This window comes from Prunus avium, chromosome 5 (genome assembly GCF_965620075.1).
Source record: "Prunus avium chromosome 5, drPruAviu1.hap1.1, whole genome shotgun sequence".
Classification (NCBI taxonomy): Eukaryota; Viridiplantae; Streptophyta; class Magnoliopsida; order Rosales; family Rosaceae; genus Prunus; species Prunus avium.
In genome coordinates, this window is record NC_142288.1 from 17,289,720 (window position 1) to 17,402,951 (window position 113,232).

Below are 113,232 nucleotides of genomic sequence, written 5' to 3' on the forward strand. Positions count from 1 at the left end.
AAAGGATTAATGTTCTCAAAAAATAGAGATCTTGAAGTTGTGGGATATACAGATGCTGATTGGGCTGGATCCATTACTGACAGACGCTCTACTTCAGGCTACTTCACCTTCGTGGGAGGTAATCTAGTAACTTGGCGGAGTAAAAAACAAAATGTGGTTTCTCGGTCTAGTGCAGAAGCAGAGTATCGAGGAATGGCTCATGGAGTTTGTGAATTGCTATGGATCAGAAGACTCTTGACAGAACTGGGTTTCAAGCCAGGAAAGCCAATGGAGTTGCATTGTGACAACAAGTCAGCGATTGATATTGCCCATAATCCAGTTCAACATGATCGAACCAAATATGTTGAGGTGGATAGACATTTTATCAAAGAAAAAATTGAGAAGAAGATCATCCGCCTACCATTCGTAAGATCAGAAGATCAATTAGCTGATATCTTAACCAAAGCTGTTTGTAGCAGAGTGTTTTATGACTCACTTACCAAGTTGGGCATTGGTGACGTATATGCACCAACTTGAGGAGGAGTGTTGACGTGAGTCTCCTAATTAATCAAGGAGAATTATTTCCTTGATTAATTAAGGGATTTACTTTCCCATTCCATTTAGTTGACAAATCTGTGTATAATTAGGAGACACTTTCCTAATTCCTGATAGTATCTTATTCCTTGTAAAGCACTCTGTAAACCTATATATATACCTCCTTATGGAGATGAATAAATAATCTGAACATATTGAAAACCCATATTCATATTTTAGCAATATTTACATGAAAAGTTACATAAGGAACAGTAATTATGTACCCAAGGAAGCTTGTAATTCAGTAGAATTTTGAGAACCTTTGAACTGTATAGGTTGGTGATTAACTGAAGTGGTGAAATTAACAGATAGGTTTCAATGGAGGGGTTCCAATTACTGAAGAATACTACATTGAGAATATTGGAGGCAGGCATAATGATGATATTGCCAGGATACTCTTTCCTGATGATTTCCAAAGAGGCTTAAAGCTCACAGATGACAAGGAAGTCATGTTTCGAAAGTAAAAGCTTCACCTTCTCCATACTTGAATTTTCATTCAGGTTCCCAGCAGCTTATATGATTTCTCTGATGGTAACAGATTGGCCCCAGGACAATTGAAGCCTGTGAAGGGCCTCCATAAATTGAGGAAATGGATTGAAGATCGCGGGTTGAAACGGGCTGCAGTTAGTAATTCTCCAAGACCAAATGCTGAACTAATGATCTCAATTCTTGGCCTATCAGATTTCTTTCATGCTGTTATTCTCGGGAGTGACTGTGAACATGTGAAGCCACATCCAGAGCCCTACTTAAAGGCACTTGAAACACTCAACGTATCAAAGGATCACACTTTTGTGTTCGAGGTCTGCCTCTTCTGCAACCCCTTTTAAGATTTTTTTTTTTTTTTCAGGAACTTCTGAGATTTTAATATCTTTTCTGTTTTTGCTTTGTTAGGATTCTGTTTCAGGGATTAAAGCTGGAGTGGCAGCTGGTATGCCGGTTGTCGGCTTAATCACCGGAAATCCAGCACATCTACTAATGGAAGCAAAACCTACCTTTCTTATAAAGGATTATGAGGATCCGAAGTTGTGGGCAGCATTAGAAGAGCTTGATAAGAAGGGTGGTACTGCTACTTCTACAAGTGGAGCTTAAAACATCTATCATCTCAATCAAATGATTAGAAATAAATCTGTGGTAAAATAAAGGAGTGATTTGGAAGGCTGTTGCTGCTATATATCTTGGTACACTTATAGCTGTTAATTCTGGAAACAGTATAATTTTACTGGTCATATAATATAATCATAAAGTGTTAGTAGCTACAGAAATTGGAAATGCAGTCTTCTGTTTCACTCTAAGGAAGTGAGGGGCAGAGGCCTGGATCGGATTGAAAAGGCTGGAAATGATTCATCATGGAAAATCATATTTTGAAGATTTCAAACTGTTAGATAATCGTAAATGAAAAGTTCTCTTGTGATCATGTGGTAATGTGCATCTATAATTCTACTCTGAAAATGTCATTCTTGGTTGAAACAAGAAGCTATGTCCATGCTCTGGGTCAGGGGCATGAATTGGTTAGAATCTTGGAATTTATTCTAATTTCCATTTGCATTAGTGTTGGTAAATATTGACTTTACCTCAAGTTACTTCATGAGGAAAAAAGATGGCGTGCTGGTGGATTTTTTCAGGTTCATACATGATTTTTCGATGTTTTACAAACCGGTATTCAAAATCGAATAAACCCTACATATACACCCTTCTATTAGGTCGACATGTTAATAGAAACATTCACTATTGACATGGAATGTAGGTGTCCTTTTTAGCATTATTCATATATGAGTGAGACTATTGAAATCGGAACCTCTTCTAATTAGGAAGTGAAATACACTTAACCAAAACTATTTAGTACTTAAAAAAAAGAATCGTATTGTGCAATATGAAATAATGGTGAGAAGAAGATTGCACATGACTTTGTAGCTAAAGTGGTTAAAAATAATTATCATATTTTATGTTTGAATCCCCGCTCCACCAATATGACATGTATCAATAAAAAAGAAAAGTAGTGAAAGGTAGACGAAAATGGGGGAGTTTAGTAATATCATCTAAGCTATGAGGGGGGATTTTGTAATTTGGTCATAGTCCGAATACTAAATTATATATAATAAAAAATAATAATAATAAAAAGAAGAAAACGGCCAAAAAAGAAATTTGTTGGCTGCGTTTTGGGCTGTTAATGAAATCCTCCCTTTTTTGACCAAAAAAAGGAAAGCAACTCGCATATTTTCACTTGCTGTATTGATTCCGACGGTAGATTCCTCTCTCTCTCTCTCTCTCTCTCTCTCTCTCTCTCTCTCTCACATTCCCTTTCATATTTAATTAACTTCACCGTCTTCCTCTCATCACTCTGCTCTCGAATACCCTTCGCGTTAATTGAAAGCCAGATTTCGCAGAGAAAGCTATTGCAATATCCTCCACAACCTATCCATCAAACGATGACAGCTTCTTCTGGGGAAAACTCTGTGGACAGGTACCTTCCTGTCGCGTTTTGTGCTTTCTTTGATCTTTCTTGCTTACATTGACTGAAAACTTGATCTGGGTAGCTCTGAGATTTACAAATCTGTTTTCCTTTCAATGGCATTCACGTACATACTGCTATCGGTAACTGAAAACATTTGTTCTATCATATTGCATTCTATTTTTTAAAATTTTGTAATTTTTTATAGGTGGGTCAGTATTTGTTAATTGGTAATGTCTTTGTTTATTTATTTATTTTTGGTATCAATGTTTTGCTACTGTTGATTGGTGATTATCTTACTAATGAGTTATATGAAATTTCCATTGATCTGGGTGTTTAGTGTTGATGTTCTGATTTTCAATGCAAGTTCATATTTTACTGCTTCTGCCTGTGAGTATGTCATTTTACTGATATTCTTGGTAACATAATTCTTCTTCAAATCTCAACGTTTTCTGATATATTTGGTTTTTGTTAGTTAATAGTTTCGGATCAAATTTGATCTGATACTGTCAAGCTCATGTGTGTGACCAGTGGTGGCAAAATTTCCAGCAGCAAACATGATATGCTTCTTTTAATTCATGTTTTGGGTTGATTTATAATGGCAGAGTACATGGAAAAAATTGTTATTTTTGGAAAAGAATAGAAAATATCAAAATAGCAGGGTAAAATGTAGGAGGCTGTAGATCATATTGACACATACAACCAAGTCGTTCTGTTGTATTTTCCCTTGAGTACAAAACAAAAATAAAAATAAAAAAATTCGTAAATGAATGTGAGTAAAATATCGTCATCACCCTTGCCTTTTTCTCAATCACAGAGGACATTCATGAGCTATGCAGAACCAAATTGTTAAGGGTATTGAATAGATAATTTTAACGTTAAGTGGAATGTTGAGCTATTTTCAATTGTCCTATTCAGTAGTTTTAGCTGTAACAGGTCTATTTCCGTAATCATACACACAGAGACATATATTCTGCATATTTTCACTTCCATGTCATTGTTCTCTCCTCTAATTGTTAATTTTGCATAGATTGTATATGCTTTTTATGCGTTTTACCCTTTCTTAATGCCTTTGTTTCACTGGCATGATTTGGCTTGCGCAGCCAATTATGGTTCTTTCTCTCCAAACCGCTGAAGTTGTCATTATCTTTTAGGTCCATTTTGATCTACTGTCAACTTTAGCGTTAATACTGAATCATTAAGTCAGATAGCCTGCTGATGTTTTTGCCAAAAGAAAACATGTTAAAAGACTATAGCTTACCTGATCAAAACAATAAAAATTATGAAAATAAAAATTCTATTATCTCCTTACTCCATATGGAGACAGTAGAGACTTTTATTTTCACAGAAAGTAGGTAATGTCGACTAACCTAACTCAACCAGGCATTGTTACACCAAAGAAATTGCTCTGCGCGACATTTAATTTTGTATAGGTGTGAGAATTTTGGTGTGTAAATTTGTGTTTTGCTCATTGTATACTACAGAACACAAAAGGGATTGTCTTACATTTGTATTTTTTGGTTTCATTTTTTTATTGTACTAGTGCCTTATTACCTTCTATTTTTTCTGTGATGTGTCTTTGGAACCAGCAAAAGTTCACTCTCTGGACTTGCTCCACTTGAAGCAGTACTATTTGATATTGATGGAACTCTGTGTGATTCAGATCCCATTCATTTCTATGCCTTCCGCGAAATGCTTCCAGAGGTAAAGTGATTGTTTTGTTTCCTACTATTCTGTCATAAGGAAAATATGTAGGATTTATCTGGCCATAATTTGACCTATTTTTAGCTATATAAATATCACACCATAAAAAGTGCAGAGGACTTCTACCACTTAATGAAAGCTGCTCATACTTTTTATAAAATTTATAACTCTGAACTGTAATTATACATACAATGAAAAGGTGAACTGTAATCATATTTACAATGAAAAGGTGCATGAAGGAAGCTTGTAATTTAGTACGAATTTAAAGAATCTTTGACCTGTGAAGGTTGATGATTAACTTAATTGCGGTAAATTAACAGATAGGTTTCAATGGAGGGGTTCCAATCACTGAGGAGTACTATATTGAGAATTTTGCTGGGAAGCATAATGATGATGTTGCTAGGATACTCTTTCCTGATGACTTCGAAAGAGGCTTAAAGTTCACAGAGGACAAGGAAGCCATGTTTCGTAGGTAAAAGCTTCAACTAATCTAGACTTGGAATTCCTTTCTGGTTCCCACCTTATATCATTTCTCCGATGGAAACAGATTGGCCACAGAACAATTGAAGCCTGTGAATGGCATTTATAAAGTGAAGAAATGGGTTGAAGATCGTGGGCTGAAACGGGCTGCCGTTACTAATGCTCCAAGACCAAATGCTGAGCAAATGCTCTCAATGCTTGGCCTCACAGATTTTTTTCAAGCTCTTATTATTGGGAACGAGTGCGAGCATGCCAAGCCACACCCAGAGCCCTACTTGAAGGCTCTTGAAATACTCAACGTATCAAAAGATCACACTTTTGTGTTTGAGGTCTGCCTCTTCTTATGTCACATTTTGAGAAAAAATTATTTACTGGAACTTTGGGAACTTATTTTCTGTTCTTGTTTTTTGCTTTGCTAGGATTCTGTCTCTGGGATTAAAGCTGGAGTTGCAGCCGGTATGCCAGTTATTGGTTTAACCACTGGAAATCCAGAACACATACTAATTGAAGCAAAACCGACCTTTCTCATAAAGGATTACGATGATTCAAAATTGTGGGCAGCATTGGAAGAGCTTGATAAGAAGAGTGGTAGCAGTAGCGCTACAAGTGGAGCTTAAAACATCTATTATCTCAATCAAATTATTAGAAAATTGAGCTTATACTAAAGCAAATGATTTGCAAAAGCAGTTGTAAACTCAAAGGGTTACTTTAAATAATTCTGTTGCTGGGGTATATTTTGGTCCACCAATAGCTGCTAATTCTGGGATATTGTATAATTTCACTTCTCAATCAATGAATACATTTGATTATGAAAATGAAGTGTTCTGTTTCACAGTAAGAAAGTGAACGGCAAAGGCATTGATCTGGTTAGAGGCTGGAGCATTCGAGATTTTATGGGACCTAACATTAGAATGATTTCTTTCTGATAATAAGCTTTGTGCCCTTGGGAATTATATCATGTCCAGTACTTTTGGCTTTGGTTACAATATCAATGAAGTTTTGAAAGGGAGATTAACCGAACATTTCTCAGTTAGGCCCTTCAGTTTTGTCCAGTACTTCATAGAAAATGGCCATAACATCTCTTTTTTCATGACCGGTAGACAAATTCACACATCCACGAAGTATATTTGCAAAATGAATAAATGACATGAAAGTAAACTTAATATAATATTTAGGTCCTTCCACTATTTGGTTGACGTCTCCAAGATTGAAAACATTATAACCTTTCGATCTTTTGGATGTTTTGTGGAGGATGAAAAGTTAAGTAGATCATGGCTGAGAAAATCATAACAGAGAATTCGGATCCTAGAATCTAATGGCACATCATTAACGATATCATTATCATGATATACATGATTTACATATATTATAATTATTTTTATTTAGTTTAGGTATATAAAAACAAAAAACAAAAAAACAAAACTCGCACGCAAAACAAACAATTTTAGTAATAGAAACTGTTAACCTTAAAACCACTTCAATATTGGTGAAGGCCAACTTAAAAGTTCGTAGTTTGGGCCAAACTGGTGACAACAAAGCTCATTTATTTTTTTGATGGTAGGCCACACAAATCATTGGGCTGAAATTTCTTTGAATGATCACCTTGTACTCGTTACTGCTTGGTGTTGCTCGTGCTTCTTTATTTTACAGTTTGGTTTAATTAATTAATTAATTAATATAAATGAACATGTGACTTTATTATCTATTTCTTTCTTGCTACTAAAAACTTATTATTTTATTGAGGTATTTATATTAACATCCCCTGAAGTTTCCAGTTTTTCACAAAATCCTCTGAGGTTTCAAAACTTACACAAACACCTCATGAGATTTCAATTTGCTTTCACAAAATCCATTTTCATTGATTCTTCATCCAAAATTTGATGATTCAATAAATAAAAACTTTTGCAAGTAATAAAATTAACCTCAACGAATGGATGTGCAATCTAATCTCAAATGCTAACTTTTGTCATTTGAAGAAATTTTTTTCATATAAAATTATCAATCTTTGGACAAAAAATCAATGGAAATGGGTTTTGTGAAAACACTTAAAGACCTATGGGGGTGTTTGTGTAATTTTTTAAACCTCAGGAAATTTTATAAAAACACCGAAAACCTCAAAGTGTTAGTGTAAATAACTCTATTTTATTTTACGCCAAACATTTGGAAGCTTATTAATGGTCAGTCCAATATCAAGTATCAATGCATTGCATGCACACATGGCTATTTTCATCATGGATAATTTTATATTGCATAAAGGTAAAATATATGAGCATTAAACAAGAATCTAATTGCATAAAAAAAACTTTTTTTTGGTTCTTAATTTTTGAAATTCATTGATATTGCCATTAATTATGAGAAATTAAAACACTGAACACAGAAAAACTTCCTTATAGACCTCATGGTATATAATATGTACACATTTCTTTATCATTGTATTCGAGACTATTTTTTTTCTCAACTTAATTAAGATAGCATTTTAGAATGTAATGGGGTTCTTTCGAGTAAACAGATATTTTCAACAAAAAGAAAAAAAAAATTGTGGCATATAGAATGATTAGGTGGATGAGATGAGCAATTACTAAAATATGGACTGAGCTGCAACTTAAAGATAAAGTTCATACATATGGCTAGAGTGGATGTTCTCTCTATTCTGCACCCGAGTTCGAATCCCACTTCCCATAATTTTGATTAAATTAAAATAAAATATCGCTTGTATAAATTAAAAACCAAAGAACAAAGCAGTCCTAAAGCCGAAATTAATATTACCATATATGAAGTACTGGCTTAACCAATACGTTCCTCAAAGTGATAAAAAAAAAAAATACATATAAAAAAATCTCTTTTCTATGTAATAATTCGGTACGAGCAGGTCCTTGAATGCAAGCCAGAGAATCGGAAACCCTAATTTTTTGCTCCAACAATTTAGCCATCCATTTCAAAAAATTCACTCACAATGGAGAAGCTTGGCTTTAAAACCAAGTTTTCCCATGCAACCTGAGCTTTCTTTCCACAGCTCTCATGCACGACAGTCACATCAATCCGATGGATATCCCATTTGGTCCTGAGACGTTCAATTTTCTGCACCTGGCACTCAGCAAGTTTCAAAGTATTGTCCTTAGTTTTTTGAATCCCATCTTTGAACAGAAATTCCTTTCTGGCCTCATCTGCTGAAGGATCCATTTCAGCCATGAAATATGCATGCATCTCAGGAGCTCCAATAGCCCGACGAATGCCGCGCTCATAATCTGCCCCGGGAACAAACATTTCCCTGAGCTCATCCACAAGCCCGGCATCCACCATTTCATCCACTCTTTCAGAGACACGAGTATAGAGCACAGGCAAAGACACATCAAGCCATATGAAGCAGCAATCATATTTATCTTGGAACCTGAGCGTTGGATCTTCGACAAGCGCCTCGATGTAAGTGTTGGATCCACCAGCAATGATCGGGACGCGGTTGCGCTTCGTGATCTCATCGAGGGCTTTGCGCACTTGACGACAAAATTCCTCCACCGTGAAATCAGCTTCCGGGTCTTGGATGAACCCTAGCAGGTGATGGAGGATGCCTCTTTGCTCGGGCTTTGTAGCTTTGTTGGTCACAATGTCAAGGCCTTTGTAGACTTGGATTTTGTCGGAGTTGATTATTTCACCGTTGTAACGAGTGGCTAAGTCTATGGAGAGTTTTGTTTTTCCACACCCGGTCGAGCCCAATACAAAAATAACCTTGGTCTTGTTGTGGAAAGGACCATTGGCATGCACAAATTCCATAGCTGCTGCTGACACCAAAGACCTAGCTGCTTTCCCTAAAACGATAAAACAAAACAAACAAACAAAATTAGTATTTTGGTTAAATTTGTTACCGTGAAATAATTCAAAATAATGCAATGACACTGGGTTTCCCATCAAACTTTTCTCACACTACAGGTTAATGACATATGGTTACTTTGGAATGAACGCAATGGAATTTTATTTGGGCATGATCAAACATTGCCGAGCCCCTTAATGGATCTCTATGATGCTGAATTTACAGCAGCTGCAAGTTTACATTATAGGAGTCCCTCCTTGCAAACTGATAGTATTCGATGGCAACGACCTCCTGATGGCTGATGGATTCTACAAACTAAATGTTGACGGAGCTGTTAATGTGAAGGAAGGTTAGCATGGTTTCAGTCCTTGTCACAGAACTATATGCACTGAAAAATGGTTTATTGTTTGCACTGGATGCTTCTTTGCTGCCTTTGATTATAGAATCCGATTGTCTGAACGCAGTCCTCATGATTAATGGGAAGGAAGACTGTTTAGCTCCGGAAGGGCGATTGGTGGAGGAAATTCGAATGCTTTTGCAACAGAGGCCGCCAATTGTTGTTTGCTATCTACCCCGCCAAGCTAAAACAGTGGCTCATAGAATTGCAAACTATGGGCTTCGTGAACGGGATCTTGCATACTCGATGGAGCTTTTAGATTGTGTCCACATTGATTGTATATTTATCTTTAGTTTTGGTGTCAGCATTCTAATTGGCATGTGTGGTACTTTTTCCTAACCCAGAGTTTTGTCCTGCGTGTTTTTCTTCAGAAATGTTTTAACAAGACAACTCTGATACATGCTACTGTTATTCGTTTTATTGAGTTAATAAAATGACTATTTTTCAGAAAAGAAAAAAAAAATTAAAAAGAATGCTAGAAGGCCTATAAAAAAACAAAAACCAAAAAAGGTGCCAATGCGCTATAAAAAAAAAAACCTTTGATTGTTCACAAGGCCCAAAGAAATTTCAAAATTTTCGCTCTTTGCATCCACATATAATACATTCCAAAATACCCTAATTCTGTGGTGGATGAGATCTCCTAGATGGTGGTCGGAGATGACATGACAAGCTTCAAAGTTTTGATGAGTGCAATGCAAGCGAGAAGGATACTTATAGCTCGAGAAGGATACTTATAGCTCGAGTGGTAAGAAGGAGAAATATGCTTTGTGTAAGTAAAATACATTCTCTCTCTTTTTCGTAGCCTAAAGATTGAATAAATCAAAACAGAATAATCAAGGAACAAAAACAAAATAATAGTACACAAGTAGAAAATTGGAGTGTAAAAACTAATATACGTACCCAAAAATAATGGTGGCTGGCTCTGTCAAAGTAGAGCTCTACGTTATCAACCGTTCAAGGAGCTCACCTTTGACCTCGTTTTTCCTTCAAACAGCGACAAAATTTTGTTTTGTGTTTTGTGTTGGTTTGCTCTAGAGATCAGTGACAGTTTAGTAATGAGCACAAGACAACCCAATAAAATGTTCATATAAATTTCTTTATTTATATGTGGCAATATAATAAGTTAACTTTTTCAGAATTAAAAATAAATGGAAGCTTTGCTAATAGGAAATCCAAAATTTAATATCAATACATTGTATTTTATACAGAAAAACATATCAAGGGGATTGAGCATGAACTTGATTACAGAGACGCATGATGTATCCTTTATTTGTTTTTAGGACGTTGATATCTTGCATTGAATGGGTACAAAACAGAAGAACCAAACCCAACAAATGCTTACAAATATATTTAGACATGTGTGTGTGTATTTGTGATATGATTTTTGTCACCTTATTTGACACAAAACATATGAACCGTATCCAAGTTCTTTCATATAGATGATTATTCTTACCAAATATATATAGACGAGCATAAAAATTAATCTTATCAACCCAAAGAGAGCAAGACCAACCATTTTAACCTAATAAGCGTTATTTCCTTGTACAATTTTGTGGTAGGTATGTGGGAAGAGTATACGGATGAGGTAATTCAGTTAGCAGTAGGGTTTCTTGCTCGTTTCGCTCGTTTCTTAACCGTGCTATCCGCATAATTTGCACATAAAGATATATTCTTATGTTAGATGTTTTCAATTGTGAGATTAGAACCTAATCTCACTTAAGTGAACTCTCCTTTGATATAGTACTATTTCTTTGAAAGAAAATTAAACTAAGTGCTCGTTTGGCATTGATTATTTAGGGTGATAAGTGATTTTTAAAATTTTTTGGGAAGTCTAGCCTGTTTGGTAAACTGTGAGAAAATCATTGTTAAAAATTGCTGTGAGAGAAAGCTATAAGGGAAAGCAACTAATGAGGTGCTTTCATTTTCTGATTATGCATGGAATCAGTTTTGAAGAGGCGCTGGGTTTAATGATTATGCCGCAATCATTTTCTGATTATGAGGAAATCAATACCAACAACACTTTTAACAAAAAGTTTACCAAACGCCAAACTGCTTTCTCTCATAGCTGATTTCTCTCACAGCAAATCTGACAACGATTATTTTCACAGCACAACAATGCCAAACTGGCCCTAAAAGCTAGTTGGTGATCTATCTCAATAGATATTGTTAAAGAAAAACAAGTAAATAACCTTGAAATATTATAAGAAATGCCAAGGATTAACTTGGATGATCCTATCTTCTTAAGATATTTACCCTTTGGATAAACTTGGATAATCTTACAAAATGACTCAACTATCATCAGGGCAGTGTCCCAACGATAAGCAAACAAGAAGAGCTTATAGAACGCAACTTTTTGCTTATCTCCTTCCATGGTGATTCTCTCTCTGTCTCTAGCTAGCTCTCTACTTTGTTGTATTTATACTTTGGATGAATGGATGATCTTGTGTTCTTAAGATATTTATCCTTTACATAAACTTGAATGATCTTATTTTCTTAAGATATTTATTTATTTAATAAACTTGGATGTTCTTATCCTATCACTATCTATTAATAAGAGCATAACATCCATGTTTCTGACATGAGGAATAAGAAAGAAAGTTAGAGACATGAGGAGAAGAAAGAGAGCACTTGAGAATCTTGGTGTTTGGATGGTGGTGTGGTAGAGATTGGTAGATGGGTTGTCTTGCCAATTATTTTCAGGTTCTCGTTATCGAGGTGAGTGGTGAATGTATTATGTTATAAAAGTTATTATCACAATAAATATGAAATCTATGAATTATCATGGATATTTTCTATTTATAAATATATCTTTCTATTTCAAGTCAAGTATGTCTATTTTGGCACAGTATTCACTATATATATTATTAGGAATATTTGTGAAGTATTTACTAGACGAGAACATAGGGCAGTGAGACCAATAGGGGTCACGTTGTGGGTTACATGTTATAAAGGATAACCGACGGTGACAGACCCAAGCACAGGCTAACCTGGGCTATAGCCCAGGTGGCTTTTATTATTTTTTAGTCCAAAGTCACATGTAGCCTACCTTACAGCCTACCCCACTTCATGCATTAGCCCTTCAACATGTTCAATTTTCTTGGTGGGTCATATTTTATTGGTGGAATGTTAGCAAAAAAATTATTTTATTGGTGGAATCTTACAATTTTCTTTCCTCAATTTGTTGTTACTGAAATTTGAGGATTTTTTAAGGGTCATAAAGAATAAATTAGGGATTTTCAATTCAATGTTATGAATTATCAATTAAGGATTTGCAATTAGGTTTTTGTCTTCTTATTAGGTTTTGTATGTAAGGTAAATTTAGCCCACCCTATTTTGAAATCCTCGGTCCATCCCTAATAACCAAGGTATGAAGTAATGATGTGATATGATATGGATTGGTGTAGCTTTTCATGATATTTTTTGAAATGTGTAAAATAACATTGCTTGACTGGCACATTGCATAATTTACTCACTGAGCGGTGGTTTGCTCATTCCTCACTCTTTTACTTTTCAGAGAAATTAGTTGGTAAGACTAGGACTAAACCAAATGAGATTGAACTAGATGATTGTGATAGATCTTTATCTATTTATGGTACACTTGTAAGCTTTTGAAGCTATTTTTATAAGAGAAATTTATTTTAACCCCAGGATGCAGCCCTTTTATTTTCACGCATCGGGTTTAGGACTTGTAACATATCCTGTGTCCGAATCATGACAAACAAGCTCTTACTAGAGTAGGATTGCTCAAGCACTAATTAATTAATAGGTTAATACAACACCAATATTTTACCATGTCATCTCATGTTATGAACATCAGTATGTTCAGCTAACCGGTTATATTGTGTTCATGGTGTGCCCATAGGTTTGAAGGCTATCATCCTTGTTTCAGTCATAGATGAAGCACATAGTTTCTTTCAAAAACAAATATTCTAAGTGGAGTGTAGACCGAGCAACTTCAAGGCCCCATACTTAATAAGAATAATTCTTATGATATCTATCGTTACATATATTCTATATCCTACCTGTTTTCTTTTGTTAGCTTCCTAAGTTTACCCTTTTAGGGTGAGTGAAGTTGAAGAATCCTTGTACCGTACGAGCCTCCACCGTGGTGACAATGTACAAGGCCCTAGAGTGCCATTATATAGAGAATTACCAGAAGGTAACCATTTTGTTCATCAGATCCCAAAACTTGAGAATTACTTTCAATTTGCTTCTGTTTAATTGAAAATATATATAATGTACCAGAAACAACTATACTTGATTGTATTCGTGATTACTTATCCTAAAAAGAGATTACGAAAAATTCATTCATGTTTAATTTAATCAGGACCATGAGACTGAGTCAATCTCATCCCTTGCAGACTTGTACAATTCAAGCCTCTTGGCACATTGTTGCCTCCTTTCCATCACTTCGGGATTCTCACCCAGCAATTGTGCAAGCTGCCTTCCCTACAGGAAATAACAAAACTCAATCAGCCAAACATCATCAATTTTTTGTTCTGATTCATATACACATGTATATCTATGCATCTGTGTGTATATGTAAATGTATTTGGAGGGGGACGGAGGGGGGGAGAGAGAGAGAGAGAGAGGAGGGTATATTGTCAGATTACCTCCTTTTTGCCCAATTGGATATAGAAGTCATCGAGCAAAGACCGCTTAGCCTCCCTCACTTGACAATGAACAACAGCCTTCGGGATAGAATTCTTAAGTGTCTCTGACACCATCCCTACATAGGAGGAAACATTGGATCCTATCCTGTGGAAGTGGCCCTCTGCATATCGATCATCGGAAGCAGCAGATGGATTTCCTCCCACCTTCTCCACTTCTTGAGGGAGTTTCCGAAAGAAATCCACAGTCAGATAAGAGGATTCCATGTCCACCAAACGCAAAGTCGTATTCTTGCTGTCTTCACGAAACCTCTCCAACGCTTCATTGGCAGCTGCTGCCAATTCCGCTTGAAGAGTTGGAAAGCGTTTCAACTCCTGTTTCATTCCAAAATATAACCTATAACTTTCCCCATTATTAAGACCATTAATACTGTGAAATGAAGCGTATGGATTACAACTTTGAACCTGAGTTTCTGCAATTGACCTTCTTACAATTTCCTTCAAAATAAAGTGAACCTGCAGTATTGGATTACTGATTAAGAAAACAAAATTCTGCAGTTCAATAACTGGTTAATTGTCCATGTGCACAAAATTGAAATCAATTCTGTTTGTAAGCTGCAGAAACAAAACCTATGCTATATAGCTAGTTAGGCACTAACCCAACCTAGGAAACCAACCCACCGAGGACAAGAAAATCGAATGGTGAACACTTACGGCATCTACAGAAGCTTCAGATGGGCCTCTGAAATAATTAAGTGAACTGTCAATGAGGCGCCGATAACCTTGCTCCGGTGCAATTAGATGAGGTTGGTATCCATCTGCCTCTGAAACCACTTTCCTTACATTTTGAAGTGAAAGATGACGGTCAAAAGGCAGCCTCTTCAGAGCAACAGGGAGCTGGTGGTCAAATACTGCAAATATCCGATCGCCACCAGGTCGTCTGCAGAAACAGTAAAATTTTGTTATCTACTTTTTTCATGCAACATAATATTGTGATACCAGCTGTTATCATATCGAAATTTGCTGCACAGGCTTTCTGAGAGCCACCCAGCCATAAAGAACTCGTGAATTCAGAAGAACTTTCAGTCTAATGAAAACATAACACAAAACCGAAAGACCATTAGAATCAAAGAAAGAAATCCTTTGAACAGGTCCACATGTGTTCAATCACAAATGGATTGTGAAGATTATATCATATTTGGCCACAAAATAAAACATTCAACATGTCCTATTTATATTTGTTAAGTAAAGAAAAAAGGATGTCTTACCCTCCATCCAAATGCTCCTTAAATATCTGGTCAAATGCCCGGCACAACTCTAAGATGGTATATAACTGTGCCTGATACATATGTACAAATTAACTTCAGATGTTAAACCTAAACCAAATAACATCCCAATATGAATGAATAGATCATAAGTTCCTCACCCCTGCATCAATAGCAACAGGTCTACCAAGATAATCCAACTCGGCTTCAAGTTCACCAATGCTTTTGTTGATCAAAGATGCAATTCCTGGAATGCGAGCTTTAATTACAGACTCTAAATGCTGAAATCATATGAAAAACTATATATTAACCCACAATTTCTATTTAAGAACTAAGAAAATTAGATGTAGAAATTGAGCTATCATAACATTAATACATAGGTGAGAGGAAAAACCTTTGAGAGAAGTTTTGCAAGATATTCTGACCCCATTTTGCTTGCCAAATGTCCATAATCAGGACTGGAGGAAAAAAACTCACGCTCCCTCCGCCTGGCAGCAATCATATCGACGTTTTTATTAATATCAACTTGTGAACGGTTCACAATTCCAACCCAAGGGTGTTGAAGCCGATAAGACCTTCCTTCGAGAACCTAACTCAATGTAAAGAAAACGTTATGGTGAAAGAGTAGTTTATCGGATTACTCTATGTACAAAATATGTTCTAACATACCCCTCTCCCAACACATTAACAACCACTATCTAGCGCTAAACACTCAAATATTCAATAATTCAAGCTGCTTGGCATAATAAAATCAAGAAGTCTTACATCCAAAGCATTTGTTCCCTTATCCATTAAATCAAGCTTTGTCAACACACCAAATGTCCTTTCACCTATGAAAGAAACGTACAAACTCAGTGCATAAATAGAAGCAGAAAACGGTATTTATAACACATGGACCATACAAGGTTATAGAGTTGAATGATACAATAGAAAAATTGTTCAGGAAGGATACCTGCAGGATCAACTTGTCTAGCGATCCTTATAGCATCAGATGTTGCTATGTCTTGATTGGCTGGAGTTATTGCCAGGATGATGCAGTTAGGCTGCAACCAAGAGCATATATTCATAAAAAATACAGAATAAAACAAAACTTAGCTTGTAAAGAACTTCAAGGCAAAAGTCTATCCAGAATTGTGATAAATGGTAAAAATAACCTAGGAAATTTATGAAATGAAATCATTGCTACAACATAGACATGCAAGACAAATCTAACCTATTGGTACAAATCACTACAAAATACATCTTGTTTTAATAAATGCAAAATAAAGGATTGGAGAGAAGAAAATTTTGGAAAATACAAATGCTCCATCGCATCAAAATAGGGGCTCAATTGACAAATTTGAGAAACTTTAACTTTGACAATGATCTGTTGTAAATTAGAGAATGTTAGAGGGAATATTCAAGTTTACTATAGGATAAATATATTTACCACTCAAACCTGGACTTAACGAAGCTAAACGATGGCACTGATTACATGCTTACTGTGCTAAGCATGAATTATTATTAAATTACTCGACAGAAAAGACATGACAGCGGCTGACGCAGTTTCTGACTCTTAACTTTTCATTGTTCTAAGATAGTATTATAATTGCATAAATAGCGAATATGTACAATGGAAAACTTCTAATCTATGAATTGAGGGGGAAAAGAAACTCTGCATTACCTTCTCAATAAAAGAACGAACCATGTTTTCAATGTCTTGAACAATACTCTCTGGCTGCCCCTCTGTCAATAAGAAACATTTACAATTAGATATTCAATAAATGAAAAATATATAACATCAAAACCACCATTTTAATTTGGAATCAATGGCAACAAGTACAAAAGTATACCTACAGCAACCTTGGTTAAACCAGGCAAATCTATCAATGTTAGATTGACAACTGCCAAAAAGATAAGCTGTGATTGTCAGATAGCAGAATGAATTACAGAGCAATAATGAAACACTTTCATTTATCAAGGAAAATAAAAAAATTCTTCTTGGCCTTGCACAATTTAGGATATCAAAGTCACACTTTTCACCTAGTATAAGTTATAACCATCAAATAGAATGAAAATTCTGTTAATATATATATAAAAATACACTCTATATCTGCAATCTCAAATGATGCTGCCAATAGATAACATGCACCAAAACAGAACAAAGAATATAATAGTGCTTCATAATCATAATCACATCTAATCAAATATATAATATGTTACCATTAGGGGAGTAGATACTGAGATGAATAGGAACATGAGAAATCTGTTTCGACCTCCCAGTGATTCTGTCAGTTTCATCCTGAATTTCCTTCCGAATCACAGCTGTTTAAGAAAATAAGAAATAAACAACTGAATATAATATCAACTTTTATTTCAACCCGTACAAAAAGGGCAAACAATTGCACAGTTTTTCTAAATTTGATAGCTCCATTAATTTTAGAATACATGTTCAAGCATTAAGCGATTCAAATGCCAAATTAACCAAATAGAAAAGTTAAAAAATGATAAGAGGCTATTCAAAAGTACAAGTAATGTAACAAAATTGGTGATTGGCATGATGTTAGTATCTTCCTGTAGATAATCAAGTTCTTGTTTTATCACTCATACCGAGTTACCAAACACCCTTTTTTTCCCATGACAATCTACTATTCGAATTACATGTAGGAAATGGTCCCAAAATGCTACTCAAATTAGGAGCCTAAATGTATGGTCATAACAGAAGCTCCATCCATAGCAAACAGAAATATAACATTAACAGGAGCTCCATCCATAGCATATCTGGACAACAAATAACATACAGAAATCAGTGAGTCTTTTCTTTTCCATGTGGAGGAACTCAGCATACTCCTGCATCCCCTGTTCTGTCTTATGCAGCTGCAAGACCAATGGTCTCCTCGTCACAATCCCTGCAAACCAAAGAACACAGCAGCTTCATGTACTTGACAACGAAGAGGGAGCAAAGTAGAGCATAAATTAGTTTTGAAGCCTTTTGTGTCTCCTCGTGTATATTCTAATGAAAAAACAAATTCAAACATCGAACAAGTAATTTTAAATTGCTTAGTTTCACTTCGTTGACTTTTATTTTTTCGTATGTTGACAAATACCTGACTTTTCTTTTAACATTTTCTTTTTTGTTTCATTTTCTTGCCTCTGCTTTCTCAAGACCCAAAAAGCGCAAAATTGAAAATTAACAATCAGCAGAGCAAACCTTCTGAGTGGCCGTGTGATATTGTAATCAAAAGGTAAATTCAAACCATAATTTAAGCAATTTTAAATTGCTTACCTTGACTCAGTTGACTATTACTCCTCTAAGTTGAAAAGTAGTTGACTTGTTTTAATATTATTTTGTTTTCGTTTTCGTTTTCTTTCCTCCGCTTTCTCAAGAGCCAAACAGCGAAAAATTGAAAATCAATAATCAGAAAGCAAATATACGATTCACCATGGCATAAACCTAACCTGATCCTCTAGGAAGAAAATCACGCCCAACAATGCTCTCTAACACCGACGACTTTCCAGAGCTCTGCATCCACAACAAAACACACCACTAACTTCACATAGCCAAACAACAACAAAAAAAAACACGACTGAGCGAGTGCGTAGAGAGACGAGTGAGAGACCTGGCCTCCGACGACGGCAACGGAAGGAAGAGACTCCCAGAGAGTAGGCAAAGCAGAGTCCCCGCCATAGTCACCGAGGACCGTGCAGGCCCTCTGAATTCGATTGACGAGGCCTATCAAGCCCTCCATGGTCGCCATTTGAGGAAGCGCCGAAGCAGCGGCGGTTGGGGGAGCGAGAGAGACGACGAAAACGCACGCAGCGAGAGTGAGAGAGAGAACGAGGTAGAAGAAGGCAGTGGTGATGAAGAGGAAAGCTATTTTTGCTAATTTTGTTGGAATAAAATGAATTTATGCAAATTGGGAAATTTATTGATGGATTGATCTTCTGTTTTTGGAAGAGACAGTGAGTGAGTTGGTGGTGAGTGGTTTGTTCGTGTGTGGCGAGGTCTCTTTCCCTTGACTAATTTTGAATTCAGTCAATGCATTTTCTTTTTCTTTTTTCCGGTTTGCTGAGGTGTTTTATGTTTATTTTAGATTCGTTTTATCTTTTTGGTCTTTTTTCTACAATTTGTCGTTTCCTTTTACGTCTATATCTTTGTAGAGGAATTCCATCGCTATCCTACTATCCAAGAGCGGTTTTTTAGACATCGGTACAAACTTAAATAACGGGGATAGTACTGTTTTACTATTTCCGACTAATAACATAAGGACACATGGAAAAATTATTCTACGTGTCATTGTGTTATTGATCAGGGTTGAAAAAGGATCCTATCTCTATTACATGAATAAAGAAAAAGTTCGGTAAGTCACGGTAGCACGCCTGATTAACAAAGGCAGAAGGTCTTAAAAGTGAAATTTTCGAAACCCCCGAAATGCCCTTGGAATAATTAAAATGCTTAGGCACAGTGATTTAATTCATTAAGGGTAAATAAGAAATAAAACAAACAATTAAACAGAATTTAAATATTAGAAAATAAAAAACACACAAAAACCACCGAAAGCAGTTCTTATCAGTTTCTTCCACGTTCTCTCTTTAGCAGTTGACAATTACAAAATTACGTTCACTTTTTCTGATCTCTCTCTAAACTCTCTCTCATTCCATCACAAATGATGTTCATCATGCTTCACGGTAGGTAAATCAGAAGGCCTGCTACCCTCTCTGCTCCACTTTTTACAAAACAAATGAGAAACCAAAAGCAAACCAAAATGCATATAATTTACGTGAAAACATGGTTGAAACTTTCTAAACATAAGCTCTAGACTCTTTAGTGGTTGGTCGACCTGAAATGTTCACCTTAGTCTTTCGATTGTTTTTGTCAGTGGATATGTGCTCAATTGCCTTTTGGAGGTTCTTGAATTCTTCAGCTACAAACCACTACCACTTCCTGCAAAACCATAGAAATGAAATCATTATGTGCAAGAGAAACACAAAGAGAGAAATGAAATGAAATGAATGAAAGCCATATCAGAATTCTATCCAGATTATTTACTCTAACCTTCTACTTCCTGCATGTATGTGAGACAGGTTTTTAAACTATTCCCCAATTGAACCACCAAATATCTGAATAAGAAAGCCAAAACAGAAAAAACATTGCACAAAGGATGAAGACAGTATTGCTGCATGCATACCTGAGTATAATTGGATAAAGAAACTTTTTTTTTTATCGAATTGGATAAATAATCTAGAAGTAATGCTGCGTGGTTTTCTTTGTGAAAGGAACCGCCATGTGCGTGGGTTTGTACAGGTTTTTTAACAGCACTCTTGTTCTTTTTTTCTTTTCTTTTTCACTGCACTTCCTTTTTTCCTTTTGTTTATTTCATTTTTTTTACTTACACATACGGAATCAAAACTTATGAAAATTTCATGGTAAAATTTGTAATCAAATACCCTCATAATTAGGAATCATATCAACTAAGGGGGAGTAGTTGATCTGATTCCAATACCTTATTCCCAAATTCCCACAAGTTAATCCCCAAGTTGATCCAATCTGCAATCTGCAAGCTATTATTCCCAATATTAGTTGACTAGCTTTTATCAGGTTCTAATTATTTACTCATATGGTGGTGTCATTGTGTCGTGTCAAATATTGGTACTCTTAGCTTCAATCACTAGAGGAGAGAGAGAGAGAGAGAGAGGGGGGCAGTGACACCTGAGCAGTGAATCCTCCTTCAACCCAAGTTGGGCGGGCAGCCAAATCCAACCTCAACCCAAAATCTGAACCATATTTTTATCTCCAACTTCATTATTCTCTATGTAAATTTCAAAGACCTAACCATTTTACAATCATTCAGAATACTCCATTTTACAATCAATTTCTCTTCTCATAATACCCTTCTTCCTCAACCACAATATTAGAATGAACCATTATTATAATGGCAAATGCACCAAACATTGTTGCCCCTTCATAATCAATGCGCGTTTAGGTGTGGATACCTGTCTCGCACATGTTCATGTTCTTGTCCTCGTGTAATTATATCATTGCGTGCGAAATCTTGCTTCCACACTGGACATACTAAAACTCAAGTTTGGCTTGTTTTATTAAACCAACTGAGGACAACTTGACTTGTTTCTATTACGAGCCGAGAGCCAAATCCAAACTAAGTCCGAACCCGATAGTAGATCAAAACTCATACTGAAAGAGATCCCAAAGTCGAATGAAAGCTACTACAATAACATGGGAGTGAGTAGTTGCAAGGTTAATCTTAAATAGGGTCGACATTTTCGCCAGCCGGACCAGACCCAAAATTAAAATGGGGCTCTTTCACATTGAGTTATTTGCGGTTGCTCCAATTTACACATGCCTGAACCTGATACGGCTAATTATCCACCTATCCCAGAAAATTGATCTTTATCCGTTTACAATTTGTTTGTCACACCACAGCACAGTACGAAACATGTGCAGCTACAAGAGCAAAAGCCAAAAAGGAATCGCCAGACACAAGTAAGAAACATGTGATATGTGACTCTCGGTAATATCGCCTGTAGTCCTATAAATACCCATCTCATTAGTAGCCCATAGACTCACCCTACAATACAAGCTGCCCGCCGCATCGGAGAAGTGGAGGCGTTGCGTTTGAGAGTCTCGACCTGTCGTCTCCCTAGCACGTCTTCTTCTGCGTGACAGGTAGTATCTTTGGCTCTCTGTGCTGCCATCATCTCCCACCAAACCCAAGCTAGCTTCATATATATCTCTCCCTTCCATCAAACCCTAGCTTCACATATCTCTCCCTGCTAGCAAACCCTAGCTAGCTTCATATATCTCTCCCTGGAATTAAGATGATTCATGTTTGTGTGTGTGTGCGTGTCAAAAACAGTATGGCCAACAAAAATCTGACCTCATGATACATATCTTGAGCAGATCTGGTTGGATACTCTCATTTTCATCATAATCTTCTCTCTTCTCTCTTATATATATGTATTTATACCTTAATTAATTTGTAAATCTTCTTCCTGAAAGGAGACTTTGTGAGCATGGAGGGGACTCCGAAAGACACCGTCAGTAGGTACAAGATCATGAACGGAAGAAAGTCCAAACAGAAATTGTTAGTTCAAGAGGCTGTATTAAGCATCAATGTTATCGAATTGGAGATTCACCAGATAATTAGGTATTATATAAACTGTTGATTAAGAAAGTAGTGTCTATATACATGATCCTCTCAATCTTTTTCTCTCTATAATCTAACATTGAATTCTTTTTCGATATACTGATGACCAAATACTTATTTTTTCCTTTTCGCTTTATCAGAACCAAGGTTTGGATAGAGACCAATATTGACAGACACATTGGAATAAATGTATACAACCTTGGGTGTTAAAAAAAATTCTTAGTTATTTTGTCTTTGTTCATTTTTTCTAAAGTTACTGTGTGAAGAACCATAAATAGTTATGGGTAGTTACCATTACACTCACTGGCCACTTTACCACCAAATTCAAGAGATTATGTGTTGAATGATTGTAAAATCTTTCGTTTTCAGGTCATGTTTCTCTCGGATAAATTTCAAAGGTAAAAATACTGCTATCCTAGAGAAGGACGATGAAATCATCTCTGCAGCATCTATAAGGTATTATTCGTCACGTTTTTGTCACAAACATGCATATGTGTATTGGTACATAATATTTCACTAATTATAATTAGAAATGCTTCTTTTCCTGCTAACTACCTCTATTTTCAATGTACAGAATACATGGAACAAGGATGGCGGAGATGCCATTTGTGGCAACCCAACAGAAGTTTGGGAGAAAAGGATTGCTTCAAAAGTGGTAACTAGTTGCCATTGAATCTATAACAATTTACATGTAAGTGTTTCTAAGCATGGACATTGGACTATAAAATAAAATTGAAAAGCTTACTAATCTTTTCTGAAAAAATCTTATTATTTGTTTTGTAAAACTTGCAATTTTCTATGTTGGTATGTGTGCTTAGAATGGCGAAAATAACATCTGCAGGTCTCCATTTAATTATCTTCCTAATCTAAACCATATACACCAAACCATAAATTGCTGACCGCAAGCCCTAAAATAATATCGGTTTAGCCTAAGCATAGTCTAACCTCGAAAATTATGCATATGACCCTATATTTCTCATTTTCACCTCTCATAATTATGTTTGTATACTTCATTGGCGTTCTAGTGAAGACCTAATTGAAGATGCTTTGTCAGAACTTGCATCTCAACTATATAATGGCGATATGTATCGAGATATTGATGCATTTTGCCGTTAGTGTGTCGATATATTTTCAAGAGCTTTTTGTGGTCGATATACATCTGAATTTGAGGGCTAAATGATAGAAAAAGATCAACATCCTTTGGTGGTAGGAATTCTAGCTATATGGACACTTGGGTAATTAATCAAAAAACAAATTATCATGCTGTATGCTTTATAAAAAAATATAAAAGAAAATTCAATTAGGAAACTTGTACTCAGTCATGCATATAGAAGTTAAGATTTGTTCACAGATTAGAACTAAAATTTCTAGCTACATATAAAAGTATATATGTAGTGGCATGCAATGTATTAGGGTTTCATAAAGTTTCAAACAAAGTTTTTATACTTATACTCATTGTTTTTGTTATTATTAATTTTCTCGAAGTTCTTTGTAAAAAAAAATTGTCAAAGTTTCCATCATATTGATATTTTGACTTGTTTATTTCAACAGAAGACAAGCTGATTTGTGAGTGTGACTCTAAAACTGAAAGCAAAGGAAGAAATAGTTTTAATAATCAGAGTATACAAGCAGGCCCCCTAGAAGATAAGCGTATGCAATATTCAGAACCAGGAACTTGGTTGAACTGAGCAAATGGCATAAGTGCTGCAAGCTCAAATAGGAATTGGCAATTCGTAAGGCGAAAACGAGGCCCCGCTCTCCTAAGAATGGGGCTAATGAAGACAAGCACATAACATCAGTATTTGTCTCAAGTAATATATCCAATATTCCAAAACAGGAATAAGATTACGTTGATCAAATGGCTCTACTTGGTGCAGCTGCAAACTCAACTGGGAACAAGAATGATGTTACCTTGATTGAATGGCTGAATGAAGTGGGGGCAACAAGCTCAACTGGGAATTTGCAATTGGCAAGGCAAAAAGGTTATCCTCCTAAAAATATCTATGTAATTGTATAATAATTCCTTACTTATGTAAGTAAAAAATTTTTGGCCCCCAACATCTAAACTTTTCTTTGTTTGAGTTCTATGTTGGCGTTGTGGTTAACATGGTGAAAGTAGCGCCATTTCCAGTCTTCGTTAAATTTATCTTGCTAATCTAACCATAGGCACTAATCTAAACCCTAGATTCTTGACCATAAACCGTTAAACATCGACGCTTTTAGCCGAAGCATATTGTATAGCACCCTAGCTACTTCCATGTTATACATGAGGATCCCTACAAAGACCTCAAAACAATCCCCTAGAGCCTATTGTATCACCCTACTTCCCATGAAAGTCTTCAAAAAAGCAATGCCCTAGATTTCTAAACCTTCGTTTACTATAGCTTTAGAGCAAAGGCTAAAGGCAAAGGCCATCAATGTTCGAAATGCAACAAAACTATAGGAACCCAATAGCGACCGATGAGACTGCAAAGCTTTCTCAGTCTGCAAACCCAATAGCGACTTATAGACTGCACCCTTTCTCAATCTGTTCGAGAATCTTTTTATGGGTTTCAAAATAGGATAAGAAAAAAGGCAATCAGATTTCATCATGGTCATGGGACTGGAAATAAAGTGAGGTATTTGAATAGGTGCTTGCCCCATTGCACTTGAGTTCAAACTCCCTCCACGAACATTACAATAGTTTAGAATAAGACTATTGTGACAAAAAAAAAGGGTTTCATTTTTCTTTTCACTAATAATAGTGACGTGTTAGTTTTTTAGCCTTATGTTATATTATTACAATCGATGTGGCAGCCTTATATTACAAGTCAAATATATCTTGGCAGAGAAAATTCAAGAAAAGGTTTCAGATCCTATTGAAGAATGGGGATCAAGGCCACTTAATACCTGTAAGCTTAATTTACGTAAATAACTATAAGCATTATAATCATATAGTGCTTTCCCAAACAACACCATTAAAAACAGTGAGTTATTGCTTACTAAGTTCATAGAAATGGGTAATTTGGTTAAGAAGTTAATCTAAAATAAATCTAGAGTGAAAGAAAATGATTTATGGTGTGTGAATCGTTATAGGTGAAGGATTATCGTCTCTCCTCTTATCCAAGTAAAGTGCTAGCCCACGACTCACATTAATCTTCACATTAAATTTTGTAAATCTTCCTTGTTTGTTCATTACTTTCACTAGAATAGCAAACATGACAACTAAGCAAGCCAGAATTGGAACTTGTCCTAATGCCCTCATGTTTGTAGTTGTTGTCATGGTTGATAGTTTGGCTGAAGTGTCCGTTGCTTCAGACCTATGTCTTGTTGTGGCCTGAAATAGAGAAGCACCGAGATTCTGTGTTTGCTCTGTTCTTTCTCTTTTGTTATTCTATTTGATTGTGTCTTGGACCAGTTTTTAAGGGCTTTTGATGGCTTAAAGTCTTAGAGCTTCCTTACAAACAAGGCGAAAGACAAGTCTCGGCGTTTCTCCATGTACTTGATTCTTCTTGATGAAAAAGTTTGTATGGATGATGTTGAGCTAAGGGCCAGTTTGGCATTGATGTGCTGTGAAAATAATCGCTGTCAGATTTGCTATTAGAGAAATCAACTGTGAGATAAAGCAGTTTGGCGTTTGGTAAACTTTTTGTTAAAAGTGTTGTTGGTATTGATTTCCTCATAATCAGAAAATGATTGTGGCATAATCATTAAACTCAGCGCTTCTTCAAAACTGATTCCTGCATAATCAGAAAATGAAAGCACCTCATTAGCTGCTTTCCCTTATAGCTTTATCTCACAGCAATTTTTAACAATAAGTGATTTTCTCACAGTTTACCAAACGGGCTGGACTTCCCAAATTTTTTTAAAAATCACTACTTATCACCTCAAATAAGCAATGCCAAACGGGCACTAAGTTATATTTGAATGAAAAAGTTTGTTCCTGTCTGAATTCTTAGCTCAACATTAGCCATACAATAAAGTTGAAGTGGATGACTTTAAAATCACAGGTTTTAAACTTTTCTTCTAACTTGGAAGCATCCAAAATTCTCAAAGATTTCGGACTGGTGATGATGCATTTCACTAGTAATTTGACAGAGATGTTTGAGTCCCCTCCACATATTTCGCAGACGCTCCAGAAATCCTGCGTTGAAGTTAATGAAAGAGGCACTGAAGCTGCAATTGTAGCTGCCACAATTCTAACGCGGAGTTGTCTTTCTCGTCCTCATCGGATAAAAATTTACTGGTGTTCAATCTGCCTGCATGCTGATTTATTGAGTGTTGTGTTCATGTCCCGGGAGCTACGCATGAAAACTAAGCAAGCTAGACGTTTATGATGAATTCCCAAATCTTTAACTTGCATTCTGGATGATTTATTTTTATTCTATGTTTTTTTTTCTTCAAACAAATTAATAGTAAAGATTCAGTCATTCTGCATCTTCACACAGATCAATCGTCATGGTTCACTCTTATTTTTCTTTTCTTTCTGCAATTAGCAAATATTCTTTATCTTCTAAAAGAAAAAAAAACTTGTCCAAATCCAGTATAAAGCAGATGATTCAGAAGCTAACATCACATCAAACCCTTGGAGGGATGATGCATCATGGCATCAATAAGTTCATGCTCCTGAAACAGTCTGATCAAAAGCTTTATTGTTGTCATTTCTGGGACATCCAAAATCGACTTCTAACTAAATGTAGTTGACTAAGAATTCTCATTGTAATCTCAAATCAATAAACCTCTAGGGCAGTCCCTGAAATTTAATTGTTATTACTTTATTTTGCCTTCGATTCTGAGACATCTCGATAATTCTGATAGATATAGGAAAGAAAGCCCCAGATTGCCAACAACATCGCCATCACCTTCACCCCGTCCATCTTATCGTGGAAAAATATTACAGCAAGAATGGGAACAAGAGGCAGAGCCAAGGTACTGATGACATTGGAGAACAGAGAAGACACTTCAAAAATCAATCCCAACAAACCCACAGAGGAAATTTGCCATGTCACAGCAGTCCAAAGCAGAGTCATTATATAAGAGACCCTTCCTTGCTTGTATTCCTTCATCTCACTTTCCAAACCCTTCCATTCTCCACTTGCAAAAAGTCCAACTACACAACCACATGTTGCAAAAAATGATGGGTATATTTGCATGTTCAAAACAGTCGAAAATGTCTCCGATTTTATAACCTTCTGGAACGAAAGTTGTACCAGGGAAAGGTACAATGAGTAAGTAGCAGAGGCACCAAGTGTGCATAGGAAACCAGTCACATACTTTCTTTTGGGGATATTATTAGTATTGTTTTCGGAGTCTGCATTGATTGCGAGAAGCGACGCAGCCATGGTAACAAGAACTAAAGAGTTGAGTATAAAAGGAGTGAACTTTTGGGAATTAAGAAAGAAGGAGAAAAATGCATTGAAGGCCAATTGAGTTGCACATAGTAAAGAGTAAGTGGAGACTGGGAGATACAGAAGGCCATACGAATACATCATGTTGTCTCCGGTCAAGAGTAGACCGAACGCGAGGTAGAGCAAGGTAAGAGTAGAGAGCTTTGGTATTTTGGTTGCAGAGGAAGTAGTGCTGTGAACAGGGTTTGTGGTTAACTTGGTTGATGATGGGAAAAAACAGAGGAGAGGAAGAAGAATTGGGAAGCCTGCTGATTGAACAAACGTTGCCATCCATTTGCTATTGCCACCTTTGTCATAGTATAGTCTTCCCAAGAGGGTGGCTGCAGATTGGCCTGTGAGAAGAAAGAGGATGTAGATGATCACCCGAAGCCACCACCGGTAATTGGGAAGCTTCGGCCCGTTGGGAGAAGAATGTAGGCTGGTTTCTCTAGGTGAATCTGGTCTCTGGTTCTCAACTGGTTAAAAGAACACATGTACATTATACATAGAAGTAGGAATTGGAAAACTATTTGAACACAATTTATCAAACACTTGATGAACATAGACAATATCATAATTACTGCAGAAAGCTCAATCAGCCTAGGCATGTTGATGAAAATCGAAAATCGTATTTTTAAGCAAACTAACCTCTGGATTGCAGTTCCAGCTCTTGGGTGTTCATCTTCAAGATTCAAAGAATGAAAAACAATACTTTAGCTGATGAAGGTTGTTACACCGTGCAGGCATAGACTGACTTGGCTAAGATTTTATTTCACATTTGTTTCACCCGGTTCTAATTTTAAGATAACGGCCCTACCAAAAACACCTCCTTATGTGTTCTTAGTGAAACCCGTCTGGAGAGGAGGGACTAACAGTCCCGACCCAAGCGACTAGCAACCAACCCCACCCATGCTCCCCACAACCACCGACCCCCCAAGTGGCACGACCACCAGCCACAACCACCCAAGATGGAGAAGACAAAATAGAAGAGGAAGAGAAGAGAGAAAATAAAATTTTCAAAAAAAAAAAGAGGAGAAGGAGAAGACAGAATAGAAGAGGAATAAGAGAGAAAGAGAAGAGAAAAGTAGACAGAAGAAGAGGAGAGAGGATGGAGAAGAAGAAGATGAAAGAGATGAAGAGAGGAAGAAGAAGAAAGGGAAGCAGAGAGAAAGACGAGGAAGAAGGGAAAAGAGAGAGAGAAGAAAAGTCAAAAAAATATTTAAAAAATTTAGTCTTAGTCCAATCAAATAAAGTGTTATCCAGCTTATGATAGGCCAAAACAATCCCAATATTTAGTTCAATCCATAACAATCGGCTGTAGCCCATAAAGTCTTAGACAGTGATATGATATATCCATATATAACACTATTGTTAAAATTGTCAAAATTGGCTAGCTTTAAGTCTAAATTAGAAAATAAAGTCCAAATGGTGTAAGATTCGTGTAAGTAACAAAGTCCTACAGATAAAGAACAATGTGAACGGAGTTGTATTATTCACACTCTCATGTTCATGGTGTCAAGCGGGTACTTCCATGTCATGTGCATGTATATCGTCATCGTCCGTATGTAACACATGACATATTTTAACTCGGCTACAAATTATGCAGAATTTTCGATGTTCAAATTATGTACAGATTAAATATCTATAATGTTTAAAGAAGCATGTGGATACACAAAAAGGTTTTTAGTTGCAAATACTGGCTTCAATGTTATGTTTTAATTGACTTGCTGCATATGTTGATGTTTTGGCTTTCCCATTTTACTGGTTTTTTGCTTTTATTTTCTCATATTCATTGAAAGAATTTTTCTGATTGCTACCGAAGCTTCATGTCGATTTATTTCATCCTCTTTAATAAAAATGAAAACAAAGAACAGTAATCTTCATAGAGGTTATCCTTGTCGGCATTTATTTTTCCAGTGAAAATAATTTAATGAGCTACCCAGTGGGTAATCATAGTAATTAATTTTTGTATTAGAAATATAAATAAAATTGGCAGTTAATATAATGATTAATTTTGTAGCTAAATCACAAGGAAACAATATAAGAGACAAAAGAGCCAAATTGTAGAAGTTAGTAAATTAAGCTAAAAAAATAATTCTGGGAGTGCTTCTTGAAGAAGCACATAGCATATGTTTTCTCCAAAAAACGCTTCTATGACTCATAAACACTTTAACATTTTTCCGTCAAAAGTTATCATTAAGCGCTTTTAGCCCTTTCAAAAGCATTCCCAAAGCCCTTAGTTAAATCAGTTAAGCAGTTTGACTCTTTTCAGCTTAGAGGATTCTATTTTCTTTAATTTTGCGGTCCTGCTTTGTGGATTATTTAAGTTGCAATACTACCTTGAATGTTATTATGTTTTGAGCTGGAATGAGATATGTAATTTTAATTGACTTGCTGCTTATGTTGATGTTTTGGTTTCCAATTTTACTCTTCTGATGCTACCAAGGCTCCATGTACATCTATTTCATCCTCTTCTATTATTTTGATACAAAAGATATTGTACTTTAATTTAATCTAAATTACGGGGTGTGTCATTTGAACTCGGGTACAAAATAAAGAGCACATCCACTTTAAACAACTTAACAAAGACAATCTTCCATAAAAATGAAAAATAATAAGAATAATCTTGGTACAGATTAGCCTTGTTGCTAATATGGTGATTTTCCAGCTAATAAAAAGGAAAAATGGAAAACAGTGAATTTTAAAACTTGGATAACGCAAATCCAAGTGCCAGTAAAACTAGTAATTAATTTTGTATTATAAATATAAATTTAAAATTGGCAGATAATATAGTGACTAATTTTGTAGCTAATCCCAAGGAAAAAAATATAAGAGAGAAAAGAGCCAAATTGTAGAAATTAGTAGAATAAGCTAAAAAGATAATTCCGGTGCCAGGAGTTGAACCTGGGATCTCAACCTTAGATAATTTAATGAGCTACACCGGATGCTGTTGTTAATTTGGATATACTAATCTATTTATATCTCAATTTTAGAAGGAAAAAAAAAGGATCAAAACTAGCGAACTACATAAATTAGTAAATTAATCTATTTATATATAGACTTTAGAACCCTTTTGATGCATATTTCTTTGGCTGGCCACCTTCCCCAAAATTTGGTTCCAATTTTACTTGTGCATGCAAATCCTTACACTCATTGACCTGCTCCTGGACCAAACATCTTTTGCCTTCAAAATGTTTTCTTTCACAAACCTACTCCAACCTCTTGTATACACAAAAGCTTTGCTCACTCCTCCAACGGTAATATCTATTTCACACCTTCATAAAGGGACACTTAGTCTTCAACGGTAACACATTCATAAAGGGACACTTAATCTTCAACGTACGGTAATCTCGCTTTTAAACGATAATTTTTTTTTCGATTTAGTGGCGGTTTATAGTATGGCTTTGCTAAGGTTGGCTTAAGCATGAGGTAATTTATTATCTTTGCATGATCTATATGGTTCCCTGATCCAGGAAGTAGGTCAGATCCTTGGTAAGGAGTGATCAAGCATAAATATTGACCTAGTACGTATATGATCTTGTTCTATAAGGTATGATATTATGGAAACCTTAATGCAATCCTTTAGCAACCACCACACCCTATAAAATTTGAAGACATGCGTAAGGGCTTGTAGCTTAAGTGATTAAGAACATTTACCCCTACATTCAAGGTCGTAAGTTCGATTTGCCTTCCCCAATATATCTCTTTAAAAAAAAATAATTAAAAAATAAAAAATGAAAAACCTTGAAGACATGGGGGATAGTCCCCAACAGATACATATATTCTGACTGAAGGAATAATATAGTTTGATTTGGATAAATCACTCCACACAAAAAATAGTAATTAGAAAGCTCAAGGTCCAAGTTTAATTAACTACTTTCATTTTACAAAGTCTATGCACTTGTTATTGAAGAATAATTATACCAAGCATTAATTCAACCGATGAAAATCTCCATCTAGTTGAAGTTTCTTTCATTTGCTACATTTCCTAGATAATATGGTACCTGTGTGTGTAAGTTTCCCCGCTCCTTTTTATAATTTTGGCAACAACAAAAAAATCTTTAGTTCTTAAAATTACTATATTTCATAAAAGAGTGATGAATGTAATTAAGCTTATTGGCCAATGGCGACCATGTCATGCGTTGAACTCCTCACCTTTTACATTATTTCTTAACCTTATCACAGAAGATATTGTAAGCCAAAAATTCATCGCATGTATGTAGGTGTAGCAACTTATTTTTCTTTCTTAATGATTATTTAGACAACTGATTTGGAAATTGTTGATGGTCTTTTTCTGCAGGAGTCCAGACTGTGCAACAACAATGCCCCAAATGACTGTTTGCAGGCACTGTTCGCTTCTTGGCAGCGACTGAACTCTCAATTAATCCAATTGAAAGTTGGATCAGGCTTGAATGTGAGAAACGGGCCCGATCAAGATGTTTTGCGTAGGCATGCCATTATTGAAATTGACTGTCTGCAACCCTACAGAAATAATGGATATTTGTGCTGTATGTGTTGTGTGATGAATTTGCGCCGTTCTTTACTCATAATCAAGCCATTGTGTTCCAAGAGGGATACTGATTCAGATAGGTTTTTTACTTTGCCTCAACTAAGAGGATTTCAACATTCTTTTATTCGTGCGTAGATGGTGGGGTAGATACATGAGGTACATAGCCCAACATAAAAACAAAATTTGTGATCAATGAATCCTAGATTTGAGCTCCAAAACCTTGATTTTGGGCTTAATGGAATTGAATTTGGGCCCAAAAATATGACTTGGACTAAGAAAAACCCTTGATTAGGCTTGGGAAAATCCTGTTTCAGGGTAAGACATCCTAATTCGGGCCTGCCCTTTAAGGTGCTGGCCTTTTTACTAATAATTCATACCAAGAATTTTGCAGAGCAATAACAGTGCGTTTGGATGAGGAAATTTAAAAGTACAAAGGATTTCATAAATGACGGAAATTAATGTTCTAGAATTTGTAAAGTTTCTTGTTTGGGTGATGGATTTAAAACACGGAATTTAACCTTTATTTGTAAAGTTGTCTTTTTTTAAAATTCAATCTCTTGGGATTTTAGAAATGACGGTTTTTAGATAGAATTTAAAGTTGGGATTTATGATCTCCAAATTCCATTTTTTTTCCACGCGGAATTTCTAAATTTCTATGTTTTTTTTATCCAAACACAGGAATTGGTTCTTGTCAATTTAGAAATTTTGAGTTTTGTCAAAATCACAAGTTTATTTCCCTCATCCAAACGCACCATAAAGAAGATGATCACAGGAGTTGTCAACTGGATTATCTTGAGAGTGAGGGTAATTAAATTGAGAGTTCAATTTGAGATCAATGGTTTGATCGAGTTTGAAGTCTATTGTTGGAGATAGAATCCCTTTCCTTGAACAATTCTGCCTCTATTTATAGACTTAGTGCTCGAAGATGATGATGAATCGGTGATGAGACTCATGAACCTTCATTAGGAATTTTGACCCATTGGTTGAAATTCACTAAGGACTCCGTCAGACCTTCATATAGTACAGGTACAGAGTTATCATATGCAAAGAACACTGGTTGTCTTTGAATTAGTATAGTTGGAGGTGAACTCTTGCCGGTCAATGATTTACTAAAAACTAGTTAGAGAGTTAGTATTGCAAGTTAGCATCTCAAGTTAGTTTTCTGGTGGATCATCGATTCAATTAGAGCTTGATATTCATTCAAAAAGTTGATTTGTATGTAGAAAAATTGTTTAGTTTCCAAGATCCTATTTAAATTGTTTAGTTTCCAAGAGCTTGATATTCCGGCCAGATCTTCCCATATCAGGCTAGCTAGAGCCTAGATCCATGTTAATCGATCTAGCCAAGATCCTATTTCATTAAAATAGGAGGCAAAATCCAGTAACACAAAGCAAGAACTCAAGAAAAGAGCTCAACCAAATACAACAAGATAAGACAAAACGCCTACTACAGTCATGAACCTTCAAAGAGTCAAGAGCACCCCTACAGACAAAAGACACAAAACAACGCAAAAAGCAACATAAACTAAAACAGACTAAGGAAATCCGAAGGCAAGGGAAATAGACCTGCTGCACCACTCAAAACCAACCAGCTGCGACACCAGAACAGGACCATGGCCATCGAAGAGAAACTGGTAACCAAAGGGACATACAGAAAATGGTAGTGGACAAGCCACCCAAACTACAAAGAGCGCTACCATAATCCAAGCAAGGAGTGCAAAAAGCACTTTAAAAGCATCCACAACTCCAGAAGTGCCACCGAAAACCGACGGAAGAGGTAGAAAACAAAAAAATCGTAAAACCAACAAATATGAGTTAATTATGTTTCAAGCTCGAATTCTATCATTTCTCCAAACCTAGGCCAAGTAATAAAACCACACAAATATGCCGGCTAAGATTTAATATGCATGAAACAATACAAAACAATATTGATAATTGAGATTACAACAATACAAAACAATATTGATAATTGAGATTAAAAAAAGTATTAGTTCAGGTCAAATATCCTCTTTCTCACTTTGAAAAATTAGCACTATACTTGTTTTGAATTTGTCGAAATGACAAATATTGGCCTCATTGGCGGGCGGACTATACTTTTCTTTGAGATGTTGATCTTTCTTGAAGTTCTTGATCGCTGTGAGGAAAATGAGCATGCGAAATATTGAAATCATAAGGTTACTGGTGAGATTGGCTTGGGCCGGCCCGATTGTATTGTTGAGATTGACCATAATGCGAACGAGTAGGATTCTGACCTTGATACGGTTGAGCTTGACCGTGAGGTTGATGATTTTGTTGATGGTATGGTTGAGCTAGCCCCTGTTAAAGAAACTGATAATGGAGAGAAAAGAATGAGAAAGGTTTCTGTATTTTCTTGTATTTCTGTACAACTCGTATACATTGGTTATAAAGGAATATGTCTAGTCTAAAAGAGGTAAACTGACAGACAAACATCAAAACTTTAGGACTAATTACAGCAATTACAATTTGATTTATTCACTGAGATTTGATCCACAAATCAAGCTTTGATTGACGTTGATTGTGATTTCCAACATGCCCCCTCAAGCTGGAACGTGGATGTCCAAAGTTCCTAGCTTGCGAAGGAGAGTATGAAATAATGAGCTGCCAAGTGGCTTAGTGAATATATCTGCTATCTGTTGAGCTGAAGAAACATGAGCTGTCTTGATTAAACCTGATTGTATTCTCTCACGCACAGTGTGACAGTCAATTTCAATGTGTTTCGTGCGTTCATGGAACACGGGGTTGGCTGCAATGTGTAGAGCAGCCTGGTTGTCGCAATATAAGAGGGCTGGTTGCAAGTGTGTTACCTGCAAGTCTTGCAAAAGGTATTTGAGCCATACTAATTCACAAGTAAGAGATGCCATGGATCTGTATTCTGATTCTGCCGAGGAGCGTGACACAATTGATTGTTTCTTGCTTTTCCAAGATATGGGTGCTCCTCCAAGAAAGATGCAAAATCCAGTAACAGATCGTCTGGTTGTCGGGCAACTTGCCCAATCAGCATCACAGTATCCTTTCAATTGTAGCTTACCTTGCGATGGGAATAAGATACCTTGGCCTGGTGCTTTTTTCAAGTAACGTAGGACACGGTATGCAGCCTCAAGGTGGGGTTTCCTTGGTTGTTGCATAAATTGGCTGAGAACATGAACCGAGAAGGTGATGTCCGGCCTTGTGATGGTGAGGTATATGAGGCGACCAACGAGGCGTCTATATTGTGATGGGTCTTTGAGTAGTTCACCATCTGAAGGTGTAAGCCTTTGATTTTGTTCCATTGGGAATTTAGTTGGTTTTGCCCCAATCATTCCTGCATCCTCAAGTATATCCAAAGTGTATTTACGCTGGGAAATAGCAATACCTTGCTGTGAGTGGGCAACTTCAACTCCAAGGAAGTACTTTAGATGGCCTAAGTCCTTGATCCGAAAATTGTTGTGTAGAAATCCCTTAAGCTCTTCAATTGCAGTGTTGTCATTTCCTGTGATGATCATATCATCAACATAAAGTAACACTGCTGTAAAAGAAGCACCTCGTACCTTAGTAAATAAAGAATAGTCTGCCTTAGATTGTTGAAATCCAGCTCGTTTGATTGCTGTAGAGAACTTTGAGAACCAGTTGCGTGATGCTTGCTTTAAACCGTATAGTGACTTCTGGAGTCGACACACCATATTCGCCCCCTGTCGACGAAGGCCAGGAGGAGGCAGCATATAAACCTCTTCATCCAAATCGCCGTGGAGGAAGGCGTTTTGGACGTCGAGTTGATGCAAGGACCAATGTCTGACAGCAGCAACAGCAAGTAGGCATTTGAGGGTGACCAATTTGGCTACGGGTGAAAAGGTTTCAGTATAGTCAAGACCTTCCATTTGTGTATAACCCTTGGCGACAAGGCGGGCTTTATATCTTTCAATCGTGCCATCAGAGCGGTATTTAATCTTATATACCCATTTGCTCCCAATGGCTCGTTTCCCTTGTGGTAAGGGGCATAAAGTCCATGTTTTGTTTTGTTCAAGAGCTGTCAATTCAGCATGCATAGCTTCCCTCCATCTCGGATCTGAATCAGCCTGTGCAAAGGATTTTGGTTCGCTATGGGCAGAGAGACTTGTGATAAAACAACGGTGAGATGAAGATAAATGATCATAAGAGACAAAATTAGATAAAGGGTAATGAGTACCTCGACGAGAAGATGATGACCCGGGGGGCAGCATAATGGCGTTGGAACAGTGGTAATCTTGGAGGCGTGGTGGTGGATGGCGTTCACGTTGACTACGTCGAGGAACAACGGGTGGAGTGGTGACTGTGGATGGCATGGGTGTGTTGATTGTAGTGTGTATGGGTTCAGGAGGTGGTGGTGGCATAAAGGGTGGTGACGATGTGGTGGGATTTGGTGAAGATGAAATAGTGGGGCTGGGCTGAGTGTGGGATGATGTTGTAATATTTGGTGATGAAGGTATTGGTGTGGGGTCAGTTGGTGCATGCGACATGTTTGAGGGATTGGAGAGTGTAGGTAGATATGGGACATCTGGTAAAGGCAAAGGTAGGACAGAGGGGTCTGGGTAGTCAGTTTGTGAGTCTTGGGGTTGAGTAGAAAATGGGAATATGGTTTCATGGAATATGACATCTCGGCTGGAAAAGAAAGTTTTGGTAGAGAGATCATATAGGCGATACGCCTTTTGGCCAAGAGGGTAACCCACAAAAATACATCTACGCGCCCTGGAATCAAACTTGTGTGAGGGTTTAGTGCTGGTGGCATAACATAAACAGCCAAATACTTTCATATGGTTATAATGAGGTGTGGTGTTATGGAGCTTTTCGTATGGTGTGCTTTTGGAGAGAACGGGTGTGGGTAGTCTGTTTATTATGTAAGCAGCAATGAGAATGCTTTCCCCCCAAAATGTAAGTGGTAGATGAGCTTGGAATCGTAGAGCACGAGCAACATTTAAGAGATGACGATGTTTGCGCTCTACGACTCCGTTTTGTTGTGGTGTTGCTGGGCAAGAATGTTGAAAAAGAATTCCCAAGTCGTTAAAAAAAGGTCGCATTGAAATGAACTCACTCCCATTGTCTGCCCTAACTTGTTTAACACTACATTGGAATTGTGTTTTGACAAAGGCGATGAAGGATTTTAGTAAACCTTGTGTTTCCGATTTAAACGTCATAAGATGTATCCAAGTGTAGCGTGAGAAATCATCTACAATAGTTAAAAAATAACGGGCACCAGAATGTGAATGAGTGCGATGGTGACCCCAAATGTCACAATGTATGAGATCAAAAGGCGCATGTGATGAAATTGAACTTAAATTGAAAGGCAATCTAGTTTGTTTTGCCATGGGGCAAATTTCACAATGCTTATTGGGATGAAAAGAAATATTAGGAACAGTCTTGGATAAAAATTGTAATGGTGCAGTAGAAGGATGTCCTAGGCGGCAGTGCCATAAATCTGGAATGGTAGAGATGGTGTTGGCTCGAATTTCTGGTGGTGGCTTGATGGCTGTGTGTTTGGACAGGTAGTAGAGACCATTATGCTCCTTCCCCAGGCCAATCACCTTCATCATTTTCAGGTCCTGTAAGATACAAAAGTTAGGATGAAAAATGACTACACAACTCAAATCACGAGTAATTTTACTGACTGAGAGTAAATTGACCCGAAAGGAAGGTACATGAAGGACATTTTTGATGAATAAATTTGGATTAACTTGTATTGAACCAACAGAGAGGATATCTATGTGTGAGCCATTAGGTAAACCAACAGTGTCATGATAAGGTGTTTGATGCAAAAGATGAGAGGAGGAGGATATATGATCACTTGCACCACTATCAATGATCCAGGTTGTATAACATTTGGGATTGGGTTTACCTGTCACATTTCCACAAAACTGGGTTTTACCGAGTAAGGCCCTTATCTGATTGTACTCCTCTTCTGTGAATTGAGGAAAGTTCTGATGTGCATTCTCTGCAGTGGTGGGTTTGGTCGTGCCATGAGCATTATTGGCTGTGAAACGCTTGTTCCTGTTTGGTGGCTTAACTGCTTTGCCATGGAACTTGTGCCCTGGTGGAAAGCCGATGATGTAGTAGCAGCGATCAACCGTGTGTGTATCACCCTCACAGTGTGTGCAATACAAGGATTTCCCTTTGATGTCTTGTGGTTTTGCAGGCTGCCTATTCTCTGTGTTCCTTGTGCTTTTCTTCACATTCATGGCAAGAATAGTTCCATCACGAGCATCAGCAAGCTGTCGCTGTTTTTCTTCTTGGAGTAAGAGTGAGTAAATTTTTCTGATATTGGGAAGTGGCTGCATCAAAAGGATTTGTCCACGAATGGCAGAGTATGTGTCATTCAACCCCATGAGGAATTGGAGGATCTGCTCCTGCTCTTCCTTTTCAGCAATCTTCTTCAAACCTGCACAGTTACATGAAGCTGGATCATTGTACGATCCCAGCTCGTCCCAAAAGGACTTGAGCGTTGTATAGTAGGCTGCTATGGACTGTTGTTGTTGACGGTGCTCAACGATCCCTCGTTTGAGTTCAAAAATACGAGAAAGATTCCCTTGTGAGAATCGTTCATTAAGATCTGCCCAGACTTCAGCGGCTGTGTTAGAGAAGATCACGGTATTGGTCAAGGTTGGGCTGATTGAATTGAGGATCCACGACTTTACGATTTGATTGCATCTTCTCCAAGCTCCATATTTGGGATCCTTCTCTGACGGCGCTTTGATTGTGCCGTCGACGAAGCCAAGCTTGTTCTTAGCTTCCAAAGACATCATCATGGCGCGACTCCAGGTCGCGTAGTTGTCACCCTCCAAGGGTCGAGTGACGATAGTGTGCCCAGTGTTATCTGAGGGGTGAATATAATAGGGATCGTTGAAATCCATAGCCTCTGTCGACTTCTTCTCTGATAAAGTTTCAGTCATGGTGGTCAATGATATTGGCGGAAGCAAAGTGAGCAATATCAGGCACCAGGATGGTGCTCTGATACCATAAAGAAACTGATAATGGAGAGAAAAGAATGAGAAAGGTTTCTGTATTTTCTTGTATTTCTGTACAACTCGTATACATTGGTTATAAAGGAATATGTCTAGTCTAAAAGAGGTAAACTGACAGACAAACATCAAAACTTTAGGACTAATTACAGCAATTACAATTTGATTTATTCACTGAGATTTGATCCACAAATCAAGCTTTGATTGACGTTGATTGTGATTTCCAACACCTGTTGAACATTCTGGTTGTCGCTCCATCTGATATGGTCCTTTGATTGTTTTGATATGGTCCAACAACGTAGGCTTGCTCCATCATGAAATCATTAAAAGACTGTTGTTCTGCACCTTGAGGACAAGCTTCATTTACATGACTTGGTGTAGTGCAAATGGCACACACATTGGATGATACTTGCATCATTTGTTTCACCAAATTAGTCAAATTAGTAATTTGAGCCTCCAAATGTGAAGATGTACTTACCTCATAAACTCCAGATTTCTTAGGTGGAGGCCTTCTATAGTTGAACTGTAGAGAATTATTAGAAAATTTCTCAAACGTTTCTCTAGCTTGCTTAGGAGTCTCGTCCATGAGACTGCCTCCTGAAGTTGCATTAACCATCATACGGTCTGAATAGAGAAGGCCTTCATAAAAAGTGTGCATTAAGTGCCATTCTGGGATGTTATGATCTGGATAAGAATTTAGAAGTTTTTTGTATCTCTCCCAATACTCGTGGAAGGGTTCTCCATCTAATTGTTGAATCTCCAAAATCTCTTTCTTGATTTTTCTCTTTGAATCCACACAATACTTGTGTAGAGAATTATTAGAAACATTCTCGAACTTTTCTCTAGCTTGCTTAGGAGTCTTGTCCGTGAAACTGCCTTCTGAAGTTGCATCAACCATCATACGGTCTGAATAGAGAAGGCCTTCATAAAAGCATTGCATTAAGAGCCATTTTGGGATGCTATGATCTAGATCAGAATTTAGAAGTTTTTTGTATCTCTCCCAATACTCGTGGAAGGGTTCTCCATCTAATTGTTGAATCTCCATAATCTCTTTCCTGATTTTTCTTCTTGAATCCCCACAATACTTGTGTAGAGAATTATTAGAAACATTCTCGAACGTTTCTCTAGCTTGCTCAACAGTCTTGTTCATGAGACTACCTCCTGAAGTTGCATCAACAATCGTACGGTCTAAATCAAGAAGGCCTTTATAAAAGCAGTGCATTAAGAGCCATTCTGGGATGTTATGATTTGGACAAGAATTTAGAAGTTTTTTGTATCTCTCCCAATACTCGTGAAAGGGTTCTCCATCTAATTGTTGAATCTCCACAATCTCTATCCCGATTTTTCTTGTTCTTTGAGCTGGAAAGAATTTCTGTAGAAATCTTGAAGTAAGGGTTGCCCAAGTTGTGATAGAGTTGGGTGGCAAGGAATCAAACCACGCCTTTGCGCTATCTTTCAAACTGAAAGGGAAAAGTCTCATTCTTATTTCCTCATCATTCATTACTTCAATTTTCATGAATGAGCAGACTTCAAAGAACTCTTTGATATGCATATGAGGATCATCTTCATGGTTGCCGAAGAACTTGGGCAATGAGCGAATCACTTTTGGATTCAACTCAAAGTTTGAGTTGACCAATGTATTTTCTGAATGAATTATGCATGATGGTTGGACGGTTGCTTGCAGTACCACAAGGTCCCTCAAAGAAGGTTCCAAATTAGCACGCTCAGCCATTATAGTAAAGGTAGAGGCGTCTCAACCTTTGATGAATTCGGTCTTGAAGTTTCTGGTGATAATGACGGAGGAAGTGGTTATGCAAAGCTTCTTAGAGTTGTCGTTTCTTGTTCTCCTCTTGACAAATACTCTTGGATGTCGGATAGCCTCACATCATCAGAAAAACTTGAGTTTGGATTGTACATAGGCGAATTAATCCTTCAATAAGAAAAGAAATCAAAATTAGTTTAAAAGGTAAAATAAATAACAAGATAAAGCTTACAATACTAATTAGAATATAGTTCAATGACTGACTCTTCTCTAAACTAACTCAAACTAGAGATGTAAATAAAATAAAAATATCCCTGGACAGTGCCAAAAACCTGTTGTGTAAATAAATAGTGCAAATTACTTTTTTTTTTTTTAAAAAAATGCAAATTACATAAATTAAACTACGCTAATTACCCAAATTATAATTACTCGCAAGTACACGAATTCCTTAGGTATAGATTTATAATTATGATGTTGATCCCATAAGGACTTGATAATTTAAATGCAATTCTAATTTGAACAAGTAAAGAACAATAAATAAAGAAGTAACAACAAACACAAAAAGGGGGTTCTGGTTTTAGGCTTTTGTAACTAAATTCTCAAGACAACTATGAAAAGAAATGCAAATTAAGGAGGATTAATAAGCGCAAACCACGAGATGTAAATTAAGGTAACAAATACTAGGGCACTTGGAATCAACCCTAACCATCCTAGGCGTTAGCTAAGAGGAATAGTTGCTCATACTAAATACAAATACAACTAGAAACATGATTAAGATAGAGCTTACAGATTTTGGATGAACAAGAAGGCATAAGGGCCTTCAATGGTGGAAGAGCTTCCTCCTTGCTTGCTTCTTCCCTTTCTCCCGTTTCTCAGTCTCTCCCCCTCTTTTCCGGTTTCTCTCCCGCTTCTCCTTGTCTCTTTCTTTAATAACGTTCAGCTACTCTTGCCTTCACGTGAGTGGCTTTTTTTTTTGGTGAGTGGCTTTCCATTCAGCTGCTGCCCTCTGTTTATTCCCATCTTGCTTCATGATTGAGAGACTAAAATAGTATTTCTTTTACTATAGCAATAGCTGGCCATAGATTTTTCTTGTCTCCTTTTTATCATGGGCTTTGTTTTATATTATAAAATTTATATTCATTAAGGAGCTCCCTCTTTTGACTCAGCTGGTATCTCCCTCTTTGTTGTCAAGTGGTACAATATCAAATAGAACGTCATGAGACAAAGATGATGAGACACAAAGGGGGGTCACAACGTAGTCAAGAATTGTTGTTTGAGCAAATTTTCGCACGGGGAATATCTAATTCTTCCTAATCATTTCTGGGATTTCATATTGATGGAATTTTGAATAGTTGAACTTTATAGTTAATTTGGATGTGTTGAATGATAATGTAATATGGAATCCAAACCAGAAATTGTCCCTAGGTCTCGGTAATAAGGAATCCAAAATATGCTTCTCAACATTAACACAAATAAACTTCATATCTCAAACGAGAAATTAACGAAACAAATACTAAAAAAGCAAAGAAAAATACATTGCAAATTAACAAAAACCAAAAACTAAGAGAGAGATAAATGTCGGCTCGGAGCCTTTGGAGCAGAGAAATATATCAAACACCACAATATTCCTTGATGGAATACAAAGGCCCAAGGGTGGAGTAATTCTTTTTAAAATATTGTATATATTCGAACTGATGCAATGCCTTATACTGTAGGGGGTGGTCTTTGTCCACAAGCTCCTTGGGTACGTGTGTTTCTCCTTCTCTGTATGAAAATAGTCCAAACGAGTATCGTACATCATTCTCCCTCAAGGTCACTCGATGCTTACAAGCTCGTACTCTGTCGTTGCTCCAAACCTAGGCCAAGTCATACAAATATTCCGGCTAAGGTTTAATACGCACGTGCGTAACATGTGATTCAAAGAAAAATTGAAGTTATTAACATACTCAACACACATTATATGTAGTTTTTCGTGCCATACCTGGAATCCATCACCTGCTAGGAATATGAAGGATGAAGGTAGAGGATCAACACCTATCCACTCATTGTCCTTTGAATATATTTCCAGACCTTTGACATGATTTTGATAGAGTATGGTACTAAAGGTCTTGTCTGTATGGGCGGGTAGACCCTCATCAATTCCAGTTTTGTCAAATTCTTTGTATTGATTAAATCGGTACGTGTGAACGATGGATTGGATGTGATCATCATGGTACTTCTCTACACCATAGTTTTCGAACACCATTCTTGTCACAACTTGATCTAGCTCTTCCATCACTTTTGCATACCAATCAGCACACTCACTGCCCAACAAACAACAAATACTTTGAATGTTCAAAATCTAAGTCACACTGCAAAAGGTTGAGCTAAATATGATCATATTTTAAATGTTTTATGTCAATTTAGTACTAAATTATACCGAAATGAATCATGTCCCTCGGGCCAAAAATGATGTGTGAATCTCCGAGTGTCTTCAGGGTTTGTAGCATAGCCAATCCCCAAGCCTTCGCTGGCGGCATTTGAGGTTATGTAGCCACTGGGGTAGGGCTTTTCAAAAGAACATTGCACTTTGATTTCAGTGGGGAAATCAAACAACTCGCCCAACGTACCAAAGAAGGTGTTGTGAAGCTCCGGAGAAACTTTGCCGGGCAGTATTGCGACGAAACAGCCTAGCTCTTCAAGTGCATGGCAGATGCTTTTGCTTATAGAGAGCCAAGAACTCGTCCCCGGCTTTAAGCAGTCTTCGTCGGAGAAATCTACCACTGGAATTTTGGCCACTGTTTGGGTGCCCATGCTTATGTATATCTTTTGAGGGATGCATATACCAAATGAACCAAAATGATATTTATAGAGTAGTTAAAGGCTATGTATTTTCAGATTTTTTTCATAAATAATTATGTATACACGTCTGATTTGCGTGGCTGGTATGCATCGGCAATGAAGATTTTATAAAGAATAAATTTCGAAATTGAATATATATTATAACAATATGTCACTTGGATTTTCTAAAACATGAACAAAAAAAAAAGCATCATCATCAAGAGTTTGCATTCATTATTTGATCTCTTTTAACTAGATGTCCTAATAGAAGAACAAGTCAATTGAACAGATGTTTATGATTTATAGAAATTTATTCATGAAAACAACTAGCTAGTTACTTTTCTTTATATTATATACTTAGCTTGAAAGTTGGGTTCTTGTAATTTAGGGAAATAAGTCTCCATCAATTACAATTTTTTTTTTTGTCAGAGTTCATCAATCACATTCGTTGTGCGATAAGCTTACATTATTACAAGTTTTTTTTAGTGAAATCTGACAAGCAAGAATAAACAAGTCATCATAAAATTTTATGCATATGATGAATATAACTAGTTAACTGCTTTCCTTGATTTATATTAATTCTTTGGCCTGACTTTCCTAGCTCTACTTATGCTCACCCAAAATCATTCGGCCAAGATCGAGTGAGGGCAAAGCATGTTGTCCTTTTTTAAATACGTGAATGCGGGCGTCACCATTTGATGATCTAATGGCACCCAATCTTCTAATTTAAATCTCATAAACAACAATTATAAAATGAAAAAAATGATTTATTATCTAAAGATTATTTGGCCGAGCAAGGGACTTCTTGGCCAAGGGCTCTTTACTATGCCTTATAGGCAAAGACTTTGTACCTTCATAAATAAGTAAATGAAACAAACTCTGTATTTGAAGGTGAGCCCTGAAAACAAAGAAACAAATAACAATAATGAAAACAAATTGGAACTGCAAGGTAAGACCAATCTCAAAAGCTTCAAAATATATTGATCTTAACAATAAAGACGAAAATCATAATATTCGGAAGACTATATAAGTATATTATTACTGCTAGCCTGGAGCTCTCGCTTTGTAAAGTTTGTAGTAAGATGTTTGTCTGTGTGCGTGTGTTCCTTTTGTTAATAATAATAAAGTTGTGTGAGTGAGCTCATTGTTTTCTAGTATTGACATTGAGCTGCCAACCTTCTACTGCAGGGGAAATATAAATGAATTTTCCACACAAAAGTCCAAGTTTTCGTATTGGATGGTGACGGGTTTTATGGGTATCTTATTCTTCATAATCAGGTTACATTTGTAAACAATTACATTGGTAGATAAAGAAACATCAGTAAAACTCGCAGGACATAATAACCTTCCATTGGTAGACTCATAGATGAACAGAACAGAACCACCCCAAACTCATAATTCCAAATTCTGCAACATTGTAGTGTGAACCCTGAGGGACCTCTTCCCCTTACCAACTTTGTAGTAAGTAGACTGCAATGTAATATACACCTAATGAACTTACTAGGAAATACATGACTAATAAATTCTAAGAATAGTTTGACTAGTGGCAGAGCTGTTATGCCTAAGAGTAAAAGGAAAAAGAGTTGAAAATCTGATTGAACTTTGTTTTACAAAGCACTGAGCATATACCACCACTCATCGGGCTACAACCTCTGAGATTGTTGAATCATCAATGGAACACACTTCTAGCCGCGGTGCAGGATTAGTTTCTTTGTCTTCATTTCTTTTTGAAAAAGCTGGCATTTTCGGTTTTCCCATTACAGCACTTTCACTCTGTAGCATCGAAGAAATTTCCAGCATGGAAGGCCTATCATTTGCATTTTCTTGAACACATAGGAGAGCAATCTGCAAGCATCTCATCAATTTACATAATGAATGTGTATCATCAAGTGAAGGATCCATAAACTCCATCCCTTTGCCTTCTTTCCAAAGTTCATATGCCTGAAATTATTGAATGTTCCCCACCATGTAATTGAAACGTGAAGATTTAATTCTTAGCAAAGCTGAAGCAAATATTAATTCTGATGTAACTGTGCTTATTGAAGTAACTTACATATTCTAGAAGGTTTAAGTCTTCATTTGGACCATAGGAAGCAGCATTCTTCTTGCCACTTATGATCTGTACAAGGAGAACTCCAAAGCTATAAACATCTAATTTCGTGGAATATTGACCCTTTTTAACATATTCAGGAGGTACATATCCACTGCACAGATTGATTTAGAAGATTACTTACCAAAGTATCCAATAATAGAAAGCTCAATTAAAAAAAGTAGCTTTATTAGGAAATAGAGTTACTATGTTCCAACGATCCGGCTTGTGTTTGCTTCTTGTTCATCTTTTGTGAAAATTCTGGCCATACCAAAATCTGAGATCTTAGGCCTCATCTCCTCGTCAAGTAAAATGTTGCTAGCTTTCAGATCTCGATGGATTATTGTCAATCTTGAGTATTCTTGGAGATAAAGAAGTCCCTGAGTAACCCCTTCAATAATGATAACACGCTTTTTCCAATCTAGTTGATACCTTCTGATAGGATCTACATTGAAACAGATGCTGTCCAATCAGTTCTGCATTGAAATATACTAAAAAATGCATGGAATAGTAGAAACACCATAGGCCATCCCTTACAAGCTTACACTATGTTCAGCTTAAAGCTGTGTGGCACAAGGAAGTGAAACCACCAGGAACTAGTGGATTGTCATCTTTTGCACGAAAGCCGCGAAATCTCATATTGACTTACCAAAGAGGTAGAGGTCCAAGCTTTTGTTTGGCATGTACTCATAAATCAGCATTTGTTCATGGTGTTCGATGCAGAATCCCAAAACCCTGACAAGATTAACGTGTTGTAGTTTTGCTGTAAGCATGACCTCATTCTTGAATTCCTCGAATCCTTGAGTTGAAGCTTTTGAAAGTTTTTTCACAGCTATTTCTTGTCCATTTGGCAATACACCCTAGCAAATTATGTAGACACTCATGGTTAGCATGTTTTATGGGGACAAGCTGGTGCCATGATATGCCCCATTATAAAAGTTTACCTTATAAACTGGACCATAACCACCCTCTCCAAGCTTATTTTCAATTGAAAATCCATCTGTTGCCGCCTCAATGACAGCAATGCCAAAGACTTGCAGATTAGGTACATTGCTATTAAAAGTTCCAGCTGTGTCTGCTATATAATTTGCCCTGGATTCTGTTATAGATAATACGTTCGTTCAAAAAAAGAGTTATAGATAATACATAAATCCAAAATACATATTCAAAGAGGTGAATAGTTAATGCTTCAATACTGTCAGGCCGAACAAAAAAAACGAATAAAGCTATATACCTTTTGACTTGAGCATTCTCATGCGGAAGTAACACATGATGGAGCCTAATATGAGAATAACTGAAGCTGTTGTAGTCAAAATGATTATAAGAAGTCGCCGCTTTTTTTGTCCACTGCTTGCACGCTCTTGAGCTGTACCTGTGATCAGCATATATAATTCAATGTAACAGTTAGGGAAGAATGCATTAAAGATCTTGGAAGTTGTCAGCTGACTGTAGCATGGGACTTTCTATGGCAGCAACAATAAGATATAAATAAGTTGTGAGCTAACCTTCATTACAGGGGCAATATAAATAAGGCGATGGTTGAATTTTCCAACGTAAAACTCCAAGTCTTTTATTGGACAGTGACTTATATGGGTATCTTGTTCATTAGTTTGCAGTAAAGAATTATAGTGGTCATCTTCATTTCATTTTCAACAGAAACCAATTATTTTATTCTCCTGTCTTGACTGCTAAATGGCTGAGAGGGCAATGCAATTTTGACCGCGAATCATATTTTCTCTTTTCAATATCAGCTCATACTTTAATTTCTGACTTTTATTTACAACAAACTTTAATAGACACTAAAGTATTGCATTAACAGACTTTCTGTTTTGTAAAGTGACCAATCAACAATAACCAATCTGATTTCTTTAGATGGGATGGGGGTAATGAAATTAAATTGTCACGGTGGAATATGCAGAGAAAATGAGTTCATCAAGTAGAGTACTATGCATAAATATTGAGATTCAATTCCTACCGGCAGCTGAAAGAGAAAGCACCCAATTGTCATCATAAGAAACCTCCCACACAAAGAATCCAAGCAAACTCTGCTCCTTAGCATAAGAAACTTTTATTTTGACAACTTGAGCATCATCAAAACCAATCCAGGATGATCCAATTATGCAGTACTTAACTACATACGTAGCATTGTAGATTATGTCAGCCCCATATCTCTGAATGTAACGCTTGATATTCTTGTAGCTCATGGATCCATCCCCTCTAATGGCTGGACCTGTTGCTGGTGCACCAATACCATTGTCCCTAGGATTCACAAGTTTCCAAGCATAGCCATAGAAAGGCAAGCCCAAAACCAATTTGGAAGCAGGTAATCCCTTACCAATCCATGCCTTGATACCATAATCTGTGCTAGCATCACTTGATGGATCATACAGAGCTGCATGAGCGCCGGTGAAATTAGTCCGCTGAGGCCGATAATAGTTATAGGCCAGTACATGTACCCAATTCAAGTTGTTCCGAATGGATTCAACCGGAAAAGAAAAGGACTCCAAATCTGGTTTGTATTGAACGGCTGCTGTCAAAATCAGCTGCGCCTGGCTAGAGTTTGCAGCCTCAGATTTGACAGCAGCTCGCCACTCTTGAAACAAATTTCCCATGTTGGTCATGTCCGAGCTTGTGTTAGGTGAAACCCAGCAAAGGTCTAGGCCTTGGAAACCATAAAGCCTCGCAATCTTTATTGAAGAATCAATGAAGGTCTTTCTGTGAGAAGAATTGCTGACAAGTGTTGAAAAGACTGAGTAGTCTGCGTTTCCACCCCCAATGGAGATGAGGGTGGTGACTGATGGGTTCTTTTGCTTGACCGTGGATGAGAAGGTGGAGTAGTCCTGCTCCTCAGAGTCAGAGGAGGAGAGGGAGAGCTCATAGGATAATGAATTAAGATCGGCAAATGCGTAAATAAGGTGAGTAAAAAGCGCAGAGTTTATGTCAGCAACGGGGAATTCACTGCCAGGATACCAGTATGCCGCTTTGATCCAAGATTGTGCCTCTGAGGCTTGCAGTCTAAAAGCAACAAGAATATGGAAGAAAAGGAGGACTAATAGTACACTTGAAAATTTGAATACCATGGAGTATGGATAGGAAGCTGATGCTTGAGAGCAGATGGATGATGGCTGATGGCTGAACTTAGAAAGAAATGCTCTTCACGTATTACTTTATTTTCTCAATTTTCAGCTTTCTGGAGCAAGTAATTGGTTTTCAACAGAAATACGACTTTTTGGTGCAGTTTTAGTACAAGACCAGTTGGAGATGAAAGCTAAGATCTTGAAGACGTGTGGAATTTTTCGAGAATTTTCAGAGCAGTCAATGAGAGCAGTCTTTGAAGTTAAGTCAGCATAAGTCAGAATAAGAATGATTATTTGAAGACTTTCCTGATTTTTCCTCAAGGCGTACGATATGGCTGGAAAGATAAGACCAAGACTTACAATTTACATATTTTTGCCGAATTTTCTTAGAGGAGGAACGACGCGTGCAAAGTAACTGACGTGTTATCTCAGTCAAAGTAGGAAGATGAGTCAATTACTTACCCATTTTGGATTTATGTTTTAATTAGGTTTTTCTTTATTTTTGGGCTGCTGTAAAAGCCCAGTTAGGGTAGGAACATACGTGTTGTGTTTTATTTAGGAAGCTTCACTAATACACCCAAAATACGGGCTGAAATTATTTTAGAAAAACCCCACATGGAATGCACTTTAGAAGCACACCTCAAACTCATAATACAAACAAATATGAGTTAATTATGTTTTAGTCCATATATTTCATGTTAGATTGTGAGGGCCTGATTTAAGTTTCGAATTCGCACATGATCCTCAAAATTTTAGGGAATTGCCCTGTGTGTAAGCATGGGTGGAACTATCATATGGGGTTTAAAAAAAAACCTATATATTAAATATAATCCAAAATGTAATAACTTATTAAAGTTCAAAAAAAGTTTAATTCTTTATGAATTTAGTTGCAAGGTAGCAATAAAAATAAAATAAGTACACTTTTAATTATGTTGTTGAACATATTTTCATTTCGATACTATGTGTTTTTGGTTGCATTTAATATGTATTTGTTTTATGTTAAAGCTTATTGGAAATTAGTCAATAGAGCTATGAATAACATGATTTATATAATTTAATGTATATTCTGTTTCTAGAAAGAGTACATAAATGTAAGTATAAAAAAATTATTATTAGATTTTAAGCTAATAACTTTAGCTAGCCCACCCTTTAAAAAATTCTTGGTTCCGCTCTTGTGTGTAAGAACTCATGAAACAACCAAGTGTTCTCTCATTTTGCCAAACCAGAAATTGTCCCTAGGTCTCGGTAGTAAGGAATCCAAAATATAATTCTCAGTATTAACACAAATGAACTTCATATCTCAAACAAGAAATTAACGAAACAAATACGAAAAAAGCAAAGAAAAATACATTGCAAATTAACAAAAACCAAAAACTAAGAGAGATAGATAAATGTTGGCTCAGAGCCTTTGGAGCAGAGAAATATATCAAACGCCACATTATTCCTTGATGGAATACAAAGGCCCAAGGGTGGAGTAATTCTTTTTAAAATATTGTATATATTCGAACTAATGCAATGCCTTGTACTGTAGGGGGTGGTCTTTGTCCACAAGCTCCTTGGGTACGTGTGTTTCTCCTTCTTTGTATGAAAATAGTCCGAACGAGTATCGTACGTCGTTCTCCCTCAAGCTCACTCGATGCTTACAAGCTCGTACTCTGTCGTTGCTCCAAACTTAGGATATGATGGTGATGGTGCTAGCAATATGTGTGGTGAATGGAGTGGCTTACAAGCGTTATTTCTCAATGATTGTCCATATGCATATTATATACACTACTTTGCTCATCGTCTTCAATTAGCTTTAAATGGTGCAGCTAAAGAGGTAGCACTCGTTTGGAGATTTTTTTCAATGTTGAATAACATTGTGAATTTTGTTGGTGCTTCTGCCAAACGCCATTCTGAGTTAAAATTAACCCGACAAGCTGAAATTGAAGATTTACTAACTGCTGGAAGACTTGGGACAGCTAAAGGGGCTAATCAAATTCATTGTTTGCAACGACCTGGAAGTACTCGTTGGGGTCACATTTTAATTCTGTTTGTACCTAATAAATCATGGTCGTATACTGACCAAAGGGGTCTTCCCCCTCGGCCTCAGCACCTGTGCGCAATCCAAAATGCAGCGCTTTTACCGACGTCAAAACAAAGGAAAAGCTGCAAAGAGATAGTCATCTCGGCCTTACAACCACGGTATCGTCAGGTCGAGGCCGAACGACGAAGGGGACACGGCCGAAGATATTAAGAGTCAAATCGTCACATGGCAGCAGGGTCCCACACTTCATTTAATGAAGTAACGCCTCTGACTAGCAAACACACTAGTCGCAAAAGGGCATTTAATGCACGAGGGAAGAAGGGAAGTGACTAAAGTCAGGATTTGGTGACAGAAATCAGAGTGGTTAGGCGCCAACATGCTTACAAACATTCTTATAAATTGAGGTCAGATCACCAACCACCAAACAAGGGCATTAAATGCGTCCCCACGGCCAGAAGCGCAGAACCCACGATCAGGGCGGCGGCCGAGATTTACCAGGATTCATGGGGTCACACCACCATGCTTCACGATCCCAAATGTCGATTGGACTACCCACTTGCTCTGATCAGGCTCCACTATGCGGATTTTCAACCTCGATTACTCCTCCAAGAACTCTTCCTATAAATACCAAGTTCAAGCTACATTCAAAGGGTTCAAACACCAAACCAAAGCCTCCCACGGAGCAAATTATATTTTCCTGTAATGCACTTTCAATATCTTTATTTGCTTTCCTAGGAGTAGTGTTAGTTTGTAAGGAAAATCCGTTCATCAATATATCATACGACCCTTGATTTTCAAGGCGCCGGAGCACCATCTCTGTTACTCATTCATTCACCCCATATATCATACGACCGTAGCTCACTGAGCAACGCGCCGGAGCAACGCCCAAAACCCACCATCCACACCACCACTAAACGGCCTTGTAGCTCAGGCCGTGACCCTGACGGCCGAGATCAGTTCTTCTCTCGGCCACAATCGTTCGATTAGAAGTCGAATTCAAACAGGCGCACCAGTAGACCATTTTATCCAAACCGCATCTCGACGCACGGTAGACTGTGCTGGCACGCCCACACATAACCGCACCGCATCCAAAAGAAGGAAGCCATGTGTTAACGCATATCCCCTCGGCCCGGAACCCCAGGCCGTGGGATTTGTGCAGCCAACAAATTCTATTAGGAGTTTGATTGATTTATTTGGTGCAACCAAGACACTTCTAACGGATATCAGTCATAATGGACCTACCTCACAATTTCGTGGCGAAGCAGAAGGTATTAAAATATCTATGTTATCTTTTGACTTTGTTTTGGCCTTGAAATTGTTGGACAAAACTATGAGATTCACCGATTTTCTTTGTCAAGAACTTCAAAGAAAATCTCAAGACATTTTAAAGGCTTTGAATTTGGTTGCAAGTACAAAAATGGAGCTTGATGAGTTGAGAAATAATGGTTAGAATGATTTTATACAGAGTGTGCAATCATTTTGTGAAGAACATGATATTAATATGCCTGATATGGGTGCCCGTCATACAATAGGCACTCGCCGTTCTTGTCAACAAAGAGATTGTATCACAGTTGAGCATTATTATCATATTGATATATTCAATGAGGTAATAGATTATCAGTTGGGGGAGTTAAATACTAGATTTCCAGATGGGACTGTGGAACTCCTTTCTCTTAACTCAACATTAGATCCTCGTGATGCTTTCAAGCGATTTAACATTGATGATATATGCACTCTTGCTGAGAAATTTTACCCTTTAGATTTCACTACAACTGAGTTGCATGCTTTAAATCAGCAATTGGGATTTTATAAGATTGATATGGATCGCATTCAAGCCTTCAAGAATATTGATTCCATCCCTATATTACTTGAGCGCTTAATTGAGACAAAATTAGCAGAAACATACTACTTGATTGACAGATTGATTCGTTTGGTGCTAACTCTTCCTGTGTCTACAACAACAACAGAACGAGCATTTTCATGTATGAGACTTATTAAAAATCGACTTCGGAATAAGATAGGTGATGAGTTTCTTGCTGATTGTATGCTACTTCATATTGAAAGAGAATTAGCTGATAATATAGATAATGAATCAATAATTGTTGATTTTAATGCTGTGAAGACTCGAAGGGTGCAACTTATATAAGTGCTATTTGAGGGGTAAGGCTCATTATGAACCCCCCCCCCCCCCCCCCCCCCAATGTATTTTTTTTGTTATCAATTAAATTTACTCGTACCGTTGAGTTTTCAATAGGTTTGTACGTAAGGTAAATTTAGCCCACACAATTTTGAAATCCTGTGTCCGTCCCTGCATACAAATATTCCGGCTAAGGTTTAATACGCACGTTACAATACAAAATTAACAATATTGATATATCTGTTAGCTAAATATTCAAGTTTCATATAATTTATTTTGAAATATCTGTTGCAATTGGAGAATTTAGCCTTCTCATATTCACTTGATCACTTGTCGATCTTTGTAGGCAATGGTGTTGTATTCCTAAGAGGACACAAATTAATGTGCAAACAACCAATTAAAAATACCCGCAAGTGCACGAATCTAACGAAGTATAGATTATGTAAGTACGGGGTCGATCCCACGAAGAACTTGTCGGTTTCCTATAAGTTCTAGTTTGAGTACGTAAAGAACACTTAATTGACACACCACAAATGCACAAATGCAAAATGGAAACTAAAAATAAGTAAAGAAATGTAAAAGAAATGAAACAACACAAGAAAACTAAAGAAAAACACAAACAGCATTTTCTATCACCATTTTATCACCACTTTATCACCTGTGAACAGTGCCGTGAACAGTGAACAGTGGCGACCGGTCGTTTTTTACAGAATCGTTTTCCAAATTTTGACGTGATGAGCGACCGGTCATCAGGTAAAAGCGACCGGTCTTTTTGCACAGAGTCGAAATTCTCTGCTTTTCAGTTTCGACCTCTGTCCAGTGTTTTGCCTATAACTTTCCAACCGTTGGTCCAAAATTCACGTTCTTTATATGGTTGGATTCAGCACAGAAAATGCAAGAACACAGCGCGGACCAAAAGTCCAAAACAATTACAGAAACAAATAAAATTCAGTAACAAAGACACATAACGTGTCGAACACACAACTCACACACACATTGGGGGGGGGGGGGGGGGGTTTGGTTTGGTTCAAGTGACCTATTTCTATTGCATGAAAGTAAATGAACTTTGAATTTAAATGAGAATAGCAGGGATGAAGTATCAAAGAGTGGAATTAAAATGTAACAAACACTAGGGTTTCGGAATCCACCCTAAACAATTCTACCAATGTTCATGGATACTCAAGTGATGAACTCTAAACGTGTTGATGAAAATGTTCGCAATCAAGACCATGGGTCGTGGCTCAAGACGCATTGATTCTCTCTAATATACGTAAAGTGCATGGTTCGTGCTACAATACTTGTGCCCTCCCTATAACCGAACCTAGGTATGGTTCGTACTTCGATTCAATTACAAGGAGAACCCATTAAGTTCAAAGAGAAAATGAACATCACAAGAATCCTAATAGCATGGTGTTTACATTAGGTATTCAAGAAACCAATTCACATGGATGATTCTTACTTCATCCATTTATTGCTTAGGACAACATGAAGATACACATAATCCCAACAATCTCAAGAAGCATGCTTTCAAAGGTGATCAATCAAAGAAGAACATACATCAAGGATAGATTAATTTGGTGAATTGGAATTCATCAACAATATCTAGAAATTCATACACTCAAGCATCAAAACAATAAGGTAATCATGTTTAGGGCTTCAACCTAAGCCCTAGCTATGGAGTTTAGTTGCTCATACTTATTCCAAATACAAGCTCAAGATAAAATTAGAAAGAGTTTACAGATTTTGAGAAAATGATGAAAGCTTCAAGGTCATCAATGGTGGAAGCTTTCTTCTCCACTTTGCTTGGCTGCACCTTGGCTTTCTCCTAGCTCCCAGCTCTCCAAAATCTGCTCTCAATGTGTAGAATAGTGAAATGAAATTAATCCCCCACGTTCTATATTGTAGAATGAAGGAATTGTCATCAGCTTTGCAGATTGCACATTCATCTTCCTTTAGCCCATGATTTCCAGCTCACTTTTAATATATAAAACTCCACCTTTTGTTAAAGCTTCAAACTTTGTCCCCTTGCCATGATGAAGCTTTGTCATTGAAAATATGCTCTTTGCCTCTGAAAATATCTCTTAACCAAGGTAATTTCTTATTACCAAGTGTTATGGTAACAAGAAGAATCAAGATGACACAATGGAGGTAAAAGCTGGCCAATTTCGGATTTCCAGAGCTGTGGTAACATGTTGGATTGGTTGGATAGGCAATACTTGTCCAATGGAGCTCAAATTTGGATATGTTGTAGTCAACATCCATTGGAACAAGTTTCATGAAGATCTTCACCTCATCCGAGCACCAGAGCATGTTGATCCCAGGCCAAGAAGTTGACCTACGAAAATGAACAAAAACAGAATTTATAACCAATAATGCATTTTTAGTTCATTTTCATTCTAACCAAGGTAAAATCTAAGAAAACACAAAAAGGAAGTAAAAAGCTATAAAATGTCAAGAACTAACTCAAAATAATAGGTGAATAACATGAAAAATCATGTGTAAAAATGAACCGAACAAATGGCGGACCTATTAAGGTGCAAGAAGGTGTAGCTGCACCTCCCCTCGCCAGAAAAACCATTGGACATGCGTAACATGTGATTCAAAGAAAAATTTAAGTTATTAACATACTCAAGACCAATGTTTTCAAAGGCGAGGCGTATAGGTGAGGCGTTTTTAGTAGCACTATGCAAGGCATAAGCCTTGAAGCGTTGAGGCGTAAGCCTTTTGAACATTAATTTATTTTAATAAGAAAAATTTATGAATAATACAATAGGATTAAATTGTACAACTAATTCTTATTCAACCATAACAATCTTTTAAATATAATCAAATATAAGTACTAATTGTCATTCAAAGCATAATATCCCAAAACATAAAATATTTATTCAACATCAAAACAAAAACATAATTCACTCATCCCACTCCTCAACACTAAGATCATTCAAACTAGCATCACTATCATATTGATCATCTGTATCAATATGAAAAGGATATTTCCCACTATCAAATGTTGAAGGATCTTTATCTATCTCATCATCTTCATCCATAAGCATCGCTCTTATGGACTTGCTTTTGACTTTCCTCTTACCTGTACATATGAACAATGAATTAAAATTATAAAATTTAGTGGTAATGAATTAAACATGAATTGTAACTTTCACTCCATGATTTTTTTTCCATACTTACTTGAGGTTTCACCATCTTTTCTCTTTTTTGAAGCTAACGAGGAAAGAAGAACATCATCATCAACAATAAGATCATCATCAATAATAGGATCTTGAGTCCTAGAATGGGCAATAGGCTCTTGAGTCCTAACATGAATATTCCCTCTCTCTTGAGTCCTAGGATCACCAATAGGCTATCCACAGAAATAGGCACTCGAGTATGTAGATCTGTTTCATAATGTTCAGTGGGCATATTTCAGATGACATTAACATCATATAATTCTTGAGAATTAAGCCAAGTAAGATCAGTTGGTAGAATTGGTTCTTCAACCTCAGCTATCCATTCATCATCGGACTCAATTTCATTCACCAATATTGGATCAATATCTGACCTCCTTCTAATACTTCTCTGTCTTAATGCCGTATTATACTTCACATATACTAGAGCATTGAGCTTTTGATGTTCAAGTCTATTTCTTTTCTTTGTATGAATCTAAAATGAATATAAACATACAAAATTAGATTTAGAAGCATCAAAATTTGAACAATAAATTAACCGAAGAACTTTACCTGCTCAAATGTGCTCCAATTCCTCTCACACCCAGATGCACTACAAGTAAGGCTAAGGACCCGAATAGCAAACTTCGTCAACTCAGGTGTGTCCCTTCCAAAACGCTTCCACCAATTTGCTAAAAAAACAAAACAAATCCATCTAATTAAGTTTAACATTTATTTCAAGTGGTCATTATACTCGAATGAAAATGAAAAAGTAAAGATTATAACTTGGAGTTTGTAGTTTCCTTGAATTCACAGCAAGACGACTTCCAAACTCTCCTTTTGCCTCATCATACAAGTCCAACTGAATATCAGCAGCCATACGATCCTCAAAAGACAACATCCTAGTCATGCAATCTTCCAATCCCTTCCTCACTTCATCAGCATTAGAAAAGGTTTCTTCATAACGTAGTTGAGGGTTCAAATAATAACCAGCAGCATGTAAAGGTTGATGAAGTTGTGGGCCCCATCTTTCGTCTATTCTTCTCCAAATTGGTTTATACCTTCTTTCAACTTTTCCACAATTAAAAGCAATCTTCTCTTTTGCAACATCCATTAACTCATAAATAAATCCCATAGCAGGTCTCTCTTCTCTGAATCAACTTCTCTCAAAACCGATACTAATGGAATAACACTTTTGATGCAAAAAGCAACATGGGACCAAAAATTAACATCATATAGTACAGTTGAGCGAGCCCTAATACCTTAGTCATGTTGAACAAATGGTCCATTGTGCCATTCTCTAGAAGAAAACATTGCCTGAAGAGGTTGCTTTTGCTTATAGATGCTTTGAAGAGTAAGATAAAAAGTGGCAAACCGTGTGATTGCAGGGCGAATTATCTCTTTGTTTTTCGTGAAAGATCTCATCAAAGCAAGAACCCATGTATGCCCATAAATAAACTTCACTACTTGCTTGGCTAGTCTAATTGTATCTTCAAAAACTTTCATTTTGCTAATATCTTCTAACATCAAATCAATACGGTGGGCAGCACATGGAGTCCACCATAACTTCTTCCTCTTCTCCATAAGTTTCACTCCAGCATTCTTATAATTGGAAGCATTATCTGTTATTACTTGAATGACATGCTCTTCTCCAACTTCTTTGACAACATCATCTAAATATTTGAACAATAGCGTTCCATTTTTTATGGAATCAGATGCATCAATAGATTTCAAAAACCAAGTACCTGTAGGGCTATTCACAAGAAAGTTTATTAGCACTCTATTATTAGCACTCTTTTTTTTTCACATGCTCAGGAACTTTCTTACATGGTTGCATACCATGATGAGTTTGACCTAAATGATGCTTAAGTCTAGAAATTCCTCCACTGCATCTTTGATCACAAAATGCGCATCTCAAGTATTTTTTTCCCCCTCTATTTCTTTTGCATACTTTAGCGCAGGATCTTTTCATTCATAGCTATATAACAATACCATTAATATTTCTAAGATACAAATATGATGCATGTACGTCAAATTTCTATTATACCATTGTCTTCAGGGTTTGTAGCATAGCCAATCGCCAAGCCTTCACTGGCGGCATTCGAGGTAGGACTTTTCAAAAGAACTTTGCACTTTGATTTCAGTGGGGAAATCAAACACTCGCCCAACATACCAAAGAAGGTGTTGTGAAGCTCCGGAGAAACTTTTCCGGGTAGTATTGCGATGAAACAGCCTAGCTCTTCGAGTGCATGGCAGATGCTTTTGCTTATAGAGAGCCAAGAACTCGTCCCCGCGAGTCTTCGTCGGAGAAATCTACCACTGGAATTTTGGCCACTGTTTGGGTGCCCATGCTTATGTATACTTTTGAGGGATGGATATACCAAATGAACCAAAATGATATTTATAGAGTAGTTAAAGGCTATGTATTTTCAGATTTTTTTTCATAAATAATTATGTATACGTACATGTCTGATTTGCGTGGCTGATATGCATCGGCAATGAAGATTTTATAAAGAATAAATTTCGAAATTGAATATATATTATAACAATATGTCACTTGGATCTTGAACAAAAAAAAAACATCATCATCAAGAGTTTGCATTCATTATTTCATTTCTTTTAACTAGATGTCCTAATAGAAGAACAATTCAATTGAACAAATGTTTATGATTTATAGAAATTTATTCATGAAAACAACTAGCTAGCTACTTTTCTTTTTATTATATACTTAGCTTACATTATTACAAGTTTTTTTAGTGAAATCTGACAAGCAAGAACAAACAAGTCATCATAAAATTTTATGCATATGGTGAATATAACTAGTTAACTGCTTTCCTTGATTTATATTAATTCTTTGGCCTGACTTTCCTAGCTCTATTTATGCTCACCCAAAATCATTCGGCCAAGATCGAGTGAGGGCAAAGCATGTTGTCCTTTTTTACATACGTAAATGCAGGCGTCACCATTTGATGATCTAACGGCACCCAGTCTTCTAATTTAAATATCACAAACAATAGTTGTAAAATGAAAAAATGATTTATTAGCTAAAGATTGTTTGGCCGAGCAAAGGACTTCTTGGCCAAGGGCTCTTTACTATGCCTTATAGGCAAAGACTATACCTTCATTAATAAGTAGATGAAACAAACTCTGTATTTGAAGGTGAGCCCTGAAAACATAGAAACAAATAACAATAATGAAAACAAATTGGAACTGCAAGGCAAGACCAATCTGAAAAGCTTCAAAATATAAGTACTATATATGATGCTAAATTCAAATCCTTACAAGCCAAAGACATTGGTCCCTTTCCTTGCATTGTGCCTTGCTCGTCAAATATAAGAAGCTTTCAAACGTGAAGGTTTTTTATAATACTGTTACTGTAGGTCGAAAACGAAGCCTACTGCAAAATTAAGGGCAAGAAATTCAAAAAGTTCCGTTGCCGGGAATCGAACCCGGGTCTCCTGGGTGAAAGCCAGATATCCTAACCGCTGGACGACAACGGATTCTTGTTAAGTAAACCCGCATTAAAAATATAAGTACGCATAAACGGAAAATAATCAGAAAACTGTATCGAGGTTTTAATAATGTTAGCTGCAGCTTTGCACTCAATAATTCTATAATGAGGGTTTATATGTGGCTCTTAGGCGAGGCCTTATCTCTTAATCATTGGATCAAATTGGTATAAGCCCTCACTATAGGATCAAATTGGTATAAGCCCTCACTATAGAATGACTTGCTTCGCTTGCACTACATAATGTGCCAAACAACAAACCCATCCAAATACATAAATCAAACTTCCACTTCAACTTCCACTTCCATAACCCAATTTTTACATCTGGTGGCTGTGGCTGCTATAAATTTTTTGAATGTTGCGCTTGTGTTACACAAAGAACAGAACGGAGTTCCAGATCAGAAGTAATTTCTGTGCACGGTGAACAGATCTAATTTTCAAAACAATAAAATGAGAACCTACAATTATTTGATATGATTGATTTTCAGTATAATACACAAACATGTTCAGAAAACCAAATTCATAATTAAATCAACATTTTACATCATGCATACAAAATTGGTAAGCATATCTTCAACTTAGTGTTAGAAGCCTTGCTACCACTCAAAGCAATTAAGCAGCACACTGTCAAATCTTTTATCCCCTGTTGCAAATCGGGGAAGCCAAAATAGCTTTATGTTACTACCAAAAAAAAAAATTACACAACGATCAGCTTGTTTCCAAAATCAGTCATTTTTCGAAGATTTCTTTGATGCTTCATTGCTCCTCGCATTTAGTGACTGCAGAAAGATAAGGAGAAACAAAGAAGTTGACATAGATGATGGATGTTCATACGAATGACTCCACAAGAAATTTTTTAAATCAGAAGGCATTGTCATAAAGAAAGGACAGAGACATGAATAGCATATGAATTTATGAAGAAAAGCAGAAGGGGCATAACAGAAATTTTGACAGTCACTGGATCAAAACTCAAATGAAAACTAGTGGATTTTGACAACACTTTTAACAGCCCCTTCAAGTAGTTGCCCTGTGTTCACGTACTATTTACCAGGGTCTGGTCTGACCTCCATATAACCTGATAAAAACCCAAACAGAAAACCAAAATAAACCAGGTATTTATAATCGCACAAGTTAACACTGAAGCACAGAAATGGCGAAAATAAATATCTTTCATTCTGAAACTTTTTTTAGAACCCACAGCCCCTGAAAAACACATAGGCAGTTTAAGGCAGAAGCATAGAAGAAACAGTGAAAACAAATATCTTCTGTCATCCTTGGGACATCATACGCGATATGGCACATCGTACCAGCTAGCCCAATCAGTTTTGTTACCCTTAGAACCCCAGATGTAAAATAACCCACTCGAAACATCAAATTATTCATAAGGTAAACATCAAATTATTCATAAGGTAAACATCATAAACTTCATGAAATACAATGTCTGGCTTCAATACCACTGAGAAGAGAACTATTATTGAAACTGAATAACCAACTCTGGAAGAATATGGTAACAACATTTATCTTAACTAAGGGGCATAGTCGTAATTAAGCCAAATTAAATTTTGAATTAAGATTTATACATTAGTTTTGGTCCCTTTTATCAAAATTAAATCATCATCAGAAGTGAGCTCCTCCACAACTACGTGTATCCAAGAAGTAGCAAATCAAATGTTTCCTCCACTTCCATATCAGTGGAAGTTGAAACTGACAGATCCAACAAACCGATAAAAGTAATAAAAAAGAAGCTGATACTGGCCACACACTTTATTAGTGCAAACACACATAGCAATCATAGAATGAATGTATCCGCTAATACTGATCTTTCAACCTTTAATTTCAAATAATTTATATGACACCATATATGCTTCAACCTTCAAGAGACAGTAATAAACAGTGCTAAACAGACGAAAGTGGTTTATGCATTGTAGGACAATTTGAAACAATGCATCCATTCTTTGTTACTAGAAACAATCTAATGTTTGAAGGGTAAATAATGACAGCTTCTGAGAACATGGGCCGCAGACATCATAGTTTAATCAAACAAATTAATAAATTGAAGCGATTGGAAGATTAACATTACATTTGAGACTGGTCATTACTCTCCCTAAGAAAATTATTGATGTGTGTATAACATATTCAATTACCAATTCGCAGTTCCCACACAAGTAATGTTCTAAATTTTACTAAATTGGCTTTTAGTTTATGAAGAGTGACACTGACACGGTACAGATATGCTCAGATTCTCATTTAAAATTATCCAAACATAACACTGTCTTCTTTTTATTCCCTAATCCGATCCGAGTATAACCAAGCACCCCAAACTTAAACCATAAACCTTCGTAGGAAACTGACAAAAGCACAGTTTTTATGCATAATCTAGAGCAGGAAACATCAAGAAATTGAACATTTATAGCAGGAAATTGCACAAAAATAAGCATTTACCTCTTCTCAAGATTTCTCAAATGCACACTGCACCACTAGTTTCTATTCCCAATCACTAGCCTCAAAACGCAAACAAGTGACAAAGAGGACCGGTTTGGCTGATCGATGGGAATCAGAACAAAATCTACCCACCTCAACCCCCTCATAACTCCTATTTGATTGCAGAGAAAATCTAGAAGCAGAACGGAAAATTGTGGTTCACGATTCCGATTAGCCTTTCTCTGCTATCCCTAATTGAAACTGAAACAAAATGATGTACGAAAATCAGAGAGAGAGAGAGAGAGAGAGAGAGAGAGAGGCTAGCTCTCTCTGCAATGGAGAAGCTAGATCTACCTCCCAATATCTCTTGCTCTCTCTCACTCTAACTCTATGTGTCTTGATCTGCAACTTCTAGGATTAATTGAAAACAAACTAATGCATGTGTCATTTATGTGCTAATTCTTAGTGAGAAAGGAAAATAGATAAAGATATTAAATGTTTAACAATAGATCGCTTGCTACAATCTCAGCCTTTTGGTTAAGAATCTAGTTAGATCAAAAGTAATTAATATACAGAAACTAGCCAATATGGTAGTTCAATCATGCATTGACTTTATAATCAAACATTACTCCCTTTCACTAAAAGGTCTTAATTACTCAGAGGAGGTCTAGAACTGGTTCCTATCCTTCATGAATGAACAACCTTCACAGAATCACATGGAGAATTGGACATAGCATACTTGATGAAAGGCATGGCACTTTTTGAAGCTAAGTTGAGCCTGATTATCTCAACACACATCTTTATTCCCTTGAAAATAAGCAAATAAGTAAATGGGAAAAACAATATCTCAATAATCAGGAAAAAAAATGTGCTATGATTATCAATTTGATTTTCATCCTTTTCTTTCTATTTCTTTTTTAGAGAAGATTCCCGTCCTACAAATACTGACCAGCAAATTTGTTTTTCTTGACTTCAATGGTATTGCCAGCTTCTTAAACTTGACTCTTGGGACAATATAGTGCATGGATCACACATAGTACTTAATACAAGCTTCCAGCTTATAAAAACTTCTGCACGACCTTTTTTCTCAAATCTTGCAAATACGATGAATTGGGTTTTCCAGATAGTTAGTAGTTACACTGAGTTCATTGTGATTTCAAACAATTTTTATGATGACCTTTATCCACAATGACAATTCGAATGCAAATTTTTGGCTCCTTCGCTTTCACAACCATTGGAGTTTTTCTCTATATTTCTTGCCTATCATCATAAGAATGTGAAAAATATCAAACAAAATGAAAATGCCAATATGTCCAAACTGAACATGGTCGCAGTTAAACTAACTAATAGTCTCACATCTACCAGATAAGAAAGCCAGCTGATGGACATAACTTATAAAAGGGACTAAAAAACACAACAGTTTTTTTTGGTCTCAAAGTGACTGTATTACCCAATTTACTGATTCAGGATGGACCACGAGGAATTACATGTGAAGGATAGAGAGAAATTTCAGGGAACAATACCTTTTAATTTGTATACAGATCTCATGCCTACAAAAACATCAGCTTTTCTCTTGAATGTACATCTCTCTTACCAATAAAGTAATTGACTATCAGAACATCACTAAATTTGTAGCTGTCCCAACAACAAAAGGCTCCATCAATAACCGAGTCAAGAAGTAAAAAACGACACCCAATGTAATCGATATAGGCAGAGCAGGCAAAGCTCGATGACACACTGACAACAAAATAAGAGTGCACCCAAGTCCGGAAATAATGGCAAGATAACAGGCATACACAGTCATAAGGTCATACATTGCAGCTCTGCCCACAAGAACACTGTAGAACACGAAATCCCCAAGACCAAGTTTAATACCTTTACTGAACATTTCGCTACCATCCCTCCTCAACTGCTCTCTCTCATTCCCCAGTCCTGTCATTTCAACAAGAGGGGACATTTCCTCATTAATAATCTCAGATGCTCCACTGCTAAATTGCGTAGCTCTATCAGACTGAACAATCACAGTTGAATATCCCGAAGAATCACTGCTTAACGACTGCCTATCCCGTGCATTCTCCTCTGATAGTAACCTCTCCCCTTCATCTCTATTACTCTCATGTCCCTCACTCCCAAAACTTCCAAACTCAACCGCACTGTACTCTGAATTACCACGACTTTCATTCTCATTTCGATTCACATTGTCCCTTGTGACTGCCTGAAGCTCAACTGACCCTGAATCCGAAGCCCCAGCAACCAAAAGCTCTAATCCGGACCCACGACGCTGAGTATTTCGTGGCACAGTGGGGCGAGCCTCGTAAACCAAAGCGGGGAGCTCCTCATCCCGGCTAGAGGCCAACTCCACCAACAGCTTAAGCGGCCCACCGGGTGCAAGCACAGCCACCAAATCATACACAGCCAGAGCCACAAGCAAAACCCAAGTGGTCCATTCGGGCAACTTGGTAAACCAAGCCGCCACAATAATCCCCAAACAAACCATATAAGCTTGGCGTAGAAAAATGGGTATCCCACCAGAGAACACAGACAACACACCCACAACAGTGAAATTGAAAAGCAGCAAAAAGCAAGTGATGGAGTCAATGGGTATCGAGAAATGCTGGATTATGGACAAGAAAATCGAACCTCCCATGGTGCCGAGGACGAAGAAGGCGGAGAAGCGCATGTAGTTCTTCAAGAAGTTGGTGAAATTGTAGTAGTAGAGAAGGACGAGGAGGAAGGTGACGATGGCGATGAGGACGACGAAGACCAAGGCGTTGAGGAGAGCACCTTCGAGCTTTTGGGAGGCGGAGTCGGAGGGGCTCTCGAGGTAGACGAGGTTGGCGGCGGTGCGGATCGGGGGAGCTGAGGCGGCGGCGGAAAAGGGGTTGGAGGGAGAGAGAGCGTAGACTAAGAGAACTACGAGGAGCATGCAGATGGAGACCGGCGACATGACGCCGATAATTTCAACGCCGATCGACTCTAGGATGCTCGACTCCATGGTTTTGTTTCGTTAGCGACTTTCGTCGAGCACTTGGTAGGTGTGTGGGGATGGTTACCGCATTTTCGTCTGTGCGAGGATTTTTGGGCACTTGGAGGATTTTAGTATCTGAGATTGCTGAAGGGAGAGGGTCAACCACTGTAGCTTTGCTATATTGGCATATTTTGTTATTGGTCTTAATGAATTAAAACGACAACCAGTCCAACAAAAATTAGTGATTATTTACTTTGTTTATTGAAATATTATGTTTAAGAACACAATAAATTATAGTGATTATATATATTGTTTAAAAATAAACGTTGGTTGTGGAGGGCTTATAATTCGATTCCCTCTTCCCCTAATATCGCATGTATATCGAAGATAAAAAAGGATATCGCATGTATATCGAAGATAAAAAAGAATAGAAGTTGGTTGTAGAAGAGACTAGTGTGAAATTGCAGATAATTTTTTTTTATTCCTGTTATCATGCTCATGCTAAATTGCTATAAGCTTACAACGAATTACTTGAGATTCTGTGTTCAAATTATCTTTCCTCAACATCGGTTAGAAAAATAATAAAAATTAAGCGAACTGCCTATGAGTACACATGAATAGTTTAATTTAATATAGCCCATTATATTGAACTTAAACTTACTCAAAACAGATACGAATAAGAACAAAGAAAGCACCTCTGGTATACTTTGCTCTTTAGGAGATTGATTACCAATGTTGTTTTGAAAAGCATTTGAAACTCTTTTTACCGAAAACCCAAAAAAGAATTTGAAACTATCATTAGAACGGTCAAGGGAAATGGTAGCACAAACCAGTGTTATAGGCTAGTAGCATAACCAAAATGACAGCAGCCCATATCCAGTGTTTTCAATTTGCATGGTAACAAGTTTATAAGGTTCGTCTTTCAATAAGCCGACTGCTATGGTGAGTCGCCCACTGCTCCCACCATAATCCAAGGCATTCATGAACTTCTAGAGAATATTCCAGTCATTATACTCAATGTGCATCAACGAAATTCAGGTAGCAAAATTATTATGTAACTGAAACAACAAAATCCCCAATCACGTTCTTTTTACACCCCTAAAGTCTCTTCCAGCTACATGTGTACCTATGAGGGTTTTATGATTTTTGTCAAGCAAACCAGTAAGATTTATACCTATGACAAATACTTCCAAATAAATGAGAAATTCCAAATGAAACCTTTACAGATCAGGCTGCAAAATCAAAGAGCAAAGTACAAAGCACGAGCACACAAAACGTTCATGGCAAAGGCTGCATTAACAAGAGCATCCAGACTGAGCTTGCGACTGTGATGCACTGCCGCCCGTAGACTTCAGATTCACATCAACCATGTCTTCTTGCTTTGTTGATGACAGTGTTTCCATTCCTGGTAAAGCTGCAGCAATTTTCCTAAACAGTGCCTGAACAAAGATTCATGAAGAAATCATGCACTTATAAGCACTGAAAAGTTCAACAGTGAAGACAACACCATCAGATTGGAGGCACCATGGCGATTGACATACTACTTACTGAAAATAATCAGAACAGGATGATTTGACACCCAATTTAAGGAGAACTATCCAATTAGATGCTAAAAGGGTCAAATCAACTGCCCAAACATATTTCTACTTTAATAGAGGATGCCCAGTACCCACGAACAAGGATCAAGCCTTAGCATCTGATCCTTTATGTTTTATCCTCATCCAAGAAAATGTAATAAGTTCTTTCACCTTTTTTTTTCAACAGCTAAAACTCTAAAGAGAGAGGTGTATCCCAGAACCCTCAAGTGCATTCCATGCCTTTTCACTTTCTATTATAGAGATAGGAAATCAAGAAAAAAATTCAAGTTCCTACCTTTATATTAAAACCAGCTTTTGCACTAGTTTCAATGAACATGACATTGAGGTCACGACCCTTAGCTTCTCCTTCCTCTACAGAGACTTGCCTGTGGAAATTACACATCAAAATATAGTAGTGTAAACTTAGTGATTGATACTTTTTAGGGCCTTATTGGGTGGCCTAAAATTAATAATTGAATTTGATACTTTTTAGGGCCTTATTAGAGCATACTGGGCGTCTACGCATGCAACCAGAAGTTTGGATTAACTTATACTAGTTGGTGGCAAAGTGAATGGATTTGGAGAAACAGCTGGGTAGAGTAGAATCCGTCAAGAAAAGAAGTGAGCAACCGTTAATTGAGTAGTGGGTAAGAAACGTGAATATGGGGAAGCATAATATTTTTCTGTTTATTATTTTACCATCTTCAAATGAATTTGGTTTCTTCGAGAAAAATTGTTTTACCAAATGATAAATTTTAATTCTTTACCCATTTTCTTTGAATGCAATACTAAACTTTTTCATGAAAATGTTATCAACCCTCATACCAAATACTTGTAATGTTAGCTAATATTCACTGTAAACAAAGCATTGGAATGAGAATAGACAGAAAAATGAACAATAAACCAAGCTAGTCCAGAAATCAAATATAGAGAACCTATGGCTAAACGTTACCTCTTGTCAACGAGGTCGGTTTTGTTTCCAACCAGAACAATAATAACATCACTTCCCCTCTCAGTGCGCACTTCATCAATCCACTTTGAAGTGTTTAGGAAAGTTTGTCTGCCTGCACAACAGGTTACCAGAATGGTCAAAAGACATTCCTCATGTTTGTAGCATGACAAGAATAAGGGAGTGAAACAAGATTTGAGTCAATAAGAAAAAAATGGCTGAATAAAAGTTCAAATTTTCAATTAATCTAGATCACAAGAGAAGCGCATATAATAATGAAATTTACAAGCTTTAGTAGACCAACATGCCTATGGATGATAAGTAGCTACATAAGCCAAGAATTATTCATCCTGGACTAAATAAGTGGATTCGAGGTAGATAATCAAGTGGAAGACAAATTACAAACTTGCATACTTGCAACATCGTATACAATTACTGCAACAGAAGAATCCCTAATGTAGCTTGGAATGAGACTTCTAAATCTTTCCTGTCCAGCTGTATCCCTGCCACCATATAAAATAAGAAAGGATCAACCTTCCAAACCAAACTAATGTCTGGGAAAATCCTAGAAAGCCAAAATATGAAAACCAATTACGTGTCTGATAATAGTGATCATGGACATTAATGTCCAACAAGTGAAGGAGACAGCAAAACTGATATATGCATAAGCCCGCAACTAATAGTACTACATGTATATTCCTAACAGCAGCTACATTTACTATAAATCTCATGTCATATAGCTAACAGCGGCTATGTTTACTCCTTCGAAATTTACAATAAGGTGAGGTGTACTTGAGAGTAAACATGCAAAACCAAGTGGACTCTTCTGATAAGATATGATACTTTCAGCCCTCCATGTGTATCATTATGGCAGTGGGAACCTCAATGTTACATTAAATTGAAACCATAACCCTACTGAAGGTACTAACTAACAGTTCAGACCTTGATGGAAAGTTAGATAGCCAGAAAAGTATTTAGTCTGACATAATTCATAGATACCTAGACACTAATCTTTGTGCATTCAGCAGTTCATGTTTGTTAAAAAAAACCCACCAACAGACATATCAACAAGATCTATATAAGCATGTAATATATAATTTAAAAAACATAGTCAACCTCCTGGAAGAAAATATGGACATAGTTGGAGTGAGATGCAAAGAAAGAACTAGACAACTAGAGACAGTATGAACTTCACTGTCATCCATGAATGGTTCAGTACAATAAACCATTGAGGTGCCAGTCTTACCATAACTGCAGTCGAATAGTTCGATCTTCAAGATACATAGTTTTTGATAAAAAGTCAATACCAATTGTAGCCTGATCATCAAAAAAAAAATTAGTATTCATTAGACTACAAAGAAGACATTTGGAAAGTCAGATAGCTTCAGCAGATAGCTCATAAAATAAGATATAAAACTGGGAGGGTGGGTACAACAGGAACAAAAGAAATTGAAGATTTACCCCAAAAGAAAAAAACTGATCTCTCTCTCCAGCTTCTGGAGTGGATTAAGAGAATGGGGTGCACTATGTTCCAAGAATTCTACTAGATCATGGGTAACAGCATTGTACAGCTAATAGCCAAAACATATCTTGCTTAGGTCTCAACTAATGAAACAGCAGCTACCTCATCAAATGGTGCAGGTTAATTTGAAAATTAGAAAAATTGGTTAGAAAATGATTTTGTACTGGTGCCTATTCAAGAACCTTCACAAATGTTTCCCATGAAGGAAAGTGGTCGACAAAGAATTAGGGCGCTAATGGTCTGTACAAGCAATTTAAACGACCAATTCCATTAAAGTAGTTAACCGCATCATCATCAAGTTAACATCAACAAATCTAATCAATAATGGATTCTGTCACTGAAATCAATGTCATGCAACCATCCATAGCCCAAATCTCAAAACAAAAGCAGCAAGAAAAGGACAAAAAACCAGTATATCTTGTGACTGAGGTTATGTCCCTGGACTTGTAAAACGAATGAACTCAGAAACAAGAAGGTCCAAGGACCAAACCAAAGAGATCAAGAGCAATAGAGAATCATTACAAATAAAGCAAGCAACCATACAGAAACAAGACTCCCTAGGCTGCTAGCCTAGTGGGATGTTCCAATCAGCAGCAATGGTGGAATTTGATTTGAAACCAATGGAGCAAATCCTACTCCTAACAATATTCAAAGCCAATTTAAGTGTGGCAATAGGTGGGCAGGCAAGAGGTGCAACAACAAATCCTGCAGTTTCTTTAACAATATCACCAAAAACAAGGGATGGGTATTAATTGCTAGTAGTGCAAAATCACATCAACAACCTAGCAAAAACTTACTCCATTGCCTTCGTAATATTTCTTTTGTTTTTCTGATATGAAACCAGGTAATGTACACCAAAAATTTACTGCAATCCAATCAATCTACTGAATATTTGTATTGAAATGGACAATCTCTAGCACAGCACATAAAAAATGCCCTTCTCTTGCGAATGTAAAACCATACGCTCGGCACAAGCATTGAATGGTTGGTTGGTGACAACGGGCAAGAAAGTTCAACAGGCCGACTTAAATCTTGAAAAATTTATTGTCTTACAAGTTAAGTTTTCCAATGATTTGAAAACAAAACCCAAAAAATAAATTTAAAATACCCAAAAATCAAAACAAGTAGATCAGCATTCAGCACTGAAGAAAAAGTCTTTGGAATTGATCTGAGCTGCAAATTACAAAATTCACATTCAAATGAGCTGGGATTTGATAATATTGTGAAAGTACCTGATAGGTGTTGTCGAATTTGTCGTACATGAAGCGGGTGATGATGCTGGTTTTGCCCACTGACTGGTCCCCTAAGAAAACCAGCTTGTATTTTGCCAAAGCTGACACTGGTGCCATTTTTTCCCAGATCAGATACAGAGAGATGGAGAGGGAAAAAAACTGAATGAATTGAAGGGTAACTCAGCTTAAGAGGGTTTCTGGTATTAAAATTTGGTATCGGAGAATTGGAGTGTGGCTTCGCCTGGGTTGTAACTTGTATACTTGTAATTCTGTGCTTTCCGCATCAAATGTTCCAGGACGAAGAAACAACTAAAACCATGTAAACGGGTCGGGTTATGGGAAGCCTTTGTATAGTTTTTTTTTTTTTTTTTTTTGACAAAAAAATATTGGAAAGGTGAAATCGAACCTAGTACCTCGCATGTACCGTGTATGGGTAAATGTTCTTAACCACTTTGAGCTACAAACCTGTTTGTACCCAAATCTTTCCCGGAAGACAATCCAGCTTAAAGCAATATAGGTGGCTGGGCTTGTAGTCCCAAGACCATGACTCAGGACCTCAGCTTGGATAACAAGGCTAAGCCCAAGTCATGAATTAGGCCCAAATTATGCGGCCCATGGAGTCCTGACCGAACAAAATTGAACAAGCATCGGCTAAAAAAGATTCCCCATGCGTGTTACTTGATAAATTGACTTCAAGGCAAACGACAAAAGGAATTATGGAACGTCAAACTACTTCTTGGAACTTGAGAAGAAGCATCTATCAGAAGGGTGCATTTTTGCTCACCACTTTAACCACAGGTGTACCCTCACCACCCTCCTCAATGCTTGACACGTGTCCATAGACATAACCATAGTTAACTTTTGCTTTGTATTTATGGAATCATAGTTATGTCTATGGACACGTGTCAAGCATTGAGGAGGGTGGTGAGGGTACACCTATGGTTAAAGTGGTGAGCAAAAATGCTCCCCTATCAGAAAGTAACCTGAAGACCAGTGATCGAGGTGAAATTTGATAGTGGGACGATAGCTCACGTAAAGTTTTGGGCGGTGGCAAAGATCCTCGAGCGACTCGCCTATAAATAGCAGAGGAAGTTTTCCATTTTATCATCATCAATCTCTCCAAAAAAAAAAAACCGAAACTCTGTTCAATATATTTATTAAATGAAACTTAGAATAATTTTACTGGTTTCTTAGGCCTCAATGTAGGATATCACCAAGAACTCTTAAGCTTGTTCAAAGTTTTTGAGCATCACCCTCGTAATCATTCATCCAATATATCAACAAGAAGCTTTGTTCTTCGCAAAGTTCATTTGAGCACCATCTAATTCATTTTCTTTCTTAACTCTTTCTTTCATCTTATCTCAAAGAGAACTTAAGAGATCTTCTTAACAACAAAGCACGACAACACCTGAAACCCAACACGAAGCAAGTAGTCTTGTTGCCAAGACTAAGAACCCAACGGCTAAGAAAACGTCCCAAACTCGGGTTTGATTGTTTGATGAAGTCATGACCAAGTCGCTTAAAATCTTTTTTGTTTTCACAGCCGTCAACGACCATAAAAACTGGCACGCCGCACAAAAATCATACCAAGAAAGACAACTATGTTGCCTATGCTATTCAGTCATGTTTAATTATTTTCCTTGCAGGAATAATTAAATAAAGGGCTAAAAGCTTTTCAGGCCCTTGCCCTTAGGGGCCGTTTGGTTCATGGGAAAGGAGGCTTGGGAATGGGAATTCAATTGCTTTCCCATGTTTGGGAAGTCCAGGCATGGGAAACGGATTCCTGGCACATGGAAAAGTAGGGGGGAAAGTGAAGCCCCCCTCTTAACTTGGGTTTTATTTTCCCTCTTCATGAGAAAGTTTGGGAAAATGAGCCAACATTCAATGCACAATTTTCATGACTATTTTGTCCCTATGAACAATTTATAATTACAACATATCATTAAATACATTCTTTTTTTTATTTGATTTAATATGGGTATAATTGGAAAATTATACAAATTTAGTTTTCCATTCCTACTCAAAACAAACATGGGAAAGGAAACAAAGTGAAATCTCCCGGTTACTTTCCCAATATTACCAAACGCGGGAAAGGAATCTTTCATTCCCATTCCTTGGGAAATGACATGGGAATTGATTTCCCCTCAAATCCATTCCGTGAACCAAACGGGGCCTTAGTGTAGCTCTTAAAACACTTTGGTAACAAAAGGAATGAAAAATTCACTTTACTACTCGAAAGTTTAATGAGTTTCAGTTTTTACAATTTAATTATTTTTTTCGTCAATTTGGTACCCAAACATTGATTTGCATTTGCCTATCATTTTCATACATTCGTTATTCTATAAGAAAACTATTTCATTAACCTATAACTAAGGTTGGGCTTGGTCCTGCTCGGCTCGATTTTGAGCCAACGCAAGCATCAAATCAAAACTCTCGGTTAAGCGAATATCAACACTGATGTTGAACCACCACACTGGGAAACCGACAGCTGTGAGGTGGGCGGGGAGTTCTCCAGATCTGATCTAAATCGCAACATAGACACAGAGAATAAGAGGAAGAAAGATGGTTGTGAAAAGAGAGAGAAAGAGAGATATGGGCACATAGCTTATCGAATCTCGTTGCGACTGTTAGTGTTTGTTCAGGATGACATCTTTTCTCCTTCTTACCCCATCACCCCCATCCTTCTCTTTCCTCGTCAACCCCCTCCTCATCTTCCCTCATCACCCCCATACCCCTCTTCCCTTGTCAACCCCTTCTTCTCTTCACCCGTTGATCAGTGCATAATTGTATATCATTTCGTACCCTTTTAACTTATGATTTAGTTATGTTTTTGAGTTAAATTGTGCTTTTAATCTCTTTTGTGTTTGTCATTTAGTTAATTGAGCTTTAGGTAGCATTGGTGGCTTTGGATAGAAAAAGATGTAAAATGGTGCAAAAACGTGCAAAACTGGACTGAGTTAGCAACTTGTTTCGAACCTAACATCTTCATCCGACCTTAGATTGGCCCACATGACATGTGGTTGGAAAAGATGACATTCTAGACTTCAAGTTGGAGGGTTCAAAGTCGTCATTTGCTGAAGGGAAACCCAAGTTATGATGCAACGAAATTGTTGGTCATTCTAACCTAAGCATGAGCTACTTGTTGCTTGGTCATGTTGAGTTATGCATGAGCTATTGTTTCTGGTGGGATTTGTTGGTGAGCAGAGAAGATGTGCAGCAACCAAATAAGAAAAGAAACTAATTTTCAAATGCATTGGTTTGTTAGGTGAAGTGGGTGTTGTTGGTAGAGGCAAAATTCAATTCAGAATTCTCCTTTCCTTCTCCCTATAAATACCACTTCCATTCCACACCAAAAGAATGAACCACATTCAGGGATACACACTCCCACAATTCATCCATCCTTCATTCCACACTCCCACAATTCATCCATCCTTCATTCCATCCTCTACACTCCCATCATTCATCAAACAACTTCAGAAATCACCCTCAAACACTCCGAGAATCAACCAAAAACTCTAAGCAGCCCCAAATCACCAAAACTGTCCTAGCAAGCCTCTCTGCTATTTCCCTACAAATTTCCTCTTCTTCAGCCATCACCACTCACCCAAATTTATCCCAAATCACTTCCTTAACCTTCATACCTTCTAGACGTGGACAAGCTCTTGGAGAAGCATTAACACCACAAGAACTTCATAAAATGGTTTTTCTACTCTTATTGTACTCATTATGTTTTGTCAGTTCTGTTTATGTTATTTTGGCATTATGAGTAGCTAAATACATATATAAGGTTTTGATGTAACCTAACATGAATATTCTGGGTTTTTAAGTTTTAAGTTTTAAGTTTGATTTCAAGATTCTGGTTCTTATTCATTATGCTTATAAGTTAATATGCTTGTTTGAATGATTGATCACCATTAAAACTTGTATGTTAGCTATCTTGGTTGTAATTAAGAATAGACACCATATACCTTAATTTGAATTGAACTATGAATAGGAAAAGTATGTATGGACATTCGACAACAGGGATTAGATACATGCTTGGTTGTTTAAAAAATCTTCTATGCTTAATGGATTTCTAATGCTTGATTTAGGTTTGACAACAATGACTTAATTAGAGAATTAGGAACACAAAGTTAGGACCAAACACCATGGCTTAATCATACTTTAGCTAGAATCAATCTTTGAATATGAATTAGACTTGTCACTTGAATCCTTATAACCCAGGATTGGATTGTTATGGTGAATCGAATGCCTTGGTCTCCAAATTTGTCTTCCAACCCATAAGACCATTCTTTGAAACACTTGTTTACTTTTCTTTTGTTTGCAATTTCGTTTTGTTTCATTTGTTTTCACAATCACAATCACTCTCACTTTAAATTCAGTTTTAGATTCAACTTCCTGTTTTTCTTGAATTAGGTAATCTAAGTACGTAACTAAGTTTAACTTCTTAGTCCTCGTGGATATGACCTCATTCTTGTCTTACTATACTAGTAATTGGCATGTACAATTGCGAGTTAACAAAATTTTGGTGTCGTTGCCGGGGACTGAACAAAAGTTCTTCCCTTGTTATGTGCCCAAGATTACCCTATTCTTTTTAGTGTTTTCTAATTAATTCAATTTTTTGTTTAAGGTAGTTTATGTCTAAAAGACCATTTCTTGAACAAGTGAGTTCTTCGTTCAGATGTTCTAGATCATTGGAAGGAAGACCAATGTTGCAACCCATCCAGGTGATCTTTGAAATTCAGAATCGACTAGAAAGAGTCAACTGCAAAAAAGCAAGCTCTTGCCACATTTACAAGTCTTGCTCTCCACACTTACCTTCCTAGTTCTTCACTTTCGAAGAAGAAGAAGAGATGGTTAACAATGAGTATGTTGGCACTAAAACTGAACAGATAGAGATGAGTGCAACTTACAAGTGATGTGGACGATCTTGAGATCGATTGAGTGTTAGACGCAGATTCTTCCTGTCCCTGGATGCTGATCCTGAATGGAAGGAAGCCGAGACTCGTAAAGTCTATGGAACCGGTGTGGAACCAGCCTAAGACCCTCCGATGCCAAAGTAAGTTTGTTTCTAAGAGCTTTTGCTGTTGACAATATATTAGTATAAAAGTCAAGTTGAAGAAGTCTCACCCTTGTATTGTAGTGAAGGGGTCTCTTTATAGAGGGCATTTTGTATGCTCTTGGTACTTAATTTCGATGTGGGACTCGTGGGAGGCCCCTACGAGGTTGACACGAGTCTTTAGATATTTCGGGCGGGTGCTTCGAGGTTGATTCCGCAGAATTGGTAGGGGATACCGATTGTAGACTATGCTGGGCCTATAGCGACCGTTTTGCTGCTTTGAGACAATATCATCGGTAGCCGATGCTGATTGTTCGGAGCCTTGGGCACTTGGGGAGTTTCTCTGATCCACGTGTCACTGGATGAATGGAGGGTCAGATATGGTACAAACAGTAGTCCCCCAAGTTACTGATTGAGAAGCGACTTCTCGGTTGGGGACTTGAATCTGTCTTCGGCATTCTGATCCGGACTCTATGGTCTCATGGTTGCCGATGGTGGCATGTAGTCCCCCAAGTGCCCGAGCGAGTGAGCTTTGAAAAGAGACGGCATTCGATACCGAATGGTCCGAGAGGCTAGTGTAGGTCAGGGTTTAGGAACACCTGCCATTCGGCACGAGAGGTGAATGAGAACAGTAATACTGTGAGCTTGAAAATACGGCCGAAGCTTCCGTGCTGAGAGGACTAGAGCGTAGGCGAGCTTTTCGAGCTCAGGGTACCGAAGCTCGGCATCCTGCAGGGCCTGGCTAGTATAGAAAATTGGGAGTTCTATGCCGTTCGGCTTGCAAATGAGCACAGAACTGAGTGCCGTTGCCGAAACCGAGAGGTAGATGATAAGTTCTTCACTGGGAAGAGGGGTGGATAATAGGGGCACTCTACTCACTGGATGTGTTTCCGAGAGTACCGTAGTACCCTAAAAAAGGGATTGACTCACCTTAATTTTAGGCTTAACCGAAAATGTTCATTGGCCCAACTTCGGGCCCACTTGAAGAAATTGAAAGTTAAAGATGAGATATGGTACCTGAATAAAGTGAGGACAAGCAAGTAGTGAATGAGTTGAAAAAGACACTAGACTAGACACATCATTGATTGAAAACTCAATGATCGTTTCTTACTTTTCTTTTTCGGAATTTTCTACTTTTTCTATGTACTAAAAATGTAGGCAACTCCTTTAAAGGACCGTTAGCGCTGGTGGCAATAGCCGGTAGGTTGGCAAAAACTAATGGTTGAAGGTAATAGCGCCTTCTCATACCAAAAAAAAAAAAAAAACAAAGGTAATAGTGCTTATTGGAGAAGTTCCCATCATTGGGTTCGAGTCCTTGCTTTTTGAGATGGTTTGGCCTATCCTATTCTTTCTAAGCTTATTATTTGACTGTGTAAACCAGGTTGCTTCTATCCTTCGGAGCATTGAGCTGCCTATCAAAATAAAGGACTCTTTTTTGTTTTTTGACTGGGTCATGGGGGACGGGAAGGACCTCAATCACTGAGCTAAACCCAAGCAAGGACGCATGCCATTATTGCTTTTAAGAATAATAAAGCAATGAATTCTTGTACTTAGGCTTAGTTTGGTATTGCTGTGCTTTTTAAAAAAATTGCTTCTACTGTGCTGCGAGAATAAACAACTGTGAAGTGAAGCAGCTAAGCGTTTGGTAATCTATATTTATAAAAGTGCTGTGAATATAAAAATCAGTGTTGTGGTGTTTGGTAAACTTTTTTTGTAAAATGATGTGATTGTGTATAATGACCAAAAGGGTATGATAAAAAAAAATTATTTATTTATGTTTCTTTTTCAAAAGAGAAGAAATTTCAATACATCTTTTTTCTTTATTTTTTCTCTCTCCCTTTTCTCTCAACCATTCTTCTCCTTTCTTTCTCTTTTTTGACGGAGACCATTCTTCTCCCTTCTCTGCAAGTCTTTTTTTTATAGTCAAAAGTGTAAGCTTTTCCATCTCACACCTTTCTCTCTTTCTCTCCATCCATCCATCTCTTAAATTTCATCAAGATCTGGGGGCTTAGGATGTCGGCAACCTTGAGTTGGTATATGGGTTTGGAGATGACGCTTGGGACGTGGATGCTACATCCCCACCTCTCTCTCTTTGCTCTATGAATGTGAATAGTGGGATTGTAATATTGGGTTGTGTTTTGGTGGGGAAGACAAGGAAGTTGGGGCTTTGGTTTTCTTTTGCTGGAGGAGATAACTGGTGGGTAATCTGGATGGTGGATTTTTTGTGGCTATGGAGATGATAAAGTGCGGAGCTAAGGTTGGGGTTTTTTGGGTTGGAGGGGAAGGAGTTCTGGGTCTGTAAAATAGGGAGGTGGGTTGGTGGGGTTTTGGGTTGAGATGGTAGCTTTGACGGATTGAGGAAAGGGAGCAGGTTGCAGAGAGAGGATGAATCGAGCATTCCAGAAAATCCAAGAGAAACGTGTCTGCCGCGCAAATCTCACGGCCTGGAGTTCCGGGCCGAGGGGATGTGCGTTGACACGCGGTTTCCTGCTTTTGGGTGCGGTGCGGTTGTGCGCGGGCGTGCCAGCACGGTCTACCGTGCGTCGATGTGTTGATGAGTGTTGGATGGATAAGTGGTGCGCCTGTTTGAACTGTCTTCCTAGTCAAACGATTGTAGCCGAGAGAGGAACTGGTCTCGGCTGTTAGGTTCACGGCCTGAACTACAAGGCCGTTGAGTGATGGTGTTGGTGGTGGGTTTTGGGCGGTGCTCCGGCGCGCTGCTCAGGGAGCGACGGTCGTGTGATATATGGGGTGAGTGAACGAACAACAATGATGGTGCTCCGGCGCCTTGAAAATCAAGGGTCGTATGATATATTGATGAATGGATTTTCCTTACAATCTACCACTACTCCTAGGAAAGCAAGTAAAGATATTGAAAGTGCATTACAGGAAAAAATAAGTTGCTCCGTGGGAGGCTTTGTTTTGGTGTTGAACCCTTTGAATGTAGCTCGAGTCTTGTATTTATAGGAAGAGTCCATGGATGAGTAATCGAGGCTGAATTTACGCATAGTGGAGTCTAATTAGAGCAAGTGGGCAGTCCAATCGACATTTGGGATCGTGAAGTATGGTGGTGTGACCCCAGAAATCCCGGTGAATCTCGGCCGCCGCTCTTGATCGTGGGTTCTGAGCCTCTGGCCGTGGAGACGCATTTATGGCCTGGATAGCTGGTGAACCAATATCTCAGGCTGTCAGAATTCTTGTGAGAATGTCCACGTCTAATCACTCTGATCCTCATCACCAAATCCTGACTTCAGTCACTTCCCACCTTCCCTCATGCATTAAATGCTTCTTTGTGGCCAATGGGTTTGCTGCATTAAACAGGCACTACTTCATTAAATGAAGCCTGGGACCCTGCTGTCACGTGATGATTTGCCTTTAATGCCTTGACCGCGATTTTGTTCGGCCTCGGCCTCGGCCTGCGCTTGAGGCCGAGATGATCATGCCTTAGCATTTCTTCTTTTATCTTTAGGAAGGCGAAGTACCCTGGCGAAACGCTGCGTTTCAGTTTTTACGAACAAGTGCCAGGGCCGAGAGAAAGGGCTCCTTTGGCCAGCTTATGGCCGTGATTTATCAGGCACAAACAAAACGACACTTGGGAGGCTCGAACTTGGGATGATGAGGATATAGCATGTAATTGTTTGAAACAAATAAGGGCAATATGGGCAATTTGAAAGTTTCATTAAACCCTCCGCAGGCTTCTCCGCGCAGCAGTTTTCAGAAGCAGGGTGTGAGCTGCTTCTACTTTTTAGCTTTGAATGGCAGTAGATTATAAAATAAGCAGCTTAGATTGGTTTTACCAAACACTTAAACCTCCAAAACTTCTTTTCAAAGTTGCTTATTTTTTAAGCGCAGCAACCCCAAACCAAGCCTTATACCAGTGTTTTAAATTTAATACAAGAATAATGTGACTCAAACTGTAATTTAGCCAACTAAATCTAACTTTAGTCTCAGATCAGTAATCTGAAGTTTCAAAACTTAAACACTTACATTGGCGAAGCCATGAATTTTGTCAAGCGAGGTCATAACATACCTACTAATACTAAGAGGTGCAATGCAAAGACAGAATTTAGTTAAGAACAAATCAACAACTTCTTTGCTCACTTGAGCAAACAAAACTTTGTGGCTTTTTGTGTCTATTAGGAGCCTCAAGCTCACACTAGGGTTGGAGGTTGCTGCCATGTTGAACTAGTGTGATGAAGAAGACATAGCTTATTGCCAGCATATGCCTAATTATAGATTGATAATTGAAGCACTCAAACGTTGCCTTTATTGCAGTGAACCTCAACATTGTGTATCATGGTACAGGGCATTGTGCCAATGAAACTCAACATTGGAACTTGGTTTTCATCAACACGCATCTAGAGCTTGATCTCTATTTCTCTCACCCTTTTAGGACTTTAGGGAGCCACTTAGCAGATTCTTTGTGAATGCGCTTGAGATTGTTTTTGTAATCGATGTGGTAAAGCCCGAATCGTAAGGTATAGACATATCTTGAGGCTTCTTTGGAGCTAAAGGATCCTTGAGGTAGCAGATTGGCTTCTTTGGAGTTGCAGGGTCGTTTTTACCATATCTTGAGATATAATAATTGATGCCAACAAATCACAGGAACCCTTCAACAATCTCCTCTCTTCCTTGGTGAAAATGGGCAGCCTTTCCTTGACCAAATGTCTCATGCTCTTTGGATAATCTCCATATACCAATGGCTCCGTGTACCATCCAAGTTCAAAGTCCATATATCTCTTTACTGCAGCTCTGTCTTCTGTTGATTCTGAGTAAGGCTCCGCATATTCTCCTATAAGACTAATTCCACTTTGTCCACCTTGTTTCTCTGTAAAGCTCAACAATAGTGGCATGGGCTAGGACTACTAGGAGAAGGCTATGGTTCACCATGTAAGGTTCAGTGACTGAATTGCCTTCCCTGCATGGAAACCCTGCTGGAACAGAAAGCCTTCCTGGCGCATAAATTCCAAGGTCATATCCCAATTTGGCAATGATCAACGGCTTTTTGATTGCGATCCAATTTTTTACCCGATCTCCAAATGTTCTAAAACAGATTTCAGTGTAAGCCTTGAAATCATCCACAAAGGAACTTCAATGGGCTGAAAAGGATATGGTGTTAACTGCCCACAAAGGAACACATTGGTGAGAACTGCATTGGATTCCAATCATGCCTTCAGCAATTTTAGACCCTAAGAATTCATGAAAAGAAAATGATCATTTTGAATAAGATAAAAATACCTCCAACCAAAACAAAAACAAAGAGAACGCAAACCTCATCAATGCCTAGATGAACGATCCTCTCTTCAAGGGAACCAACTTCCTTAACATTGAACTTGTTCAGCATCACGATATGGTAGACATAGGCTTCACTTCCAAATTATCCATTATCATGTATGTAACAACACATACCCTCCTCCACCACCACCAGACGAACCGAGTATAGCTGAACGGATATTCTATTTTAATATATTGTATTTAAACATATAGCCGCGCTGCTATACTATTAATTACAATAAAAATTTAAAAAATCACGGCGTATCGCCGCGCGGCTATACTATTAATTTAGGAAAAATTAAAAACGCGTATAGCCAACCGATTATACCATTAATTTAGGAAAAATTAAAAAACGGAGTATAGCCGGCCGGCTATACTACTTATTTAAAAAAATTGAAAAAAACACAGCGCTCTTTTAATATATGAGTAATGCTATTTGGACACACAACATTGACACACTTAGTTGACACCCGTGGATGTGTCAATGTATCATTCGCTGAACAGAAAACGAGGAGAAAAGAAGAGCAAATGATACATTGACACATCAGCGGATGTCACTAAGTGTGTCAATGTTGTGTGTCCAAATAGCATTACTCTTATGTAACAGTATAGCAGCGCGGCGATACTATAATTAAAATAAAAAAATAAAAAATGGAGTATAGCCGGGCGGCTACACTATTAATTTCAGGAAAAAATAAAAAATGACGTCTAGCCGGTCGGCTATACTATTAATTTGAAAAAATTAAAAAAGAGTATAGCCGCTCGGCTATACGATTTATTTTTAAAAAAATAGAAAAATGGACCCAGGTATAGCCGATATTTATTATTAAAAAAAAAAAAAAAAAAAGGACCCGAGTATAGCAGAGTGGCTATACTATTAATTTCAGGAAAAAAAAAGGAATACCGTTTAAATATAAAATATAATATTTAAATAGTATAGTCGGCTATACAATTTATTTAAAAAAAATGAAAAAAAGCTATACAGGCTTTACATTTCCCTCTCTGCCTGGCTCGCTTCACTGAATCACACTTCCCATCAAAGTCTTCAAGTTCAAGGCCAGAAAAGTGGTGGGCAATTCCTCATTTGAGCTCTCATGGAGCCTCCCAAGAAATCAAAGAAAAGCAAGAAAGATAGGAAATTGAAGAAAAACTTAAGTTTGGTTCCAGTCGAGCCTAAAGCCGCAGACTCTGACTGGTGGGATAGTTTCTTCAACCCAAGGTTTTTTCTTTTCACTAAGCTCAGTCTCCAATTACTCTGCTTCCTGCTTTTTAGTGGAATGCATTCTGATTACTTGTAGTTGTAACTAAATTATCTTTATATTTTGTTTATTTTGGAAAATCTATGATGCACAGACATCTAGAACAGGTGGTGGATTTTGTTCTGTAATGTTAAATTCGGTAATGATGTTCATAATTAGAGCTCAAAACCTATAAACTGTGCTTTTGTTCAGTTAGGTTGTTGGAAAAATTGGGCTAGGCGCTAGGCGGGTCTAGGCGGGTCCATATATTTTTTTTCTGACTTTAGCTCAATTATGAAATCACTTCAATTTCTGATGGCCGCTATATGAAAACTGGCTTTTGTTTATGTGTTTTGCATCCTGAAAAGAGAAAGATGTGGTCGAAAAGTTATTGCTAGAGGGAGCAATAGAGATTTTAGCCTGTAAAATTAGTATGTAATTGTTAGGAATCTGGTTTGGCCTAAGTTGGATGAGTAGTTGGAAATCCTGACTGAATCAGACTTAGGGAATATACAGACACAGAAACACATAGTCGGGCTTTGCTTGTTGTTATATGGAAGCAAGTTTTTCTGTCTTCCTATTTCCCTTTTTGTAGATTTTTTTACTTTTTTTCGAGTTGATTTCTGTTTTGAACTTTCCATGATTACTTAACTTTATTCTGTTTGGGTGATGTAATTCATATGTGCTGCTGTGCAGATTCTTCACTATCCAATGATGAGGAGGAAAGTTTTAAGTATTTCTTTAGCGTCTCTGAGAAGACTTTTGACTATATCTATTCCCTTGTAAGAGAAGACCTTGTGTCGAGGCCACCGTCAGGTCTCATCAACATAGAAGGAAGGCTTCTTAGTGTTGAGAAACAGGTTGCAATAGCCCTGAGAAGGTTGGCATCCGGTGAGTCTCAAGTCTCAGTGGGAGCTGCATTCGGGGTAGGCCAGTCCACAGTTTCTCAGGTGACTTGGAGATTCACTGAAGCATTGGAAGAACGTGCCAAGCACCATCTTAAGTGGCCTGATTCCAACAGAATGGAAGAAATAAAGTCCAAACTTGAAGAAGCCTTTGGATTGCCCAATTGTTGTGGAGCCATAGATGGTACACACGTCATTATGACCCTTCCTACCGTTCAAACATCAGACGATTGGTGTGACCTGGAGGACAACTACAGCATGCTCTTGCAGGGAATTGTTGACCATGAGATGAGGTTTCTTGAAAGTTGTAACTGGTTGGCCTGGGGGCATGATGGTGTCTAGACTTTTAAAGTGTTCAGGATTTTTCAAGCTCTGTGAAGGTGGACAGTGTTTGAATGAAAATGTTAGAGCTTTATCTGGAGGAGTAGAGATTAGAGAATACTTAGTTGGTGGGGTTGGCTATCATCTTGGTATGTTGTTTACTTCACAATATAAGAATTGACAGTTGAGATATATTACAACCAGATGTTGCTTTATCTGGTCATCATTACTCGGGATATGGCGAACAATGCTGTAGGAAAGTTGATCCGTTGGGGAGGACTATGAGGGATATCCTAGTGAAACACTTGCTGCACCAAAGTGATTCTTGTTCTGCCAGTCTGGTTTGGTTTAAATGAGTTGGAAGTTTGGAATGGTTTCAATCTGTAAAAGTATTTGCTTCGGCAATTTCACCGGCACCAGCCATACATGACATGAAATGCTGAATTGCTTCTCTTATTTCACATTGACTTGCACAAAAAGAAATTTATGTATGTTTTCGACAGACTGTGAATCAGCCATCTTTGTATGGCGGCTTGGAAAGTAGAATGGAAGCTCATTTTGTCAGAGTCTACGAGAACTTGTAACACCAAAGAAGTTTAAAGCCAAAGATATCCCACAAAAATAATACATTTTTATTTTAAGCTGCGGCATACAACTCGTTAGTAACAAAAAGTAAGACAAGCAGCAATATATGTAAAAGAAAAATAATATGATAAACAAAGCAAACACCATCAGAGTGAGTTTCCTTTGATTAGAAGATGGGGCGTGGCATGTACAGCAGGATCTCAAAACTAAGCAAGACCCAATACTCTCTATAAAATATGGCAAAACAAGTAGAGCTCTCTAAAAAGAAAAACCTTATGGACAATGAGACAAAACTAATGCCTCATCATTACTTTAAAACTATACCATGGGACCATGAAATTCCATTGCTTCAATCTCCCTTGGTTGGGGGTTGTATGCATGCACAGAAGGGCGCTTTCTTGCATTTCTGGTTGGTTCTATTGCCACCATAGATATAGTCACTCAGAAGAACTCTTGTTTTCCGCTCCGCGATCCTTGTTGATTCTCTGCTTTCCTTTTCACCATCAAGTTTCAGAAGAATAAATTGCAGTTTCTGCAACTCCAACTGTAGCTGCCCAATTTTTTCGGGCCTCATTCTTCTCACAGACTCACACTCCCACTTTCATCCGACACTACCCCAGAAGCTCCATCAGAGAACAGAGGACCACCTTCAACGTTCTTCATCAATTTTTGATTGACATCAAACAACTTAGTGATGGCCTCGTCAGCTTCTTCCAGCTGCCCCTTCACGTTTTCAAATTCAATACCTTTGCCCTTTTTGCTCTTTTCAGTAATCTCCACCTTCCTCTTCAGGTCTTCCACGGTTATTTGAAGGTTTGTCAACTTTTGTACATCAGAATCAATATAAAAAGCAAGTCTTTCAAAAGACTTTCTGGCTAGAAGACCATACACGATGGCATTGAAGCGAAGAAAATAATTGCATTAATGAGAACTCATGGGTGCATGTCTAGATCATTTTTGAAGAGTTCATACTGGTTCAAAAGAGGACAGAAAATGTGCAGGACCAATCAAAAACTGCTAACCCATTATGGATAAGGAAATTAATGAAGTAAAACTTTAAGTTCCAGATAGAAAAAAAGAAGAGAGTATTGAAGCTTTAATAAATGGATCATCACCTCAGTCCAATTTCCCATTGCAGAGGGAATGTATAAACAGACATGGAGATTACCTCTGATTCTTCTGTGTCTAGTTTATGAGATGTGGCGTCTGCAAGCACATGCTTCTCAGGTGCTGTTGTACACTCCTTCAAAGAGATGACAATCAAGGCAGCCAACTGAGCTTGTAGCCCTGATAAACGACAATCAAGGAAAAAAAATTGAAAAAAAGAAGAAGAAGAAAAGATGCCATACTATTTATTAAAATATATTATATTTAAAGCGTACAGCCGCGCGGCTATACTATTTATTAAAAAAGAAAAACAAAGGCCAAAAAAGGCTATACAAGCTTTACATTTCCCTCGCTGCCTGGCTCGCTTCACTGAATCGCACTTCCCATCAAAGTCTTCAAGTTCAAGGCCAAAAAAGAGGTGAGCAATTCCTCATTTGAGCTCTCATGGCGCCTCCCAAGAAATCAAAGAGAAGCAAGAAAGATAGGAAATTGAAGAAAAAGCGTTCCAGTCGAGCCTAAAGCCGCAGACTCCGACTGGTGGGATAGTTTCTTCAACCCAAGGTTTTTCTTTTCACTAAGCTCAGTCTCCAATTACTCTGCTTCCTGATTTTTAGTGGAATGCATTCAGATTACTTGTAGTTAGGCTGTTGGAAAAATCGGCCTAGGCGCTAGGCGGGTCCATTTTTTTTTCTTGACTTTAGCTAAATTATGAACTCGCTTCAATTTCTGATGGCCACTTTAAGAAAACTGGCTTTTGATTATGTGTTTTGCATCCTGAAAACAGAAAGATGTGGTCGAAAAGTTATTGCTAGAGGGAGCAATAGAGATTTTGGTGTTTACCTATATTGTCAGATAGGAAAGCTGAAGAAGGGGCTTAATCCCATGTCCTTTGGAGACCTTCTGTTTGTGTCTTCTTATCTGACAACAGCTTTCAAAACTGAAGTCATAGCTCCCGCCGTAAGTAATTAACATAATTTTTTAATTACTGATGTTGGTTAGGCCAGTTGATCACGAGAAAGAACATGTTGTATTGCAAACCGTTCTTAATTATAACAATTAATGGATTGTGGGTTTTCCTAATTGCTATGTGCAGGAAGGAAGGAATAGCAGTAGGGAGAAGCTTTTCCATATTCAAGAATTACCACATTGATGGGAACAAAGAAATAATTGCCATTGGGATGATGAACATTGCTGGTTCTTGCACTTCTTGCTACCTCACCACAGGTTAATCACTCATCATACACATTTAATACTAATTAAATTGAGGGGTTTAATCTTAATTAGATTCATTTCATGTTAATTAGATTCATTTCATGTTGCTAATTAAGCGAAAAATTTTCATCAATTTTCAGGGCCGTTTTCCAGATCAGCAGTTAACTACAATGCAGGATGCAAGACAGCAATGTTGAATGTTGTCATGGCGATTGCGGTTATGTTCACGTTGTTGTTCCTCACTCCTCTGTTCCATTACACTCCCTTGGTTGTGCTGTCTGCTATTATAATAGCCGCCATGCTCGGCCTCATAGACTATGAAGCTGCAATTCACCTCTGGAACGTTGATACGTTTGACATTGTTGTCTGCATGAGTGCCTGTATCGGGGTCGTTTTTGGCAGCCTTAAAATTGGACTAGTCTTAGCGGTACGTACAACTATATGTCACACCAGTAAAAAATTATTGTGTGTGACAATAACACCATATCAACAACTTAACATTACTTATTGGAACTAATATTTCTTTTTTCTTGTGTGTAGGTTGCAATATCCGTGATCAGGGTACTTTAGTTTCTGGCAAGGCCAAGGACTTTTGTTCAAGGAAACCTTCCGAATTCCATGGTTTACAGAAATTTTGAGCAGTATCCCAATGCAAGCAATGTTCCTGGAATTCTCATACTTGAGATTGATGCTCCCATTTACTTTGCAAATACTACCAACTACTTTAGAGAAAGGTACTAATTAACTAAACCTGAACACACTCTTGCATGTTATAATCAAATTTAAAAATAATAATTTGGAAGTTGACCCAATGTCCTACTTGTTTTCAGGATTACAAGGTGGATAAATGATGAGGAAGACAGGATCAAATCTGCAGGGGAAAGTAGCTTGCAATATGTGATATTGGATATGACTGGTAACTATGGGAAACAAATATTGCATATGTATATAAAGAAAATTCATGTGACATTTTTTACCCTGAAATTAATTTGTTTTCTGGTTTAATTTGCAGCTGTTGGTAACATAGACACAAGTGGGATAAGCATGTTTGAAGAGGTCAAAAAGCTTGTTGACAGAAGGGAGCTCCAGGTTCAAAAATCTGCAACAGTCTTTCAATTTATCAAATATTTCCTTCCAAATTTTTATTTCATCTGTTTATATAACTCTGTAATTTTGTTCCCATCTGTGTTTAGCTTGTACTGGCGAACCCGGGAAGCGAGGTGATGAAGAAGATGAACAAGGCAGAGTTGATTGAGAAAACATGTCAAGGATGGATTTATCTCATAGTGGCAGAGGCTGTTGCAGCATGCAACTTCATTTCAGAGCCTGCCAACATATACAAATTCATTTGAAGAAATCAGTGTAATATATTTTTTTTCAATACAGAGCCTAATTTCAAAAAAATAGTTTGGTCCACATATATACATATATATATATATATTACATATTTTTTTCCAAACAAACAAAAACTCGGAGATGGGGAGAGAGTTTTGTAAGAGTTACCAAGAGGAGACCCAAGTGCAGCTTTTTAGGCGTAGACGGTAGACGTAGAGTAAGGCTCTCTAGAGTGGAGAAGATGAAAATATATGTGCTTTGTAAGTCGGTGCTCTGTTTTTATTAACTGCCCTTTCGTCCTTTTCTGGACCTAAATTTTGGGCTTGACGCGAAAAAGCAAAATCACGGATTCAAGGGGCCCACCTCCTTTTTCACGGATTCGATGGGCCCAACTCCGGACCCACTTGATAATGGTTTTCCTCTTTCCTTTTGTTTTTCCCGGTGAAACACTTCAAAAGAAAGAAAAAATCAGAAATGGAATTGAAGTTTGCAACATGGCATGCCGTAAAATATGCAACATAGCCTACCCTGCCACGAACCTTATTTTTTTTTTGGTCGAAAACCTGCTGTAAACTTACACAGAAGAAGACCTACTTCCTATATATATATATACAATCCAACAATTTACAACCCTACATTTCCTGTGAAGAGAAAATTGTTCAATCTATCGATCACTGAAAAGCAATCTAAACGATATTTTAAATTATTTTACTGCAAGGGGAGAAAATGATTAAACGAGTATAAAAAAGTAGGGCATATTATCTTGACCAACTCATCTCTCTGCTTACGTTGTTTGCGAGCAAGATTTGCCTCTCAATTGTATTTCCTTTCTACTTTGACCTCTTTGAGCTTCCATGCCCCGGAGGTTTTACTTTGTAATACTCTTTCCATATAAATAGATAAAAGAAAAAAACCAAAAACTCATCTCTACTGTGCATCTCTTCTTCACAAGGTTAAATATGGTCGCATATAAATCCGAACCTCAAAAATTTAACAGAAACACACATTTATAAAAACCACATTTATAAATTTTTCTCATTTGTAATAGTGTGGTTCAGCCCAGTTGTCACAAGCTCAATGGGTTCTCTTTCAACTCTATGACAGACTGATGTGATGTGATTTTTGAATGAGTTGAGTGGTAGGTTTACTCAAGTGGGAGAATTGAATGATTTCCAAAACAAGAGAACACAAGTTTCTGACCAAACAAAACAGCATTTTGTGGAAATTTCTCTCTCACAGAACTAGTTGCTATAGGGAACTTTAGAGAAGAAGAAAGCAGAATCTGATCTCTTTGTATCAGTGTTAAGACAAAGCTGGAGTTCAGCTAACTAAATCAACTACTAGTTAGTGCACTGAGTTTGAACACGAAAGAGAAGTTTAAAGTCCAAAAGCAGGCGAATGCCATTACATTACATATATACACAGCCAGGTCTTACTCTTATTACACCAGAAAAGACCTCCAAAATAACAGCACTGTAAAACAAAGGGATACATCATCCATCCCTATTCAAAAACAAACATCCCCATATATACAAGCTTCAAGATGCCAAACTCCAGTACTTAATGATCAGATGCAAAGTTCAAATGTTGCTTCATTTCTTCCTTAGGAACACCTTCGTGAGAACTGCATTCGAATGCAACGACGCCTTCAACAATGTCAAACCCTAACAAGGAAATTAAACAATAATGCTTGCTTGATCATAATTCCTTATAGAATGTGAAGAGCAATATTAGATATATAGCATTGGTGCAGAAAAAAAGGAATTAATCAACACAAACCTTATCCATGTCGAGAGGAACCACCCTCTCTTCAAGTGAACGAACATCTGTAACATTGAAGGTGTTGAGCAGAGCGATACTAGAAATGGCAGACACAGGCTTCACTTGCAAATCATCCATTATCATGTAAGTCAAAACCTCTCTCACAAACCCACGTCCCTCGCTACGGGCCGACGTTTCTCCGGCAGAAACTGACGGCGGAGCAACGTAAGTCATGGGTTTGGACATGAAACCATGGCACTGCGGACAAATGGCCTTAGGGTCGTCAGCCACATAGCACACTTCGCTTCGGTAGGGGTAGCTAGACCGCCGGCATGAAAGACACGTATACAGTTTGTTAGCGTTATATCCACCGTCGATCAAGAAAGGAAGGACTTGATCGGAGCGACCAAGTGGCTGCTGCTTCTAGAATCCAGAAAGGAAGGATAATAAATGCACCTCTAGAATCCAGAGCAGAAGGTGATGGATCATTCAACATTTTTGGGACAAGATGCAAAGGATCATAGGGTGAATGTGGGGCAATTCTGTACATCCTCAATAGTGAACTCGGGCTAAGAGGAAAAGCATGGACCCTCTTTTGGCACTGTAATAACTGAAATGCATCATCAAAACTCTGTCCTTCTCTCCACATAAGATACGCAATCACCAATGAGGTGGACCGAGATACCTCTTGACAACAATGAACAAAAACTCTTCCTCCTTGTTCCCTAACATCTTCATAGTAATCAAAAACATCATATAAGATACTAGTACGTCCTCGGTCGGACTGTCCTGCAACCATAGAGTTCTATACACAAAACCCTGAACCCTAGGCGGTTCTAGGCGGCCTAGGCGGCTCTAGGAGGGTCCAGGCGCCCTAGGCAGCTCTAGGAAGCTCTAGGAGGGTCTGGGCGGGCGTTTTGCCGTTGAGGCGTGGATGAAGGGCGGTGAAGCGCGCAGGATCCGTTGCTTGTTAGGAAGAAAGACGGAGAGAGAGAGAGAGAGATCGAAATAGAGAAAGGAAGGAGAAGGCGACGCTGGGAAAAAGCAGATATCTGACCTAATTTTTATATTTGAATAGTATAGCCGCGCGGCTATACTATTAATTTGAAAAAAATGGAAAAAAACACGGAGTATAAAGGCGCGGCCATACTATTTTTATATATTATATTTAAACAGTATAGCCGCCCGGCTATACTATAAATTGGAATAAATTTTTTAAAATTTAAACAGTATAGCCGCCCAAAATAATAGCAAATAAGGGCTTTTTTTTTTTGGTGTCAATCAGAAGCTTCAAACTCACGCTAGAGCTGTTGGTTGTAGCCATTGAGGGGATATTTAAGGACAGAGAAGAAGGAGCATATGTGCTTAAGCCTTCGAAGACCAAACTTCATAAAAGAAGTATCCTAAATTCAAAATTATTCAAAAATGGCAATGGTGAATGGATCAAGAAGGTGGAGGGTCACCTTGGAGACTCTGCATCATCAGTCCACCACAAAGCAACTCTACATATACAAATCTGTCATTACCTAAACATAGGTAATATAATCTACGGATGAGTGAATAAATATGTATTTATTTCCACTAGTTGGCATTCATTAACTAAACCAACAGCCAGATTTACAATTCGTTTTGTTTTGTATTTGCCTTTTCACATTAGTTGTATTGTATCTTCAGACTTCACTAGTTTAGAGGCCAAAGAAAGACAGTGAAAAAGTCAACTAACAGGTCTATGCTCCCTTCAGCAAACAGAATTTTGTGGTTTTTTTACATGGACTAGGAGTTTCACCTTATTTTTGGTGATTGCCATTGATGACGTCAAGAAGACCGATCCATAATTACATGGATGAGTTTATTGTTTGAAGTAAGAATTTGTGTGACATGACAATGTTAACCACCAACATGCAAAGACAGAAGAGTGAAAAGAAAATCAACAACTTATTTGCTTGCTTGTAACTCTTTGTGCAAAGAGGACAGAGAAGGATGACCTATTTATAAGCTTAGACAAGCCTTAGAAACCATCAACAGCAATTCAAACTGAATCAATGGTACTAAAGCCTAAGAACTCATAAAACTGCCCAAATGGAAAAAAAAAACAGAGAACTGTTATAAAAGTTGGTCTCCTGCCAACTGGTTTGAGATTTGATCATGCCGAAAAGAACTGAGAAATGGAGGCCCAAAACATAACAGAACAACAAAAAACAAAACAGTGTGCCTTAGAGAGTCAGTGCTTCATTTTTGTATCAACGACAGTTCAAAAGGATCATCGGTGGTCAAAATCCAAAGGACATTAGCTCCAGCAGAAAGTGTCGTAGGTTTCAGCAAGGCCTCCTCCTTGTTAGTAGCAGGTTGTAGTATGTGTCACTGAGATTTTCAATGCTCTTGTAAAGTTTGACTAAGCTTCCACCCATGTCATCCTTGTTAGAGACGAGTTTAGTGGCAATGCCTAGAGGCAAAAGACAAGACTAAAAAGCAAATCCACAAAAGTGCTTTCCCCCTTCAGCAAACAGAACTTTGTGGCCTTTTTACATGTACTTAATTTTGGCGATTGCCATTGATGCCGTCAAAAAAAATGATCAATTTTATTTGAAAAGCCTAAAGTGAATTGGTGGTGAATACCGATTGACGGATAATATCTTTACCCCACAACTAGGATTGTTGTTTTTATCTCATTAATTATCATCCTCTGTTTCAGGATTTATCTTCAATAATTACATGATTAATAGATCATTATAAGGCTGCTTTTGAGGATGAGAATTCCTTATTTCACAAATGATAATCCGTATAGACGAGAACATCTAGCTGGGTTATAAGATTTATTTCATTCATATGACTGGGATTTAGATCTTGGACGGACTAAACAAGGATCTTAATAGCTCAATTTAATTATAAATTGTATAGATCAAATCCATTCACGCATCCTTTTTGAACTGATAAATCAAATATTCTCCCTGATTTAGATGAATGCTCAATGGAATCAAATTGTTACAACTTACAACCATTTCTATGTATGCGTCAATCCTCTTCATCATCATTTTCACTTATCATTCTTTTTAAGTTGGGAATGAAATTGAAATCTAAGCAAGCGTACATCATGAGAGAGAGAGAGAGAGAGAGAGAGAGAGAGAGAGAGAGAGAGAGCATTAAGAATGGAACGTTTAATATAAATTGCTTGGCCTGAAAAGGCATTCAGGAATTGGTCCTTGTATTAGTGAATATGCAAGAAAAATCTGATAATGAGTTACTAGGGTGTTACAGCACTGTACAACCAGTTGATTAGCAACAAACGAGGCAGTTAGAGACCAGCATCATCCTCCTCCTCCTGTACACTGCAAAGTCCAAAACACATTATGTCAGGATTTGAAGAACACAGCAAAGTAAAGACTCGTCAGGGAAAATAAAGGTCAACAATCCTGATTGGAATTAATATGGACCCAGCTATTCAAAATCCTTATTTGAAAACTCTATCTTCTTTTTTTTTAATTTACTTAGGAAAGATGACATCAAGGAAAATATTATGAACCATTTTCAAATGGTACTTTTTCCAAGACAATGTTAGCATTTCTCAATTCATTTACCTCAACTCTTTTTATATTACTTGGTTTCAGTTTTCGATGATTTGCTAGCAGTATCAGACACTACCATCCAATCAAAATTCACTTCTAACTGGGGATTTTTAATATAAATGGAGACATTAATAGACTTTTCAAGGGGACGCCCAAAATAATAGCAAATAAGGTCTGGTTCCTTATAGCAAGTGATTCAGCAACTTCAAAGATAAAAAGTGCATAAGCAAAAACATGTTTAAATGCAGGAGATGGAACAAAATCAAGTGAAATGGCCTAAGGTTGCATGCACCCTGTTAGTTAACCTAGTATTTCAGTACAAGATCATCAGACTAGGAAGGTTGATTCACTAGTGACCTGCCACATGACTGTGAAAACAGAGTAATCCTAATTCCACAAGCTCATTATCTTTCAATTTGGAACCAACTTAAGTCGGTTCCGATACACCAAGAGGTACCCTTCCAGGATGTGGCATCTTGATAACCGGTGAATTTGTCTGAACAGAATAGCCATCTAGAGTTACTATCGCACTCGCAGTTCCTAAAAATAGTGCACTAGCATGTCATATATATGGCGGAAATTAGTTCAACAATGGTTACCATCAACTTCATTACCTCAATGGTTTTTGCCACTGGAGTTTGTCCTGATGCCTGAAAATGTTGGACTGCAAATTAAGCCATGTGAAGAAACAGAAAACTGATTTGAGCAATGGGAATATAGATCTCTCCTCATTTGCACTGACACTACAATAGACTCAACAATTCGAGAAACTCCACTGGTTCTTCATTTTCTTTAACAATCTGTTCTGATACAGCATTCAGTGATCTCTCCTCTTTTGCACTGATGCTGATGAATTATTTTTAGCTGTATGAACTAACATCATACAATCTGACAAACAGCCCCTCTTGCATCCCTTTCCCTGATGGCCTCACAATTCTTACCAATCCAAACATATATGGCAGACGGTATATGAACAATAAATGCACCTCTAGAATCCAGAGCAGAAGGTGATGGATCATTCAACATTTTTGGGACAAGATGCAAAGGATCATAGGGTGAATGTGGGGCAATTCTGTACATCCTCAATAGTGAACTCGGGCTAAGAGGAAAAGCATGGACCCTCTTTTGGCACTGTAGCAACTGACAAGCAAAACCCATATTCGGGCCAGCAATGCCTCTTGCTGCTTCCACATACTGAAATGCATCATCAAAACTCTGTCCTTCTCTCCACATAAGATATGCAATCACCAATGAGGTGGACCGAGATACCCCTTGACAACAATGAACAAAAACTCTTCCACCTTGTTCCCTAACATCTTCAAAGTAATCAAAAACATCATATAAGATACTAGTATGTCCTCGGTCGGACTGTCCTGCAACCATAGAGTTCTATACACAAAACCCTGAACCCTAGGCGGCTCTAGGCGGCCCTAGGCGGCTCTCGGTGGCCCTAGGCGGTTCTAGGCGGCCTAGGCTGCCCTAGGCGGTTCTAGGAGGGTCTAGGCGGCTCTAGGAGGGTCTGGGCGGGCGTTTTGCCGTTGAGGCGTGGATGAAGGGCTGTTGAAGCGCGCAGGATCCGTGACGGAGAGAGAGAGAGAGAGAGAGATCGAGACAGAGAGAGGAAGGAGAAGGCGACGCTGGGAAGAAGAAGATATCCGACCTAATTTTTATATTTGAATAGTATAGCCGAACGGCTATACTATTAATTTGAAAAAAACCAAAAAAACACGGAGTATAAAGGCGCGGCCAGACTATTTTTATATATTATATTTAAACAGCCCGGCTATACTATAAATTGGAATAAAATTTTTAAAAAACGGATTATCGCCGCTCGGCTATACTATTAATTTCAGGGAAAAAGAAAATTAAAAAATGGAGTATAATCGCTAACAACGATGCCTTTCAACAATTTCAAACCCTAACAAGGAAATTAAACAAAAATGCTCTTCATCATAAATTCTTATAGAATATCAAGTGCAATATTTGAATATATAGAATGGTAATTTATCACGTTAGAAAAAATTATTAATAAACACAAACCTTTACCTTATCGAGAGGAACCACAGTCTCTTCAAGTGAATGAACATCCCTAACATCGAAGTTTTTAAGCAGAGCAATACTTGAAAATGGCAAACATAGGCTTCACTTCCATTTCATCCATTATCATGTAAGTCACAGCCTCTCTCACAAACCCACCTCCATTGCCGCCTGCTGCAATTGTCGGCCGAGCAATATAAGTCGTGGGTTCAGAAATGAAGTTATGGCACTTTGGACAAATGGCCTTAGGGTCTTCGGCCACATAGCATATCTTGCCACTAGAGTAGGAGTAACTTGACGGCTGACATGACCGACACGTGTACAATGGTTTACTGTTTGATTCATTGTCAATCAATGCAGGAAGGAGTTAATGGGCGCCACCAATTGGCATTGGCAACTTCTTAGGTTTTAGAAGAACATCCTTGTTGAGGTTGGGTTGTGAGTATGTGTCGTTTAGGTTTTCTAAGCTACCGTAGAGTTTGCCTAAACAGCTGATCATGCATTTCCTAGAGAGAAGACTGATCACAGTGACGACGGGTAGAGGTAGAAGGGTAAAGAGAAAGTCAACAAAAGTCCTTGCCAGCTTCGGCGAAGAGAACTTTTTTATGCTTTCTGTCGATGAGGAGCTTCAAACTAACTAGCAGAGATTGATTTGGTTTTGGGTTTGGAGTGAGTAAGATAGAGGACATGCGCAGCGCAACTCTATATATATATATATATATGGAGAAGTAAACAAGATTATTAAGGACCTATTTATTTGTAGACCCACTGCTTTGAGAAACTGAAAAGTTTTTTAATTGTCATTTGGATGGACCTTATCCAAATTGTCAAACAAAGTAGGGCAAATATTCAGTTATGCTATGATACACTCATATTTTTATTCATCTCCAATATGGAGGTATTTATACAAGTACAAAGATGTGTTAACCCTAAATAAAATAAGAAATATATCTAAATTACAATAGGAAATAAATCTCTATTACAATAAGACTAAATAATAATTGGTAAGTAATCAAAATTCTAACTAAATAGGGAACCAAAATCCTAACTAAGTAAGGACTCGCCAACACTCCCCCTCAAGTTGGGGCAAAGATATTTCGCATGCCCAACTTGACAAGCGAGTCACAGAACACCATACGTGAGAAGCACCAATTGTAGAGAAGGTCTTTTCGTCAACCACGAGTGAAACAAGTGACAACATAAAGCAAAGTTCACAGCGAAAACACAAGAGCAAACCCTAAAAAATAGGGCACATAGCAGAACACAAACCCTGTGAGCACGGCAGCAGATAAGGCATAACACAGAAGCCCTGTGAGCACGGCAGAAGATAAGGCAGATAGCAGAACACAGAAACCCTGTGAGCACGGCAGCAGATAAGGCAGAACACAGAAGCCCTGTGAGCACGGCAGAAGATAAGGTAGAAACCAAACCCTAAAAAATAGGGTAAGGCAAGGCAAACACACTAACAAAGGCATGAGCAACAATACTGGCACCATAACAGGCAGGAGCAACAAGACAGAGACATAACAGGCATCATCAACAGCAATACAAGGCATTGGCATTGGCACCAGCAACAGCAGAGACAACTTCTCTTCACTCCCCTTCTCCCCCTGAAGAGAAGGGGTCGATGGAGCCATATGATCAATGGTATTTAAGAAACATGCACTGACTAACACTGAGATGTAGCAGAATCAGCCATGGCAGATAGGTGGTTAAATTGTAGCGGAATAGATGAGCAGCGGTGACAATAGCAAGGTAGGCAACGATGACGGTAGCAAGGTAGACGGCGGCGGCGGCAGACTAGGATTATAAGCTAGATTTATAGTGCAACGGAAATAGGTAGTCTCTAGGGTTAGGGTAGAGACAGATCAAAACACAGTAACATCATCGGCAATGACCATAACAACGGAAACAATAGCGGCAATGGTAACATCAACGACAGTAGTAGAGGTAACGGCAACGACAATAGCAACAACAACAGTTCTTCCATATCAAATTTAGCTAATTCACACAGACAACTTCTCTTCACTCCTCCTCTCCCCCTGAAGAGAAGAGGTCGTCGGAGTCAAGAAATAAGCTACATCTTCATGGGAATACGTCAAGGTAATGGGGATACGTCAATAAACATATCATTTTCACTCCCCCTCCCCCCTTTAAAGAGGAGGGGAGGAGAGCACTTAAATTGTAAGGAGAACGCAAACACAGGTCACAAGAAAACCTAGGCTCTTATACCATGTCAAACAAAGTAGGGCAAATATTCAGTTATGCTATGATACACTCATATTTTTATTCATCTCCAATATGGAGGTATTTATACAAGTACAAAGATGTGTTAACCCTAAATAAAATAGGAAATATATCTAAATTACAATAGGAAATAAATCTCTATTACAATAAGACTAAATAATAATTGGTAAGTAATCAAAATTCTAACTAAATAGGGAACCAAAATCCTAACTAAGTAAGGACTCGCCAACACAAATTATACGTTTTTTAGTTGTCATTTTGGGGGAAATCTTCTTCTTTTTTGGGAGAGATTATTCAATTATCTTTATGAGATAACCTAGCATGACATTTCGTATTTTTATACATGGGTCTATGCGATGTTGCAGGATATTCATTCTCGAACCTTGGGGGTGAAGGCTAACCAATCAAATTAAGCAAACAATTTCTTCATTCAAAGGGAAATGAGAAAATATTGAAATCCGAAATAGTCATTACATAAATCCAAAATACGGAAACCTCCAAATTGACATCATAAAATACGAATGTCATTTCATGAAGCACAAATGTTTAGGCCTTCTTATTACCCAAGAACACATTAGTAAGGACTGTGCTAGTCTCCAATGATGCCTTCAGTAACTTCAAACCCTACCAAGAGAAAAAAACAAAACATACAATATATGTCAAATTATAAGCTTTAAGTTAGGTAGTCATGAGCTAGAGTCCATGTTGTGTTCAGGTAGGCAAAGTAGTAAAAACTTTATTAATATTAATCGAACATATAAATTAGAGTTTACATCTACACAAGAAATTATTTATGCAGATAGAAGTGAAGAAAATGACAATTATGACATGCAAGAATCAAAATGACTAAAAAACTATATATTATAACTTCGAAGGTACACATCTAGGATGAGAAGGCCACATAACAAACAAAATTGATGATGCTAGTGAAGTTGCCCGATTGTATGGTATAAAGTAAGATTGACAAAACTTGGATTGTATGGGTTTGGAAATGAAGTTATGGCACCTTGGACAAATGGCCTTAGGGTCGTCGGCCACATAGCATACCTCGCCAGAGAAGGAGTAGCTTGACGGCTGACATGACCGACACGTGTACAACTTTTTACCGTTCGATTCACCGTCGGTCAACGCAGGAAGAAGTTGATGGGCGCCGCCAATTGGCATTGGCAGCTTCTTATGTTTTAGAAGGACATCCTTGTTGAGGTTGGGTTGCAAGTATGTGTCGTTTAGGTTTTCTAAGCTGCCGTAGAGTTTGCCTAAACAACCAACCATGCATTTCTTAGAGAGGAGCCCGATTACAGTGCCGATGGGTAGAGACATAAGGGTGAAGAGAAAGTCAACAAAAGCCTTCCCAACTTCAGCGAAGAGAACTTTTTTATGCCTTTTTTTGATGAGGAGCTTCAAATTAACTGGAGATATAGAGATTGATTTGGTTTTGGGTTTGGATTTGGAGGGGGCCATTGAGGCAGAGTGAGTGAGATGGAGGACATGCGCGGCAACCATATATATGAAGAATTAAACAAGATTATTAAGGACCTATTCATTTTGGGGGAAATCTTCTTCTTTTTTGGGATAGATTATTCAATTATCTTTATGAGATAACCTAGCACTACAAGAAAACCCCCCTTTACTGACAGCTAAAAAGCGTCACTATAGCCATTAGATGACGGTTCCAAAAGCATCAGCGATGTCAGTATCAGGAAAGGGTACCACCATACTTGACACTTATTATCCGTCAAGCAATTGTGTTTCCTGACGGGTAAAAAGCGTCACGGATTAGTGAAAAACCGTCAACAAAGGCTTTTCTTGTCGCTTAATAAGCATCAACAAATATATTTCCTGACATTTAATAAATCTTTCTTGACGGTTCTTAGCCGTCAAGAGTTGAACAACTGAAATTTAAAAAAAAAAAGAAAAGAGAGCTTCCTGTACAACTAAAGTTTCAAAGGATTTAATAATTAAATGAATATATTAAAAAAATGTCAAGCTGAAATTTAATATCCATTAAAGTAGAATATTTTGATACAAACATTCAAAAACTCCTAATACATGCTGAAATACACCAAGCTATCTAGTACGATAAAAAACGTCACTATAGCCATTAGATTTACGACTCTGGACCACCCCTCCAAATCATACGCTGTTAGACAAGAATACCTGCAACAGATTACCAAAATAAGTTTCTAGCCAACATGTCTATTGTACCTTAAAACGAACCAGAAGCTCTAACCCAAATTTTTGAATCTCAGTGGCATTTGGCCTCTACCATAACTGTAACTAATTGGGAATTTAGAAGGTAATTCAATAATCTAACATTGAAAATAGAGTGAGCAACTAGATTACAAAACAAGAAAAACAAGTACTGAAACAAAATGCATTATATTAGCATGGAAAGTGAGATATGACAGCAGTATCAACAGGCTAATAAATTTTTTTCTTTTCATGGTCCAACAACTTCGATTGAATTCAATTAAATAGAGATAATTTCCAAACCTTGTCTGCAAATTCTTGGTCCAAATAGAAGCTTCATTCAATAATGTGTTTCATGGCAAGTTTGTGTGCTCTACAAGAAAATATTAACAACAAACTTTTCAGAGGCTCACTTATGTTGGTAAGACATGTCACAATTTGATTCCACACAAATACTCTAGTTAGGTTTTAATAATTTTAATCGAAACTAGAAATTATATGCAAACTGCACTGATCTTTTAAAATAAATACCAAAATTATTAGAATTTTATCTTAAGTCTGCACCAGTCACTTTAATTTTTGTGGAAAACCAAATTTTGTGAATAGAATGAAACCAAAAGTTCATGTTTAGCATCAACAACAATATGCTGCAATGAAACAGTGAATAAAAGATATAACAGAGATGATAGCTGATAATCTCTAACTGCAACACATATACTAAATATGTTTAAAGGACATTGATAATGGTTCATGTATCTATATGATTGCCAGCATTTGCATTTCTTAAATTCTCGAATCCCATTTCCCTTTTCATTCAAACTCTTGAGAAAGCAATAGCAGACAGTACTTAAGAGCAAAAAGATATATAAGATTATATATATGTATATCATGGTTATTTAAGATTAAGGAAGGTTAAGAAAGATACTATAACCCAAACAACTTCTATGATCCAAACTATTGAAGCTAGCCTAATAAGTGCAACATCAGATCTGATGATTAAACCAAATCAGAATGCTTACCTTTTTCTACATATGCTTTGTCCAAATAAAAATTGAAAAACTGAAAATCTACAAAAATCACAGCCCATATTTGACTTTATGGGTCGAGACCCAGTGGGATGAAATGAAAGACGGGGCAGCATGTAAATGTTGAGGAAGGGATTTGAGGTTCTTTGAGCTAGGAAATACCGGGGAGGTAGAAAAATACAACTTCTTAATGTCATTATTCGAAACATCTACCAAGTCAGCACGCTTATTGTAATATACAATCAATTGTTTTGAGGGAGCAAAGACTCAAATGATATCCAAAGTAAGATAAAACTACCTCTTAATAATTGTCAGTGAAAGATATAGAAAGTAAAAGTCATATTCTAGTAACCAAACAGAGCATCATAATTGGCATAGCAAATTACAAGAAATCTAGATAAATCATTCTTATTCTAGTGTTGTGTATGACATATAATCAACTTAGAGCGAACTGAACTTAAAGTCTAAAACTTGTAGAAACCAGACCACATGTTGGTTAAAAAATAACCTCATTCAACGGTTACTCTAGAACACAGAGCACAAGTTCTTGTTACTTTAGGAAACGAAAACTAAATAGTAGAGAAAGGAACTAAAACTAAAGGCTTTATGTGTTAAGCACTAATTTCAGTAGAAATCACTAATTACAATGGAGCAAGAAATAAAGCACATATCATCAATAATTGTTCAAGAACCTAAGATTTTAGAGCAAGAGAAACAGCAGAAAAGACAATAGCAATAAGATACAGACATAACCAACACCAAAAGTGCAGGCAAAGCAAAACCAAAGGCTAAATCAAACCAGTGTCACAAAGATTATGAAGAAAGATGAAAAGGCTGGACTATTACCTGCGTCACACTCCGTCTTGCCTCCTAATATTCAAACAATAAACCTTTAAATTAGAGCAGGGCATTACTTCGAACAAAAACCCCAGGATTAAATTTTTTTTTATTTAAAAAAACAGAAGATTGCTTCAATTTCATCACATCCAAAATATCTACAATGAAAATAATCAAATACTCAAAACATAACCCTAAAATCAAATTGAAGAAACCAAATTTCTTTAAAAGGAAATAAAATCAGCGACAGTAATCAACCCAAACATAACCCTAAAATCAAATTGCAAAAATGGGATTTCTTTATAAAGAAAAATAATCAGCCACATTTACCATAACCCTAATTGTCTTCGCTCATCACATTTAGGAATAGATTTAAAGATGAATATGAAGAGGGATAAAAGAGTTTACCTGTTAGATTGTCACAGTGGCGACGACGATTCCAGAGAAGATCGAGCCCGGCTAGTGATGAGGAAGAGCGATAGTGCCGATGGAGAGAGGAATCATCGAGCAAGCGTGCAGGAGACAAGAATGGAATAGCAAGAGAGAAGAGGGAGCGAGTGGGGAAAGAGACTCGGTGTGTTTGATTTCATTTTGGGTTTGGTGAAGCGCTGGCGTTGCGGAGATGAAGAAGAGAGGAGAGAGAGATCAAGATAAACCTAGGGGGGTTGTATTTCAAATTTCAGAACTTTTTCCTCTTTGATTGTATTTCCAATTTCAGACTTGAAGAAACAGTGGAAACCTAAGGCTTGTGATTTTGGGTTTTGGAGCGAAATATTTTTTTGGTGAAATTTTGGAGCGAAATATTGCAAACCACAGTATCGCCTTTTTTTTTAAAAAAGCGTCAAGTATAAAGAGATCTCTTTGACGGTTTTTAAGAAGTGTCAAGTATAAGGGGCTTTAATTGACATTTTTTATAAAACGTCACAAAATACCAGTATATAGTTGACATTTATTAAAAAGTGTCAAGTATTAGTAGAATAGTTGATAGTTTTTCAACAAACGTCAACTATGAAGTGTCAACTAAAGCATATTTTCTTGTAGTGTAGCATGACATTTCATATATATTTATTCATTTACGAGATGTTGCAGAATTCATAATAAGCTTTAAGTGAGGTAGACATGAGCTAGAGTCCATGTTAGGGGCAATGCAGAAAGCAGGTGATCTTATTTTGTTCAGGTAAGCAAAGTACTATAAACTTTAGGACAAACTACAGTAAACCCCCGAATTTATAGGGTCATTTACGAGTTCATACTCGATTTTGGGGACATTTATTAGTACATACTCAACGTCGCAAAAACCCTACAATTTGCCCCCTCTGTTAGTCAAACTGTTATTAAGTCTGTTAAATGCTGGCGTATCAAAAGTGGGACTCATTTTTTGATGACGTGGACATCTACGTGGATGAAAAATTAATTAAAAAATTATGGCTTATTATCACAAAAGGTCCCTAAGGTTTACGAAACTATCAGATTGCATCCTTAATGTTTTTTTGTGTCACTCGTGGTCCTCAAGGTTAGTATGTATAATCACAAATGGTCCATGTCGTTAGGTTCCATCAAAAACTCCGTTAGTTTGCTGACGTGGCATATATACATATCACAAAACATTCCTAAGGTTTACACATCTATCACAAATGGTCCTTGCAAAATTTTTTAATTTTTTAATTTAAAATTCATAAAATTTTGGTTTTCTTTTTTATATTATTTAAAAATATATATTGTATTTTAAATACATATGACACTATATTTTTGAAGATGTGGGCTCCACATATATGGCACACCAACAAACTAATGAAGTTTTTTTAAAATAATTTAAAATTCATAAAATTTAAAAATGAAAAAACCATTTATATAAGGATTTTAACCTTAAGGACCATTTATAATCCCTAAACCCTTGGTTTTTTTCATTTTTAAATTTTATGAATTTAAATTATTTTTTAAAAACTCCATTAGTTTGTTGATGTGGCATCTATGTGGAGCCCACATCTAAAATAATATAGTGTCATGTGTATTTAAAATACAATATATATTTTAAAATAATTTAAAAAATAAAACCAAAATTTTATGAATTTTAAATTTAAAAAATTTAAAAAATTTGCAGGGACCATTTTGTGATAGGTGTGTAAACCTCAGGGATGTTTTGTGATATATATGCCACATCAGCAAACTAACGGAGTTTTTGACGGAATCTAACGGCAGGGACCATTTGTGATCATACATACTAACCTTGAGGACCACTAATGACACAAAAAAACATTAAGGATGAAATCTGATAGTTTCGTAAACCTTAGGGACCTTTTGTGATAATAAGCCAAAAATTATTTATGTTTTCGAATATTAAAAAAAAAAAGTTAAATTATATTAAATCAATCAATTAAAAGTGTGTTAATTAAAAAAATATATTTCTCTTGCCCTCTCTCCTCCCCACACAACTACCCTTACCCCTGCCTTGCACCCAGCCACCCCCTCTCCCTCACCCAAATCCGCCCGGTGCTGTCACTTTCGTTCAACAATTTCTTTGATAATGGGGCTGCTATATCTGCAACCACACCATCATCTCTCTCTCTCTCTCTCTCTCTCTCTCTCTCTCTCTCTATATATATATATATATATATATATATATATATATAAATACATCACAGAATGTTCTCAAGAACCCAGCTTCAGCATTTGGATTCCAATGATGCCTTTAGCAATTTCAGACCCTAAGAACTAATGAAAAGAAAATGATCATTTTGAATAACAACACCACCTCCAACCAAAACAAAAAAGAAAAGAATTGCGGCAAAGTAGAGCCTATAGAATAATGCATGATGGTTATCATCTGTCTGTCGATCGAGTGTGTAGAGTAGAAGTCGAAACATATACATTAATCTATCACACGCTCCCCAATTTGAATCAATTAAGAAAAGAACTTGAAAATTCACATGTTCCCCCAAATATGCACGATATGGTAGACATAGCGATTCACTTCCAAATTGTCCATTATCATGTATGCACACTACTACAATAATGTAAAACAATGACATTAAATACACGACGCAAAATTAAAAAACCGTCATGATTTAAAAAATATTACAAACAACGACGGGTATTATAACAACCGTCGTTGTGCAGTCCTAAAACCTTAGTTGATTTTAATAACACGGCGGTTGAAAGAAGTCACCGTCGTCTTTCCAAGACGCGCTAATAAAAATTTCGCGTAAGTGAATTTGCGGCCATTCGCGAACCTCTCGAGTTCGCATCTTTTCAGTCTGTCATAAAGCTCCTGATAATTGTGAAGCCCCAACCCTAGCCTCCTTCCTTTTGAAATTCGCGGCCCTTCGTGCTCTTCGTCTTGTGGATCTCGTTGAACCTCTCCTTCAATACTGGCTTCGCCACCTTCCCATTCACGATCCGCCTCTCTTGGCTCAAATACTACAACAGCCGTTCTGTCAGAGGTAAATTTGGCGACTACTTCGTACAGAGATTTGACGAGCAGCGAGTGACGAATCCAACAAGGTATCTGTGTTTTCAGAGGAATATGAGTATGACTATCTGTGTTGGCTCAGGTCCAATGGAGGGAAATTCGTTTTGAGAATTGAAGACATGGATTTGGAGAGGTCTGCTAAGGAATCTGAAGAGGCTGTGCTAATTGATCTCTCTTGGCTTGGTCTGTGTTCTCTGTCATGACTCTCTGTCTCTCTCTATCTCGCAGATCTGTTGCTCCACTCTCCAGCCCTGTAAGTTCCTCCTCATCCTTCTTCTAATTTAATTTTTTATTTTGAGCCAAAGGAAATTGACAAATCTTAGAAGACAAGAACGAGTGTAAGTTTCAATTTTCTATCTGATTCCACCATCTATATTATTTTTTGGTTACTTTGATTTTGAATGTGTGATTTTTTGAGCAATTGATGGAATAATCGAAGGCTAAACCTAGGCTACTCTTGAAGCCTCTTAGAGAACCCTGTATTCTGTTCTCACACTTTCGATTTTCTTATTTTAATTTGGGGATTTAGCTTTCTGTATGACATTTCAAATTTTTTTTTCATAATTTTTTCAAGGTACCCATATGTAACTGGTACATCTGTGTTTCTCTTATTTGAACTGTTGATAGGCTTAAATGGATTTTGAAATTGTCCATGTTGATATGATTTGAACTGTTGATACTCAAACTGATTAATATTCAATCGATATGCTACTAATCATCAGCATTTGAGCTTTTGTTGCTCTTGAAATTCTGATACAATATTGGTATTCTTTACAGAGTATAAACACATTGTCACATTATAGTAGGTGTTTGTTGCGTAGATACAGCTGCACCAAAATGGATTCAGTTGCATCCTCAACTTGTGATACTCGCAAGTGCACGAGCCGTTTGTTAGTATAGCATATGTAAGTGCGAGGTCGATCCCACGAGGATTGGTGATTGAATGATCCAATTCATTTTTCCTACACAAAACAGAAATGAAAAAGAAAGGAAATAAATAAAACAAGGAAGAAAGAAATAACTAACTCAAGCAGATAAGTTCCCAAGTTCAATTAGATTAATGGATTGATTCTAGCTAAAGTATGATTAAGCCATGGTGTGTGGTCATAACCTTGTGTTCCTAATTCCCTAATTTGATCATTTGTTGTCTAACCTAAAATTAAGCATTAGGAACCCATTAAGCATAGAAGAACATTTTAAACAACCAAGTATGTATCTAATCCCTGTTGTCGAATGTCCATACATACTCTTCCTATTCATAGTTCAATTCGAATTAAAGCATGGTGTCTACTCTTAATTCAAACCAAGATAGCTAACATGCAAGCCTAAATGGTGATCAATCATTCAAACTAGCATATTAACTTATAAGCATAATGAATAAGAACAAAAACCATAATTGAAACTTGGAAACTAATCAAACTTGAAACTAAAGAAAAGAATTTACATAACAATGAAAATTAAGTAGAACTTGGAAAAACTTAAGGAGAATTTCAGCACAAAGATCTCATTATAACAATTGAAAACTAGAAAGAGAAACTAAGAGAATTTGAGGGAGAGAAGGGAAGGGAGCTCTAGAGAAGTGTTTGAGAGCTCCCCCCCTTGGGGTGTGTTTACAAGCTTAGAGAACTTCCCTATTTATAGGCCTAGGGGAAGTGAAAATCTGAATTCAATATGGCTAATGCATACAACACTTGTTTTATAAAATCTGAAATGGTTGATGCACTTGTATTAGAAAATCTAAATTGGGTGATGCACTTGTATTAGAAAATCTTGAATTGGTTGATGCACTTCACCAATAGATCCCACCAGCAGCCCTAGCTCATCTTCATGTCACCATGACCAAGCTTCCAACCATAAATGATAGCTCATACCTAGCTCACCATGACCAAGCATCCAACCAGCACATGCTGAGGTCAGCATGACCAGCAACTTCAAGGGCTTACAACTTGGGCTTCTCTTAATCAAATTAGGACTTTAAGCACTCGAAATTGAAGTTCAGAATGTCTTCTTTCCAGCCATATGTTATTTGGGCCAATCCAAGGTCGGAGGAGGAAGTTAAGGCCAAAACAAATTGCTAACTCATTTTCCGCGCTGATAAGATCCATCCTGAGCATGGTTCTGTGTTTGCTAGGTAACGGACTCCAGATTTATCCAATAGGGCTGAATTTTGGATATGTTATAGTACACACCAATTGGAACAACTTTCATGAAGAATGTGGCCTCATTCGAGCTATGTAGGTTGTTGAAACAAAGCTTGTAATATGACCTACGGAACTGGACTGGCAGGGGGCTGTAGCCAAAATGAGTTTGTCTTTAAGCTCTTCATCCATTCATCCAAATTAGGCCTTAACATGCTTGAATTGCATGAATTATGCTCTCTAAAGCCATCATTATTACCTAAAGCTCAATGAACTGAAAGATAAACACAAAAAGGATTAAAAGCACAAGTTTAACTCAAAAACATAACCAAATCATAAGCTAGAAGGGTACAAAATGATATACAATTATGAACCGATCAAATACCCCCAAACCTAGATTTTGCTAGTCCTCAAGCAAAACAAAAGGAAAACGAAGAAAAATAAAACAAAATAAGAAGTTAACTAGACCACTTTCGTAGGTAACTCGATTGCATTGAGCGTATGCAACAAGCCTTTAAACCTCTAGGCATCCCTAGTAGGAGGAGTTGTGTCTCCTGAGGGTTTAACAGATACGATACCCACAAACGTTTTACTGACTCTGTAAAACAAAGTAATTAGAAAACTTAAAAGATTTGTTAGTTCTTAAGAAAAACAAAAAAAACAAAAAAAAACAAAAACGTTAACCTTCCAACCGGACAAAAATGTTAAACTTCATAGACATGGCTCAACAAGGAACAAAACAAGCACTAAGGAAGTTCTAAACATTATTCAAGTGCTACCACAATCTCACAAAAATCATGCTCAAGGTGTGTGTGTGAAGTAGCCATGAAGATACAACTCATGCTTCTCAAACAACAATATGAATTCCTGCAAGAATGAACACAAGTTTGCCAAGCTAAACCAAAATCAATAGGACTTTACTCATGGATGTAATGTAATGGTTAGAAAAGTAATGGATAATGAAGCACAAAGTCTAAGGAACAAAGTAGAGCATGTCATATAAACAAGATCATGGACATTTGAAATGTAAGGCACATAAATTGAAAAGCTCACAACACCAGATTTTGCAATTGAATCACTTCACAATTTGATTTTGACATTTACATACTTTGTATAATATTTGGCCCAATTTTGCGGCTCTTTACCCTAGATCACCTTGATTTCTCCTTATATCACCCTAGGGTCGTGACTACATTGGCCACACTTCTTTTCTCTTTTTCTTTGAATTTTTTTTTTAATAGCTCATTTATTGCCTTGAATACATTACAATCTGAAATACAATCATACTCTACATGTCCCCTAGATGGTAGGATGTTTAATGGATGATAAGGTGATAGAAAGAAATGGCTAAGTGTTTGGGCACAAAAAGGGTTTACAATGGAATATGTATTGTATGGGTTGATGGAGGAAAAAGAAATAGGCTTAACAAAGATGGCCTAAATCATATCTTAGTTATAACTTAACATTCCAGTGAATCACACAAGCAAAAATGCATACAATTGGGTAAGACATGCAAGAGTTGTATAATCATGGCTAAAGTGCATAGAAAGCTCAAGCATAATTATGTGAGACTTAGCTAGCAAAAGAATAAGATTCAGACCTAACACAATGCTTATCAAATTCCTAAGAGCCATATTAGAAGTTAGACTCATGATTTATCATTGGTGTGGGAAGGAAAACTGAAAATGACTCAAAGAAAAGAAACAGAAAAGAAAAACGTGAGGTTTCAAATTGCTGTTTTGCTCAATTTCAACATATAATCTGTTTTGACATGTAACTTTCAAACCACTTGGTCAAATTTAACGTTCTTTATGTCGTTGGATTCAGCATGAAAAAATGAAGAACACAGCGCGGACCAAACTTTCAAAACAGTAGCAGAAAAAAATTTGTAGCAATGAAGAAGCCTACGTTTTCAAACACAAACACACAAACTAAAAAACTTTCCAGCACCCCCAAACTTAAATGAAGCATTGTCCTCAATGTTAAAGCAAAGTAAAGATGATTGAGAACATGTAAATGATAAGGGGAAAAGTTAAGAAGAAGGTTTAGAAAGAAAAAAAAAAAAAAAGAATATATAAGCAACTCACGGATGACCAGTTAAGGGCCTCAGAAAACACAGCCAGGGGATCCGGGAAGGTTGGAGGGGTCACAATGGTCCCGCTTAAAACCCAAACTTCTTAGACACCGAAGGTGTCGCCTAAAGAACTCCTAGACACTGTATTGACGGAAGTGCTCACTGGAGTTACCATAAGTCAGCTTATATGAAAAATCTTTTTAAATTTTTTAAAATTTTTTTTTTTAAAAAAGAAATAGAAATTTAAAATAATAACAAATAAAGAGAAAGGATTGAAATGCTCCCCCTTGAAGCAATTAGGTCGAGCGTGATGCATTTGGAGGTCGCGACTTCTCCCACTACTCCACACTTCCTATCTTTGAAGTTGCCATCTCTCTCCATTTTTATTGAGCTATTTACATTGCTAAAACAAACACACACAAAAACTTGAAACGGAATTAAAGGATTACAAAATATTAAAAAAAAAAAACTAAAAATGAAAAGGAAAAATCAACACAAGTCCAATTCCATGCTTCAAAGCAACAAGCACCAATGGGTTGTGTAAGCTGGGACTTAAACCCAGTTCTCTTGCTTGTTGGGCAATTGTCCTTTTCTGTTGGACTACAAACACAACATGTCCATTAACGTCATTAACTTTAAAACTTGAAATTGTCTAGTTAAGAAAAAAAAAATAAAGTAGGAAAGCCAAATAGAATCAAACAATGTTACCGATCCCCGGCAACGGCGCCAAAAACTTGTTGCGTAGATACAGCTGCACCAAAATGGATTCAGTTGCATCCTCAACTTGTGATACTCGCAAGTGCACGAGCCGTTTGTTAGTATAGCATATGTAAGTGCGAGGTCGATCCCACGAGGATTGGTGATTGAATGATCCAATTCATTTTTCCTACACAAAACAGAAATGAAAAAGAAAGGAAATAAATAAAACAAGGAAGAAAGAAATAACTAACTCAAGCAGATAAGTTCCCAAGTTCAATTAGATTAATGGATTGATTCTAGCTAAAGTATGATTAAGCCATGGTGTGTGGTCATAACCTTGTGTTCCTAATTCCCTAATTTGATCATTTGTTGTCTAACCTAAAATTAAGCATTAGGAACCCATTAAGCATAGAAGAACATTTTAAACAACCAAGTATGTATCTAATCCCTGTTGTCGAATGTCCATACATACTCTTCCTATTCATAGTTCAATTCGAATTAAAGCATGGTGTCTACTCTTAATTCAAACCAAGATAGCTAACATGCAAGCCTAAATGGTGATCAATCATTCAAACTAGCATATTAACTTATAAGCATAATGAATAAGAACAAAAACCATAATTGAAACTTGGAAACTAATCAAACTTGAAACTAAAGAAAAGAATTTACATAACAATGAAAATTAAGTAGAACTTGGAAAAACTTAAGGAGAATTTCAGCACAAAGATCTCATTATAACAATTGAAAACTAGAAAGAGAAACTAAGAGAATTTGAGGGAGAGAAGGGAAGGGAGCTCTAGAGAAGTGTTTGAGAGCTCCCCCCCTTGGGGTGTGTTTACAAGCTTAGAGAACTTCCCTATTTATAGGCCTAGGGGAAGTGAAAATCTGAATTCAATATGGCTAATGCATACAACACTTGTTTTATAAAATCTGAAATGGTTGATGCACTTGTATTAGAAAATCTAAATTGGGTGATGCACTTGTATTAGAAAATCTTGAATTGGTTGATGCACTTCACCAATAGATCCCACCAGCAGCCCTAGCTCATCTTCATGTCACCATGACCAAGCTTCCAACCATAAATGATAGCTCATACCTAGCTCACCATGACCAAGCATCCAACCAGCACATGCTGAGGTCAGCATGACCAGCAACTTCAAGGGCTTACAACTTGGGCTTCTCTTAATCAAATTAGGACTTTAAGCACTCGAAATTGAAGTTCAGAATGTCTTCTTTCCAGCCATATGTTATTTGGGCCAATCCAAGGTCGGAGGAGGAAGTTAAGGCCAAAACAAATTGCTAACTCATTTTCCGCGCTGATAAGATCCATCCTGAGCATGGTTCTGTGTTTGCTAGGTAACGGACTCCAGATTTATCCAATAGGGCTGAATTTTGGATATGTTATAGTACACACCAATTGGAACAACTTTCATGAAGAATGTGGCCTCATTCGAGCTATGTAGGTTGTTGAAACAAAGCTTGCAATATGACCTACGGAACTGGACTGGCAGGGGGCTGTAGCCAAAATGAGTTTGTCTTTAAGCTCTTCATCCATTCATCCAAATTAGGCCTTAACATGCTTGAATTGCATGAATTATGCTCTCTAAAGCCATCATTATTACCTAAAGCTCAATGAACTGAAAGATAAACACAAAAAGGATTAAAAGCACAAGTTTAACTCAAAAACATAACCAAATCATAAGCTAGAAGGGTACAAAATGATATACAATTATGAACCGATCAGTGTTGTCTCTCATTATTGACTCCATCATGGTTTGCAAATGTCTTGAATGTAGTAAACTTTTCTGATCCATGATTTTCCATCATGGTAGGTGTCTTGAGATGTTCTACTTCTGATGATTGTCATGTGATCTCATCATATGCTATCAATGTACATTTTCTTTGGTGGAACCATTATTTTAAGTTAGCTGTAGATATGCTTGGTATTCTCAGCCTTATGAATTACTATACTGCTATACTGGTGTTTATCTCATTTAAGGATTTTGCTTAAATTTCCCTCTGTCACACTCTCATTCTAAGGATTTTGCAGATCTGGTTCTATCTACTTAGATGTAATTAACCAATCATGGAGTCCAATGTTCGGTAATTACAAGTGTGTACTGTATGCTTTAACGCTGTAGTGTTGGTTATAAATGTTTATAAATCATAATGTGGAATTGGAGATGAGACTAGTGCTTAATTGAGGTTTAATTTCTTATTTCTACCTACATCATTGACTTGAGATCTCTCCTCCTTTTATTATCGAATATCTATCTGCTTTGCAAGATGATTACTTTACTGAAGCTACAATTGCTAAATGTTTTGTAGAAAGAGAACATCATCACTCTCTAGTTCCCAACATTCGATTTGATGAATTCTCTTTAAACTTTAATTATATATATCAATCTCATTACTGAAAATTAATTGTATCAGTGGTACACTACTTGAGATCAAATGTTCAAAGGATAATCAAAATTCAGGGGTTCATTGGACCATCACATCTTTGGAGAAGGTTAGACAATTTGGTCATTTAGAACTTGTTTTTATCTACATTGATAGCATAGTGATTAGAATGAAATATATTTGGATCAGATTTGTATTTGTGGAGTTTGATATTAATTTTGCAAGTCTCGTAGGACCTGCTGTTGCTGATATTGTTACAAGGGAGGGGAAATACAACTTGAAAAATGTGCAAGAAGGCAGAGCTAAGTCAACCCAAGAACAAATTGATGAATTTCAGATCACATTAGTAGAATTTTTTAGCTCCTTTATTTCTAATTATAGGTAGGAAGTATGAATGTAATAGAATAAAGATTGGTTGACTATGTAATAACTATTGAATCTTCAAGTTTTATGAAAGAAATAATTTTTAAGTGTATATATTCATTAATAAAGCATTATAATTGGTTTTCTAGTTAAAAGTGTTGTATAGAATTATAAGAAACAAAAAACTATAATGTAACAACTTTGGAACTTATTGAAAAATCGTCGTCTGTACATATAATCAATGACCTTTTTAACATTGTCGTCTTCTTTATATACAATTAACGACGATTTTTAACAAAATACCAACGTCTTTACAAATAAGTGACGACGGTTTTTAACGAAATATCGATGTCTTTACCAATAAATGACTACGGTTTTAACAAGATACTGTCATCTTTACCCATAAATAACGACGTTTTTTTTAAACCGTTGTCTTTACCAATAAATAACGACGGTTTTTGTTATAAACCGTCGTCTTTTCCCATAACAACGGTTTTTAACAAAAAAACTATTGTTTTTACATAAGAACAACAACGGTTTTACTTAAAACCGTCGTCTTTTCATATAATAGACGACGGGGATTTACCGTCGTGGTTTTATGCATCAAAAGATGTCGGTTGATTTCACGACGGTTGAAAAACCCAAAACACGACGGTGGATTACCGTCGTCTATTGCGATTTTTGTAGTAGTGGCAACAACATCTTTCACATACCCTCCTTCACCACCACACCAGACGATCCTTCCGCGGTAGCCTGTGCCACAACATAAGGCACCTGTGTGGAGAGAGTATAGTTGCACTTGGGGCAAACGGCTCTAGGGTCGTCTCGGCCACATATCGGTGGTAGCTCCGA

General features: G+C 37.3%; 11 protein-coding genes, 2 long non-coding RNA genes, 1 other non-coding gene and 5 pseudogenes across 23 annotated transcripts in view; 7 read left to right on the plus strand and 12 right to left on the minus strand.

The window, feature by feature from the left end:
- Nucleotides 1-1,987, plus strand: part of LOC110766137 (haloacid dehalogenase-like hydrolase domain-containing protein Sgpp) — a 7,828-nt gene extending 5,841 nt beyond the window's left edge. The window contains exons 3-5 of the mRNA XM_021969400.2: nucleotides 882-1,033; nucleotides 1,112-1,373; nucleotides 1,465-1,987. Of these exons, the coding sequence (XP_021825092.1) occupies nucleotides 882-1,033; nucleotides 1,112-1,373; nucleotides 1,465-1,662 (612 nt within the window). The 3' untranslated portion in view covers nucleotides 1,663-1,987. The remainder of the gene's footprint in view (nucleotides 1-881; nucleotides 1,034-1,111; nucleotides 1,374-1,464) is intronic.
- An 813-nt stretch (nucleotides 1,988-2,800) lies between these two features.
- On the plus strand, nucleotides 2,801-6,021 carry LOC110766129 (haloacid dehalogenase-like hydrolase domain-containing protein Sgpp). Its single transcript, XM_021969391.2, has 5 exons — nucleotides 2,801-3,034; nucleotides 4,612-4,726; nucleotides 5,047-5,198; nucleotides 5,274-5,535; nucleotides 5,626-6,021. The coding sequence occupies exons 1-5, from the start codon at nucleotides 3,000-3,002 to the stop codon at nucleotides 5,821-5,823; spliced, it is 762 nt and encodes a 253-aa protein (XP_021825083.1). The 5' UTR covers nucleotides 2,801-2,999; the 3' UTR covers nucleotides 5,824-6,021.
- A 2,107-nt stretch (nucleotides 6,022-8,128) lies between these two features.
- Nucleotides 8,129-8,974, minus strand: LOC110766135 (adenylate isopentenyltransferase 5, chloroplastic pseudogene; annotated as a pseudogene).
- Nucleotides 8,975-13,597: 4,623 nt separating this feature from the next.
- LOC110766168 (phragmoplastin DRP1E) lies at nucleotides 13,598-19,285 on the minus strand. The gene is made up of 15 exons (XM_021969449.2): nucleotides 18,883-19,285; nucleotides 18,722-18,785; nucleotides 18,064-18,171; nucleotides 17,486-17,587; nucleotides 17,116-17,166; nucleotides 16,947-17,008; nucleotides 16,236-16,326; nucleotides 16,049-16,113; nucleotides 15,678-15,872; nucleotides 15,445-15,564; nucleotides 15,287-15,357; nucleotides 14,733-14,958; nucleotides 14,484-14,534; nucleotides 14,022-14,393; nucleotides 13,598-13,857 (listed from the first exon to the last, which is right to left on the minus strand). Exons 1-15 carry the CDS (start codon nucleotides 19,018-19,020, stop codon nucleotides 13,732-13,734), a joined length of 1,842 nt encoding a protein of 613 aa, XP_021825141.2. The 5' UTR covers nucleotides 19,021-19,285; the 3' UTR covers nucleotides 13,598-13,731.
- Nucleotides 19,286-21,830: 2,545 nt separating this feature from the next.
- LOC110745555 (increased DNA methylation 1-like) lies at nucleotides 21,831-24,486 on the plus strand. Of its 5 annotated transcripts, none has more exons than XM_088253346.1 (5): nucleotides 21,831-21,947; nucleotides 22,281-22,428; nucleotides 22,798-22,884; nucleotides 23,003-23,119; nucleotides 23,980-24,486. In XM_088253346.1, the coding sequence occupies exons 2-4, from the start codon at nucleotides 22,295-22,297 to the stop codon at nucleotides 23,085-23,087; spliced, it is 306 nt and encodes a 101-aa protein (XP_088109472.1). In that variant the 5' UTR covers nucleotides 21,831-21,947; nucleotides 22,281-22,294; the 3' UTR covers nucleotides 23,088-23,119; nucleotides 23,980-24,486. The 5 variants fall into 5 exon arrangements, with proteins under 5 accessions (XP_088109472.1, XP_088109473.1, XP_088109469.1 ...); XM_088253347.1 differs by having other exon boundaries at nucleotides 22,284-22,428; XM_088253343.1 differs by lacking the exon at nucleotides 21,831-21,947 and adding an exon at nucleotides 21,955-22,186.
- Nucleotides 24,487-26,944: 2,458 nt separating this feature from the next.
- On the minus strand, nucleotides 26,945-29,041 carry LOC110766139 (putative purine permease 11). The gene is made up of 2 exons (XM_021969402.2): nucleotides 28,443-29,041; nucleotides 26,945-28,270 (listed from the first exon to the last, which is right to left on the minus strand). The coding sequence occupies exons 1-2, from the start codon at nucleotides 28,474-28,476 to the stop codon at nucleotides 27,183-27,185; spliced, it is 1,122 nt and encodes a 373-aa protein (XP_021825094.2). The 5' UTR covers nucleotides 28,477-29,041; the 3' UTR covers nucleotides 26,945-27,182.
- Nucleotides 29,042-34,172: 5,131 nt separating this feature from the next.
- On the minus strand, nucleotides 34,173-42,114 carry LOC110766130 (uncharacterized). 4 transcript variants are annotated; one of them, XR_015836051.1, is made up of 4 exons: nucleotides 41,839-42,104; nucleotides 39,520-41,219; nucleotides 34,556-34,619; nucleotides 34,173-34,437 (listed from the first exon to the last, which is right to left on the minus strand). XR_015836051.1 is itself a non-coding variant. In XM_021969393.2 (3 exons), the coding sequence occupies exons 2-3, from the start codon at nucleotides 41,019-41,021 to the stop codon at nucleotides 34,613-34,615; spliced, it is 1,509 nt and encodes a 502-aa protein (XP_021825085.2). In that variant the 5' UTR covers nucleotides 41,022-41,219; nucleotides 41,839-42,103; the 3' UTR covers nucleotides 34,173-34,612. The 4 variants fall into 4 exon arrangements, 3 of the variants coding, with proteins under 3 accessions (XP_021825085.2, XP_088109785.1, XP_088109784.1); XM_021969393.2 differs by having other exon boundaries at nucleotides 34,173-34,619; nucleotides 41,839-42,103; XM_088253659.1 differs by lacking the exons at nucleotides 34,173-34,437; nucleotides 34,556-34,619 and adding an exon at nucleotides 37,587-37,876 and having other exon boundaries at nucleotides 38,170-41,219; nucleotides 41,839-42,114.
- A 391-nt stretch (nucleotides 42,115-42,505) lies between these two features.
- On the minus strand, nucleotides 42,506-43,865 carry LOC110766165 (deoxypodophyllotoxin synthase-like). The gene is made up of 3 exons (XM_021969445.2): nucleotides 43,471-43,865; nucleotides 43,033-43,354; nucleotides 42,506-42,907 (listed from the first exon to the last, which is right to left on the minus strand). The coding sequence occupies exons 1-3, from the start codon at nucleotides 43,842-43,844 to the stop codon at nucleotides 42,662-42,664; spliced, it is 942 nt and encodes a 313-aa protein (XP_021825137.2). The 5' UTR covers nucleotides 43,845-43,865; the 3' UTR covers nucleotides 42,506-42,661.
- Nucleotides 43,866-45,189: 1,324 nt separating this feature from the next.
- Nucleotides 45,190-49,291, minus strand: LOC110766131 (uncharacterized). Its single transcript, XM_021969394.2, has 7 exons — nucleotides 47,936-49,291; nucleotides 47,195-47,332; nucleotides 46,905-47,059; nucleotides 46,610-46,820; nucleotides 46,168-46,405; nucleotides 45,925-46,075; nucleotides 45,190-45,812 (listed from the first exon to the last, which is right to left on the minus strand). Exons 1-7 carry the CDS (start codon nucleotides 49,038-49,040, stop codon nucleotides 45,507-45,509), a joined length of 2,304 nt encoding a protein of 767 aa, XP_021825086.2. The 5' UTR covers nucleotides 49,041-49,291; the 3' UTR covers nucleotides 45,190-45,506.
- A 1,448-nt stretch (nucleotides 49,292-50,739) lies between these two features.
- LOC148294428 (uncharacterized) lies at nucleotides 50,740-53,209 on the plus strand. Its single transcript, XM_088253748.1, has 3 exons — nucleotides 50,740-51,072; nucleotides 52,271-52,508; nucleotides 52,596-53,209. The coding sequence occupies exons 1-3, from the start codon at nucleotides 50,740-50,742 to the stop codon at nucleotides 53,207-53,209; spliced, it is 1,185 nt and encodes a 394-aa protein (XP_088109874.1).
- A 2,851-nt stretch (nucleotides 53,210-56,060) lies between these two features.
- Nucleotides 56,061-58,708, minus strand: LOC110766133 (uncharacterized; annotated as a pseudogene). The gene is made up of 4 exons (XR_015836013.1): nucleotides 57,148-58,708; nucleotides 56,935-57,053; nucleotides 56,387-56,857; nucleotides 56,061-56,288 (listed from the first exon to the last, which is right to left on the minus strand). The product of XR_015836013.1 is annotated as an uncharacterized LOC110766133 (transcript).
- Nucleotides 58,709-59,789: 1,081 nt separating this feature from the next.
- On the minus strand, nucleotides 59,790-59,861 carry TRNAE-UUC (transfer RNA glutamic acid (anticodon UUC)). The gene has a single exon. It is a non-coding gene; the product is annotated as a tRNA-Glu (tRNA).
- Nucleotides 59,862-63,732: 3,871 nt separating this feature from the next.
- LOC110766155 (Presenilin-1) lies at nucleotides 63,733-65,448 on the minus strand. The gene has a single exon (XM_021969434.2). It carries the CDS (start codon nucleotides 65,283-65,285, stop codon nucleotides 63,903-63,905), a length of 1,383 nt encoding a protein of 460 aa, XP_021825126.1. The 5' UTR covers nucleotides 65,286-65,448; the 3' UTR covers nucleotides 63,733-63,902.
- An 834-nt stretch (nucleotides 65,449-66,282) lies between these two features.
- On the minus strand, nucleotides 66,283-70,851 carry LOC110766167 (ras-related protein RABH1b). Its single transcript, XM_021969448.2, has 6 exons — nucleotides 70,539-70,851; nucleotides 69,031-69,101; nucleotides 68,199-68,287; nucleotides 67,788-67,899; nucleotides 67,131-67,221; nucleotides 66,283-66,697 (listed from the first exon to the last, which is right to left on the minus strand). The coding sequence occupies exons 1-6, from the start codon at nucleotides 70,653-70,655 to the stop codon at nucleotides 66,554-66,556; spliced, it is 624 nt and encodes a 207-aa protein (XP_021825140.1). The 5' UTR covers nucleotides 70,656-70,851; the 3' UTR covers nucleotides 66,283-66,553.
- Nucleotides 70,852-81,849: 10,998 nt separating this feature from the next.
- LOC110766161 (protein ANTAGONIST OF LIKE HETEROCHROMATIN PROTEIN 1-like) lies at nucleotides 81,850-83,911 on the plus strand (annotated as a pseudogene).
- Nucleotides 83,912-85,520: 1,609 nt separating this feature from the next.
- On the plus strand, nucleotides 85,521-87,819 carry LOC110766160 (sulfate transporter 3.1-like; annotated as a pseudogene). The gene is made up of 7 exons (XR_015836075.1): nucleotides 85,521-85,588; nucleotides 86,121-86,251; nucleotides 86,380-86,666; nucleotides 86,780-86,973; nucleotides 87,070-87,155; nucleotides 87,252-87,328; nucleotides 87,433-87,819. The product of XR_015836075.1 is annotated as a sulfate transporter 3.1-like (transcript).
- Nucleotides 87,820-94,923: 7,104 nt separating this feature from the next.
- LOC148294429 (uncharacterized) lies at nucleotides 94,924-95,624 on the minus strand (annotated as a pseudogene).
- Nucleotides 95,625-99,151: 3,527 nt separating this feature from the next.
- LOC110766162 (uncharacterized) lies at nucleotides 99,152-102,059 on the minus strand. Its single transcript, XR_015835820.1, has 4 exons — nucleotides 101,643-102,059; nucleotides 101,244-101,267; nucleotides 99,676-99,745; nucleotides 99,152-99,339 (listed from the first exon to the last, which is right to left on the minus strand). It is a non-coding gene; the product is annotated as an uncharacterized LOC110766162 (long non-coding RNA).
- A 9,599-nt stretch (nucleotides 102,060-111,658) lies between these two features.
- Nucleotides 111,659-112,492, plus strand: LOC148294430 (uncharacterized). Its single transcript, XR_015836115.1, has 3 exons — nucleotides 111,659-111,727; nucleotides 112,048-112,126; nucleotides 112,251-112,492. It is a non-coding gene; the product is annotated as an uncharacterized LOC148294430 (long non-coding RNA).
- The last annotated feature ends 740 nt before the right edge of the window (nucleotides 112,493-113,232 follow it).

Coding starts and splice junctions, on each gene's coding strand:
- LOC110766129 (XM_021969391.2), top strand. CDS start 3,000: ATGACAGCTTCTTCTGGGGAAAACTCTGTGGACAG. Junction 3,035..4,611: donor GGGGAAAACTCTGTGGACAG/GTACCTTCCTGT, acceptor CTTTGGAACCAG/CAAAAGTTCACTCTCTGGAC. Junction 5,199..5,273: donor AAGGAAGCCATGTTTCGTAG/GTAAAAGCTTCA, acceptor CGATGGAAACAG/ATTGGCCACAGAACAATTGA.
- LOC110766168 (XM_021969449.2), bottom strand. CDS start 19,020: ATGGCGACCATGGAGGGCTTGATAGGCCTCGTCAATCGAATTCAGAGG. Junction 17,588..18,063: donor GAAAAGACTCACTGATTTCT/GTATGTTATTTG, acceptor TTTCTTAAACAG/CTGTGATTCGGAAGGAAATT. Junction 15,565..15,677: donor TTGCAAAACTTCTCTCAAAG/GTTTTTCCTCTC, acceptor ATATGATTTCAG/CATTTAGAGTCTGTAATTAA.
- LOC110745555 (XM_088253343.1), top strand. CDS start 22,162: ATGATACATATCTTGAGCAGATCTG. Junction 22,187..22,280: donor ACATATCTTGAGCAGATCTG/GTTGGATACTCT, acceptor TCTTCCTGAAAG/GAGACTTTGTGAGCATGGAG. Junction 22,885..23,002: donor ATCTCTGCAGCATCTATAAG/GTATTATTCGTC, acceptor TTCAATGTACAG/AATACATGGAACAAGGATGG.
- LOC110766139 (XM_021969402.2), bottom strand. CDS start 28,476: ATGAACACCCAAGAGCTGGAACTGCAATCCAGAG. Junction 28,271..28,442: donor GCTGGAACTGCAATCCAGAG/GTTAGTTTGCTT, acceptor TCTTTTAACCAG/TTGAGAACCAGAGACCAGAT.
- LOC110766130 (XM_088253658.1), bottom strand. CDS start 41,021: ATGGCTGAGCGTGCTAATTTGGAACCTTCTTTGAGGGACCTTGTGGTA.
- LOC110766165 (XM_021969445.2), bottom strand. CDS start 43,844: ATGGGCACCCAAACAGTGGCCAAAATTCCAGTGGTAGATTTCTCCGAC. Junction 43,355..43,470: donor GAGGGACATGATTCATTTCG/GTATAATTTAGT, acceptor TTTGTTGGGCAG/TGAGTGTGCTGATTGGTATG. Junction 42,908..43,032: donor TAGCAGGTGATGGATTCCAG/GTATGGCACGAA, acceptor GACTTGGCCTAG/GTTTGGAGCAACGACAGAGT.
- LOC110766131 (XM_021969394.2), bottom strand. CDS start 49,040: ATGGTATTCAAATTTTCAAGTGTACTATTAGTCCTCCTTTTCTTCCAT. Junction 46,076..46,167: donor AGCCGGATCGTTGGAACATA/GTAACTCTATTT, acceptor CAATCTGTGCAG/TGGATATGTACCTCCTGAAT. Junction 45,813..45,924: donor ACTTAAACCTTCTAGAATAT/GTAAGTTACTTC, acceptor CAATAATTTCAG/GCATATGAACTTTGGAAAGA.
- LOC148294428 (XM_088253748.1), top strand. CDS start 50,740: ATGTGTGGTGAATGGAGTGGCTTACAAGCGTTATTTCTCAATGATTGT. Junction 51,073..52,270: donor GTCACATTTTAATTCTGTTT/GTACCTAATAAA, acceptor GGTGCAACCAAG/ACACTTCTAACGGATATCAG. Junction 52,509..52,595: donor TGATGAGTTGAGAAATAATG/GTTAGAATGATT, acceptor GTCATACAATAG/GCACTCGCCGTTCTTGTCAA.
- LOC110766155 (XM_021969434.2), bottom strand. CDS start 65,285: ATGGAGTCGAGCATCCTAGAGTCGATCGGCGTTGAAATTATCGGCGTC.
- LOC110766167 (XM_021969448.2), bottom strand. CDS start 70,655: ATGGCACCAGTGTCAGCTTTGGCAAAATACAAGCTGGTTTTCTTAGGG. Junction 67,900..68,198: donor AATTGTATACGATGTTGCAA/GTATGCAAGTTT, acceptor CCTGTTGTGCAG/GCAGACAAACTTTCCTAAAC. Junction 67,222..67,787: donor ACCGACCTCGTTGACAAGAG/GTAACGTTTAGC, acceptor TAATTTCCACAG/GCAAGTCTCTGTAGAGGAAG.